Source organism: Vanessa atalanta, chromosome 28 (genome assembly GCF_905147765.1).
Source record: "Vanessa atalanta chromosome 28, ilVanAtal1.2, whole genome shotgun sequence".
Lineage (NCBI taxonomy): Eukaryota > Metazoa > Arthropoda > Insecta > Lepidoptera > Nymphalidae > Vanessa > Vanessa atalanta.
This window is the reverse complement of record NC_061898.1, coordinates 2096016-2218414: the sequence shown is the minus strand read 5'-3', so window position 1 is coordinate 2218414 and position 122399 is coordinate 2096016. Positions and strand designations below refer to the sequence as shown.

At 36.5% G+C, this 122399-nt stretch overlaps 8 protein-coding genes across 13 annotated transcripts; 7 read left to right on the top strand and 1 right to left on the bottom strand.

The window, feature by feature from the left end:
• Positions 1 to 6209: 6209 nt before the first annotated feature.
• On the top strand, positions 6210 to 14163 carry LOC125074611 (dihydrolipoyllysine-residue succinyltransferase component of 2-oxoglutarate dehydrogenase complex, mitochondrial-like). Of its 4 annotated transcripts, none has more exons than XM_047685970.1 (2): positions 6210 to 6340; positions 12627 to 14163. In XM_047685970.1, the coding sequence occupies exon 2, from the start codon at positions 12650 to 12652 to the stop codon at positions 14048 to 14050; it is 1401 nt and encodes a 466-aa protein (XP_047541926.1). In that variant the 5' UTR covers positions 6210 to 6340; positions 12627 to 12649; the 3' UTR covers positions 14051 to 14163. The 4 variants fall into 4 exon arrangements, with proteins under 4 accessions (XP_047541926.1, XP_047541928.1, XP_047541927.1 ...); XM_047685972.1 differs by having other exon boundaries at positions 6237 to 6345; XM_047685971.1 differs by having other exon boundaries at positions 6238 to 6473.
• A 2231-nt stretch (positions 14164 to 16394) lies between these two features.
• On the top strand, positions 16395 to 17177 carry LOC125074516. Its single transcript, XM_047685847.1, has one exon. The coding sequence runs from the start codon at positions 16395 to 16397 to the stop codon at positions 17175 to 17177; it is 783 nt and encodes a 260-aa protein (XP_047541803.1).
• Positions 17178 to 21619: 4442 nt separating this feature from the next.
• On the top strand, positions 21620 to 34504 carry LOC125074515 (cytoplasmic dynein 2 intermediate chain 1). Its single transcript, XM_047685846.1, has 12 exons — positions 21620 to 22297; positions 22710 to 22715; positions 23445 to 23676; positions 25644 to 25833; positions 26516 to 27430; positions 27851 to 27969; positions 28524 to 28663; positions 30063 to 30549; positions 31511 to 31643; positions 32980 to 33079; positions 33403 to 33561; positions 34409 to 34504. Exons 1-12 carry the CDS (start codon positions 21620 to 21622, stop codon positions 34502 to 34504), a joined length of 3255 nt encoding a protein of 1084 aa, XP_047541802.1.
• Positions 34505 to 37479: 2975 nt separating this feature from the next.
• On the top strand, positions 37480 to 48695 carry LOC125074514 (UDP-glucosyltransferase 2-like). The gene is made up of 10 exons (XM_047685844.1): positions 37480 to 37501; positions 41025 to 41191; positions 42088 to 42178; positions 43526 to 43691; positions 44038 to 44232; positions 44621 to 44840; positions 45385 to 45604; positions 46324 to 46543; positions 47237 to 47340; positions 48514 to 48695. Exons 2-10 carry the CDS (start codon positions 41042 to 41044, stop codon positions 48693 to 48695), a joined length of 1548 nt encoding a protein of 515 aa, XP_047541800.1. The 5' UTR covers positions 37480 to 37501; positions 41025 to 41041.
• A 2676-nt stretch (positions 48696 to 51371) lies between these two features.
• Positions 51372 to 73435, top strand: LOC125074605 (UDP-glucosyltransferase 2-like). The gene is made up of 10 exons (XM_047685961.1): positions 51372 to 51505; positions 67156 to 67299; positions 67655 to 67742; positions 68273 to 68438; positions 68875 to 69069; positions 69247 to 69466; positions 69941 to 70160; positions 70859 to 71078; positions 72353 to 72456; positions 73218 to 73435. Exons 2-10 carry the CDS (start codon positions 67159 to 67161, stop codon positions 73391 to 73393), a joined length of 1530 nt encoding a protein of 509 aa, XP_047541917.1. The 5' UTR covers positions 51372 to 51505; positions 67156 to 67158; the 3' UTR covers positions 73394 to 73435.
• Positions 73436 to 75783: 2348 nt separating this feature from the next.
• LOC125074607 (UDP-glucosyltransferase 2-like) lies at positions 75784 to 89356 on the top strand. Its single transcript, XM_047685964.1, has 10 exons — positions 75784 to 75884; positions 78351 to 78494; positions 78835 to 78922; positions 79214 to 79379; positions 79721 to 79915; positions 80109 to 80328; positions 81852 to 82071; positions 82272 to 82491; positions 82568 to 82671; positions 89181 to 89356. The coding sequence occupies exons 2-10, from the start codon at positions 78354 to 78356 to the stop codon at positions 89354 to 89356; spliced, it is 1530 nt and encodes a 509-aa protein (XP_047541920.1). The 5' UTR covers positions 75784 to 75884; positions 78351 to 78353.
• Positions 89357 to 93772: 4416 nt separating this feature from the next.
• On the top strand, positions 93773 to 108288 carry LOC125074606 (UDP-glucosyltransferase 2-like). Its single transcript, XM_047685963.1, has 10 exons — positions 93773 to 93893; positions 96738 to 96881; positions 101417 to 101504; positions 102941 to 103106; positions 103893 to 104087; positions 104291 to 104510; positions 105112 to 105331; positions 105714 to 105933; positions 106557 to 106660; positions 108113 to 108288. Exons 2-10 carry the CDS (start codon positions 96741 to 96743, stop codon positions 108286 to 108288), a joined length of 1530 nt encoding a protein of 509 aa, XP_047541919.1. The 5' UTR covers positions 93773 to 93893; positions 96738 to 96740.
• An 801-nt stretch (positions 108289 to 109089) lies between these two features.
• On the bottom strand, positions 109090 to 120106 carry LOC125074624 (glycerophosphodiester phosphodiesterase 1). Of its 3 annotated transcripts, none has more exons than XM_047685993.1 (9): positions 119956 to 120106; positions 116773 to 116987; positions 116200 to 116378; positions 115533 to 115638; positions 114962 to 115054; positions 114686 to 114786; positions 113306 to 113434; positions 112996 to 113131; positions 109090 to 112359 (listed from the first exon to the last, which is right to left on the bottom strand). In XM_047685993.1, the coding sequence occupies exons 1-9, from the start codon at positions 120104 to 120106 to the stop codon at positions 112249 to 112251; spliced, it is 1221 nt and encodes a 406-aa protein (XP_047541949.1). In that variant the 3' UTR covers positions 109090 to 112248. The 3 variants fall into 3 exon arrangements, with proteins under 3 accessions (XP_047541949.1, XP_047541950.1, XP_047541951.1); XM_047685994.1 differs by having other exon boundaries at positions 109090 to 111263; positions 119956 to 120088; XM_047685995.1 differs by lacking the exon at positions 119956 to 120106 and adding an exon at positions 117288 to 117350.
• Positions 120107 to 122399: the final 2293 nt, after the last annotated feature.

Below are 122399 nucleotides of genomic sequence, written 5' to 3'. Positions count from 1 at the left end.
CATCAATTTTAAAGACGTTTGTGATTTATTTTGTTTCATTGGCGTCTCATAAATTTTAAACAATCGAAAAATAAACTTTACACGGTCCTCTTGACTTGCGGATATTTGCAAGTAAAGCCAGTTATATACCTAAAGATACGCTGACGATACAATCGAAAATAGTTTCAGCATTTTTTTTAAAGCTGTGATTTTTCGAACTCTTTGTTTTGTTCTCGACGGTTAGTTGTTAGGACTTGATAGATGGCGCTACTGTCACGGCTATGTTTTTTTTTTAATTTTTGTTCATTTTTTTTTTTTTTTTTTCCGTACCGTAATTAAATTCTTAATTTGCAGCATAACATTTTTTTTTTATTCGTGGCTTAATAGTTGTTGTCCGCGGTTTTGCTCGCTTTTAAGAGGTTGGTTGTCAGACATTCAATAAGGCATATTACTCAATACAAGATTATATTAAAGATAAAAAAGCGTTTGCGTCTCTATAGTTTTCTAGGCAGGATTTATAAAAAAAACATTGCACTTTACTTATATACTCTGTAATTAAAATTGTGGAGAGTAACTACTGAGTTTCTTGCCGGTTCTCGTTAGAATCTACTTTCTGAACCGGTGGACGATTGAAAAGTCCTTTTAGGAGCCTATTTGGATCAAGAATATTTTTATTTTTATTTCGATTTTGTTAGGCATAAAGTATACTCTATTCCGACCATAAGAGGAAAAAAACCAAATAAACGACATTTGACAGCAAATTGACGCGATATCATTGGTCGAGAGCTCGATTAATCTGTGATATTCGCTATGGTTTTGCGAAAAATGGCGTTTTGAACGTCGACGAAACGGTTATCGCAATTTTGCAAGTAAAATGAAAGTGGATACAAGTAGTTAAGTCGTATAATACTGTATAATAAATAAATAAATATATTTTAATCGTAAACTGTTACTAGTTCACAATATAGATGACTAATTAGTAAATCACAAGAAATACGTAAATCTACGGTTCGTTTATCTTCTTTCCTACTTCCATTGGAATAGGGCTATGTGGAGTTGGAGGCGGAGACCTTGGAGTCAGCGCCGGACCGTAAGTTTAGGGAGCCCCGGGCTACTACTTAGGGGCCCACCTAAGACATATCTGAACGTAGACTTGAATTAAATTAATTGAATGGGTTTGATTAACTGCAGGACTCGCAGGACTGCAAACCATACGATCTGTTTAATTTAATAAAGTTATGAAATCTTTCAAATTATCGTCTATTTTTGACTTTGACTTGACTTAGCTGGGGCCCCTTAAATCCACGAGGCCGTGAGCTTTAGCCCAAAAAGCCATATGGTAGATCCAGCCCTGCTTAGAGTTCAAGCTTCATAGAATTTCATTAAATCCGATTCAGTGGTTAGTCCTCGAAAGACTCGCACATACATACAGAGTTACTTTCTGATTCATAATATTAGTATAGATTAATCCCTAATTTGATAAAAAAAATCTCTCGAAATAAAATCATAATATCACAAACCAGTCAAAACATACAGCATAATAAATCTTTATCTTTACATAGTATAAAACAAAGTCGCTTTTTCTGTCCCTATGTCCTTTTGTATGCTTAAATCTTTAAAACTACGCAACGGATTTTGATGCAGTTTTTTTAAATAGATAGAGTGATTCGAGAGGAAGGTTTTTGTATATAATACATAGACAATATAGTTAAGTAACGCTGATAATTTTAAAAGTTTCTAATGTGATGTCGTAAATTTATACATTTTTTGCGCTTACATTGTAAACGCTGGCTGAACCCTACGAGATAGATCAAAATAATGTACTTCAGTATTGTACACCTTAAAACGGTCTTCAAAAAAGTCCGCGATGGTATATGTCTATCTCTTAGGGATTACCCACATTGCACCCGTGCGAAGCCGGGGCGGGTCGCTAGTATATATTATATCTTGACAGTGCAACACCGTCTTAAAGGAATTCGCATAAAATCGCAGTTTGTGAGCAGCTGTCATTGCGATTAAAGGAAAATAAACTTTAAATTCAACAAATAAAGTCGATTTTCGTTCAACTTTGTACCTACGTGTCCATTTTTAGCGAATGTATGGCAAGTCTTTTGTTTACAGTTTATTTGGTTGCCAATGTCGATTACAAACTGTATTTTACAATGTTAGTTAACATTTAGTAAGTACGTGTTTGTTTAACTATAAATAACTAATTGTTTACAACAAAACGCTTGTGTTACAAAGAAATACAAAATCGTGTTTCATTTGTTAATTCAAATTTCGAATTTACCAAAATTCTAGAACGCGTGCTCTATAAAGAAATACAAAATTGTGTTCTTTTTTATATTTAAATTTCGAATTAACCATAGTTCTAGAACAGTCAGCCTAATGCTTTATTTATTTATAACTAGTGGGTCACCCGCGAAACTTCGCGTTTTTAAAAAATATTTTTTCGGAATTTCGAGACCTATGACAGGTTTTGTTTTGATTTAATTTCATTGTAAACTGCAAGTCACTCATCTAGATTCGGCGCCGAAATGATAAAACCCTATTTAAGTGAAATTTTTAATATCAAATATTATACATTAGTTCGGTTAGAATTGGAATTCGTCGATATCAATTTGGTTTAATTTTGTTTTCATTTTTTTCCTTATACAGCTTTCTAACCGTCCAGCAACTTTTTTCCGCTCTCTAAAATTAATAAAACTATGTGTCCTCTTTACTTTTCTGCACATCTACGTCCAGCTCTTCAAAATGAGACCATAATCGATCTTTTATGTGCAGCCGAGGACCCGTAATCACTGGGACAAAAAACGGCTCACGCTATTAATATTTAAGAAGATGTACACTTATTTTAAAATACAAACATTTTTTTTTCATTTTCAATTTCGATTTAATTTCGAATGTGGAACAAACAGCCTAATAAAAAAAGAAATTGGCGGAACGTGTGTAGTGTACACATCATGATGCTACAAAGTATAAACAATTTTTTTTTTATTTAAGCTTGTTTTTCTACACGATAATAAGGGCAAAAGGGAGTCGTATGCACAAATAGACCATCTGATGATGTCCCTACTGCACATAGACATTGGCGCCGTAAAAATATTAACCATTCCTTACATCGCCAATGCGCCACCAACATTGGGAACTAAGATGTCCTGTAGTTACTCACCTTCCCAAAATTTGAATGGATGTGTTCTATCCAGCCGGTTTTGCAAAAAGCCCTGCCACTAAGTAAAATAATATATATAATACCTCGTATATAATTATTAAATTATCGAATGACATATTGATCAAGATAATCAAGAACAAATTTCAAATATTGAAGAAAAGTTCTGTCAAAAATATAAAATGGCGGCATAAACGTCAATAGGCCTGAGAATTTATGGTGTGCGGGCCACTTATGGCGGGAATCTATATTGTACGTCACTGCAAGCGATACGTGCGTCGCGAGTGACAAGCGGCCGGCGGGAAATATCAAATAATATTTAAAAAAAATATATTAATATTTGATCGATTTTCATTTTAAATATATATCAATAGCACGGTGTTTGTATTCGTTTTATTTAATTTTGAAATCAGAATACTAATGTTTCTATTTATCGTCTTTTTTTATAGAACTAAGATTTTAATTCCATAAATAACATAGCAATACTGTCCTTATGTAATTTCACTTCACTCACAGTCAATTTTCTTTCAATATAATTGTTACAAACAAATGATATTAATAATAACAACCCGATTTATTGCCGGTAAAATCAGCATATCGAACCGTAATTACATATAAAAAGTAAGGCATTTAATTGATTCTCCTCGGCCCGTTAGCAAATAAAGTAAATTAAAAAAATAACATTTTTAAAATTGTTACGCTCATGACTTAAATGTACCCACGAGTGCAGATAGTCTGCCAAATCACCGAAAAAAATCAACACTTACTAGGGTTGCCACTTTAAGATATTAATATATTATTCTGAGATTAATATTTTAATAATTATTTCTCAAATACACATATTTCTCTAAATTATCAATAGAATGTTTCAAGAATATTTTTATGTACCACAACCCAAGTCGATAAAAAAAAAATTAGTTAAGTTTTTAGTTGAAAAATGATTATGTACATTCCCGTGTCTAAGAAAGCACGTGAGGCCTCCTGTCCTCCATCAAAACTCTTTCCGATCGCGTCGGATTTAACATTACCTCTAGTTATGAGAGTGTATAGAGAGGGCCTGTCTTTGAACACACCTGTGCACTCTAATATGTCCTGTGTAGTTGGCTTCATATCAGTCAGGATGTCATTGTTATTTCAAATCCTATTCATTCTCTAATATATGTTTTTTCCATTAATTTTATCGATAGTTTAATCTTGGTAGGTACTACCCGATTATCGATTATTTTAGAGTTGTACAGCACTAATGTTAATTGTTGTGGTCCGGTTTGAAAAGTGTGTGACTAGAGGCACAAGATCTGGTGCATTGGCGATGTAAGAAATGAAAAAAAAAAATTCTGTACCATGTCTACGGTCTGTGGTGACCACTTATCATTAGGTTATTTTTGCACATTAGCACATGAGCCTTATTAACATTAAAAAAATAACTTGAAACTAAGTGTTCCAATTGGCGGTTGAAAATGTAATAAATGAGTTTGTACAAATAAAAGTTCTAAACTTTCTACATTTACGGTGTGTAGTTACATATAATAGCTATTATTATTTTATATGCGAGATTAATTTTTTTTTCTTTGATTTTTTAAATTCATATTATAAACACAAATGATCAAAGTATATTTTTAAAAGAGGCAACCCTGACGTCTTACCGTGACGTCATCATTTGTGCATCTCCGTGCGCTTGACAGGTTTACCGGCTAAGAGGTGTGAATCTATGAAAGATAGACTATTAGACGATAAAACATTTTATTTACAAATTTACTATTAGTTGAGTTGAAAAATTATTTTAATATTTTGAGTGCATTTTTGTAGTTCTATGAAATTCTATATATTAATAGCGAAAGCCGATTTTTGTCCCAGTGATTTCGGGACAATGGCTGCACATAAAAAATCGTATATAGTTTCTATTTATAAAATAGATTTTAATCATACAAGGAAAAACAATTAATATAATATCATAAATTACACATATTACTTAGGTAGGGTTTCTCGTCTAGGGTAGTAAATTGAGTCAACGAAGGTATTACCATCGGTAAATAAATTTTAAAATCATTTAGGGTGACGTCACCGTGGTTAAATACAATTGGTCTTATTTAATTAAAGATATATTAATTAAGAACTCTTAGTAGTGTAAAATATAGCTGAGCTATTAACAAATTCATTTTCTTTTATGTAATAAGTAGACGGATAAGCGTATGAACTGATGGCAAGTCACCGCCATAGACAACATAGACATTACACTTAGATACATTAACCATTCCTTTGGGCCTATTAGAGTAATATTTGATAGCAACAGTTGCTGTCCTTTAACCGTAGTATCCCCATTTATATTCCCGACGTCCCGCTGACCTTGGGAGTTACGATTTTATATCCCATAAGCCTGTATTCACCCTGGCTCGCTCATCTTCAAAACCGGAACAGAACGACACTAATATTGCTGTTTGGTGATAAAATATCTCAGTAGTATCTGGATGGTACCTACCCAGACTGGGTTGCACAAAGTAAAGCGTAGACATCAGTCAGCCTGCTCTAGCGCCAGGTTCAGATATAATTGCAGGCCCTTTTGTCTACAATTTTACACCATCTTAGATTATATGTTTATTAGGGGGTTGTCAGTGTAAATAGAATGTCAATTTAACCCCCGGGTGGGTTATTTACCTGATTTTCTTCCTTATAATATAAGACAAACCTTGGTCATATGTTAGTAGCGCCATCTACTAGTGAGTAGCAATATTGTAAACACTTTAAAAAAAACGGTTGTAAGGAATTTTATATATTATGTCTTATATATAAAGTGTTTTGAATTTATGTTAATTGTAGCGAATACATGCATTGCAAAAAAAAGTTATGGGTTGATTCGATAAAATAATGTACCTCAGCTTAGCTTATCTGTGGTTTCTCAAAACCCAATTACAGATTATATTAGCACCATAACTACTCGTGGAAATAAGGCAAAGGTTTATAAAATTACTATTTATTTAATTTGAAATATCTAAATACCAATTATAATAGAATAAATTAAAACATTAAAAAAAAGTAAACTAACAAATGTAATTTTCTACGTGAAACGAAACGCAAGATTTTGGCCACATGACAGCCGCCACCAACTCGATTTGAAGGCGACGAAAAGGCATATCGAAATTAATGTAGACCTCGGGTCCCCGACATTACTAACGAGAAAGCTGCATCTCGAATAAAGTGAAGTATTTATCTTTAATACACGTGCGAGCCTAAATGGCTATGCTTACGATAACTATAAAATCGATTAAATAAGTGCCCGTGTCATGAGACCCTGAGCTTACATAACATTTTGTCTGAAAATAACTTATCGGTCAGTGCTAAGAGATTATTTACCTCAAGTAAGGTAAGAGTGTGCTACACCTTTCATTAACACTTAAACTTGCATGAACTAACCTTGAAATCTCACCCACATATGTTTCACGGACCCTCATTTTATCTTTACTAATCACGTATAATGTTTATTTTGTTTTAATCTGTATTGATTATTTTTTTCGCATTATTATAATAAAAACGTAATAATTTGTGTCAAATATATTTTAGCCGGAATGTCATTGCTGTGGCATGTTCTATTTTCAATTTTTTTTTCTTTTTTTATTACGCTTTTTTTTGCCTGTAAAATATTATTCTAAAAAACCGGTTTCGTATTAGACAGAAGTTTCTTTAATCGTAAGATTTTCTCATGATAATATAAAACTAGTTTTAACCAGAATCACTAATTTTCACTCAATTACTATTTAATTATCACTTGAAGTTTGTTCTATTTGTTATCTGTACTTAGAAGATATACTTGTATCTATTTACTCTGTAACATAAAAATTACGAAAGCCCAAAATTAAATATATATCTGGCATAAAATAAAAAAAATATAAAAATTCAAATCTTTAATTCTTTTTATACATTTTAAAATTACATAATGTACTTGACAAGACATACAAATTGAGTATACACTAATTAGTTACACTATTAATGATCTAATTAATATTAATCTGATTGAATAACACTTTTATTATTCTTGAATGAATCATTTTTTGATTTAAATCAAATCTAAACATTTTTATTTTAATAGACTTTTATAAGTACTTTTTGATCAATAATCTTTATCACTAGTTCAGAATGTCAATTTTACCACCAAGAACTGGCAAGATAACTTTAAACATACAAGTTACCCAAAAAATTGTATATTTCCAATTAATACTTTTTGATTAAAAAGTGTCATTCGGGTTAAAGTAGGAATTCTAAAGGTTCCCCATACAATCAAATCTGTTTAAGCGTTTAAGAGTTATGGTAGAATACATAATCTTATCCATAAACTCTGGAAATAAATCATGGGCGGTTATAAATTATTAATTTTCAAAATTACTTTATCTGTCGAGTGTAACTCGTAACCTATTAGTATGACTTGCAATTTAAAGCTTAACAAACCAATTAAACAAAAAAAATATTTGATTCAATGTGTGAGTATAAAATATCATTCTCGGAATATCAAATCAAATACACACCCTTTTAAATCAAATATAAATACTGTTACAATCAATGTAATATATGTTTTATGATATATATATATATATATATACATTTTAAAGATAACTTCTTTTTATCATATATTATTTAAAGACAAAAAATAAATAGTCCAATAATGTGATGCAACAAAAGCAAATACAAAAAGCCGTGTCGTTTTACATCACCGGGAATTAGTATTTGCTTTTGTTGCTTCACTATGATATTCAACATGCTCCATCTGCCTTTTATTTTGTAAATTAAGATTATTTTAATTAATGAATTTATCCTAGGATCAATTTCATGATAATTAATAATACAAAGATTATATATTTCCAATTAGTTATTGTCTGTGACTTCCCTCGCGTTTTGATGGTCGGTTGTTATGTATTTAGCAAAAAAAAGCAGCTTTATCCTTCCTTGGAGTTCAAGCTCACATCAAACTCAATATCATCAATATTAGTTAGGTGGTTTGGCCTTGAAAGAGCGACAGACTGATAGTTACATTAGCTTTTATAATACTATTTATACTATTTATATTTGTATTATTACTGTATGGTTCGTTTACATATTTTTAATTTTCTAAAAGGTTCAATAAATTCGATATTAAAATTTTGTCTACCTATTTCCACTATTGTTTCACACTTTTCTATAATTTCAACATTACGATGTAATGTTAAGGAAAGTCCTTTTTCACCACCTGATTGTTTTCACTTAGATCTATTCAATTACATAATTCATTTTAATGCATTTTTCATCTATAATCAGGTTGATCTAAGAAAGAGGTTAGTTGTATAATATTATATTAGAGAAAAGCCATAAATGATAATTTTTCTTCTTATAGACCCCAATTATACCAATGTCAAGCTAGTGGTTTTACATAAAATAGGCATAAGATCAGAAATTATTGAAATGACCTATAAAAGTAATTTCAATTAACAAATTTAACTTATGAATTCATGATTACATTGTAAAAACTTGCTTGATGGTGATAGACTACATTATAAATAAATGCACTACACTTTACTAATATATTTTTATAGATTTTTGACGTTTTTAATGCTACCACATTGTAGAAAATGTAATATTTTTATATCCCATTTTATAACAATCAGTGTATGCTTTGCTTCTATTTTATGTAGATGGTTATTTGTTTAATATCATTAATTTTAATTGATGTTACATAACATGAAACCTTAACATTTGTTGAAGTTTGTGACTAAATATTAACAAACTAATACCATATTTGGTCATGACCCTCAGTAATGAAGAAACGTCTAGGAAAAAGACTATACAGCTTTTTTTTTTTTTATTAAAATTAGGTAGTCATAATGTACCACTGGATGGGATGCTGTCATTACAGTACTCAAAGAAATATTAACCACCCTTTACACTGCAAATACCAATCTTGGAAGCGAAGATGTTTTTGTTTATGACCTGTTATGCCTGTTATACTGGCTCGCAGCTACTTCAAACAGGAATATAATAAGTATTGCTAGCCGTATCAAGTAAAAACAACTGTAAATTATCTATTAAAAGGTGCGAAGTTGGTCTAATTCGATTGGGGAATAAGATGTTATGTTATTAATATATCCCTTGTGCCTGTGACTTGTAACTCATAGCCTTCAAACAAGTACTACAAGACTAAGTATTTCTGTATGATGGTACAAGATGTAGGCGTTAACCAAAATATATGATTAATAAACTTTAGTGTACACAGGATAACATGACTTAATATCATGACTTAATCTAAACCAGTAATGTTTATTTATAGATTACTCCCAATAATTTTTTTATGTAAATCTCAAAATTCGTGATAAAGTTCAAGTTAAGTGTTGTAATGTTCAGATGGTCTTTTAGAAATGTAGATTTGACGTGACATTCAATCTTGTTAAACAAAAAAAAAGAAACGAGATAAGATAAAGACTTGTATATGCAGATATAGTAAATCACAAATTTTGACTGAATCACTTCACAGATAACATTAAAATTATGCAATACAATGATTGACATACAGATAATTAAAAATTAATAATTATAATTGTCAATTGTCATACATGAATATGTCAAGTGTGTAGATACACTGAATCTTAATCTTCACTTGTTGGTAGGGCTAGCAGGCCCGTCTGGGTCGGTGCCACCCGCTCGTCATGTATTTTACCGCCAAGTGGCAATATTTTGTTTGTTGTTGGATTCCGGTTTGAAGGGTGATTGAGCCAGGGGACAATAAATTAGTTCCCAAGATTGGTGGCGCATTGGAGGTGTAACTAATGATTGAAATTTCTTACCATCGTATGGAGCATTTGCCGGACTGACTAACCATTTAAAAAAAAATACTTTTTTTAGACCCAACCTTTACTGAATTTCTTTCAAAATTAAAACATTAAAATCCAGCTTTACTGAATTTTAATGTTTTAATTTTGTTTATTATTCTTCTTGTGATTTGGTGAAGGAATTATCTTGAGAACACCAATCTCATGCCTTCCAAAAGTGGACCATTTGTAAGCCTGATAAGTCTGCCATTCCCATTAAACTGACCTCATAAAACATCTGCTAATAGTAAATTGATCGATTTTTAATAGCTTGTAAATGTCCCACTGCTGAGCTAAGGCCTCCTATTCCACCACGCTACGGGTTAGATACACATGTGTCAGACGTTAGTTGAAAATATACACATAACCTGCTTGTGTCTCGCGATGTTATCCTTCACAGAGCACGAGATTTACGTTATTAACCTTAATACATTATTGTTACCAAGAAAAAAAAAAAAATGAAATGATTGCTTAGACCAAGCGACTGTATCCACGTTAAAAGTCTATAATAAGACAAATAGTGGCCTCACGATTCTTTTAATCTCGTACTTTGGAAAGCACGTAAATAATATGACTATGCCTGAATTCTTATCGGATTTTCAGCCCTATCGAATTATATGTGAGGGAATAGAGAGTACACTTTATTTTGTCCTATAGCCTATTCCAATCGAAGTAGGAAAAAAGATAAACAAACTTTAGATTTACGTATTTTATGCGATTTGTTAATAACTATTAGTAATTAGTTGGTATTATTTGAGAAATCGTTAAAGATCTAATCTAACCAATGACCAAATTATTAGAATTTGCGTCAAATTACGATTCGAACACACTATAACACAAACATCACCTTTAATTTCTCTTTACTTATTTGTTCTACGCGCTCTGTCTGTATGCACCATTTCCATTTTCTAATCCATAGGATTTTTAATTCACGTGGTAGAACTTTGTCCACGCCCGCCTGGGTTCATCACATATTTGACCGCCTTTATCTTTGTTTCTTTGTGTTTAAATTTGGGTGCGTGAGCCAATGTAAAAGGGCTACACTACAGGCGCAAGGGACGTAACATCTCAGTTTTCAAGTAGCGACGCAACGTCAGGATCGATCCTGTGACTTTTTACATATAGGTAGACGGACCGACAAAAGGGCCACCTGATGTTAAAGGGTCACCACCGCTATAGTAAGTAGACATTGACGCTGTTAGAAATTTTAACCATCCTTTACTTCGCCAATGCGACACCAACCTTGGGAACTAAGTTTTTATATCCCTTGTGCGCGAACCAGTGTAACTACATTACACTGGCTTACTCACCCTTCAAACCGGAACACAACGATAACAAGTATTGCTGCTTGGTGGCAGAATATCTGATGGGTGGGTGGTACCTACCCAGACGGGTTTGCACAAAGCCAAATAAATTTTTGTAAGGAATGATTTTTTTCTTACAGTGCGTTGGATAGGCACTAACTATTTGTTAGCCCACTTGCTAGTCCGCCTACGTAATACTAATAACAAAAATGAGTTCAAATGGCCATTTTAACTTTCCTCGAATCCTGAATGTAAGTCCAAAACTACGTAACCTTACAATCCGTTGTATGCTCATAATACCGTACAGATGGACAGATAATCTCGAATCTATATATATACTAATATTATAAATGTGAAAGTCTGTCTGTCTGTCTGTCGCTCTTTCACTACCAAAAAATGAACCGAATTTGGCGAAATTTTGTATGAAGCAAGCTTGAACTCAAAGGAAGGACATATGCCCTTTTTTGTCTAAAACATGACAACCAACTACCTAAAACGTGAGCGAAGCCGCGGACAACAACTAGTTTATAATATATAATATGATTATAACAATTTACTCCAAAAGCACATCACGTCGTGATATTGGTTTTGTATAAAATGAGAAATCAAATCGGAAGGATATTATCACTATATCGGTTGGCGATTCGTTCAAAGTTTAGAAATCAAAGGCTTATATTAATAATTATTTATTTAATTATCATAGAATTAAAAAAATATATGACCAATATTATAAATTGCTTAGAATAGTCGTTCACTCGCGTCAGGTGTTCGCGGAAAGAAGCCTTGGGTTTGCTTTATACCAAGATGAACCAAGAAGTAGATGATTAATGTTGTCTTAGATTTTCGCGATTATTACACATTGAAATAAAACTAGTTTTTAACGGATTTAATCACGTATATTAATTATTTTAACATTGACTGCCCGTGACCACGAACACTGCAAAGTGCTCGAAACGTCGGGATGTTAAAATAATTAATATACGCGATTAAATCCGTTAAAAACTAGTTTTATTTCAAGTAGATGATTGACTTGATTTATGTAGAAGAGTTATTACGGCAATTCCTCTAAATCTTTGTATGTATCCTTCCACCAAGTCGCAACAAAACAGCGATGCCGATGACGATCCTTTCATGGGCTGTTATCATAATTTTCTCTACCGATCAGCCAAAACTATAAGCTATGTACAAAAATGGCACTCTTGTCATATTTGAAAATTATTAGCTGTTGGATTCTACAATCATTTTATTCATTTTATTCGGCAAAGCCGCTTTGCCTTCGTGTTATGATCTTATTGTTTTTTGTACACAAAGAACTATTTGTAATTAAAATTTTCATTATCTCATTTCCAGGGTAACAAAGAGATCAAATAATAATGTTGCGACGCTGCTCGAAGCATCTTCAGACTATATACCGGAGACAGGGCCAGGGGGTCCGGTTCCGGTCGTCAGAGGTGCCTAAGATCTGCGGAACAGTGCAGGGGACCCGCATTCTCAAACCCAGGATCCTAGCCGCTCACAATCAGGTCGCCTCCATTCACTTCACGAACCCACTCTTCGCCGAGCAAGATGTTCTTACACCAAGTTTCCCTGACTCCGTTTCCGAGGGTGACGTCAAGCTCGATAAGAAGGTAGGCGATGCCGTGGCCGCCGACGAAGTGGTCCTCGAAATCGAGACCGACAAAACGGCGATACCCGTCATGGCACCAGACAATGGTATCATCAAGGAGTTCTACGTTAAAGATGGCGAGACCGTCAAAGCTGGACAGAAATTGTTCAGGCTAGAAATTACCGGGGCAGCTCCTAAGAAGGCGGCCGCTGCGCCAGCTCCTGAGCCACCTAAAGCAGAAGCTCCACCCCCACCGCCACCACCGGCAGCTGCGGCGCCTCCTCCACCGCCTCCACCAGCAGCCGCTCCACCACCACCACCACCACAAGCACCGCCAAGACCGGCAGCACCACCACCAGCTGCGCCGATCTCCTCAATCCCAGTCGCAGCTATCCGCCACGCGCAGGCAATCGAAACCGCCTCCGTCAAAGTACCACCAGCGGATTACAGCAAAGAAATCGTCGGCACCCGCAGCGAGCAGCGCGTCAAGATGAACCGCATGCGGCAACGTATCGCTGAACGTCTAAAAGATGCTCAAAACACGAACGCACTGCTGACTACGTTCAATGAAATCGACATGTCGAACATCATGGCATTCAGGAAGAAGTATCTGGATGCTTTCACCAAGAAGTTCGGCGTTAAATTGGGCTTGATGTCGCCATTTGTGAAGGCTTCCGCCAACGCTCTTATGGACCAGCCCGTCGTAAACGCGGTCATCGATGGAACCGAGATAGTGTATCGCGATTACGTAGACATTTCAGTAGCAGTCGCGACGCCGAAGGGTCTGGTCGTGCCGGTCGTGAGGAACGTGCACAACATGACCTACGCTGACATCGAGCTTACGATCGCGGACTTAGCTGAAAAGGCGAGGAAAGGCAAACTAACCATCGAGGAGATGGACGGTGGTACCTTTACGATAAGTAATGGAGGTGTTTTCGGTTCATTAATGGGTACCCCCATTGTAAATCCCCCTCAATCTGCTATCCTGGGTATGCACGGTATATTCGAGAGGCCGATTGCGGTCAACGGTCAAGTGGTCGTCAGACCAATGATGTACATAGCGCTGACATACGACCACAGATTGATCGACGGTCGTGAAGCTGTCATGTTCCTGAGGAAGATCAAGGAAGGTGTAGAAGACCCGGCTGCCATCGTTGCTGGTTTGTAAAGAGAAAGTGTGTCCTTCAGTCGGACGAATTGAAAATTGTAATCTTAGATACAATTAAATTTAAGATTTCCGGTAAAATTGCTTTTGGAATTAATGGCCGACTGGGGGGGGGGGAGGATTTTATGTACAATATACTCTTAGTAGCATCGATGCAACCAATGCTTGTCACGTCTGGTGTTAATTTGTATTTATTTAATACGTCCATCTGCTCGTATTGTATTATTTATCGATTTATAAGTAATAAATAATAATTTTCAAACATATTTCACGATTGTACCGCTCGTTTTATTCACCTTCATAATATATACAAAATTTTAGTATAATCTGTGCATCAGTGTTTGTGTACAGAATTTTCATATATCATAATTTTATTCCATTTATAATTTTCGGCTGTAAAATGCAATACGTTTGCCAAGTACAGATACGATTTTAAAATAAATGTTTATTTTATATGTCCTGTTAGCTAAGTTTAAATTATTAATTTATTAAATATAGTAAAGATACATATCTGCATTAGCCTTGATTAAAATAACATAAAAATATTTATTTATATAATAAATACAAGTATATCAGTAGTTTTGTTTTGAACATACCTGGAGTTCCTGACCTTTTATAACTAACAACGCAGCCGCGAGAACTTTTCGACCATCATTTATGTTATAATCTTTATTTATTTAATAATAATATATATCAGCGTTGCAGAACTATCGATAGTTGACCTCGGAAACTATTCAGGAAACTACTATTCTACTACAGGAACTATTCAGTAATATCGATAGTATCGATAGCTCTTCGTGAGTAATAATATTGAATTATTGATTACGGCAATCGATAGTATTGCCGATAGCTCTCTGTAAGCAATACTATTGGTAGCACCGACACTATTGTTACTATCGATAGTATCGATAGTTCTGGACTATCGATAGTTAAGGTTAATAGTAATGACAATAGACTAAGCTCCAATGGGGCCCCCATATAAATAAATTGGCGAATAGACTTAGCTCTGCAGCCTATGCGGTAAAAAAAATTAGACTCTTGACTGATGTGGATACGGCTCGCCTTGTGTACTTCAGTTATTTCCATAGTATAATGTCGTATGGCATCCTACTCTGGGGTAATGCAGCTGACAATAATACTATTTTTGTACTGCAGAAGAGGGCTATTCGTGCAATTTATAGATTCAACCCAAAAGATTCGTTAAGAGGTAAATTAAAATAATGACTGTCGCTTCTCAATTTGTTTTTGATAATGTTATGTATGTACGCAAAAACATAAATGATTATCCCATAAATTGTGACGTACATTCTATTAACACTAGGAACAAGAATAAACTTGTTACTCCATGTACCCGATTACACAGGGTTATAATACCCGGCACGAATCTTGACTCTGCGCAGTAACAAAAAATAGATGTCGTTTGAGGTGCGGTCTGAGGCGAGGAGCGCGTTACTATAGCAAACAAGGCCGCCATTACTAGTAACCATAGCAACGGGTGGATGCGTGGCCCCGCGCAGTGCCACCGCGTCTCCCGTCGCCCGCGCATGTTCCTGTGTTGTCTTAGTGTACGCTCATTAACATAAGTTATTATTATATAACGGTTTTATTGTGTAAAATTGTGTTTGATTATTAACTTTGTTTTTGTATTGTTGATTTTGTGGGTTGTTTCTTTTGTTATTATAGTAAGATTTTAACGAAGTATACTAAAATGCCAAGAAAAAATAATATAGTTCTAAAAAGACAAGCTCGGAAAATGATTTACGATGTTTACTGTTTTTTAAAAAACGAAGCTAATGGCAGAAGTGATACTCAAATTAAAGAGAGAACAGCTGAAGCAACAAAAACCTCTCTATGCACTGTTCGGAGAATCGTAAAAGAAGCTGAGCAGTCAGAATTTCTCACAGTATTCCGGACGCCTGGAAAAAAACATGCTAGATCGAAACCTGTAACTGGTATAGACAATTTCGATCAAGGAGTTATCAAAAGATGCATTCATAATTTTCATTTAACAAATAATGAAATCCCAACAGTTACGAAACTTCTGACAAAACTGCGATCGGATATAAATTATCAAGGATCTGAACGGAGTCTTCGACGCATCTTAAAGGATCTAGGCTTTAAATGGAAAGCAACAGAAAATAATAGAAAAGTTCTTATTGAGAAAACCAGTATAAGATTACAGCGAATCAAATATTTAGAAGCAATACAAAAGTACAGACATGAAGGAAGGCCCATAATTTATACTGACGAATCGTATGTCCACGCTTCGCACACAAGTTCCAAGGCGTGGACGGACGGTTCAAAAAAAGGTTTAAAAAAACCGATATCCAAAGGTCAACGGGTAGTTATGGTACATGCAGGGTCTGAAGCCGGTTTTATACCAAATGGTTTATTAATGTTTAAATCCGGAGCCAAAACGGGCGACTATCACGACGACATGAATTATGAAAATTATTCCAAATGGTTAACTTCACAATTAATACCAAACCTACCACCGAGATCCGTCGTGGTAGTAGACAATGCATCCTACCATAATACACAATATAATTTGGCCCCAAATTCAAACTCCAAGAAATGCGACATGCAAGCCTGGCTGACTGAAAAAGGAATTTCGTTTGATCCAACAATGTACAAGCCACAGTTGTACGAACTAATAAAAACGAACAAAGAAAATTTAAAAAATTATAATATCGATAGATTGTTAGCACAACACAATCATAGTGTCCTTCGCTTGCCGCCCTATCATCCGGATCTGAACCCCATTGAAATGGCGTGGGCCGCAATCAAAGGTTACGTTAGCAGCAAAAACGTAGCGTGGAACGTCACACGCGTTATGGAACTGGTGAAACAGAAGGTAGATGCTATGGGATCAAGTGAATGGCAAAAGTTATGTTCAAAAGTAAGGTCTATTGAAGACGACTATTGCAAAAGCGACCATGTAGTGGACCAGTTGACAGACCAACTTGTTATTCAAGTGGGAGATTCAGATAGCAGCAGTAGTAGCGATTGGGAAGTCTTTGATGATGACGAACCCGGTCCGAGCACCAGTACCAACCCCAGTACCAATCCAAGAACTTCGACTTCATTTGCTGATTTTGAGGGTTTCACACCGTTGAGTGATAGTGATTAATTTATTTTCTAATAATATTTCTAAATTTTATTTTTATTTCTTTTTATTTATTTATTGATACAATAATTACTAAATATACAATAATTAACCCGTTGTGTTTTATTACGTACCTACCCTTTAATATATTAAATATTTATTTTAAGCTTTTTAGATAGTACGTGATTTTCGCAAGGACTGTACCTGCGCAGAGGACGCCATGTTAGGTCAAGTTTCGTGCCGGGTAGTATAGTAACTCTTTTTTGGGGCAATGTATACGTTTTTACAATAGGATCCCAGAAAACGTTCAAAATTATTCAATTAAAAATTCAAAAGAATCGTTAAAGAGCGTTTATGTGCCTAAGGATATTACAACACTAATGACTTTTTAGTTGACTGCACACCTTGGGAATGGAATGATCGCCTCCAGGCTGTTTAAATAACTAAAATATAATTATCATCGTACATGGAAAATGGTTAAAATATATATATATATATATATATCCCGCTGAGTTTCTTTCGCAGGTTCTTCTCAGGTACAGAACCGGTGGTAGATTTTTGACAATCAATAAGCAAGTGTAAACACTTCTATATTGAATAAAGATTTTTGACTTTGACTTTGAATGGTTTTTGCAATACTATCGATAGTCTATCGATAGTCTATCGATATGCAATATTATATTTATAATAGATAATATATTTATAATAGATAATCGGTCTGACAAATGTTTGTTTAATCACAGAATTGATTCACTCACATTCATTCACGCGCCTCTTGTCTTGATTCATCAAGACAAGAGGCGCGTGGTGAGAATGGCGTAATACAAATATTTTAATTGTTACACTAGTAGTGGAGTCAATTAACAATTAAAATAGGCTTTTTACAAGCAATTTTAACCGGTATTTTACATTTAATAAGGCTTAAAATCAAGTGGTTATATTTACAGAGAGGTTCGTTTTAGTTCCACGAATCAGTTCATACGTATGAGAGTATTCAGTTGTACTACGGTCTGTTTTAAAATTCAGCAAGGTAATACTGTCCTTTAAATTCATAACAAATTTAATGTAAATTATCACTTAAGAATGTAGATACCGATACGACTTGGGAACCTTCAAAAAAAGAGCGCACTCTTTCCTGAAAGGCCTGCAACGCACCATGGGATGTGGTATAGGCAGATATCCATGGGCGGTGGTAGTCACTTTCCATCAGGTGAGCCTCCTGCTCGTTTGCCACCTTTGACATAAAAAAAAAAGATTCCAGCATTTTTGGTTTGTCTTAGTACGTATTTATGAATATACTTTCCGAACCGTTAGTCTAGAATAAAGAATATTTTGATTAGATTAAAAGAAATTCCGTAGTTAATATTTTTCATTAATTGTATTGATGTTAAAAATAATTGTACAGTACTAAATATTTGTATTTGTTTTACAATTCAAAGAACACTAACTCCAAGCTTACCATAGAAATACTTTTTGTTTATACCTATGCGAAGATAGATAAAAAATATTTCAGTTTGCTACGAAGGTCAAGCTTATAAATAACTAGGCTAGGTAAAAGAGGAACGCTGCTGTTAGACCAATTAATAAATTCCTTTTATACAAAAAAGGTTTTATTTTATGATATATAATATATTTGATTTAAAAATCAAATCATATAATATGAAATAATTTTAATGTAATATTGCATTATAGCTAAGCGCCATCTAGTTGACAGAAATGTAACCATTTAGTTTAACATGTACAAGATAGATGGCGATAGTTGTACCATAAAATACTTATTAATATAATTTTATTGATTATAATTTCACTGCTTTATAAAAAACGCGAAACTCTTAAATTTATTTTGAATGTTGTTAAATGTTCTTTAAATAAGGTAATGTCTAATAAATCTCTTATCTGACTGCAAATTCTGCATTAGTTACAAGAGCGACTAATAGATGGCGTTAGCATGCAATTAAATCGCGCTTACGAAGTTACATGCTCGTGAGTATAAGAAGAAGTCCAATGCGTTCACTCGTCCACAAGAGACTTAACATTTTAGTAATTTTTGAGCATATCGGACATATTTAATGTATCGATATCAAATAAAGCCTTTTCTTAAGTAATTAAATCACGCATTTATTTTCATTTGAATATGAATTGTGTTGTGGAGGTGTGTTAGACGTTAGTATCAGCGGTACAGAACTATCGATAGTTTGACTATCGATAGTTGACCTCGAAAACTATTCAGGATATCGATAGTACTATCGATATTATCGTATTGATCAATACTATCGATAGTATCGATAGTTGAGGATAAAAATAATAGATTTTGCGAAACTATCGATAGTATCAATAGTATTGCTCATGGGAAACTATCGATAGTATCGGTACTATCGATAGTATTGACACGTGACAATACTATCGATAGACTATCGATACGCAACACTAGTTAGTATAGTAAATAAAATTATATATACGATACGGATGCGAGTGCGAACCCGGATCGGTTAGCTAGTTTTTACTAAATTCAGAAATATTGCATATATTGGTAGGTACGTAAAGAAATCTAATCAGTCGTCAAAATACGCAATAGATAAATGAGTAAATTCATATATTTTACCGCCTTAATACTGAAAAAAATAGATTAAAAATAATATTTAGATACAACGAATTAAAATTTAAAATGATTTTAATATCATAATAAACATTTATAAATACAACGATTATTTTAAAATTACTTCTTTTTTTAAATTATCGTGCATTCGGTATAAGAAATTAAAAACACAAAAATGCCTTTATTAACCATTGTGACAGATGTCAAAATTCACAAAATGGCCGCTCAGCCGGTTACTATGGCAACGAAAATGTACACAATTAAAAATACATGCTAAAATGATCAACGTATGGATTTATAAAATATATTTTTCAATATAAAAGCATAGCTATGTTAAGAATTATTACATTTATGATATGTTGTACGTTTTTTTTGTTAGTATAGTGTTATGAATTTAATATTTAAGAGAAATTATTATGTGACCTGCATTCAATGCCAAGGTAAGCTGAATTATTAATTTCCTTTGCGTTTAATATGCTTAAAATCAATATTTTTTCTTACTTTATATACATGACAATTTTGAATCTTAAATAAAAATTATTTTTGTGATAAATTAAAATCTAATTATTTTGGAACACGAAAAATATAAAATTCACCAATTCGCAATGTTTATTAAGATTTAAGCATTGTAGTTATTTATTAAATAAATAGTAATATTTTAATATAATAAATTGTCATAAAGTAAATACATTTTAATATACTTTATTTATAAAAAAAAAAAACTATTACATTTTTAGCATATTTTTACTAGGTGTTCATTAACATAAAAATTGATAACATTAAGTGCTTTAATATATATACAAATATGAATTAAAAATAGTTATTGTATAAATCTTGACCTAATTCAATTGTGGCAAGAGCCCTTTTTATTGTATCATTAAGAGAACCGTGGCGGAAGAGCCTGCCTGAACTCCATGGGCAAGAGAGACCATGTAAACTGAAAGAATCCACCTCCTTTCCACACGGGCATCTGTGCTCAGAGCACAGCGGTGTTCCCAGTCGGAGACCAATTAATATGCTTTCCGCATTCATTATCTAAGTGTCCCTAATAATTACATCAATATTAATAATACATAAATAAATAATGAATTTATTTTCGTATATTGACTAAGTATTACCAGCTGTTATGAGATATTTACATTTAATTTGCTCAATAAGTTAGTTCATCTTTTCGTCAATAGATGTCGCTGTATTGCTAAAAGTAAATTCTAATATTCGTATATTTTTCATTTTGGGTGTACAAATACAATTTCATTCATTTGTTGTGCTACATTATACTTTAAACGAATATTCTCTATCAGTGTTGCAGTACCATTGATAGTTTGACTATCGATATTTGACCTCGAAAACTATTCAGGATATCGATATTACTATCGATAGTATAATTTTGTAACTGTACTATCGATGGGTCTCCGTCAACAATACTATTGATAACCGCAATGCTATATAATACAAATGGACTTTAGAGAACGTAACGGGCCGGTAATTTCGCACTGCTGGGTTATCCTTTTGAGAAGTTTTGGAGTTAACTCCATCACGCTACTCCAATGTGGATTTACCACGGCTGACTTCATCTCCTTTTGAGAAGAAGTTTTGGAGCTAACTCCTCCACTCTACTCCAATGCAGGTTGTTTATACACATGGCAGAGTTTCCTTTGACTCTCGTTTTTCTTCTTCACAGCTCAAAATATGAATTATAAACATAAATGAAAGTGCATTTCATTGGTGCTTGAACTCAAAATCATCGGTTTAAATTCTCGTATTCTCACTACTGGACCATCTCGGCTTTCATGTAAACAACAATTATATAAAAGTATCGTTGATTAATTGCCTGTTAATATATTTTATAAATTTACAGATAAATATTAAAATGCAGAGTATAAGAAAAACCGTAGACAAAAAGAACAAACTCGACACCAAAGACGATTCGATTGCCAAGAAGCAAGACGAAAAGAACAAAAGAAACGACCACAGAGTTTCGACTCCACGAAGTTTCGTACCGAAATCTACAGCTGACATTTATGCGAAATCCACTTCGAGTGTTAACGCACCAAAAAAAGCACCTCACACTAAAACGACAAACGTATCTCCTATGAAAGATTTGCTAAAATCATCGCCGTCATCCATAAGTCAACAAAGTTCTAGAAGTTACAGATCAAACAAAACGGCCGATGCAAGAAAAGTAACACCCGTTTCCGCTAGATCAACTGATAAAATTAAAGTTCCAACGAGAACCGTAGCTAACAAGAAACTACCCACAAACGCCATTGTTAATTCTCCAATCGTGAAAAGGAAGTTAGATTTAGGTCACGATAAATCAAAGGAGGTCGCGTCGAAAGCGTTAGCGCTAAATTCGAATGAGGTTTCATCGAAAAAGGTTGTATTGCCAACGAGACAACGCACTAAAACGAGGACTTTGGACGACGAGGAAATTAAAGTCTTAACGCCGGATGTTGTGGACAATAATGCTGAATTTCTTAATTTGACGAGGCAATTAAGTGCCAAGCCAAAAGTTTTCTATGTAGATTTAAATGAAGAGAATAAAAAGGTAAAATAGTTTATAGGCAAAAATCTCCTGTTACTTTGAAGGTTTGGAGCTATTTCTACCACGCTGTGGCATTTTGAATTTCATTTAAATTAGACAAAAGCAGCTTTGATCACGATGCTTTCCTTTCCGCCTACCGCGAGTTGTATACGAGTAAAATTTAACCAAATTATTGAAGTTAAGAAAAGGCGGGCTTAATACCAGAAAGCTTAGTTCATCAGTCAACTTCTAGGCTTAACGTTACCTGAACTAAATCGCTGGAAGAGCGTAGATTTTCCAATTTCCCAGATTGTATGATTAGATTTAACTTGAAGTTCTGATGAATCACCATCTTTGGATATCCCCGTCCACATGCTGCAGATCATCTGCTCGATTAGGTTTTGATATCTTTTGGAAATAACACACGCGCCGTCAGCGGACAGCATCACGTCACGATAGAACGTTATTGCTTGGTTAAATTATTTACACAACTAAATAGAGTGTCGCACAACTTAAAGAACTTTACTTGGTGGTAGGGCTTTGTGCAAGTCCGTCTGGGTAGGTACTACCCACTCATCAAATATTCTACCGCCAAGCAGTAGTACTCAGCATTTTTGTGTTCCGGTTTGAAAGGTGATTGAGCCAGTGTAACTACAGGCACAAAGGACATAACATCTTAGTTCCCAAGGTTAATATTTCTTACAGCGCCATTGTCTATGGGCGGTGGTGACCACTTACCATCAGGTGGCCGATTTGCTCGTCCACCTACCGATATAATAAAATAATTATTTAAATTATTGCCAGTTATTCTCGGGAATTTGTGTCTTAATTACGAATCGCAATGAATTTATCCTCAACAATAAAGATTCAAAAGTGCTCAAGGCAAGAAAGAAAATAACTGTTTTTTGTCACGAACTACAGAACAAAATATTTGTATTGTTGTAAGGAATGGTTAATATTTCTTACGGTTGATGTCTATGGGTATTATGACTATTTACTAGAAGGTAGCACATTTGCCGATCCTACCTATTTTATACAAAAAAATTGCACTTTTAAATAACGTATATTTTGATTTTGAATACTAACAAATGCTAACTCTACCCTACCGAGACCAACGGCGGATTATTTACAAACTGCTACATTAGAGTCAATTTAAATTTATATATTACAGGTGATAAAGGAGAAGTCAAGTGATGAGGAAGTGAGTTACGAAGATGACTTCGAGAGTTACGAGTCTGACTTCGATTCCTATCACAGTGAAGAGAACGATAGGAGCACGGGCGATGATGACGATGATAACGACGAAGCTAGTGATGAGCAGTTTGACGATAAGGATGACAGTGCTAATGTCCAAATCGAGGATGAAGATGCAAATTCTAAAGAGGAAAGGATGTTGGATTCTGGTGAGGAACTTTTATATTTTAAATTAAATAACTCGGCAGTCGTCCTGCCGCAATCAATAGATCAACACAAGATTATATAATGAATAATATATGAAAAAAAAAGTTTAATAACTTTGTATTTTAAATGTCGAAAAAAGAGTGATTACTGAGTTTCTTGCCGGTTCTTCTCGGTAGAATCTACATTCCGAACCGGTGGTAGCTTCAATTAATATAGTTTGTTAAATGACGACTCAGAAGTGCTTGTAAGAGCCTACTTAAAGTATATCTTGATTTCTGTATGAGTCGATATTCATGAATCGGTTCAAAGGTATAGAAGTTGGAGCTCTATCTAGCGGCGAGTCTAAACAAAGTGAATTTAGTGATGTACATAAATTGATATTATCGACTAAGTCATTTTTTATTTTTAACTGTTTGCTGTCAAAAATACCGAGTCTAGAAATGTCTTTAGTTTATTATACAACGTAAGATGAGCAGAGAAATTATTTTTGGAAATGACGGACTTGGATTTTAAAATGAAATAGTAAAATTTGTTCGTGTTATTCTTTTTAATAATGAAGTTTTTTGTTTTTTTTTTTTGTTTTTTTTTTTTTTTTGGCATTGTTTGGCGGATGAGCATATGGGCCACCTGATGGTAAGTGGTCACCACCGCCCATAGACAAAGGCGCTGTAAGAAATATTAACCATTCCTTACATCACCTATGCGCCACCAACCTTGGGAACTAAGATGTTATGTCCCTTGTGCCTGTGATTACACTGGCTCACTCACCCTTCTAACCGGAACACGACAATACAGTGTACTGTTATTTGGCGGTAGAATATCTGATGAGTGGGTGGTACCTACCCAGACGGGCTTGCACAAAGCCCTACCACCAAGTAATTATGTATGGTATTAACACATTGAGAGGCGCTGTGAGGATATAAATTAAGGAATATACTATGATTGTTGTTTGAGCAATCCAAAAACTAATCTAATTAATCCAACTATGTATATCTAAGAACCAATCAGATCATAAAAGGATTTATCAAAATCGGTCAAGCCGGTCAAGAAGAATATTTACGTCACACATCAAAATTTTAAATCTATAGATACAGTTGAAAATAAATCTATCTAGTCACGTTCTAGCATTCAAAGTACACTAGTCGGTCTTCCTCGAAACTTTATCGATTCAAAAGATTTTTTTAGGAATTTCGAAAGGACATTTGATTTTATTTCATTGTAAACTGCAAGTCTACGTCTAAATTTGGCGCCAAAATCATGAAACCTCTTTGAAATTGTTTTTTTTTTAATATCAAATAGTATAATATCAGTTCAGTTAGAATGTTTACGATTTTTTTTTTTTTTCTACTACAGCCGTAGCGCCGCTCTCTAACGGGACAGTAACTTTTATCCGCTCTCTAAAATTAATTCTTTGTTAAATCGTAACAATTGAGTAAATTGTAACCAAGAATCCCCTTCATTTTTTTTACTTTACAATATCCACGGGCTCACAGTTGCCCGTGACTTTTTTCACATTTTATTTTTATTAATTATGGCGTTATTTTATATTTTTGCTGAACATCAGCAGATTTTCGCTGGACTTCGAGCTTGTCGTCTTCTTATTGTCGTCTTATATATATATATATATGATTATATAAAAATACTGTATATGGTAGTTTTTTTATTAATGCTAATTACTGCAATCCAGCGGGGTCCTCTTTATTTTTCTGCACATCTACAACTGGAGCTGTTCAAAATGAGATCAACCCCATGAGATCGTCCCATAACCACTGGGACAAAAATCGGCTTACGATACAAATATATTAAGATAATTTAAAAAGTCTGTAATTTTATACATACAATTATTTTTTTTGTTTTACAATAACATAAATATTTCAAGAGAAATAAACTCAGTCGGTCAATTGAGTTTACTATCTGTTTTGGTCGCTGTTATTTTACCAAACAATTTTTTTTTGTCTCATGATTCTAGGTAACTACGAACTCCGTGATCCTCGTTCAGCGAATAGATCGAAACCCATGGACTTTATATCTGAAGTCTCAGAAGAGGGGGAGGGAAGGACCAAGCAATATACCGAGGATAGTGTAAAAGTATCCCTCACGGATGAGGGATTTCAAGACATGTCTAGCATCAAGACTGTTCATGTAGATGTTTTGGATAGGTAAGAATATATCGTCTGGAGATTGACTGATGACGTTGATTTGTATTTCAAGCCTTGCACCTGAAATTTTGCACCAATTTGATGCTTGTGACAATGTGAACTAAGATACTAACTTCCAGTTTCTGAAACGGTGATTAAACTTAGATTAAATGACTTAACTTGTATCTTAACAGTCATTGGTCGATAACAGTCGCTGACGTCATAGGCTACCAATGTGCGTTGAGAGTTGTCAGGTTATATCTTTGATCAATAAAATATCTAATCATTGGTTTCATTTTTAGTAAATGTGTTCATACATTCGTAAGTTGACAGTCCTAAGCCTGTGAAAGCATAAAGGGAATTTCAGATAGCTCTATGGTTTAAGTCTACTAGACATACGTGTCCAATCGACCCCTTTTTATGATTTAAATCAATAAAAAAGTATCCATATTTTTCATGGATACTTGTTGGTAAGTCATCGTTCAAGTTCGTGCGAGTAGGTACTATCCACTCGTGATATATTCTACATCCAAAAAGCAATACTTAGGACTACTACAGGCAAAAGAGACATAACATCTTAGTTCCCAAATTCGGAAGCGCATTATCGATGTAAGGAATTGTTAATATTTCTTACAGTGTTAGTGTCTATTGGCGGTGTTGCTTACAGTAATAATCCGTCGGATTAAATACGAATGATTTTTAGGCCCTTATTCATTGATTTCACGAGATCGAAAGAGAACAAACGAAAACGCCGCATATTCGATAAGTTACAACAACGAGCGAAAGATATCCTCAGCATGGTGACATTGCATGAAATGTCGTACAATCTATTCGAAATGGCGCCAATACCGTACGACTTGTATATGGCAACGTTTGGCAGATTTAATTATACCCAAACAGCTGTTCAGACCTTCGACGATGGAGTCACAGAAGAAGTACAGACTGATAGGATTGTATTATATAACAAATGGACGCAATGTCCTGTTGAGTTCTCTGATACTGATATATATTTGAATGATGATACAAATAGACAAAATACAAATGAAGATTTTGAAGACTTTAAGTTTCTCACTGAGAATGAAAATGATAATGTCGTCGATGATAATTACAAAAGTGATCCTTTAAGAATATATTTAGAACAGAAAGATGGCGTCGGTCCCGATACAATGTTGCCAATCGAGAAATATAAAACAAAATTAAAAAGTAATTCGTACAATGCGGATAGATTAAGGAAGTTTTTAAAGAAATTCGAATCTCGAGTTAGTAATATATTAAGTATAAACACTGGCAACACTGATACGTCGAATTTGATCAGGACGTCAAAATTTCCGTTCAGTGTGGGATATTTGTCGATATCAAAGACGGATTTCGATGAAACGTTTTTAAGTAAATCTCAAATTATATCAACGGTGATGTCTGAAACGAAGAGTAACTTAATTATAACAGTTCACAGGAAGTTTACAAGTGGTTTTGTTGCACAGAAATGTGTGCTGTGTCTGTGGGACTTGAGTGTTGTCAAACGTGAGCCTTTAAAAATACTCATTTCGACTGATAGTGTTAAAATTGGACGATTCAAAGGCAGTACTGATGGTCAGTTCGTGGGAGCGCTTGAAGACGGGTGAGTTTATTAAATATTTTCCTTATTTTCAATTATTTAACGACTTCAAAGAAAGAATGAGGTTCGGTTTTATTTTGGTTTTTCTCCATAAATAAATAAATATATTTAATATTTGCCGAACTGTGGTCTCCATTCTAATTCTGATCTGCTCCAAAATCCATCGGTTCTACGATAAACATAAACAGCGTATTGGAAGTTTAATTTTAAAACCTTCGCATTTTACTCTTTATGTATTTACCGAACCGCACGAAATTTAAAAAAACTTTACCTATAGCACACAAAACGCTTTCTAGAGCCTATGTGCTTGCCCGACTGAAACTATCTCCATAATAAGTTTCATCTTAATCGGTTCAGCGTTTCAAGCGTGACGAGGTAACAGACAGAGCTGTTTTCACATTTATTATATTATTTTCAACACAGGTCAATTCAACTGTGGGATTTATCGGAAGAAGCGACCTGGTCCAATGATGTGGTCGATGATAATTCTACTAAAACAGTAGAAATTGAATCGAAACACTTGACACAAACGGAGAGGGATAGAGAATGGAATCTCAGAAATAGCACTTGCGTCGGTGACGAGGTAAGCGAATTGTTATATAAAGCTTAGATTCCACACGCGATCAGCTTTGCTCCTGAACAGCCTCGTTATTGTAGCGACTAGCTTATGGAGGCTGCTTTCTGAAACGGTGGTATTGTTTAAATATGACGATTCAAAAACGCTTCATTGTGAAGTTTACTTGAATGAAATTTGATTTGATTTTGGCACAGATCTTGAGGTCTAGAATTCAAATAATTCTTTGAGGTTTTTGGTCGAAAAAAATCTCAGTGGAACTAGAATTTGGAAATTGGAAGTTTGTACATACTTCTCGGATAGCACGCGATGTCCTGCGTCTTAAAGATTTCCGGTTGTGTCGAAAATGTCGACCCTAAAATGTATCTGTGTTTGCGCACACGACGACCTCCGTGGTCGAGTAGTGTGTACACCGGTTTTCATGGGTACGCCACTTCGAGTCGATGTAGAAAATAAGTTCATTCACATTTCTCTTTTTTTTTTTAATTATGATATTATATATTTATCCCCAGAAAAACCAATGTCTACTCCAAGCGAGCTCCTACACGAGTAGCGCAATGGCTGTGTGCAAAAATGAAACAGTCGACAGTGTCGTGGGGTTGGAGTTCATGGGAGATATGAACACGGCAAATTTAGGTTCTGGAAGGAAAATTATACGGCAGGTAAGGAAAAAATTCGTAAGTTTTTTGAAGTGACAACTCTTATGGAACATATACTCATATCCAAGAATAATGACTGATTCATCGTCGCCAAGCGTAAACTATTCAAGTTACGGTCATGAAATTTGGTGAGTAGGATCGTTTTACTGGATAGACGCACACTAAGGAAGGAGTTTTGGAAATTTTGCCCTAAGGGGGTGAAATAGGTTTTGAAAGTTTGTATGGAAGTCCGTCATTTTTTAAGTTAGCAGGTTGCTAAATTTCTGGATATTGTAACCCTTAGGGATTTGATGGGTGTTGAAATTTATTGTATTTTTAAGTTAGAAGCATAAAATTTTATTTTTGGGCGACTGATTAAAAATTTTTGCGCTACGTGTCCAAGCTGTTGTTATAATTATTTGCATTTTTTGTGTTATTTAAATGAATTTTTGAATTGAAAATTGATGTCGAAAAGTTTCCATTTAACTCTACGACTTCGACTTCTTCATTGACTTTTTTAAAGAAAGCCCTAAAACCCCCTCACAAACAGAAAATACTAAAAAAACAACCAATATGTATATATTATAATTTATTGTTATTAAAAATAACATAAAAAAAAAAAAAATTCTCAAAACAATAAATTCAAGTCTCAATAAAACAATTAATAAATGTTTATATTTAGAAACAAAAATTATATTTCCAAATAAATACATAACAAAAATAACTAATCATATATTTATTATTATCATTTGTAGTTTTTATAGTTTAAAAAAAACTTTGGTCTTGTAAATCAAAATTAAGAATTTTTCTTTAAAAACTTCAAAGAAAAAGAATTTCTTTATCAATAATCTCCAAAATTATTATTTTTTTTTAAACTATTTATTTATTTGTCTTGGCTTTTGTGATTGAGAATTATCTAGAAAGTTGATATTTTTGGACAAAATGGAAAGTATCTCTGAGTATATTCGGGATAACTCTTGTGAACACATTTTGATAATATAAATATAACAAAAAGCAGTAAAATGACGCACGGCTGTTGATATATCAGTCTTATGTTCTGTAGAATAATGTAGAAAATATTAAATGTATTATTTAGACTTACTTTTATGACACCAGACGAGTAGGTCCACTAAATATTAAACGATCTTCTTCGCTCGGTACAGCTATTAAGACGCCATTCATCGTTGTGTAGAGGTTCTTTGGACCTATTATTAAAGTAACACGCTTCACATTTAAATTGGAACACATTCGATCTCAGAATAAATGAACGAGATACAATCGTAAAAATATTTATTGGTGATGTAGTTCTTACGAATCATGCAACAAAAGAATCCAGTACAAATTCTTGATTCGTACACTGAACTCTATGTTTGACTGACTGACTTTTACGATCTGTTGTTGAATGAAGCCGTGTTGTTTGCAGATTTGCTCTTTACAACGCACAGGTATATTAACAATATGGTCGATAGTACAAGAAAAGACGAACGTTAACAATGATATCGGGAAAACATTTTGGTCTAAATTAAAATTAGAACGAAATCAGACAATCAATTTAACGGAGTATATAAACGCGCCTGTCGATGAAGAATTTACGAGATTCAATTTAAACGCAGCTAAGAAAAGATTAACTGTCAAACGGCAAGAAAGAAATTTGAGTAAAATTTCCCGCCCGAAATCCGCCATTAGTAAATTCGACTTTGACAGACCGAACAGTGCTGCCAGTGTGAAAAATAAACATGTGGTCGAAAGCGATTTGTTTTATTTCTGGGAGAATGGCGCTGTGTTTTATCACTTGAAAGTAATGGAACTGAAAAACGTTGATAGTTATTTGGTGGCGAAGAATGGCGGGGAAGTGCTTTGCTGTAGGCGGACGTTGGGGACTGTTAAAGTTAAATCGCTATGCGTAGCCAGTAAGTAATGTACTGCTCAACTTTTTTATGTAGATGTTAGCACAAGAAAATATTAAACATTCCTTGTAATAATGTTGTCTTAGATTTTCGCGATTATTACACATTGAAATAAAACTAGTTTTTAACGGATTTAATCGCGTGTATTAATTATTTTATTTTAACATCCCGACGTTTCGAGCACTTTGCAATGTTAAAAACTAGTTTTATTCCTTGTAATGTCAATGAGAAATAAAATTAATTAACAATGGTAATTATGATCTATCTAAAAAGTAAAGTAACAGGCTGATATGCTCCAATGCTAGGATGAGGCGTCCACTTGTAGGAGGTTTGTAGGTTATTCGACCACGATGCTCAAATTAGGTATGCTGCATACAGACGTGGTTGGTTTGTTTTGGTTGAATTTTTTTGCTTCATCCTGAACGCAAATTTATCATTGGTTGAAATTCGCGTTTACCGATCACTGGTTGCTACAATTTTATAAAATTTTATAAATAGATAATGAATGACAACACGATCACACTACAGGGTGGAATATGGTCACCACTGCCTTAGGAGACATTTGCGCTGTAAATATGTTCCAATTCTTGCATTGCCAATGCTCCGCCAAGCTTGGGAACGAAGATGTTACGTTGTACTTGATGAATGAAGATGTTTATTTCATCCTAAATTAAGTACTCACGTTGAATAAGATTCCAGATTTATATTGGATAAGTTCTAAATTAAATCCCAAAACAAATTAGACCAATTTAAATGAAGTTAACAACCCAATATGGTTGAACAATATGGATCTTAATCTAGTGGATACCTCGCCGATGGACAAATCTTGGACCATAGCTGAAGCTTCCCAGAAGGTCTCTTAGAAATCTTTTTGTAGTTGTGCATCATGTAAATTAATTTTCCTAATAATAATAGAAATCAATCAAATGTCGCTTCGTTTTTGAAAATTTCTGATTATTTGTAGATGCAGCGTCGTCTGTTATACACCTGGAGTCATCGCCGCATGGGTTGCCGTATTTTTTAGCCGGAACCGATACGGGAACAGTCAACTTGTGTTCGCTGATTGATTTCCGAGTCCTTCTTACTCTGGAGTGCGGGTGAGTTGATGATGTAACTGATTTTGAAATGGAATATCTTTGAGATATTTTCAAAGCGTTTGATAAAAAACCATTAGTAAATAAGGCATAGTCACCTGAGTTTAATGCGTCTATAGAGCAAAATGCGTCTTTTGATGATGAATTAGAAGTACGACATTTTTAAACCGTAATAAAGAGAGCGTTGTTAGTTATAAAATGTTTTATTTCTATGATGTCATCAAGAGACACATTTGCCTCTATAGACTCATTCAAAGCAGGTGACTACATATCGGTCAACAAGATTATATATGTAGATGAATAGCGACCCGCCCCAGCTTCGCGCGGGTGCAATGTGGGTTATCCCTAAGAGATAGGCATATACCATCATGGACTTTTGTGAAGACCGTTTCAAGGTGTACAATACTGTAGGTACATTATTTTGATCTATCTCGTAGGGAAGTGTTTGCAATGTAAGCGCAAAAAATGTGCTCATTTACGGCATCACATTGGAAACCACTAAAATGATGAGTATTTCTCAACTATATAATGCATTTGTTATACGTATAAACCTTCCTCTCGAATCACTCGATCAATAAAAGTAAACCGCATCAAAATCCGTGGCGCAGTTTTAAAGATCTAAGCATACATAGGGACACACAGCGGGAAGCGACTTTTGTTTAATACTATGTAATGATGATAAAGAAGCGTGGAGCTTATAATTGTTGACTTTCAGGCAGGATGCATTATTTCAATTTAAGTGACATAACTTTGTGTCTCAAATGTCAGAAAAGAGTAACTCATATAATTTTAACGTATTATGTGTATGTAGGTATGTATTTATGTGTGTTTCAAATTTAACACAAGTAAATACACTAGCATAAATTAGAGACAGGGCCGGATTTAGGGGCAACTGCCTTAGGGCCTCCACGAGAAAGGGGCCCACACCAATAGGTTCCTACGAGTTTATGTACCTTTATATAGACAAATGATAGTAATAGTAAAGCTGTTTTAAAGCTTCTGATATTAAGAGTAAATAAATTATAAACAAACCTTACTGACAGAAATGATTTTTTTTAAATTCATTTGTAGAAAATAACAAGGGGCTCCCAGTTCTCTGTTGCCCCAGGGTATCCAGACCTCTAAATCCGGTCCAGCGTAGTACGAAAAGACGTATCATATAATGTTAATATGTATCGCCAATTAGCCGACGTCATAGTTGTATCAACGCGTGTGTCAGTTCCGAAACGTCGCATAATATTTTGATTCATTTTCAAATGGATTCGTCCAAATTTTCCTTGCATCTAGTTTATGTGGTAGCTGCTCAGAAGATATTCAGTATTTCAATGCGTTGTTTCAGAAGCGGTCCAGTTTTAGTAGATAGATGTATTGCGGATGACAAAGGGCGATATATAAACAGCGTTAAGAAAACAACCGTCGATACCAGTGCCAGTAATAAGGTACCCACCCATTTTGCATGATCACTGTTACTTTGTCCTAAATGGGAACCTTGGACTTTCAGCTGCAGCCTCATAAGCTCGAGTTTTATTGTCAATGTATGGAACCCAATATGTGTGTTCAAACCAAGCACCACTTAATTTAAATGTGCTTAATTTGTGCTCAATGGTGAAGGGAAACATTGTGAGGATACCCACATGTGCATTGGAGCAACATTCAGTAATAAACTAAAAGGGAACGAGCGTTACAATACTAAGGGTCCCTAACACAATAATACTATTTCTGCTTTTTTTGATCAGTTTTTTTATTTTTGTTTTTTTTGCAGCTGGCAATAAAGTCGATATGCTGGTCACACACAAATCCGTTTTGCATAATCGCAGTTTGTAACACAAATGTGTTTGTATGGGAACTCACACACAGTGACATGAGAGCCAAGTGTACGAGTGGAGATGTTGCACACTGTTGTTCCACCGAGCGAGCTCTGGTGAGTGTAATATTCGAAAGAAGATTTTTTTTAAACTATAATATTTAAAAAAAAATGAATCAAATCACGCCATTGCGTTAGCCACCATTTAGCGGCCATTATCTGTGAAGCTGATCAACTGCGTAGCAGAGCTTATAACTCATGAGAATTCACAAGAACAATACAATACAAATACCAAGTACCCTCTGTTCTCTGGCAATCTGATGGGGGTGGCAAAATAAGTGTGGTTTACCGGTGGATAGAGTCCAGGTTCAGCGGTTCATGTCATGGCTTTACAATTTTCCAAAGCACGGGAGTGTAAATATACAGTTTTCAAAATACCAAACTGCCGCTGTGGTTTTCTTGACCAAATAATCCAATAAAATTAGCTATACAAGGTATTTAAGCCCATATATCAGATATCGAGGTACTGGATACAACTCGAATCATTGTTGGAATTACCAGCAGCCCAAAGTCTGGTTAACAGTTTTTAGACCCTTATACCTCGGAAAGTATCAGGAGGGGTACGTCTACTACCAGAACTCATTGTGGTCACATCGAATTATGAGAGTGCACCAGTATTTTCGCACACACTCAAAAATATAATGATTATGTCGTCCTGACCGACCTGACTGGCCACGGCGGCGTATCTCAGGATACCAGAATAATATACAGGGCTTATTATAGTGCACAAGTGTGTACCAACACAGGTGCACACTTGTGCACAGGGTGTGTAAAAGGTGAAGACATCCGCTAAGAATTGATTTTACTGGACTTCACCCCTAAGGGGATAAAACGGGGTTTAGCTAGTAGAATATAAGAATCAAATAAAGTAGTACCATTGATGAATAATGTAATATTATTGCAGGCTTTACTTACCACAGAAGGCAACGTACAAGTCTACAAGATGAGAGAAGAAACAGGAAACTTGGAGCTGTTCCAAAAATACGTGTCCCTACTGTAGCTGTATATATTGTTGATAATTTTTGCTTATTTAATAAATACGACATTTTGAATACGTGAAGTGTTTTGTTTTTTTTTTTAGCATTAGCAGCCCGTAAATGTCCCACTGCTGGGATAAAGGCCTCCTCTCCTTTTGAGGAGAAGGTTTGGAGCACATTCCACCACGCTGCTCCAATGCGGGTTGGCGGAATACACATGTGGCAGAATTTCGTTGAAATTAGACACATGCAGGTTTCCTCACGATGTTTTTCTTCACCGCCGAGCACGAGATGAATTATAAAAACACAAATTAAGCACATGAAAATTCAGTGGTGCCTGCCTGGGTTTGAACCCGAAATCATCGGTTAAGATGCACGCGTTCAAACCACTGGGCCATCTCGGCTCACAATTTGTTTTTTGTTTTATTTTATTCGTTTTGAAACTTTTGAGGTTAAATTTTTTATTGAGGACAATATTCTATGCAAATTTTTTTTGATGATCGCTTGTGTGGTTGGGACGATAGAGCGTAACAAACTAAGAAAATCTAAACCAAAATATACTTCATTCAAGTATCCTGCGAGTATCTTTTAAACATTTTACATGATTAAATGTAAAATGAATACCACAGAAAAACTACCACCGGTTCGGATTTTTTTTTATAAATTTTCCAAGAATCAGCGACTAGCTTCTTGAACATTTACTAATTCTCTTCATTTGAAATAAAACTAGTTTTTTAACGGATTTAATCGCGTATATTAATTATTTTATTTTAACATACCGACGTTTCGAGCACTTTGCAGTGTTCGTGGTCGCGGGCAGATACTCGTGACAGACAGACATATATACGCGATTAAATCCGTTAAAAAACTAGTTTTATTTCAATGTGTAATAATCGCGAAAATCTAAGACAAAATTCTCTTCATTTTTTTATTGAATTTATTTTGTTGTATGTTATTAACGTGATCAATTATATTAATGAACTTGTTAATTATAATATTTATTGCTTTATTTAATCTAGTTAGTAGTTAATCTCTAGTATTTTAGAACAAAGGTCTCCCCCAAAGATCTCCACAAAAGCCGGCAAGTCCGGCTACGCGCATCCATTGGCTTCGCGACCCTCACCAAATCTTCAGTCCACCTTGTAGGGTCTGCCCACGCTGCGTTTTCCGTTTTATGGTCGCCACAATAGAACTTTTGGAACATTAAATACAATAAATAAATTATTACTTATAACAATATCAACGAATATGTACTCCAAATTTTTTTATTATCTACGTAACCCTTTATTTAGTAATACTCTTGTTAATATTTTTTAACATTTAATTGAAATGCATTTAAAAAAACGTTTAAATTATTTGAGGCATTTTATTGAAGCAAAACGGATGACGGAAACCAGGCGTTATAAGTTTTGCTTAACTGCTTGTTCTTTACTTGTTCATATACAATGCAATTATATCGTTGTTAAAATTATTTAAGTATACTATAGTTTGAACCAGGGGCAGATTATCCCCTTAACCAGTTAGACCCGGGCTAAAGGGCTTTAAATCATATAATCGTATCTAAAGCACATCACATAAAAACCTTATTGATTTCTACATATTATTAGTTTCATGATTTGGGGATGGAAATCTGCCATAGACATATGGCAGCGAAGGTGTCAAATCTGCCCCTGATTTGAACATAATCAGATAAAAGATAAATATTGTTATCTATTTAGGTAGATAACATTATCGAAGCTAATGAGTTTTTATTAATAAATATAAACATTGTCGCGACGGCGTTTGCTCGTGTTATCTATATAATAAAGCTGAAGTATTTGTTTGTTTGAAAGCACATATAGTCTAAGATCCCGTTGCAGAATCAGTGTACCCATCGTGTGTTTGCTAAAAAACAATTTTTTACACATATTTTTGATTAGTAGAATTTATATCTACCAGGTTGCCTATCAAAATGTGGCCGCTAGTATTTTTAATTGAATTATTAATAAAGCTTATTCCGTCAAAAATTTAATTGACTTGTTTATTCAATAAAATGTCGTTCACTTTACGGCAACATCTATAAAGACTGTGAAAAATCATGGTTGCCGTTGCGCATCTGGCCGCACCTCTTCGCAGCCAGGTTTACACAGGTTACACGGAAATATAAAATACATTTTAAAAAATTCTAATTTCTTTAAATATTTGCACACTTGTACATGCACAATACAATTACTACATGCTACATAATACATGCACAATATAGTAGAGAAACAGTGATAATTTTAGAGGTTTCTGAAGTGATGTCGTAAATACACATTTTTTTGCGTTTACATTGCAAACGCTGGCTGAACCGTACGAGATAGATCAAAATAATGTACTACAGTATTGTACACCTCAAAAAGGTCTTCAAAAAAGTCCATGATAGTATATGTCTATCTCTTAGGGATAACCCACAATAGCCATTTTTTATCCTTTATTGCTTTTGAGAAATAACGGCTTATATTCGAAGCAATTTTCAGCAATACAGCATTAAATCCTTATCCAATTAAATACCTTCAATACACTGTGCATTTAATATAGATCAATATGGCCCTTTACAGCATGTAATTAAAATGAATATTTTCAAAGATATTACAGATTTAAAACGCAGGGACATAGCGGCTTGTATTGTCTAACGACTGAAAAAGTGTGAACATTGTAAGGCATTCTGTAATATATTTACTATCAGCATTGCACCCGTGCGAAGCCGGGCGGGTCGCTATATATATACTTATCCCCAGGTACAGCTAAATACATTATAAATGTAAAAGAATTTGTTTATCTCTTTGTTTGTTTTGCTTTTACGTGTGAACTACTCATTCGATCGTCATGAAATTTTACATACACTTGTCAAGGTTACCGAAAAGTTTACAGGATACATAAAATCTGACCCACAACTCAAACACGGGCGAAACCGCGGCCTGAAACTGTATGATAAAAATGTTATCATTATCAAAACGATAACGATATCATTGTTAAGCACGTGTTGGATTGAAGAACAAGTATGTATTGTTTATTTAGTTTTATTTATAACATTTATTGATTTATAATGAAGGTTAATGAGGATCCGGTTATTCATAACGTAGATGACATCGGTACTATTAAAATCGTTCATTATATATTTCCTTAATAATTCCTTTGTTTTCCAATGAAGATCGTCAATTTATACACGACGTTAATCCAGTCGCCACCGATCACACTCAACTCCAACCATAAGAGGAGAAAAGCCAAATAAACAACATTTGACAGCAAATTGACGCGACATCATTGGTCGAGAGCTCGATTAATCTGTGATATTCACTGTGGATTTGCGAAAAAATGGCGTTTTGAACGTCGACGAAACTGTTGCCGGAGATTTTGGAAGTAAAATTAAAGTGGAAATAAGTGGTTAAGTGTAATAGTGTTATGTTGTTAATCATAAACTCTTAGTAGTGCACAACATAGCCGAGTTATTAACAAATCGGCGAGACTTTATTGTCATTTTATACAAAATTCTAAAATACAACTAGCCTTAGTTACTCCTTATTACATCAGCTTATCTGTCAGTGAAAGTCGCGTCAATCGGTACAGCCGTTCCAGAGATTATTCGGAACTAACAGAGAGACAAAAATTGTAAAAATAATTGTTATGGTATACGTACATAAGCATTTATTAAAAAGCGGTTATTTCAATATTGCAAACAGACACTCCAATTTTATTATATGTATATATTACGAGTTATATATTTGTTTTGTATGTGTTTCATGATTAACATATATTGTTCTTGTTTTATCAAGCCATTTTCCACCTTGAGGTTCCGAGTCTGTGTATAGTATACTTGGATTTATTTCTGTACCTCCAGGAGTTACTTTTTTTCGTTGAACCGAGTGGTTCATGGTTTTCGTTTTGCGGATGGGTTCAGTTACCTCCAAAGTGGTCCCACCACAATTTGCCACAGGATGTAATTAAGTTTTTATTCGAAGCGAAAATTCAGGCTCCAAATTTTTGGACTTTGCATATTAGTTGAAAAAAAAATCTATATATATATGAGTAATGCCCTCGGCGATCAGGCTTAGGTTCTCCGTCTCTTTCTTTTATACTATCCTTACATTTTTACATTAACAGCCTGTAAATTTCCCACTGCTGGGCTAAGGCCTCCTCTCCCTTTGAGGAGAAGGTTTGCAGCATATTCCACCACGCTGCTTCAATGCGGGTTGATGGAATTCAGATGTGGCAGAATTTCGTTGAAATTAGACACATGTAGGTTTCCTCGCGATGTTTTCCTTCACCGCCGAGCACGAGATGAATTACGAACACAATTAAGCACATGAAAATTGAGTGGCGCTTGCCTGGGTTTGAACCCAAAATCATCGGTTAAGATGCACGCGTTCTAACCACAGGGCTATCGACAATTGCATGATCTACAATTTTAGTCTAAATAATACTTACATTATCATAAGAATACTATGATATTATGTAATATTCTTAACGAAAAAAATGCGGAACCCAGATACTTCTGACCAAACAGAAATATAACCATAAATATTTTTTTTTAGCAGACAGACAGACAATTTTTTATATGACTGTAAAATTACCGCATATTTTTTGTGACTATTTTGACTAGATTTGTACTCATTGTCTAAAAATATAATTTGCAAAAACTTGAACATATATTAAAAAAAATCGATACATCGTTGAGACATCAAACTGAGTTTTACACTATTTCATAAAATGTCGTAACCGGACTTAAGTGTTAAGCGATTTTGATCCGTGTAGCCTTCAAAAGTTACAATTATAACAGCCAATATCGCGTACCACTTGACGTTTCACGATTTTGTTCTGCGATCAAGTTTGTTTTTTACGCTAAGTCATTTTAAATTACTCTGATGACATGACCTTCGATCTCTTCCACGTAAAAGATTATCGAAATAACGCTGAATCACGATTACACTGATTAGATAATATTGCCAATTATATAATTTAGAATTTACATAATAATACCCTTGCAGTACGGTTGATTGAAATCAAGAGGTGCCCAGAAAGGCAAACTGCTCAAAATATATGATCTTTACTCAATTTCAACCATAAGAGGAGAAAAGCCAAATAAACAACATTTGACAGCAAATTGACGCGACATCATTGGTCGAGAGCTCGCTTAATCTGTGATATTCACTGTGGATTTGCGAAAAGATGGCGTATTGAACGTCGACGAAACTGTTATCGGAGATTTTGGAAGTAAAATTAAAGTGGATATAAGTAGTTAAGTGTAATAGTGTTGTATTATAAATAAAGATATATTAATCATAAACTCTTAGCAGTGCACAACATAGCTGAGTTATTAGCAAATCGCATGAAATACGTAAATCTAAGGTTTGTTTATTTTTTTTCCTACTTCCATTGGAATAGACTATAGAGTAGGTTAGTGGTTGATATATATATTCAATAACGCCTACGCTGTTCGACAGATCGATATCGACAGTAAATCTAAGATTTGTTCCTTTTCTTTTCCTACTTCGATTGCAATAGGTACTTTAATTGTTAGAGAACAAACCTGTGGCACCTGTCAGCGGTGGATAAATCGCCCGGTGTGGCGTTGAATTTGCATAGCTGGGCTCTGAATTTATGAACATATTCGTATATATTTCGTAAAAAGCTGTATCGTTACGCGTAGGTGCGCGAAGTTCAAATTAAACAGGCAGGTGGAGCACGCGGAACATTAAAGTAAAGCATCAAAATCGGATACAAAAATAATTTCTGTTAATAGGTTTACGTCGATAATTAAAACGCTTTGTATTAACAAAAGGACTTCATTTCGCTCTACCTTTACTTATGATTTTGAATACGTACGTAACGCCTGCAGTAGAGTCCTGCGGCTGAACACTCCGCGGTCGTGTCGAATATGAAAGCAAATAGGGAAAAAAAAATCGTTATTGTCACACATAACAAAACAAATTTGAATTTCGAATTTTGAAACGACACCGCCCATGTGACGATATAGCTTATACATTTCATTGAATCAATAAATGGGGTATCTAACACAAAAACAATTTTTTTTTTCGACTCGAATCTTCTGTCTTTACACCTCGGGAGTGAGACTATTCATAATCTTACGACAGTTTACAATCTCGCGAAATTATGTCATCAACATTAAACTTGTATTGAGTAAAATGCCTTATTTATTAACGCTCTTATGATGGACCAAGTTAAGAATAAACGTTGTATATTGTTGAAGTTTATTGACATTGAGATGTCCGCTGGAGAGGCCATGTCGGAAAAAAATATATCATATAAGGATTAAGCACATGAATTTGAGCTAAAGATTACACGTTTAAACCCGAGCAAATACCAAAGATATTCCTTGTGTTTTAATTTGTATTCCTCATTCATTTCGTGATCGGTATGAATCCGTGGTATATTTGCAAGTATATTGAAAATGGTTTGATGCTTCCGACCAGACTGTGGCAGGATCGAACCTGTGACTTTTTACATCGATATTCAGCCCTTAAATTAATCCCCCATTGACGTTTCATTTTTTTTTGTCCACAGATTAAAAATCTTCAAATATGAAGTCATGTATACTGCCATGGATGTTCCTATCAATTATATGCTCAGCTTCGGCCTACCACATTCTATGTCTTCACCACATACCATCCATGAGTCACCACAATCTCGGAAAAGGAATCGTGAGAGCTTTGTTGAAAGCTGGTCATGAGGTAACGCATTTGGAATAAAATTATATTGAATATTGCCATTTAAAAAAAAGTTTCATTTTAAGTGAAACTACTTTAATTAAATTTAAACCAGATTTATTTGTTCCAATTTGAAGGCTGAGTATAAGGGTCTCAAGATTGGCGGTGCATTGGCTATTTAAGGAATTGTTAATATTTCTTACAGCACTATTGTCTGTAGGCGGTGATGACCACTTACCATGCTTCAGTCCTTTCATTGAGTCGTTTATTTACAATAAAGTAGCCAACGCTTGTGATATTAAACATTGCTTCGTTAAACAAGCCAAAACAAAAATTATTTCTTGGCTCTCCTCATTGACCTATGATACCACCGAAAAACTTTTCTTGCACTTAGTATAGTACCTATTAATTAACATAAGACCATGTAATTTAATCCTACTTAAATTATGCAATGTATGTTAAACAATTATATAATTTATATTCTAAGCCGAGCGACAACAATAAACATACTGTAAAACTATCAATAGGTACCCACGACACAGGAATACCTAGTGTGGGTACCACCGGACATTTCTTAGTATAATGTTGTTTTTTGTTAATAAACATTTTTTATTTTCATTTCATTTCATGGTGGCCTATTTGCTCGTCCGCCTACCTACAACAAAAAAAAAAGAGTAACTACTGAGTTTCTTGCCGGTTTTTCTCGATAGAATCTACATTCAGTACCGGCGGTAGCTTCACTTAATATAGTTTGAGAAATGACGATTTAAAAGTTATAAAAGCCTACTTGAATAAAGTATATTTTGATTTTGAGTATCATACCTACCCCGAGCAGTTTGGAAAATCACTTAAAATCAGGTGGACTTTTCACAGGTGCCACTGTATATTTAAAAAAAATTAAGCTAGACCATATGTTTCAGATAACTTGGGTGACCCCCTATCCGAATAAAACCTTGGAAAACTCCAACTTAACAGTTATAGACGTTAGTGACGTCATCGAAGCTACTGGTCGTAAGTATTGTGTCGTAAGAATATCACTTAACTTAGTTTTTATACACTTGTTGGTAGCGCTTCGTGCAAGCCCGTCTGGGTCAGTTCCACCCATTCATCAGATATTCTATAATAGCAGTACTCAGTGTTGTTATGTTCCGGTTTGAAGGGTGAGTGATCCAATGTAATTACAGGCACAAGAGACATAACAACTTAGTTCCCAAGGTTGGTGGCGCATTGGCGATGTAAGGAATGGTTAATATTTTTTACAGCTTTAATTTATGATATTTAATGGGCGGTGGTGTCCAACTTATAATAAAAAAGAACATATAATCATTATACAAGCCGAGATGGCCCAGTGGTTATAACGCGTGCATCTTAACCGATGATTTCGGGTTCAAACCCAGGCAGGCACCACTGAATTTGCATGTGCTTAATTTGTGTTCATAATTCATCTCGTGCTCGGCGGTGAAGGAAAACATCGTGAGGAAACCTGCATGTGTCTAATTTCAATGAAATTCTGCCACATGTGTATTCCACCAACCCGCATTGGAGCAGCGTGGTAGAATATGCTCCAAACCTTCTCCTCAAAGGGAGAAGAGGCCTTAGCCCAGCAGTGGGAAATATATAGGCTGCTAATGTAAAAAAAAAAAAAACATTATACTTATTAACTATTAAGATTATGTATAGATACTCAACTTAAGCACAATAATTGCGCAAGCAATTCTTGCAATGTTCTAAAAGCAAACTGTATTAATCTTGATATAGTATAAAACAAAGTTTCCTTGCTGTCTGTACGCTTGGATCTTTTAAACTACGCAATGGATTTTAAGGCTTTTTTCATCACTAAACATTGATTCAAGAGGAAGGTTTATATGTATATATATACACAATATAGTAGAGAGAAGGCGAGTGTTTCTTTTATAGCCGGAAAAACAGAATAATTTATCTTTTATGTTAGCTCATCAATATAAAAGTTGGATATAGACCTAAGGGTCATAAGTGGTTTTAAGTTATAGGGGGCAAACGAGCAGGAGGCTCACCTGATGGAAAGTGATTACCACCGCCCATGGACATCTGTACCAGGGGGGTGCAGGTGCGTTGCCGGCCTTTAAGAAATAAGTACGCTCTTTTCTTGAAGGTTCCCAAGTCGTATCGGTTCGGAAAGACCGCTGGCGAAAGCTGGTTCCACAGAGTGGTTGTGCGAGGCAGAAAATGCCTTAAAAATCGCACTGTTGTGGATTTACGGACATCTAAGTGGTGCGGGTGAAATTTAGAATTTTGGTACCCGAGTGAAGCCGGGCCTGGTAGCTAGGGCTAAAGAAATTTAATAAAGGTAGTCGGATAAAGATCTTTGATGGTTTCCAGCGTTAGACGTAAAGCTCAGTCGTGTAACGAGCATGTCGATGATAAAAGAGATCACCAGGAACATATCCCAAGCGGCCCTGCACGTCAAGGACTTGAGGGAGGCGCTGGTGAGGAACCAGTACGACGCGGTTGTCTCTGAGTGGTTCATGTCGGACGTAGAGGCTGGGTAAGGGATATATGACATATGATTTAGTTACAACATTAGACGATAGACCGCCCGTGACTTCGCTCACAATTGAGGTTCCTCTGAAGTTTTAAATATAAGTAAGTTTAAGTATATACACAATTTGGCTCATAAGTGTTGCAAGACTAATAATTACGTTAATATTTATAATGAATACATATGTGAAGCGTTAATGTCTTTGGATTTAAGTTCGACTATCTAGTACCAAATGTCTATCTGTCATATCGTTTATTTCAATAAAAAAAAAAAAGAAATTGCTATACAACCTTTTTTTACAATTACACCTTGGAATATCTTCTAATCCAATATTCTCTTATCTCCAAAATAGTTATGCAGCAATACAGCAAGTTCCTTGGATATTGATCAGCACCATAGTGATGCATCCTCACTTGGAGTACCTGGTGGATACAGTCCGCTCAGTCCCAACCAACCCCATGATAATGTTCGACTTCCCCATCCCCATGGAGTTGAAACATCGGTTGATGAATAGCGTGGTCTATTTATTTACTATTTTTGATAATTGGTATGTACCAGTATATTACATCCTCCCGAAAATCTGTCGGGAGCAAAATAAATTACTTAAATTCTCATCTAAGTAAGATATTATCTTCATGCCTCTATTAAACTTTTGATAGTGAGAAATTCAAGTTTCACAAAATAATACTAGTTTAATATAAGTATAATGTTAATTTAATATACGAACAAAAGTGTCCGTCTGTATTTCAATCCATCAGTCCGGGGGCTATCCGAGATCATGACTCCTTAAATCGTATACGTCAAATTGCACTTGAACCTTCCAAAATACGTCAAATTAAGTTTTTTTTTTTAACAAGGGATTTATTAATTCATCACCTATTAATCACCAGGTGATATTTCACCATCAAATGACTTGTTCTCTGTCATTCTTGCAGGTGGGACAGTTCATTCAACGCAGCTCTCTACAAATCCTCCTTCGAGCCCTTAGCGAAGGCCCGAGGCGTGACTCTGCCCCCTTACTCAGAAGCCTTGTTCAATATCTCCATACTATTTGTTAATTCTCATCCCTCCTTCTCCCCCCCACAGAGCTTACCACCGAATGTAATTGAAATTGGTGGCTACCATATTGATGAAGATACTCCCGCGTTACCAAAGGTATTTCGAATTTGGTCTATCTAACTTTTATTTATCTTCAGCTCCCTGCTTTGGTTATCATGGTCCGATGGCTAAAACATGTGAACCTTAATTGTAGTTTGTAGGTTCAAACCCACCAAAGAAAGCAACGCTGATTTCCATATAGTTTATTTCCGAAAACGTCGTGGGGAAACCTGTATGTGTTGAATCAAAATTTTCCAAATGTGTCCATAAAACGTGCTGTAGCTAAGAGCTGGTCCGGTCTTCTCTAAACGATAAAAGGCATTTGCTAAAGAGTGGGATATTTACATGACTTTAGATAAATTTCTAACGAAATTTCAGAAACTGGTGTTATACCTATAAACTTGAAATTTGGCAGGTTTCATGTACGCTATAAGTAAGTAGATATCCACTAAGAACGGATTTTACGAAATTGATGTGTGTGTGTGTGTGTAAGTTAAGAAAAATAAACGAAATGGTGAATTTGTTCAACAATTTTAGCTCCAGCACCAGTACTAATAGCTTGAAATTAAAACTCTATTTATTGATTAAATATTTATCACAGGATCTTCAGACAATCTTAGACGCTTCACCTCAAGGCGCTATCTTCTTCAGCATGGGCTCATTACTGAAATCTTCCTCCTTGCCCGAGGAAGCGAAGCAAGGTCTCATCAAGATGCTCGGTGAACTGCCTTACACCGTGATCTGGAAGTACGAAGAGGAAATAAAAAATCTTCCGAAGAACATTCATGTTAGGAAATGGATGCCACAGACTAGCATATTGGGTAACTTTTTATTGAATAGCTAGGTGGACCGTCATTTGGCCACCTAATCTTAAGGTCACCAACACTTAAAGACATTGGCTGTTAGTAATAATTACCATCCCTTACTTCGCCAATGCCCCACCAACCGTGTCAACTAAAATGTTATGTCCCTTGTGCCTGTATACTGGCTTACTCACCCTTCAAACTGGAACACAAGAATAATAAGTATTGCTGCGACGACAGAAACAGCCAGACGCCAGACGGGCTTACACAAAGCCCTACCTCTAATTTCCATGGTAAATGTCCTTATAAGGAAGGCTGTCAGGCAAATGGCTACATCGACAATTCCATTGGTGGCGATTAATTCTATGTAATAATGAAAACATAAAAGTAAGTTAATTTATTAGTTACCCTTTTGCGTAAAGTGGATAACGTTCTGATACAAAAATTTTATATGAATAAAATGACTCATTTATGGCAGAAAATTAAATATATTTTCTTTAATGATTCATATATTGTAAAGCATTATCAAAAATTCCCCTGAAAATCTGCCCTGGGCACTAGCCCCGAGTGCCAATAGTGTAAACCCAGCACTGGGTACAGAAAAGGGTATAGGATCACCTCCCCCCTGCTCCTCTCATGCGGGTGAAGTCGTAGGCGGAAAATATTTGTCCTTGTCAATTTGTCCGACTGCTCTGCTAAATTCGTAACTAAGACTGTTCATAAAATTATTCTTCTAGCACACCCAAACACGAAAGTGTTTATATCACATGCTGGACTCCTGAGCACTCTTGAAGCTCTGCACTATGGAGTGCCCATGCTGGCTATTCCAGTCAACGGAGACCAACCACGCAACGCGAACAGTGCTGTAAGAAACGGGAGAGCCATTAAAGTGGAGTTAGGTCCAGATATGGTGCCCGAGGTTAAAGCTGGTCTTATGGAATTGTTTAAAAACGCCAGGTGGGTTTGTAGCAAAGTTTCTTATCGCACTACACTCTAGGTACTAGGTGAATGAGATTGAAATAAATGGGCATCAAACATCACTCTGAATAAGGACATTTCTGAATATTACTATATCGAAAGCCAATATCATACACTTTTGAAGTGTGGATCCGAAACGTAATCTTTCCGTTCGTGTTATGTATACTAATATTATAAATTCGTAATTGACTCTGTCTATCTGTAATGCTTTAATGACCAAGCTAGTGAACCGAATTTGAAGATACTTGGTTGCAAGGATTAAACCCAATGACCAACCTTTAAAACGAGAGCAAAGCAGCAGGCGACAACTAGTTATTATGATAATCTTTATACTCAGTGATAAATGAAATGCATTTTAGTTGATTTTTGTCCATTGGACGATTTGTAATCATGATTGTATAAATAAATAATAATTGAACAACATCACATACATTACTGTGATCCCAATGTAAGTAGCTAAAGCACTTGTGTTATGGAATATCAGAAGTAGCGACGGTACCACAAATATCGAGACCCAAGACAACATAGAAAACTAATGAACTTTTTCTACATCAACTCGGTCGGGAATCGAACCCGGGACCTCGGAGTAGCATACCCATGAAAATAGGTGTACACACTACTCGACCACGGAGGTCGTCGTATAAAAAATATATATTAATTTTTCTGCTTCAGCTATTATACCAGAATGCAGCATCTGTCGAAGCTGTTCCGCATACGACCCGTCTCGCCTTCAAAGATGATATCTCACTACGTTGAGCTCGCAATTGAAACTAAAGGTATATTATCGAAATTTTTTCTTATATCTAACTAATATTATAAAGCTGATGAGTTGGTTTTTGTTGGACGCGCTAATTTAAAGAATGACTGATCCGACTTAAAAAAAATCCGTATTAGATAGCCTTTTTATAGAGGAAGAATCTATCATGACGCAACGACCCATAGTAGCAGAGTTTTTTTTTTACATTAGCAGCCTGTAAATTTCCCACTGCTGGGCTAAGGCCTCCTCTCCCTTTGAGGAGAAGGTTTGCAGCATATTCCACCACGCTGCTTCAATGCGGGTTGGTGGAATTCAGATCTGGCAGAATTTCGTTGAAATTAGACACATGCAGGTTTCCTCGCGATGTTTTCCTTCACCGCCGAGCACGAGATGAATTATGAACACAAATTAAGCACATGAAAATTCAGTGGCGCTTGCCTGGGTTTGAACCCAAAATCATCGGTTAAGATGCACGCGTTCTAACCACTGGGACATCTCGGCTCTCAGGAGCAGAGTATCATTGACAAATATTACAAAAACGGGGTAAAATTATTCCTTTTAATAGCTTCCTTTGCGCTGCGTAAACGGTTAGTTTCGCAAAAAATCATCCATGACAGGATCTGTAATATAGCCGAACAACTTTGTCTTTTTCCGACAAGCATCGACGAACCAATAACGTGCGGTCCGTGCTCCCCGCTCCTTCATTCCTCCAAAGAGACCTAAAGATACTACTTCATCTCAAGGTTGTGTTCCGATATCCTGCTCAAACTCAAACACAAATTCCTTTATTCAATATAGAAGCATTACACTCACTTATTGATAGCCAAATTAAACACTACCACCGGTTCGGAAAAGGAAACACCCTGACCTGAGAAGAACCGGCGAAAGAAACTCAGCGGGTGTTTTTGTATTTTTTGTCAGTTAATTAATTACATATATTAAATATGAATAGAAATAGCCAGGAGGCGATCGTTTCATTCCCAAGGTGTGATATCAATCATAAACTCACTTATTGGATAGTACCCTTTCGCACACAAGCGTTCCTTAACATTTTTTTTAATTTGGAAGCATTTTGAACGCTTTCTGGGATCCTGTTGTAAAACCCTATACATTGCCCCACAAAAGAGCTACTGACTCTATGCAGTCGAGTAACAGGACTATATCCGGCTTAAGATATCCTTTTTTTTTCCAGGTGCTTACCACATCCGTTCGCCAGCGCTCCAATATCCGTGGTACCAGCTCTTGATGCTAGATCAGTTGCTCGTTTTCTTCATAATTGTATATATCTTATATTCGATACTAAAACTATTGTTCGTAATCGCGAAATATTTTTACAATCCGTTTAAGAGGAATGTCAAACGAAAAACGAATTAGAATCTATTTAAATTAATTTGTATGAATTTTCGAAAGAATATATTTTTTTAAACGAAACGAGTTCTTTATTTTTGAGTCTGAACGTTTTGCTTCGAGGTCACTCAAGTTTAAAAATGAGATATTCATAAGGATATATATTAAGGATTAGGTTTTTTTTTCTGGTATTCTTTTTATTAGGACGACACAGTTAATGAAACACAATTGAGTTTCTCTGCACAAAAGAGATTTATTTGTTTAATTTTACAATAATAAAATAAAAGTTTGTATTTACCTACGTATTGTTTTACAAAAAAAAAAAAAAATTACCAGTAAAAAGAGAAACGACATTTAATGTATATTTATTAACAATGTCTGTTCGTAAATCACGAGATACTTTACTTTTCAACATCACGAGATTGATTCTAGGTTAAGATTTTTCATGGCTAACAAAATTTAGTTGTCATGTAACTGATTCGATGACGGTTGATGCACGGTATTCAAATTAAAGAAAAATACATTTTTTTCTTTACATATATATATATTTATATATATTTTGGAATTGATACATACGACTGCCTTTTTTTCTAATAGGTATAAGGCCGAAGATCTTAAGGTTTTGGTTTCAAACCCCAGGTCGAGCCAAGGTTGTTCGGATGAGAAACTCTCAATCACAGTCTGGTTGTTGGATATGTATACTAGTGTTGCATACCGATCGTCCACTATCGATAGATAGGGATTGTCTATCGATAGTTAAGGTGTAAGCGATAGTATCGAGAGCTCCCCATGAGCAACACTATTGATACTATCGATAGTATCGCTGTTACCAATAGTATTGCTTACCTGAATAAGGCACTGACAGACAGCCTGGGGACAGACAGACGGACAGACGGACGGACAGACAGTACACCTTTTGGGTACGGAACCCTAAAAGAAAAAAAGGTATGACCTTAGTTATGATTCAAAGATTGTCTAGTTGGTCTAGTCCTGGATTCAAAGCTAGGTCTGTCCGATAAATATTTATTGAGTTTTATATGAACAATTCTCAGTATCAGCTCGGAGTATGAAAGATAGGTGTACACTCCCGTGCCTGGAGTTCACGTAAAGCCATCGTTACAGTATGTCCTGTATTGTAGGTAGTGTTGCATATCGATAGTCCACTATCGATAGACTATCTATAGACTATCGATAGTTAAGGTGTAAGCGATACTATCGATAGTACTATCGATATCCTGAATAGTTTTCGAGGTCAACTATCGATAGTTCTGCAACGCGGGTTGTAGGCTGGATACAATATTGGAGGCCCGCACAGGTGGCCCAACCACGGTACGTCACGTACATACGAGTGATTCAGTGGCGCCCTTCGACGGGATTTCGGATCTCGGCTGCTGACAACGACAACCCACTTCATTCGGGGGAAACGCGTAAATGCGTTTTCCAGCGATTATTAAAATGTATATACAGGGTTATTGGTAATTCGACGTATTCCCGTTAGGAGGTGATAGGGGTGACTGTTTGCGATAATTTTAACCCCCATATGCAAATGTGAACCATTTTTGAGTTATCACGCTTTTTAGATTTTTTCAAAATAAGTAAACTTTAAAAATTTATATAAAAAAGTATCAATTAAAATGTATTTTTCTCATAAGAGAAAAACGAATAAATACTGGTTATTTATCAATATTAAAACAATAATTATCGGACCAAATTTAAAAATGCGAGACGGAAAAAGATTATTTCATAATTTTTTTGATTTTTTTCCACAAAAATTGCCTTAAAAACAAAAAAATCGTTATGAAACTTGTCCTACTTGTACACCTCCTGACGGGAGGTCATATATATATTTATATATGTCATAGCATCATATATAATTAAATACTTTGATTGGAATCACTTGATGGCTAGTGAGGTCAAGAATGTCAGCTGTCAAGAGGGATATGACGGATGGTGTCGCATCCTATGAAATAATGTTAAATTCATCTATCGATTCGTTGTATTTCGTGAATATGTATGTCGAAAATAGTGACTCCGAACCAAACAATCTTGCCGGCCCCCCGTTATATATATGCTCGAGAGAGGCTGCCGTGCCGAAACCAGTAACGACAACATTACCATTTTCAAAGAATACCTTTGCCTTAAAAAGTGTGTTCACAAATAAAAAAAAAAGTGCAATATATTTATTTCCTCGCAAACACGATTAACTATTTACATCTAGGTAATGAATTGCAAGCAAGACAGATATATATAGAAGTTTTAAGAGAGAGCGAGAAAGCAAATACGTTGACACAGTACCGGTTCGATGCTCACAGAAATTTAATCACGCACATCTCTTAAATAAATAACAACATACACAATACGGTGTTTCAAAGCAAAAACAAATCGAAATGTACTATAAAACATTAATATAGAGTTCAATTTAAAATATCTATAAAATTACATATTACGAAAATGAAAACATTAAACAAGGTAATTTGCTTTATAAAACACTCAAGATAGAGTTAAAAATAGACTGTATATTCCGCATACATCACCAGTGACAATATTCCACGTTCAATTAATAAAGAGATATTATGTATACTAAAATGACACTTAAATATATAGTAATTGAGTGTCATTTTCGCGTGCAATAATTAGCAATCCGTTGTTGACTTGTTTGTTTGACATAGTTTGTACGTTTAAGCGCCTCAGTAATAATTTAAACTTGGAATCTGTAGCCCGTTACCGACGGACTTTTAATTTTTTTAAGAATATAGTTTAAATTTGGAATGTGGTTTTGTTGACTGTGATGTGTTAAAATATTTTTAAAAATTGGAGTCATTCTATTACAAAAACGAGTAAGTTAATTTTTTTAAATATAGTGTTAATTAGTTTATTATAAAATATTCGTGTTATATTAAAAAATGGCCTCACAGTCTTTTTTTTTTATTTCGTGTTGTCTTAGATTTCAGAACGATACAAATTATCGAATATTCCCTTCTGTTTTTATATGTTTTTTTATTGATGAATTGAACATTTTTTATTGATACTATTTAAACAGACAAATATATTTTCTTGTGGCCAGGAAATGCCGGTAATAATTACTAATATTATACAAATACTGTGAGTGTTATTGTTATTTTAAATTATTATTATGTATGAAACCTGGCTTTGTAAATTTAACCTTAGTCTGAATTTATAGAATGTTTTTTATCGGATTTGAAAAAGAATGATGTTCATCAATCATGAAATTGTCGGTATTGTTTGTTACGTCTTGTAGCTATTATGAACTGATTTTGATAACTTGTTTTTTATTCGAACGATACCTTAAAAATGGTCCCATCCAAATTTGATATACCATATTTGTGTGTGTGTAGTTTTGTTTGAGTACATTACTCGATATCCTGTCGACTGTATATTAATGAATAAATGGAACGAATTATACTTTCATCAAATTAGATTTAAAATAAAGGTTGAATAATAGGACTATATTAATTTTATTTTTAAAAACTTAAATAAAATTACCCTGGCTTAAGGAAAAACTATAAAGCCTTAACAAATACTGCACCTGCACTCAATTCTAAATAAACATATAATATTTACGCAATAATTACGTAATTTGTACATAATTACCTACGTATTAGTTTCAATTGAGTCCTACAATATTTCATCATCTACAATGATTATCCTTGTAAATGTCACGTCTACACGTGGACTACTAAGACCACTTAGACCTAACTGACATCCAAATTAAAAGCTTAATATGTTTATAATAGTATAAAGTGACTTCGGACGCTTCTTGTTATACCCAGCTTTAAAATAAAAATAAAAATAAAAATCATAACGAAGTTCATTGACTTGTGAATTCTTTTATCGCGATTACGATAAATAACGCGCGGAAATTTACTGTAGTTTCGGATTCATTTTCGAAAACCAGTCTTCACCGACCCCAACATATTTTACCCCATTTTTTTTTTAAGGCGAACTTAAATTTTATAATGTCACCTGTGGCTGCAAGTTGTAATACCTTAGTCTGTTTAAAAATAAATTATTAAAATCATTTGGCGGGAAATTATAATTAATCATCCATTCATTGTTCTAAAGTAACGCTAATTAAATACATTAATTATAATATTTATAATCATTATCATGATGTTACATGCAATTTAATTGTTTTTATCAAGTAATTTATTTTAAACGCCATTTTAAATTAGTATTTATATTTGATATTTATATTATTTTATGTAATGTTAATAGTTTTTGTTCGTTTATTATTAATATGTATTAAGTAATACTATAAAACTTTACCCATAGCTCAAATATCGTCACCCCCATTTTACCCCCTCGAGGGAGAATTAAAATACGGAACCTATTTCCAACCCGGGACTACATTTTTTTTATTATAAATAATAGTATCAATGTCTCATTATAACGAATTACTAATATTCCTATTTAAGCTTAAAGCTTGTGTTACTATTGAAGACGACCATAGACAAAGGGGTCAAGATCGATTATTTATAATACAACACTATTACACTTAATTTATATCCACTTTAATTTTACTTCCAAAATTTCTGATAACAGTTTCGTCGACGTTCAAAACGGCATATTTTCGCAAATCCACAGTGAATATCACAGATTAATCAAGCGCTCGACCAATGATATCGCGTCAATTTGCTGTCAAATGTTGTTTGTTTGGCTTTTCTCCTCATATGTTCGGAATAGCGTATACTATAGACAATAACGTTCATGTAAATAATTTGTTAAATTCTTAGTGAGAGTTGAACTAAAGTTCGCTTCAACGACAATCATCATTATGTAATCTAATAAAAAAAACAAACTTTTAAAACATGCCATATGCGATCTCATGTAAGGTATTATTAATATTTTTTATGGTGGACGAGCATATGGGCCACCTGATGGTAAGTCACAGCCGCCCATAGACAACGGCGCTGTAAGAAATATTAACCATTCCTTACATCGCCATTGCGCCACCAATCTTGGGAAGTAAGATGTTATGTCCCTTGTGTCTGTAGTTACACTGGCTCACTCACCCTTCAAACCGGAACACAACAATACTGCTGATTAGAAGCAGAATATCTGATGAGTAGGTGGTACCTACCCAGACGGGCTAGCACAATGACCTACTAAGTAAACACTTTCTGAAATACTGTATCAAGGCATTTTCCGAGAGTCATTGTGCTAGTAGGGCATAGAATAGTATAGGTGTTTTTTTTTTAATTTTTTTTCGTGGCAGGGCACAGACTCTTTCGCCGATGTCACGTGAAATGTTAGATTTTACACAATCTATGCAGACTTATGTAATGCATTATCCATTAAAGTTGATATAAAGACAAACATTTTTTTTTTTTTTTTTAATTTTGGCTTAAAGACAAAAATAATTCAACGGTTTATCCTGACATTGACATTTTTAATGACAGTATACGTAATTTTAAGAAAAAAAAATGTATATAAATAATAATTCATGACATTTGACAAATTCTAACAATGTATTTAAATTCACTCATTCAATCGTTAATTTAATTTAACTTATTTTTTAATATTTTAACTAAAAAAAAACTATTTAAATTTAATTTTGATTTAGTTTTTTTTTTATTTTATAAATTTTTATATTATCAATTAACTTTTTTTAATTCTTACAATGTTGACTTGTATTTCAATTTTCAAGTAATTTTAGAACACCTGTACAAAAGTAAGCAATTACCCAATTAATTATGATGACTTTTGGTCTATTGTGTATTCTTCTTATTGTGTATTGAGCCGAGATGGCCCAGTGGCTAGAACGCGTGCATCTTAACCGATGATTTCGGATTCAAACCCAGGAAGGCACCACTGAAATTTCATGTGCTTAATTTGTGTTTATAATTTTTTTTTATATTATAATTAATTCATCTCGTGCTCGGTGGTGAAGGAAAACATCGTGAGGAAACCTGCATGTGTCTAATTTCAAGGAAATTCTGCCACATGTGTCTTCTGCCAACCCGCATTGGAGCAGCGTGGTGGAATATGCTCCAAAACCTTCTCCTCAGAGGGAGAGGAGGCCTTTATCCCAGCAGTGGGACATTTACGGGCTGCTAATGCTAATGTGTATTCTTGTTGTACTACTTGTTGGTGTTGTCAAATAAATAAATATAATGTTCTTAAATGTAGACTTGAAATCGATAAAAATCGATAATTGAATCGATTAAGAAGCTAAACTCATAGTCGGACGGTGCTGTGCAGAAACTAAACTCACAATAATGCTAATAATACGTTTTTTTGTTTGAAAACTATAATGACATTTGTATAATTATTTTTACAGTAACCCCGTTACATAATGCTATGTTAATTATTTTAAACACAATACACGTCATTTTTTAATGTCATAACATTTTGTTTCTTAATAAATCTTAATAAATTTATATTTATCATTAATGTTTTTTTGTAATTGGAACAGTTCTGCACAAGGCGCGTCAATTAACCCTCGGAATAATTGCAGTATTACCCCTAATTGCAGTATTAATGTTACTAGTGGTCGTCCATTGGTCGAAAATTAATATTAGATGCGTTGATTTGAAAGATACATAGGAAAAGTTAGGCTCAATAAGACGATACCTTGTCACAACTACAATAAAAAAATTTAAATGTCATTGATTTTCATTTTTGACACGACGTGTGTTGTCATTGGCAGTATATACGTAAACTATGAATTAGTGTTGCATATCGATAGACTATCGATAGTTTTGTCACGTGTCAATACTTTCGATAATATCGACAGCTCCCCATGAGCAATATAATCGATAGTATTGCAAAAACCATTACTTTTAACCTAAACTATCAATTCTATCAAATGTGTCGCTGCTACCAATAGTATTCCTTACAGAGAGCTACCGATACTATCCATAGTATCGATAGTATTGCCGTAATCATTTTATTATTATCATTATTTACTTGGTGATAGGGCTTTGTGCAAGCCCGTCTAGGTAGGTACCACCCACTCAACAGATATTCTACCGCCAAATAACAGATATTCTACCGCCAAATTGTTGTGTTCCGGCTAGAAAGGTGAGTGAGCCAGTGTAATCATAGGCACAAGGGACATAACATCTTAGTTCCCGAGGTTGGTGGCGCAAAGGTGATGTAAGGAATGGTTAATATTTCTTACAGCGCCTTTGTCTATGGGTGGTGGTGACCACTTACCATCAGGTGGCCCATATGCTCGTCCGCCAACCAATTCCATAAAAAAAAAAAAATGTCAATAGTATTGCTCACGAGGAGCTATCGATACTATCGATAGTACTATCGATATCCTGAATATGTGTTAAACGTATCGTAGTGTGTGTAATGTTTTTTTTTATTAAGGCGTAATTAAACGATTAAGGCGTATTTTATAGAAATATTAGTTTTTTACTCTCTTTAGCCACGTAAACTTTAATACTGCCAAATCTTTGCCAATCTTTTTGGCAAAAAGGGGGACAAATTTATTTTTTCAAGTATTAATATATAAACTAGTGGGTCACCCGCGAATTTTCGCGTTTATTCAAAATATTATTTAGGAACTTCGAAACCTCCGACATGTTTTGTTTTGATTGAATCTAATTGTAAACTTCAATTGGAATTTTTAATATCAAACAGTATATAATAGTTCAGTTAAAATTGGAGTTTGTCGATAACAATGAACTCTCAATTTATTTACGTTTAACAATTTTTTTTTCTTGTAGCACCGCTCTTGCACGCCAGTAACTATTTTCCGCTCTCTTTGTTAAATCGTAACAATTTACTAAATAGCATCAATAATCCTCTTCAATGTTTTCCTCCTCCTCTCTTATTATCCTCTCAATGTTTCTGCTCATCTACGGCTAGAGCTCTTTCTACGTGCAGCTATCTTCCCATAATCGCTGGGGCAGAAATCAGCTTAAACTGTTATTATATTACATACATTACATTAGCAGCCTGTAAATTTCCCACTGCTGGGCTAAGGCTTTCTCTCCCTGCTCCAGTGCGGTCGGTGGAATACACATGTGGCAGAATTTCGTTGAAATTAGACACATGCAGGTTTCCTCACGATGTTTTCCTTCACCGCCGAGCACGAGATGAATTATAAACACAAATTAAGCACACGAAAATTCAGTGGTGCCTGCCTGGGCTTGAACCCAAGATGCACACGTTCTAACCACTGGGCCATCTCGGCTCTGTTATTATATAGATAAAATTAATTGTAGGTAATACAACCCAATGATAAATCGTTCAACACGACCGTTGATATAAATTACACGCTTATCGAGGCACGGGAGTCATTTCAAACTTCCTCTGCTCAGACTGCCATGACCTCAGAAAATAAAATAAAATACAGAAAGAAAAGATATATATATATATATATATATATATATATATATATAATATGTCCATTGGCTGTTCGCCATTTTGGTTTTATTGACAAGGTTATTATTATTTATTTATTTATGTATTCATAGATACACAAACATAATATAATCAGAACATACATTAAAATTACGGTCTTACACAATTTTGAGCTAGATTACATTCCTAAGCATGTGTACACGGCTTGCTCGATATATATCAATGCAGTCTGGTGCCCTTTTATATAATAATCAAAAATTAACAAATTACAGCAAATATATAAATTAAAATAAATCAAAACTATGTAACATTAATAATTAAATTATCTAAATAATTTGATTCGAATTAATAATTACATTTGATTTGAATTTAATTTAGAAAAGTTTTATCACTCGAAATAATTCTTGAAGTAGAGACACATTTCCTTAGTGCAAGCTAACCTGGGTACCACCTACTCATCAGATATTCTGTAATAGCAGTACTCAGTATTGTTGTGTTTCGGTTCAAAGGGTGAGTGAGCCAGTATAACCTTGTGTTTGTACAATTGACATAACATCTCAGTTCCCAAGGTTAATGACGCATTTCTTACAGCGCCAGTATGGACAGTGTTGACCTCTCATCATCACAAGACCTATCTACATCTGTCTTATAATTTATAGATACACGACTTTTAAAACCTTCTTTTTTAATTGGAAACCACGTGTTATGTACAGTCGGGGTAAGAAAAGGTTCGTCACCTTAAGATATATTTTCGTGTGCTCAGTGTGCGCGATAACCTGCTTTACCGATTGAGTTTTACGTATTGCGTCGCAATGTCATAATGAGTCGCATCTAGCAAATAGTATAATAGCATTCAAAAGCTGTATCAATGATTCAAAAGGTACTAAGAGTTTACGGCTTGATAAAGGAATGAATTTGAAAACTGACGAAGGTTTTCTTACTCTGAATGTACATACGATCGTGTGTTCTCCGGTTCCATTTATATACCAAGTGTCAACAGTAACATCAAGATTGTTATCGTGAACATAATATCATTACTACGGCAAAAGTTTCCGCGTAAATTTTTATCAATTCATCAATCGAACCTCAAGTATGCTTTTACAAGCACTTTTGAATCATTTAACAAGATATATCAAGTGAATCTTCCACCGTTTTACGTAGATTCCGAGAAGAACCGGCAAAAAAATCAGTAGTCAGTCTTTTTCAACATCTAAAAATACAGTCATGTTAGTTACAATACAAATAAATACATACAATACAAGCTGAACCGATATGTATTAAACTTTAACACAGAAACCGCGACACGCTATTTCAGCAGCTCGAGGCGTGAATTAAAAAACTGTCCTGTACCCTTCCTCCATATTTCATCTAAATTAGTACAAATATGTGTGTCAGTGTGAATCACCGTTATATAATTATGATACATTCCAAAACGAGGAGAACCGCCAAATAAACAACCTTCGACAATGAATTGACTTCATATCGAGTTATACTCAACTAGCGACCCGCCCCGGCTTCGCACGGTTGCAATTCTGATACTAAATATACTACAGAATGTCTTACAACGTTCTCAGTTTTTCAGTCATTAGACAATACGAACCGCTATGTCCCTGCGTTTTATATCTGTAATATCTTCGAAAATGTTCATTGAAATTACATGCTATAAAAGGTCATATTGATCTATATTAAATGCACAATGTATTTAAAGTACTTTATTTTATAAAGATTAATGCTGTATTGCTCAAAATCGCTTTGAAAATAAGCCATTATTTCTCATTAAAAGTAAAGGATAATAAATGGTCGTTGTGGTTTCTATCACTTCAGAAACCTTTAAAATTATCAGTGTTTCTCTACTATATTGTACATGTACCTTCCTCTTGAATCGATCTATCTATTAAAAAAACCGCATCAAAATCCGTTGTGTAATTTTAAAGATCTAAGTATATATACGGACAGACAGCGGTAAGCGACTTTGTTGTATACTATGTAATGGAGAGAATAACTAATTTTCTTACTCAATACCAAATAATAGCCTACATAAATATAAAGTCAAACTATTAACTTGTAATTGAACTGAAACTGACCATAAAGTTTCCTAGATATCAACGACAATTTACGTTCGAGTTCGATACACGGAATAGCTATTTTGACGTTATCTGTAGTAGCACTTAACCTTGATGCCGAAACAATTAACAGCTCCATGTGAATCGATTTAAACATACCGCAGAAATTCCTCTGTGGCTTGGGTCTCTCGAGATTGGAGATAAACACGCGTAATCTATTCCAATCGAAGAAGGAATAAATATAAACAAACCTAAGATTCACGTATTCGACGCAATACTCGGCTCAGCCGTAATGTTCACTAGTGTTGCATATCGATAGACTATCGATAGTATTACTTTTAACCTAAACTATCGATAGTCCAAAACTATCGATACTATCGATAGTAGCATTGGTATCGCTATTACTATCAGTAGTATCTGAATCATCCTTCTGTGCCTTCTGAACCATCCAACTGTTTAGGAGTTCATTTACATATTACATTCAATGGGTGTGCCATTGAGTGTTTCTAACGAGAATGCATTTGAAATCATAATAAGATAACAGCTGATAAAGAGCGTGGAGCTAATACTTGTTGACTTCCAGGATATATTATATAGATATATAATTGCATTCAACTAACATAACTTTGTATTTTAAATGTTGATAAAGAGTAGTTTACTTGGTGGTAAGCTTTGAGCAAACCCGTCTGGGTAGGTACCACCCACTCATCAGATATTCTACTTCCAAACAACTGTACTTACTGTAGTGTTTGTATACTTGTCTCGAGTACACGGGTAGTGGGGGGACAGTCGCGCGCGAGCCGGTGGTGAGAGCGGACGTGTAATCCCTAGCTACTGGTGACATAACGAGCCAATAACTCATATTTGTGATAGTACGAGTACTACAAGTGGCGACGAGTAAAAAGAATTTGCGATGTCGTACATGATAGATTAATGTTGGAAATGCAAACACCAAAGAGATGAGAAAAGATTTTTAATCCGTATATTAACACATTCGAGAACGTTCCAGAAGCAAGTGAGAGATGTCAATTTTTAAAAAAATTATACAGTTAAGGAACATTCTTTAAGACCCAATTATTAAGCATTTACAGAGTAAATTACAATAGACATTATGTGAGACCTAATTCATAATTATTTTCTTATGACATTGCGTTTATAAAGACAGCTCTAATAGTACAATATTAATGCAAGGTTTATAATAAACAAAAATAATTAATAAAATAATTCATATGGATAGTTAGGGTAAACCAATATTGACATTAAATATTATATAGGTACTTTTGGAAACACGACTCACATTTTAATATGCATACCAGATACATATTTCTTAGCTTTTTGTGACAATTAAGATCTTCGATCGATAAGTCGTTTGATGGACTTTAAAAAGTTAATGCTTAATAACATTTTGAATAAGTTGGAATTTACATTATTGATTTACATATATAATTTTATTAGTTAAAGTTTAACACAAAAAAAAAAATAATAATAACAATAATAAAAATAATATACAAGATTATACAATGAAATAAAAATAAAGTGTATACTGTATACGTAGTAACCCAGTTATCACAAAGAAGTTTTACTTACCTGTGATTCAAATATGGTGTGGAGGCAGTACGGGCCCTCATAGAAATGAAAACCGTGCGTTATTGTTAGTTGGCATTACGGGAACTTAAGTGAAAGACAACCGTACCTACGTGCAGGCAGTATGGGCCTTCATATAAATGAAAACCATGCGTAATTGTGTGTAGGCAGTGCGGGCCTTTTAACAAATAAAAACTGCACGTTATTGCGTAAATGGCAGTATGGGCCTCATGTTATTAGAAACCATACGCAAAAATTTGTAAAGTTGTGTTTTGTGGTATAGGCCATGTGAGCCTTTCCTAAAAAATGCAGTATGAGCATTCCTGTTTAATGGTAAATCATACGTACTTGAATGTTTTGTGCATAGAAAGCATTTCGGTTTCAGGTTGCCCCAAAATCACTCGGATATGGCAAATCTACTTCCACCCCCAGAAAAACTTGACCTAGAAGGTGACAACGCCACGATTGCGTTACGATGGGAAAAATGGAAAAGGTCTTTTAATATTTACTTAGACGCTACAGAAATTAATGGACCTGAAAGAAGAAGGGCTACGTTATTACTATTAGGAGGATCGGACCTACAAGAAATTATTTACAATCTACCTGGAGCATATGTAGATGCCTCCGAAGGAGTTGATGTATTCAGCACTGCAATCGAAAAACTTGATGGATATTTTCTTCCAAAGCAAAATAAAATCTATGAAAGGCATATTTTTCGCCAAATTAAACAAGAGGAGAATGAAAAATTTGAAAAGTTTGTTGTTAGGCTCCGAAATCAAGCAGGGAAGTGCAAATTTAGTAATGCCGAGGAGAACTTGATTGACCAGATTGTAGAGAAATGTTCATCATCAGAACTTCGTAAGAAAATATTGACCCTAGGAGATAATGTAACACTTGATAAAATTATTATGGAGGCTAATACATTAGAAGCTGTGGGGTATCAGCTAGAAGGATATGGACAAAACAAGACTACCACTTCGAATAGCTCTGATATTAATGCAATAAAAAATCGTTCTATTAAGCCAGGATTCATTAAATCAGGAAAAGGGAAATGCGGAAGATGTGGACACATTACACACACCTTGCCAAATCAAGAGTGTCCAGCAAAAAAGAAAACTTGTCACGCTTGCGGCAAAATAGGTCATTTCAGTGCGTGGTGCAGGACAATACCACAGAAACGGAAATTTGAAAATAAGCAAAATGAAGACAATAAATATAAAAGAAAAAGGCAAGAGAAAGATGTAAATTCTATTGAAGAAGAGACAGCTGAAGAATATGTTTTTAATATGAATGATGATGAAGATGCTATGATTGAATGTCTATTGGGAGGTGTTAATCTAGATATGTTAATAGATTCTGGCTGCAAACTAAATCTAATTACTGACACAGCTTGGGAAATGTTAAAAATGAAGGGTGTGAAAGTATGCAACCAAACCAAAGGTTCAAATAATAAATTATATCCTTATGGAAGTAAAACAGCATTGGATGTAAAAGGAACTTTTAATACCACCATTAAAACGAATGGGCGATCTGTGTACACTAAAGTTTATGTAATTAATGGCGGATCAAGAAATCTATTGGGAAAAGAAACCGCAATTGGGTTAGGCGTCTTAAAATTAGGCATTGGTGTACATGAGGTCAGAAAAAAAAACCAACCTTTTCCAAAATTAAAGGATGTTCTGGTCGAAATTCCCATTGATGAGAAGTGCAAACCAGTATCACAGCCATATAGAAGAATACCTATTCCTATTGAAAAAAAGGTTGAACATAAAATACAGGAATTGCTTGATTTGGACATTATAGAAAAAGTACAGGGACCTTCTCAATGGGTTTCACCTGTTGTTCCTATACTAAAAGATGACAATGATTTACGGTTATGTGTTGATATGAGGCGGGCTAATATGGCAGTTATGAGGGAAAATCATCCCTTACCCTGTATGGATAATCTATTGCCGAAAATTAAAAAAGCCAAATTCTTCTCCAAACTAGACATCAAAAATGCTTTCCATCAGGTGGAAATTCATCCCAATTCCAGACACTTAACGACATTTATAACATCTAAAGGACTATACAGATATAAGCGATTGATGTTCGGAATCACCTGTGCACCCGAATTATTTCAGAAAATATTAGAGAAAATACTAGCGGGATTAGACGGAGTAATAAATTTTATTGACGATATTTTAGTTTATGGCGAAAATGAGCAACAACATGATGAAAGATTATCAAAAATTTTGGAAACCTTGAAAGGAAATAACGTTTTGCTTAATGAATCTAAGTGTGTGTATAAGGTACAGAAAATAAATTTTCTTGGGCATGAATTGACACCAGACGGAGCGAAACCACTTAAAAAATATATGACAAGCATTGCAGAGTTTCGTGTTCCCAAGACCATTGAAGAACTTCAGAGCTTCTTGGGGTTGGTTAACTACATCAACAAATGGTTACCAAATATTGCAACTACGACTGAGCCATTGAAGAGATTGTTGAGGCAAAAGAGAGGAAAAAAGGCAAATATTGAGGATCTGTGGAAAGACGAACAAGATAGGGCATTCGATCAGTTGAAGGAAGCATTATCGAAGGTCAAGTCACTGGGATACTATGATGCTAATGATGATACAGAGGTTATTGCTGATGCTAGTCCGGTGGGCTTAGGAGCAGTATTAATTCAAAATGATGGTAGTGGTCCCAGAGTAATTGCCTATGGCAACCGAACATTGACGGACTTGGAACGTAAATACAGTCAAACGGAAAAAGAAGCGCTTGCTTTAGTTTGGGCTGTTGAACATTTCGATATATTCTTATTTGGAAAAAAATTCACCCTTATTACGGATCACAAGCCTCTGGAGTTTTTATTTGGACCTAAATCAAAGCCTTGTGCGAGAGTTGAGCGATGGGTGTTACGATTGCAGACTTATCGTTTTGATATTAAATACAAACCTGGCAAAACAAACATTGCCGATCCTTTGTCTCGACTTTGTAAATATTCGAATGAACATTCGGGAACTATCGAAGATTATGTCCAACATATAGTAGAACAGGCACGCCCTTGTGCAGTTCCTATGCAAGATATCATTAGGAGCTCTGAAAACGACCCAGAAATAAAAAATGTCAAAAGAGGGATTTATAATAATAATTGGGATGACTCTATTAAAGACTATAAAATTTTCGAATCAGAGCTGTGTTTCTACGATAAAATTTTACTTAGGGGTAGTCGGATTGTCATACCAAAAGAATTAAGACAGAGGGTTTTAGAAGCAGCGCATGAAGGTCACCCGGGAATAGTTGCAATGAAAAGTCGTCTAAGGTCAAAGGTTTGGTGGCCACGTATAGATAAAGATGCCGAGATCCTTGTAAAACAATGTAAAGGATGCACTGTTGTCGGTTTGCCTACCCCACCAGTTCCAATGAAGCGAAGAGAACTCCCTGTTGCTCCCTGGGTAGATATTGCAATAGATCTACTTGGACCTTTGCCAAATAATGAATACTTGTTAGTTATTATTGATTATTATAGTCGATACAAGGAAATAAAATTTACTAAAATAATAACGAGTTCAAAGATTATAAAATTATTAAAAGAAACATTCAGTCGCCTTGGCTATCCTGTTTCTATCACAGCAGACAACGGTCGTCAATTCATAAGTGAGGAATTCAAAGAATATTGCAGACAGTGTAATATAAAACTATTTAACACCATTCCCTACTGGCCTCAAATGAATGGCGAAGTAGAAAGACAAAACAGAGATATTTTAAAAAGGTTAAAAATAAGTCAAGTGCAAAAAAGTGATTTAAAGGAAGCTGTATGGGAATATTTAATGATGTATAACTCGACACCACATACTGTAACAGGCAAAACACCTGCCGAACTATTTTTTAAGAGGATGAATAAAGACAAAATTCCTTCATTGTTATATAGTGAACGTGTATTGGACGATTCAGAAGTTAGAGACAGGGATGCAATACATAAAGAAAGAGGAAAAGAGTACGGAGATAGAAAGCGAAGAGCTCAAGAAACAATGATCACAGAAGGTGACAAAGTATATGTGAAGGACATGGAAAAAGGGAATAAATTATCAGTTAATTACAAATTAACTCCGCACATAGTGGAAAGAACAGAAGGTGGAGACGTACTCGTGAGAAATGAAGAAACTGGTCAAACACTTAGACGCAATGTTATACATTTAAAAAAAATTGAAGGTGAATGGAAAGTTCAAAACAATGGTGGAAAGGAAATTGAAGAGGAAAAGGAGGAAAATGAAATGGATCAGAGTGAAGGAAATAGTAGATTTAGTAGTGAATAAATAGTACGCCTGGGTTTATTATCTAAGTTTATTCTTTATAGTATAAAATTGTCTACTAAATATTATTACAAAATTTAAACTTCTTGATTATAGTACTAAGTGATTATTATTAAAATTTCTTGTTGGAAAATTATTCTGTGTTTTTATATATCTTTCAACAATTATATTAGCTATATTTATAAAAGGATATATTTTCAATAAATAATTATATTAAGGAAGGGATGTAGTGTTTGTATACTTGTCTCGAGTACACGGGTAGTGGGGGGACAGTCGCGCGCGAGCCGGTGGTGAGAGCGGACGTGTAATCCCTAGCTACTGGTGACATAACGAGCCAATAACTCATATTTGTGATAGTACGAGTACTACACTTACTATTTTTATGTTCCGGTTTGAAGGGTGAGTGAGTCAGTGTAACTACAGACACAAGGGACATAACATCTTAGTTCCCAAGGTTGGTGGAGCATTGGCGATTTGAGGAATGGTTAATATTTCTTACAGCGCCATTGTCTATGGGCGGTGGTGACCACTTAACATCAGCCTATTCGCTCGTCCGCCTACCTATATCATAAAAAAAAAATCATCTTCACATAGCGATACACTCGACCGTGGCAGTATCAGTGTGTGGACACATGATCATAGCCGATGACCTTCGCGCAGCACTTCCTTGGCAATAACTGGATAGCAAACGCTAAACAGAAGACGAACACCATTCTGAGTCTGTATATCGGTCTGAATCATGATTACGATGATCTGCTAAGTGATTTTGGTCACGTCGGCAGTTCTCAAGGGAGACTACCTAACAAAGTGGGACATGTTTATAATACGGAATGGTTGGTGGTAGGGCTTTACAATATCTCTTGGTTACCACTCACTCATTAGATATTCTACCGCCAAACAGCAGTACTTACTGTAGTTAACTTATTTGTAGTCTTAGGAGCAGTTGAACTGAGACACTCGCTGGTACACTGTTCTTCATGCAAATATCGAATGGATCGTGACCAAGGAAAACCAGTCCAAGTGTGTGCGTAAATACAGATGCACTCTTTCGCCTTCCACGCAGGATCAACAGCTTTACGTTCTTCCAAATTCCGAGCTGTTACTGAGAATTTTTAGAAGCAGAAGTAGGAAATACTTAAAAAAAAACAAATAGGCTAACCCCTAAACGAATGATCTTTAATTTAAAACAAAACTTTAATTTACTTAATACATTAGCATGATGGACCTCTCAATACCTTAAATACATAGATTAAAAGCCCTTACTCTTTTCTTACCCTTAGCTCATTATGTAATGCCTAGTTGAAATGTATTTATTGGCCGATCTGGGGCTTTAACGCAGAACCTCGCGATCTGTTATATCCAGGCCGTAGAATCTACTGCCATCCAACAGACATCTGATAAATCTGTCCATTACTATTCACACGTTAAACAAAAACACATTCTTAACATTGTTTTTTAAACCGTAAGTCGTAAAGTGTTAATTAAAAAACAAATCGCCCTTCGGAGATGTTTAATTTAAGTATTATTACTTATTAAATACTCCGCATGTAACGTAACGTGGGCCGTGGCGTGTAAGTTACGCGTTAAAGTTTTGTTTCAAAATCCAGATGGTGGAAATATGAGAAGTGTCGAGGGACGCAAGTGAGTTGGAACGACGTCGCTTTCGCTATATCATCATCATGATCAGCCTGTATTGTTCCACTGCTGGACGTAGACCTCGTCCAAGGCGCGCCACTGAGCCCGATCTTCGGCCCTTCTCATCCACGTCCTAGCGGCCACCTTGAGTACATGATTGCTCCAACGTGCTACAGAAGTTGCTCCCTGCGGTCGTCAACCCTCTTGCCCAGCGTGCCCCTCCCTCCCCCCTATAATAAGTCCAATCTTTCGCTATATATATTGTTTATTAAATAACCAACAATGATATAAATCAACAGCGTTAGAATAGTAGCAATTATATTCCTATATAGCCCTCCTTTTAAGTTTACCACTTGTGTCAGGAGTGGAGACGACAATAGCCCTGCGACTGCGACTTCTTACATCGCTGGGCGGCCCGTAAACCATTGCTCTATTAACGTTTATTTAATTATAAGAAATGAAGATATTCTCTCGGAAATCTTCATGGTTGAATATTAGCAGTGTCTTGTTAAAGCCAATATAAATTAGGAAATCGTTCAAACGTCTTAATATTAGTTCTTCTTTCAGACCATGAAGTCGGTGCTAGTGTTCCTGTCAGTTGTCGCCACGGCTTTTGGTTACAACATCCTGTGTATTCAATCGGTGCCTTCGAAAAGCCACTACCATCTGATGAAGGGCATCGTGGATCCGCTCTTGAAAGCTGGTCATCAGGTAAATCCTATCTATTTAAAAAGTTTTAAGCATAAATATTCATTATATGCCAAGTTTTCAAGTGCTTAGTTTATTCCAATTTTATCCATCAATCAGAGAGGTTGTGTCCTTGTACCTTGTTGATAGCAGGTAGTGGAAACCCGTAATTTCAGGCACAAGGGTCAGTTTAGAACCACCACTCTTGAGTTGAGATGGCCCGGAAAGATAGAGCAGGAACAATAGCTTCACGTGCTAACCGAGGCACGGGAGTGTACTCACTTCCAGCGGCCATATAAACTCACCAGACCAACGAAACGGTCTCGTAATACGTCCAATAAATATGTGTATATTTTAATGCATAATATATCTTTTCCAGATAACATTCGTATCAACTTTCCCAGAAGCGAAACCAGTAAAAAATCTGAAGTACATCGATGTTAGCCACATACAAATGCTAACCCAAAGTGAGTCCTGAAGATGTTTTTTGTAATTTGTCTTTTCGATGGTAAAAATGTATAATTTTCCGACAATGTTGCTTGTTACTTCCCATTATTAAAAAGGAATATCTTGTACATTTATTTGGTCGTAAAATTATTAAGATTTCGATAAGTAATCATCATTTATAGAGTATTTTTGTAAATAGACTGGTAATAAGACTAGCTAGCGTGTTTTAGTTAGCATTTATTTAATCATACTTGGTTGTAGGGCTTTTTGCAAGCCCATCTGGGTAGATACGATCCATTCATCGCATATTCTATCACCAAAAAACAGTTCTTAGTATTGTTGTGTTCCGATTTGAAGTGTAAGTGACCAGTGTAACTACAGACACAAGGGACTTAACCTTTTTTAACAATTTTTGCTTTCCTGTACGCTCTGTATGTAGTACAGTAAACTAACAGCCTGTAAAAGTTCACTACGGGCTGAGATCCCCTGTCCCCTTTTTAAGCAAATTAAGGAAAGGATTTAGAGCTTATTCTTTAATTTTACATTTCAGATATCGATATGATAGATCGTGGCAAGCAAGGTATGTCAGTGGTCAGGGAGTTCGCGAGGAACATTTCCAGAGATCTAATTGGAACTCCTGCTGTCAAGGAGGCGCTGATGAAGGAAAAGTTCGATGCGGTCGTGACGGAGTGGTTTTTCTCTGACGTTGATTCCGGGTGTGTGATAATGATTACGGACTTTTATTATAATTTGCCTATAAAATTATTCAGAGTGTTCAGAAAAATCTTCTGAACCCTTTATTTATTGAACACATTCTCCTAATAAAAGTTACAGTTAGTCTTCCTTTTCCTTTGATGAGAAGTTTTGATGCTTATTCCACCACACTGCTACAGTTCGGGTTGGTGGATACACATATGGCAGGATTTCATTGAAATTAGACACATTCAGGTTTCCTAACGATGTTTTCCTTCATCGCCGAGCACGAAATGAAAATTCAGCGGTGAATTGAACCTGCAACTATCGGTTAAAATTCACGCGTTCCAACCACTGAGCTATCTCGATTCATATAATAATTATAAATAATTAATTACAGAATTCATTTTTAATATTTCTTGGTAAATTGTAATGATATATTTATTTAATGTTTTTCAGATACGCAGCCGTTCAGCAAGTACCATGGATACTCCTCAGTGGTATGACGATGCATCCACATATAGAAAACTTGGTGGACACAGTTAGATCCGTACCCATGATACCAGCCATCAAAAACGACTCACCCATACCAATGAACTTTTGGAGTCGCCTCGTGAATACTTTTGCGTTTTTATACATGTCCACAGGATCGTTGTAAGTATGACTACAATGGAAATGTTTCTGGGCGGTGGTGACCACACACCATCACGCCTATATGCCAGTCCGCCTGCCTATTTTAAAAAAATATAAATATTATATTATCATCAAATATTTCTCCATAAACGGAAAGTGTTTTAACTTAATGTAACTCAATGCTAATATTTCTTCCAGCTTAGACTATTCGCTGGTAAAGTCCGATTACGAAACCTACTTCACCCCCATCGCAAAAGCCCGAGGAGTGGCCCTTCCCTCCTACGAAGAAGCCCTCTACAACGTCTCAATACTCTTCGTCAACTCGCACCCTTCCTTCGCCCCCGCTCAGGGTCTACCGCCCAATGTTATTGAAATTGGAGGATACCACATTTCTGAAGAAATACCCCCACTACCAAAGGTAAGAGACAAATAAAATATTTAAAACAACATTAAGTCTTAATCAATAGGTATAATCAGATAATGTATTTGTTAAATACTTTCACCAACCGATATAATCAGCACCCAAATTTGGTTGCAAATTTGGTAACACATAGTGGTAGGGCTTTCTGCAAGCCCGGCTGGGTAGGACACAGCCATTTATTACTGCCAAACTTACTCGTTGTGTGCTCCTCTTGAGAAGCCAGTGAGACAGTGTAATTACAGACGCTAAGGACAAAACATGCACCAACAACTAAGGGTAATTCTGTATTGTATTAGGTGTAAGGGATGGTTGATATATTTCGTTTATTTTATACTAAAGGTTGGCGGCAGTCAGGTGGTTAATTTTCCGACTCTTCAGAAGATATCACATCAGATATCAAACAAAAACTGATTTGCTTTTGTTTTACAAAGAATACCACACAAATTTTGATGTCATCTGATACAATTCCAGGACCTGCAAGACCTCTTAGACTCCTCCCCCCAGGGTGTGGTATACTTCAGCATGGGATCAGTCCTCAAGTCTTCACTACTACCAGAGAAGACTAGACGAGATCTGATAAAACTCTTCGGCGAACTGCCTTACACCGTGCTGTGGAAGTTTGAGGAAAAACTCGAAGGTCTGCCGAAAAATGTCCACATCAGACCCTGGATGCCGCAATCTAGCATTCTTGGTGAGATATTAATATATTATTATATTAATATATTATTAAGTTTTTATGACATAGGTTGTAAACGTAACACTGCTCACGGACATCTTCTACACTTAGGTCTTAGGTGCGTCACTAGCTCTTGAGCAATAAATAGGCTCCTTTCTTGAAGTATTAGTTCATCCTATGGATATAGGATGTAATAGATATATATCTATAAAATAAATAAATATAAAAAATAAAATCGCCCCTTATTTCCCACGCATATATTATTTATTCCAAGTTACATGTTGACTATTTTAATACACTTATCTATTATCTTTAAAAACCAAAATTTACGACCGCAAGTCATGGGTTGAATGTTTAACCGTGAATGTGCAACAAATTTAACCCGTCTGGGTAACCCACCCACTGATCAGAAATTCTATCGCCAACTGCAGTACCTAGTATTGATGTGTTCCGGTTTGGAGGGATGAGTGAGCCAGTGTAACTACAGGCACAAGGGATATAACATCTGAGTTCCAAAAGTGGCGCATTGACGATGTAAAGAATCGTTAATATTTCTTACAGCGTCTTTGTCTATGGGCGGTGGTGGCCACTTACCATCAAGTGGCCCATTTTATCTTCCGTCTTTCTATATAATAAAATAAAAACAGACATACAGACTTTCGCTGTTTGTCTCACTTTACGACTACTGACGTGAATTCCGTGTCTTCTTACAGCTCACAAGAATTTGAAAGTGTTCATCACTCATGGTGGTCTGCTGAGCACGCTGGAGTCGCTCCGGTTCGGAGTCCCCATCATAGCCATCCCCGTGTTCGGGGACCAGCCCTCAAACGCGCAGAGATGTGTGAGAAGTGGACACGCACTGATGGTTGACTTCACGCCAGATATGGGGGCGCCGCTGAAGGCCGCCCTGTTAGAAATGCTAAGCAACGACAGGTGACAGGACTTTATTAGTTTTTTTCGTGGTTAGCTAGTTTAAGTGAGCCGGTATAAGTAAAAGCATAATATCAATTTAGATCGTATAATTGGTGACGCGACCACTAATCATCAACTTGTCCAATTGCTCACTTGCCTTCCTAAGATTTGTTTATAACCCATCTTTAGTAAGCCCACTAACCCCACTGAGCGGCTCTGAAACCATTCCACCAAACAATATAATAACACTTTTTAAAACATAAATAAATTAATTTTCCACTGTTAAAACTGTTAAAAATAATTGACAAATTGAAAGTTGAAACAGTTAAGGTTTGAATATATTACGTAAACTAATTTTGAATTCACTTATATCAGACTTAAATATATCTAATTCTTTAAAATGTATTTTTAGTAGTATGACTATTGAAGCTTTATACACTTATAAATATATAGTTATCCTTTGCAAACACAATTGCCGTCTCAACAGTGACAGCAAAATGCCAGTACCTTCAATTTGATCACAGATCACATTAGTGTTGCATAGACTATCGATAGTTAAGGTGTTAGAGATAGTATCGATAGTCCATCGATAGTTTTGTCACGTGTCAATACTCGATAGTACCGATAGTATCGATAGCTCCCCATGAGCAATATTATCGATAGTATTACTTTTAGTCTAAACTATCGATAGTCCAAAACTATCAATAATATCGATAGTATCAATAGTATCGCTGCTACCAAAAGTATTGGTTACAGAGAGCTAGCGATTGTATCGATAGTATCGCTAGCTCTCTGTAACCTGTGTAACCTGTGTATTGATCAAAACGATACTGTCGATAGTTCTATAGATATCCTGAATAGTTTTCAAGGTCAACTATCGATAGTTCTGCAACGCTGGATCACACTCAAATGTCATTACAAGGGAAACGCTTGAGACTCTAACCAGCGCCATTTATTCAGAACCCATCAATATAAATCATTATGACATAAACAGATGATAAAAAGTATTAACTACTTGATGACTTCCAGGCAGGATATATTACATACATATATAATTGTATTTAACTAACATGTCTGTATTTTTAAATGTTGAATAAGAGTAACTACTGACTTTCTTGCCGGTTCTTCTCGGTAGAAACTACATTCCGAACCGGTGGTAGCTTCGCTTAATACAGTTTGTTAAATGACGATTCAAAAGTGCTCGTAAAAGCCTACTTGAATAAAGTATATTTTGACTATGATATTTTTGACTCAGTTTATTACACTCGGCCTTAAAATAATATTTAATATCACAGTTACTACAAACAAGCGAAGTACCTGTCTCAACTGTTCACTGACCGCCCTGTGAAATCCACTCACCTGATACAGCACTACGTCCGGCTCGCCATAGAGACCAACGGTAAGTCAACAGCTTGTCTCTCGTATTGAGGTTCCGAGTTTTCAGCGAATCCAACGATCTGCTCATATGTGAATTTCCAATTTTCCTCATGAAGTATTCCTCAACCGTTTTGAACTCTAGTTTAATTAAAACTTATCAAATCCGGGTAAGAAAAACTGTACTATAATCTAGAAATAAGGTCTACGTGGCCCATACCACTGGTCCATATTGGCTCTAGAACCAAGGTCTATTGAAATAGTTGTATTTGTTCAGTGGCGTAGCTAGGTGGGTAAGGGCCCCGGTGCATAGAAAAAGAATCGGGCCCTCACCCCCTCTTTAACGTATATTGGCATTCAAAATTATAGATAGTAATAAGAATAGGATACAGTGAGTTAAACATATCGTTAGTAAATTAAATCCATACTTCATCTCTATTCAAAGCTCTTTTCATAGCTTAGGTTAGAGGGCCCCCAGAGCTCAGGGGCCCTGGTGCACTGCACCACCTGGCCCTACGATAGCTACGCCACTGTATTTGTTTAGTAATAATCCATCTGGGTAGATACCACTCACATATTCTACCGTTGAACAGCAATACAGTATTGTCGTGTAACAAAAAAAACGCTCAAAAGACATAACGATTTAGTTTCCAAGTTTCGTGATATGAGGAATGATTACAATTTCTTAAACTACTAAGGTATAACTAATACGGGCAGTGGTGACCACTTACCATGAGGTGGTCCTTTTCGAGGTAGCTTTATTTAAGTTGCTATTTTCATTTCCAGGCGCTCACCATCTCCGCTCCAAGGCGCTCCTCTACTCGTGGTACGAGCTGTGGATGCTGGACCAGTTTGCTTTCCTTCTCGTCATACTGTACATAATATACAGAGTGTTTAAGAAAATCGTAGGTTTGTTTAGAAAAGATAAAATTGTCAGAAGCAAGAAAGAAAAAAGGCATTAAGTATTATTTATTTAAATAAAGACAATGATATTTTTTTTATTTTTTTTTTTTTTATTTCAAATCCATAAAACACATACTCCAAATTTTTTTAATTCTATGATTATCTATTTGAAATAGAGGTTCAAAAATATCTGTTCCTCGATCAATCAAAAAATGCAGCAGTACTCTTGGATTGTACAGCTTACCATAAGTTTGGAAATTTAAATCAAAATATACTTTATTCAAGTAGGCCCTTAGGAAGAAGAAGAAGAAGGTTAAATACAGTGTAAAACGATTCCAAAGTGCTTGTACTTTGGTACGTCAACTAATATGGTTTCAGCTGCTAGAATAAGCGGTAAATCTAACTGCAATCATGGACGGTGATTTTATATCGAGAACAATTGGAAAAGAACAAAAGACGGTGGCGCATTTTAAGAGGAACGCGATAACAAAAGAAGATCTTCTTAATTATCAGATCACGGGGCAAACTGTCGCGCAGACAAAGAGTTTATTGCTGTCTATCCCAATGCGATGGAATTCCTCGCATCAGATGCTACAAGGATACCGAGAGCTACAGGAAGCTTACGCAACCATACCATTTCACTTGGTGGTAGGGCTCTGTGAATCGGCAGAATATCTGATGAGTGGGTGGTACCTACCAAGTAAAATCACTCTGTGCAATTCACAGTCAAATTCCCATCGCTTGTTGTTTTGCAACCTCAATCCCATGTGAATAAGTCCTTTCGAGGGCGAGTTACGCAACATCGAAAAGAAGAACTAGAAGAAGAAAGCGGAAAATAAAATATGTTGTTAAATGCTAACAATGAAATGTAAATAAAAATACGAACTTTTAAAATGTAAATAAGTGTCTAGATCAGTGATATATATAACACTAAGGAACTAGGTTTTAGCTTTTAGTACCCTTTCAATTTAATACCCATATCATGGGGGTGCATTTCAAAAAGCCAATCCGAGATCTTGGATGTCCGCCATGTTGGATTTAAGTCATATAACTATTTTTTTCGTATTCCTGACAGCAAACCCTTTCATTTGATATCCATATCATGAGGTGGATTTCAAACAGCCAGTCCGCCATCTTGGGGAGGCCGCCATATTGGATTTGTAATGACATTTCTTAGCTAGTCATGTATTGTCATCAGAACTCAGAGCGTGTGCGAAATTTCATCCTAATCGAAGACCGGGAAGAGGGTCAAATTAAGATTCCAAGATTTTCTTACATACATAGTTAGTTACAACTGAAACTAATAAAAAGTGTTAAAAATCAATGACCGTTTAAGTACTCCTGAATATGATGTTATTAATAAAATATATTTTTTATAGGTTACAATAAAAATAATACACGACCAAAGATATCGGAGAATCAATCATTCAAACTACTAAAGCATAAAATACGTGATTTGCACTTATTTTTATCTCGCAGACACAATTTCTGTTGATAAGAAAAACGTAAAATCATTAAATTAAAATGATAAAAATCCGTTGTTTTCCATACAACATTCAAAACACACTAAAATAGAGTTCAATTTGTAATATTTATCAAATTACACAACGAGATAAAGTAAATATCAGACGAAGCAAATAGTACTTTATTACATTCGAGATAAAGTAAAAAATTTAATATATTTCATTATGTACATAAGACATTTTGCAATTTACTATAATCCGCTCTGTAGCTAAAATTCGGCCACAATCATCTATACTATTGTAAATGCAAAAATAACTCGTGTCTGTTGCTCTTTCAAGGCCAAACAACTGGACAGAAACATGAAACGACAGGCTACTTTTGTATACAGCGTGAACAAATCCGCGTAAATCTGTGTAAAGCTGTCACCGAATTTTAATTCGATATCCCGTGGCTTACCGCCATTTTATTTTCTATTTGGGCGCGAACAGTAAGGTCAATATTGGCGCGACTTGTGATTCGTTAAAAGTGTTTGTTGTGTTTTATTTAGCCTTGTAAGCTCAAATGAGAAAGTAGTTTAATTCAGTACGTATGATTCGGTGATTGATTTATGTAAAGATAAAATCGAAGTTGGAACTATTTATGGTTTGCTTGTAAATTGTTTAAAGTGATTTATATTCTTGATTTTTTAATCTATTTCACTTATGTACGCTGTACTTTATAAATAAATATACATATATATTCTGCTACTGCCGAAAATCAAATGTCACGATGACTCAGCCTTTAAGTAACATCACGTGACTATGATATAATCAAATAAAAATGGTACAATATTGCGCAATTTATTAACAAACATTTTGTAAAATAAACTTAAATATATCGAGATTAGGCGTTAAATTGTTATGCTAAGATTATATACCTCATTGATGATCTGTTTCATTGATAAACATTGTTCTTTTGAACGCTTCAGTAAATATTTAAACGTGGAATCGATCGGCCGTTCGAATTTCAAATTATAAATGGAACAATTTAAATTTGGAATGTAATTTCCTTGACTGTGTTGTTATATTAGAAAATTGTTTAAGTCGAGTGAGTACGATTTTTTTTTTATTATTTCACTGTTTTTAATTTGTTACAAATATTCGTGATGTGTTATATTGACGGTAAACAAAATTAGTTATTGATTTTAGAAATACTTAATGAACGCTATCAAATAAACTAAACTTTTTAGTTGAAATTATTAAAAAAATATATAATTTTCCCGAATGAAAATCTGAGCCGTTCCTAGTATTTAATTTACTGAATTTCTGTCAATATTTATTAAGAGAAGAGCATGTTTTTATCCGTCGTGCGCTGTACATATCAGAGTAAAGCGATCGTGAACTCGGATGCGAGAGCAAAAAGATAACGCTATCCCTGTTTGTTACGTTGTAAATTTCATAAACAAATTGAAAGTCGAATGAGACAAATATATATTTATATTTGTTTCTTCGAATACAACGCCATTTACTTGGATAGTGCGAATCATTTCTAGTAGTTAAATAATTTGAATTTTAATACTGGTGTGCAATACATATCAGAACTGATCGTATTATGGTATTACGAGTAAATTAAAATGTGTGCTGCGCTTTTTTGTGAGAAGAGGCTCAAATTCGGCCTCAAATGGAGTACTGCTCTCACTTTTGGGCGGGTGCTCCCCAGTACCAGTTCCTTCCATTTGATCGTATCCAACGCAGAGCGCCTCGAATTATCGACGATCAAGCCCTTTCCGATCTGCTTGATCCTTTGGCTTTGCGTAGAGATGTTGGATCACTCTGCATCTTCTAACGATTTTTTCACGGGGAATGGTCCGAGGAATTGTTTTGATTAATCCCGGCTGCTGAATTTCACCTTCGGAAATCTCGTCAAAATTCTAAGTATCACCCACATCACCTAGATATTTTCAAGATAATTTCTGCCTCGCACAACCACTCAGTGGAAGGAGCTTTCGCCGGCGGTTTGTCCGAACTGATACGACTTGGGAACCTTGAAGAAAAGAGCGTACTCATTCCTTAAAGGCCGGCAACGCACATGCAAGCCCCCTGGTGTTGCAGATGTCCATGGGCGGTGTAGTGTAGTCACTTTCCAACAGGTGAGCCTCCTGCTCGTTTGCCCCCCAGTCCCCTATAACATGAGCCGGGCCTGGTTACCACTAGTCGTGTTATAATAATTATAAAATGTATAGTAGTCCAGGAAATAAAGACATTGCACTACGGAATAAATAGGGGAAAGCTGGATTTTTGGATGAACCTTCCTTTTGTGGTTCTAAACAAAAACCCTAATGTCCTCATCGATCCATGTGCCGTTAAGAAAGTTATCCAGGGTCAAAGGACGCGACAAACAATTTTTCATGATTATCTCGTGAGCGGTCATAATTATGGAACAAAATGTGGCTATTAAATTTGTAGCTCTTAAAATTTCCAGTTAAAAAAAAAAACGTATCACTTTTTTTTGGAAAACCAAGCGTTTTCGAGAAAATTTGAAACACCACCAGTTTTGGACAATTCACTACCTTTTACTAATTTTTATTATCCTAACAGTTTCATGTTTTTGTTCAAAAATCTAACATGCTTACAATTTTCCACATGAGAGGCTCCCGTCATTTTTTTAGTGGTTCTCGACTCGCTTTGGGAGACAGCCGAGACATGCTCAATACAACCGATCGAATGAAAACAACGATTATAATAACCGGAAACGCGATCGCATCGATACTTGAAATAGGGCGACTTGATAACAATACCTTTTAAACTCGGCCAACAAGTACGAGACTGATACCAAAAATTGTTATCTATAGATATTACAATACATTTTCAAAACACTCTACATCGTAACACAGGATAGCCGTATTTTCAAACTGTTCTTTTTATGATGTAGGTAGGCCGATAGTCAAATGGACCTCTTGATGGTAAGTGGTCACCACCGTCCATAGACATTGGCGCTGTCAAGAATATTAACCGCTCCTTACATTGCCGTCATTAAATCGGAATCGGACACGACTCCTAAATTTATGCTTAATGTTAAAAAACACTACCAGTTTCCCGGATTCGCTTATTATAAACTGATACATCGTTATTAAAAAAAAAAAAGAATATAAGTTAGTTTAAACAATTTACTAACAAACCAAATAGTTCTATCTTCGAATATATCTTAACACAAATAAATCACCAAATCATACACATTGAAGTAAAGCACTTACTCAGTTGAGCTTACAAATCCAAATAAAACACAAATAACACTTTTAACAAATTACAAGTCGCGCCAATATTGACCTTACTGTCCGCGCCTAAAAAGCTAAAGTAATGACGGCGTGATACAGTTTCGCGCGCTTTTGTTTTATTTTTTATTTTATTTTATTCATTCCATCCAGTTGTATAATTAAAGGAATCTCCTAAATGTATAATATTTAATAATAAGTATTACATTCTAATTTAGTCTTACGCCATGGAGACAACAGAGGCTCAGCGTCATGTTCCGTGACTCTATTTAGAATTCTGAAATAAAAAAAAAATCTTTCAGACCATGAAGTCGGTGCTAGTGTTCCTGTCAGTCGTCGCCACGGCTTTTGGTTACAACATCCTATGTATTCAATCGGTGCCTTCGAAAAGCCACTACCATCTGATGAAGGGCATCGTGGATCCGCTCTTGAAAGCTGGTCATCAGGTAATTCATATTTATTTTTAGTCTCAGCTCAGCTATATTGTGCAATAATAACAGCTATTGAACAATATATCTTTATTTATAAAACAACAATATTCCACGAAACGACTTATATCCATTTTAATTTTCCGTTCCGTTCATTCCGTTCTCTTGTCGTTGGAATATATAAAATTATAAGCTTTCATTAAACGCCAAGTTTTCGAGTGCTTGGTATATTTTTATAATGAATCTCGTATTCAGCGTTTAAATCTTCAACACCTTTTAAAAGATCGCTTGGACTGATGTTATGTCAACACGGACAGGAAAATGCTGCAATTTTGGAAAATATATATTTATTTTTCAGATAACATTCGTATCACACTACCCTGAATCGAAACCAGTGAAAAACTTGAAGTACATTGATGTTAGTCACATAGAGATGCCAACCGAAGGTGCGTCATTGTGAACTAGTACATAACATACGAGATTTATTCATTTTTAATTAAAAAAAAATCACAATATACTTTATTCTAGTAGGCTTTTACAAGCACTTTTGAATCGTTATTTAACAAACTATACATATATAGGGAGGCACCCCTACCTTCCTGCCCTTCTAAAGAGTGCGTGTACGCACGAGGCGATAGATCTATAATTACTTACATTACAGGCGCTGAATAATATTCTGTTCGAAACACTAAAATCTGTCGTTGTCTCGCATCTCTTAACTTCGACTGACTTTTCAGCTGATGATCGGACAGATAAATCAAAGGAAAGTATAGCGGTTGTCATGGAGCTCGCGAGGAACATATCCAGGGATTTAATAGCAACTCCAGAAGTCAGGGAGGCGTTGCTCAAGGAAAAATTTGATGCGGTTGTGACGGAGTGGTTCTTCTCGGATACTAATTCTGGGTATGTTCTGTTAATGCCCGTAATTTTAGAGATGCGGAACTCTGCCTGTGGCAACACCAAGCCTGCTGGTGAATCGTTGAACGATGACCATTTTAAAATATCTAAGATTGAAGTATTTGGTGGATAGGAAAATAATCGATGATGAGGAATGTATTTCAAGCTACGGTCTGGGAAATGTCTGATACGCCCAAAAACTTTTAATAGGCTCGACATGAGCTTTGAAGGCTGGACTATTTGCAGCTCTTACTAAATAGGCTAGCCCACAAGACAGCGATAACCATAGTGTTCCTTTTGCCAAGCCCCAATTTGTATTTTTTTTAAGTATCTTTTATTTTGTCCAGGTATGCAGCCGTCCAGCAAGTACCATGGATCCTACTCAATTCTATGGTGATGCACACGCACATGGAAAACTTGGTGGACACAGTTAGATCCGTAAACACGATACCAGCCTTTTTTATTGACTCACCCATACCCATGAACTTTTGGAACCGCCTCCAAAATACTTTATTGTATTTGCTAATGTCGACAGGATCATTGTAAGTATTCTGTTATGTTAAACTATACGTGTTTTACTTGTATGATACCGCGCAACTATCTGTCAGAGCTGCAGTCATCCAATATTCTACCGCCAAGAACAATTATTCATATAAGCCATTATAACTACATGCACAAGGGATATAACATATTCCTCTTATATTGCCAATTTATTGATTAAAATATTTCTTCCAGATTGGACTACTCAATGTTAAAGTCCGACTATGAAACCTACTTCTCCCCCTTCGCAAAAGCCCGAGGAGTAACCCTTCCTCCTTACAACGAAGCCATCCACGACATCTCCGTACTCTTCGTCAACTCGCATCCCTCTTTCTCACCAGCTCAGAGTCTACCACCCAACGTTGTTGAAATTGGAGGATATCACATCCCTGAAGAAATACCCCCACTACCAAAGGTAAAGGATACATTAGCTTGACTTGAATGAATTGAATCGTCTTATTCGGCTTATATATATTATAAGGCCGACCAAAGAACTGCGAATAAGCTAGTACAACAGACTTTACTTCCCATGGATGGCGTATTGTATGTACGAAATACTCTTTTGGAGTGCATTTCTTATAGGGCTTATGAGCATTGGTGATCATTAGACATCGGATTATATGCACTATCAAAATGCCAAAATATGCATGGAAATATGCACAAAAAAAATGTGAAATATGCGCAAAATATGCACAATATAAAAAACCATTTATAATTAGAATTTGACATTTATTTAAATTATAATTAATAAAACCTAGAAAACCTAGAAACGTCACCGGACAGAACTTGAAATTTGGCGCCATTACTGCAGATACCTGTTCAGGAAGAGTTAGTCCGGTGTCGTTGATAAATGCGCCAATTTCCTTTATTCCGTCAAGACCGGGCTTTTTATACAACACTGCATTTAATTTGTCACGTACTTTCTGCGTTATTGAACCCGGAAGGGCGTTACTCTGTTCAATCATTTGTTCCAATATTTCCATGGACTTGCACAGGGAAACGTTTTTAGTTTGCATCGGTTGTGCAATGTGTTTTTATTGAAGGATCTTCAATTGCCTGCTGGCTTGAATTGATTGCAATGGCATCTGATCCGTTAAATATTCCAACTACTTCTTTTATGGCCTCAAAATTCTCAGCATAAAACAATACAGCTTTTATCCAAGTTCCCCACCGTGTTAATATTGGTTCTGGGGTTAGTGCAACGTTTGGTAGTTTCTCTTTATATGCTTGTACTCGTGATGGTGCTTTTAAGAACGCTTTTTTTGTGGAAGAAATCAATATAATATTACTATTACTAAGCCGACATTTATGATTTCCATTTGATTGGGCTAGGCAGGTGATGTGAAACAATTTTGGGTAGAATACTTTTAGAGCTTGACCAGTTTTTACCGCATATGGCGCTCCGTCAGAAAAAAAACACATATTTTCTCATCCACAGAAGACTCGGGAAATAATGATTTGATGGAAACATTTATGAACCGGGCGATGATTGAATGGTTTGTTTTTTCTAGGACCTTGCAAGAAACCAAATGGGGAGTAGAGGGCTCTTTAGATAATTTTCCAACAATCAGATTCGCTATATATCGTCCACATTATTATGTCGTTTTAAGTTTCAAGTTTGCTAGAAGACGAAATATGAGTCAGGAGTTTGTGGTGACAAGACTTGTTTTTGTGTAGATAAGTAAAAATTAACTAAACTATGGACTGTTACTGTTAGCCTTTGTGCTTTGAAACTAATGGTTAACAAAATAATTCCTAATTTATGATAACCAATAAAAGTAAGTGAATATTAGGTGTTCTATTTGGTGATACAAACCGTTCTGGTAGCCTTAAAAATGAGCTCCGTCTTTTACACAAAAAGTATCCGGTTATAATGAGTGTCCTCTGGTGATCTCCTCTCCCCCAAAAAGATTTTTGAGAGTCTGTTTAAAATTTCAGGATCTCCAAGATATTCTGGACTCCTCCCCACAGGGCGTCATATTATTCAGCATGGGATCAATCATCAAGTCCGTAGCACTAGCTGAACATACTAGACGAGACCTGATCAAAGTCTTTGGTGAACTGCCCTATACCGTACTTTGGAAGTTTGACGAAAATATTGAAGGTCTGCCAAAGAACATCCACATTAGATCCTGGATGCCACAAACAAGTATTCTTGGTGAGTTATCCAAATGTCATTGTGTATGCTATTGGTACAGCCTATGGGGATATAATAATTAATTTAATATCTCATTTATCTAATTAATCGTAAAAGTTTAATTAACATTTTGATGGTCACAGTAAAAACTACAAAGTTTCGGATAAGAAAGAACCCTGACCTGAATGACGTAAGGGCCATGTTGCCATTCTATCTTACAGCTCACAAAAATGTGAAACTGTTCATCACTCACGGTGGTCTCCTGAGCACTCTGGAGTCACTCCGATTCGGAGTCCCCATCATTGCCATCCCCGTGTTCGGAGACCAGCCCTCCAACGCGCAGAAATCTGTGCAAGGAGGACACGCACTGATGATAGACTTCTCGCCAGAAATGGGGGGACCGTTGAAAGACGCCTTGAAAGAAATGCTGAGCAACGACAGGTGACGTAACTACTTATCTATTTACATATAATTTAAACGAAATATATATATTATAAAATTATTAATATCATAACAGATACTACAAACGAGCGAAGTACCTGTCTCGACTGTTCACTGACCGACCTGTGAACACCACTCACCTCATACAGCACTACGTGAGACACGCCATCGAGACCAAAGGTACATGTCTTTATAAGAATCCATAGTTTAGTTTATTTAAGTATGAATATTATTTTCAGATTCTTTGAAAAAGCGTTCATCTAAAGTTCTTGCTTCATCTAAATAAAAAAAATGGGGACACTGATCAGGGTCGGATCTACCATATGGCTTTTAGGGCAGGGCCCCGTGGATTCAAGGGGCCCCTTTTTTTTTTTTTTTTTTTTTTTTTTTTTCTCGCTGGAAAAACGCGTTACGCGCTTCCCCCACGTGATGGAAGGTGGGGGGGTGTGTGGGACTCCCCGGAGCCCTGGACGCCGAGTGCGCCCAGGTACGCCGGGTTTACCCACTAAAAAACCAGCGGTACCCTCTCCGTCTTTCGGCGGGCGCCACGGGATCGCTTGCGCATGCTACCGTGACGCCCTGACGGTCGGCCCGCCTATGCGGGCCTCCAACACCTAGGGGGGGTTCTCGGGGTACTGAGACCCCCCCTAGTCCCCGCGACGCCTATTGAGGCGGGGGGAGAAGGTGCGCGTAGCGCTTCTTCCTCCTCCCCGGTCGTCTTCGGCGGAGCGGGTCTGCAGCGGCATCCTCTTCCCGCTCCCGCTCCGCGGCTTCCTTCTGCGACATCACGTTTTCGCAGAAGGAGCGCATCTCCGACCAACACGTCTCACTACCGAGCATTTCGTTGACGATGCTCGGCAGCGAGAGGTCTCCGCCCATAGTCGCCGCAAGGGTGTGCCTCTGGGGCCCCCACGCAGCACACTCACTCAGGGTGTGGTGCGCCGTGTCGACTGGCGCACCACACTCGTGGCAGGAGGGTGACACCTCCCGCCGCGCTATCCCGTGCAGGTACTTACCGAAGCATCCGTGCCCGGTAAGTACCTGCGTCATCCTGAAGGTGAGTGTGCCCTTCTTCCTCTCGACCCAGCGACTCAAGTGGGGCCGGATCGCCTCCACTGTCGCCAGGCCCGCCGTGGGTGACCCCAGATCCTCCTGCCATCGGGCGATCAGGGCTCGCTGGGCTAGAGCCCTGATCCGCCCGACCTCCGCCGACCCTGGACGGTCGCCGCGGTTCCTCGCCTCGACCCGGAACCGGTACACTTCCGCGAGCACCTCCGCCTGGAGCTCCCAGGGCGGATCGCCCGCGAGAAGTGTCGCCGCAGCCCACGACACCGTACGGTACCCTCTGATGCCTCTCACCGCTATGACCCTCTGCGGCTTACGCAGCAGGGCCCGGTTGTCAGCGGTGAGGGCGTCGACCCAGATCGGGGCACCGTACAGCGCCATCGACCTCACTACGCCGGAATATAGACGCCGGCATAGCGATCCCGGCCCCCCCACATTCGGAAGGAGGCGGCCGAGAGCGGCGGCGGCGTTGATGAGCCTCGGGCCGAGATGGACAAAATGCTGCCCGAAGCTCCATCGACCGTCCAGGATGAGGCCCAGATACTTCATCTGGGCCTGCACCTTGATCACCGTCCCCCGGACGGTGATACTCGCCCCTCGTGGGGGTCCTTGCCGTGGACCGTGGAACAGGAGGGCCTCCGTTTTGGATATGGAGACCCTCAAGCCCAGCATTCCCATACGGTCCACGGTGAGAGCCGTTCCGATCTCGGCGAGGCGTGCCGCCTCCCGAAAGTCCCGCCCAGTCGCCGTGACGAGGGTGTCGTCAGCGTAGCACAACACCCCCATCCCGGGAAGGACGGGAGCTCGCAGGAGCCAGTCGAAACCGACGTTCCACAGGATTGGGCCGAGAACCGACCCCTGTGGAACGCCGCAGCCCACCCGACGCCGGACCAACCTCCCATCGACCCCCGCCCAGAGGACCTCCCTGTCCTGGAGGTACGCCTCCAGCAGCCTCCTGAGATAGGTCGGCACCCCATGGTATCGGAGTGCCTCCCGTATCGTCTCGAAAGGGAGACTGTTGAAGGCGTTCGCCACGTCGAGCGACACCGCCAGGACGACCTGACCCCGGGCCACCGCTTCCGTCGTCCGAGTCTTCAGGGCGTCCAGGGCGTCGACCGTCGACCGGCCCGCCCTGAACCCGTACTGAGCCTCTGAGAGACCCGGACCGACCTCTTCGAGGTGCTGAACGAGACGGGCTGCGAGGACCTTCTCGAAGAGTTTGCCCGTCTCGTTCAGCAGCACTATTGGCCTGTATGCCGAAGGGGAGTCCATCGGCCGACCTTCCCTCGGCAACAGGACCAACTTTCCTTCCTTCCAAGGCTTCGGAAACTGCCCGCTGCACAGGCACTCGTCGAACAGCTCCCGAAGCCTTGCACCCAGGAATTCCAGGGCGTCGCACAGAACACGCCCTGGAACCCCGTCCGGACCCGGCGCCGTATTCTTGGCCCTCAAGCGGCCGAGGGCCATCTCCATCTCCCGCTCCGTGATCAGTGGTGGAGCCACTGCGTCTTCGATCACGGAGCGGGGGGCCATCTGCGGAGGGACATGCTCGCCTGGATGGGGAAAGAGTTCCCCGACCAGGCGCAGGAGGAGTCTCGGTGGCAGCGTCTCAATCACGGGGGCGCCTTGGGTGCGGAACTTTCCGCGTACGCCGCGGTACGGGCGCCCCCACGGGTCTCGATTGAGACCCGCCAGAAGCTCCTCCCTGGCCTTCTCCTTGGCCTTGCTTATCGCCAGCTGCAGATCTTTTTTCAACTGGCGATAAGCGTCCAGCATCTGTCCCTCCAGGTCCGTGTCGAGGCCGTTGCGCCTTCGACAGCGGACGTAGGCCCTCCGCGCCCGGCAGCACGTCGCCCGAAGGTCGGCGATTTCGGGCGACCACCAATAGACGTGCCGGCGCGGAACCCTGCGCCGGGTCCGAGGCATGGCCGCATCGCAGACCTCCTTGAGCGAACTGCGCATGCGGCCCGCCAGCTCCTCTGCGCTGGCGCCCTCCGTCCTCCCTGCGGAACCCCACCGCTGCACGATGGCGGCCTCCTTGACCAGCTCTCGATCGACCTGGCCGAGAGACCACCTCGGCAGCGTAGTCGGCACCCTCTGGGGTTCCGCCGGCCTGCGAGAGGTGGAGATCTCGAATCGGATGTACCGGTGATCCGATAGAGTCTCCACCTCCTCCTCCACTCTCCAGTCGACCACTCTGCGTGCAACGACAGGGGTGGCGAACGAAACGTCCACCACGGAACCCCCCTGATGTCGCACGCAGGTGTGTACCTGCCCCCTGTTGAGAAGGGACAGGTCGGAGAGCAGGGCCCACACCTGGACGGCCCTCCCTCGCGGATTCGTGGCGGGGTTGCCCCAGGCACGCGACTTTGCGTTTAAGTCGCCGAGAACCAGTATAGGTTTCGGCGACTGCCTGGCCACCGCAGCTCTGACTAAGCCGAGATAAGTCTCGAACTCAGCCAGGCTGCGGTTAGGGGAGAAGTACGTACCGACGATGACGTACTCCCCCCACCCCACCACTACGTAGCCCGAGCCCCTCTCGATGAGTGAGAGGGGGGGGGCCGTTCCGCTCCTCGTGAGAACCGCCACGGTGTCGTCCGAGTCCCCCAGCCAGTGAGGTAGGGGAGGGACGAAATAGGGCTCGCAGGCCACCGCCAGGTCTACCTGCCACTCCGCCATGGACTGCAGCAGCAGGTCCTGCGCTCCGGCGCAGTGGTTTACGTTCGTTTGGAGGAAGCTCAGTTGTCCGTGCATTTTTTGGTTCGTTGAGCTTCCTCCGAGGCCTGACGGCTACATTCAATTGGGGCGGCCCTGGTTCCTTGGACCGCCTTGCCTTTCGTGTGGGGAGGGTTGCAGTCCCTGCCACCCATCGAGTGCCCTGAGGGCCTCCCAGCCTCTGCACAGACTGCGCAGTGGGCTGGTGCAGAGCACGACGGTGCCAGGTGTCCCGCACCTCCACACCTGTAGCACAGCGAGCTCCTGTCAACCTTTGACGGGCAGAGGGCTCTCGTGTGCCCGAGGCCGAAGCACCGGAAACAGCGAAGAGGTTGCTGCTCTAGTACCCTGACTCTAGCAGAGCTCCATCCCACTAGGAACCTGCCACTGTTGGCGAGAGTCTTAGCCGCCACCGTTGGGCACCTCACTGTAGCCATGCCCACTCCCGCAGGACCTGTGCCGACAGTCCCGACCCGGACAGAGTCAACGGGGCAATTGCCAACCCTGGCTATGGCTGCGGCCAACTTGGTCTTTGTGACCGAGTCGTCCAGCCCCGTGATCCTCAACTCGGTCATCCTCACGGGTAGAACGACGTTGGCCACTCCATCCAGGGCGACGCGGAGCTTATCCGCCAGTCGCCCAGCCTGCTCCTGACTCTGCGACTTAGGCAACTCTAGGACCCTAGCACCGGTGGCAGCGCGGCGGATCTTGATGCCCTCCCCTATGCCCAGCTGCGCCAGGTCGACGCTCTGCTCGGCCTTCTCTAGCACCTGGGCGTACGTCACTCCCTTTTCCTCTGCCTCAGGCTGCAGAGAGATGATGACGGCAGCGGTGCGGGGCATGGATATTTTGCCCTTTTTCAATGTTACCGCCGGGGTGGTTGTGAGCTTGCTTGCCACTGGTGGGGAAGGTTTCTTATCCTTTTTCCCTTTCCGGACAACAGTGGCCCAACTTTCCTCCTGCCCCGTACCAGCTTGAGCTGAAGGGATGGGTGTCCTAGCTGCCGGTGGTACCGTTGCAGCCGGGGTTGTCCTATTGTTTTTGGACTGCTTCTGCTTTTTGGGAGCAGAAGCCGTGGGTGGCATCGAAGGCCTCGGCACGTCCAGCTCTACGGTTGTAGCTGGTGGACTGCTTACTCTCGGGGGAGGGAGTCTGGCGTCCAGCATCGCACCGATCGAGATCGTGATGAACTCTCTCAGTTCATCAATCATTGCATCGGTGGATGGAGTGGCCAGAGAAGGCCCACTCGAAGCCGTCATGGTCGCCCTCATGTCGGCAAACTCCCTCCTGTGAGCCTTCAGGTCCTCTTTGAGGTTTTCGACCTCCCGGCGCAGGCGCCTATTGTCCGCCTGCAGACGCCGTGTCTCTTCCGCCTCAGTGCGAGAAGAGAGGACCTCGACTATAGCCTGTAGGGCGGCAGCCGATTCCTTCAGGCTTTTAATATAGCCGAACTTGAGGTTGCCCGATTTTTTGGCAACCGTGAGGATAGCGGCTACGTTGCGCTCCGCCTCCGCGTGCAGCTCCTCCGCTCCGAGCGTCGCCGGGTCCGCCATGCTTTTTGTTACCGACGATGATGGCACTACTGCGTCCTTTCTTTCGGTTGGTGCCTTTTTAAAGGCACGGCTACGGAGCGCCCTCTCGAAGGCAACTTCTCGTTCCTCCTCCTCTTTTTCCTTTAATTCGGTCCTAGCCCGGGTGAGGCCGTTACCTTTAACTTCGCCGCGGCGGTGGGCAGCGGGTCTCGCCGACTTGACTCCCTCGTTTTCGGAGTCGGAGTCGTCCGTCTCCAGCGGTCGATGTTTTTTAACAGAGGCCTCCGAAGCGGTCTCCATCTCCGAGTCCATCTGGATTTAACAAATCTGGTCCCAGACTAGATTATCCCGCACGACAGGTACGGTCCATAGTTTTGTTTATGCTGCTACGTCATTTTTGTGTAGGTGGATTCAAGGGGCCCCAGCTAAGTCAAGTCAAAGTCAAAAATAGATGATAGTGCGAAATAATGCATAAATTTATTAAATTAAACAGATCGCATGGTCATTATTACTTATTATTACGTATTCAATAAATTTAATTCAAGTCTACGTTCAGATATATCTTAGGTGGGCCCCTAAGTAGTGTTAGCCCAGGGCCCCCTAAACGTTCCGTCCGCCCCTGAAACTGATTTCGATTCATGTTATGCTGCTGTTGTTTTGCAAGAATTATAAACGCTTTTTTAAATATTATCAATTTTACTATAGGCGAGTTAGTTTTTAGTAAGTAATATCTGCGCCTGTTCTTTTAGTATTTCTCCTAACATCTAAATTCCTGTTATGAATGATACAATTTTATCCGTATTTCCCTTATAATTATCATTATTATTATTACATAGGACAAAACAAAGTCGCTTACCGCTGTCTGTCCCTTTGTATGCTTAGATCTTTAGAATTACACAACGGATTTTGATGCGGTTTTTTTTAAAGATAGGTTGATTCTAGAGGAAGGTCTATATGTATAATACATGCACAATGTAGTAGAGAAACATTAATAATTTTAGAGGTTCTGAAATGATGTCATCAATAAACACATTTTTTTGCGCTAACGCCGACTTCTTTGTTATTTTCGAAGGGTATTTAAGCAATAAAATATTAATCCTTATCCAATTAAGTATCTTAATTGTGCATTTAATATAAATGAATATGGCCCTTTACAACATGTAATTTAAATGAATATTTTCGAAGATATTACAGTTTTAAAATTCAAGGACACAGCGGTTTTTATTGTCTGACAAAAAGCTATGAACTTTGTATATAATGATATTCTGTAGTATATTTATTATCAGTATTGCTAACATGCGAAGCCGGGGCGGGTAGCTAGTAAGTTTATGAAACTCAAAGTTTTTTTTTATTTTATGTTGCTATTTTAATTTTCAGGCGCTCACCATCTCCGCTCCAAGGCGCTCCTCTACTCGTGGTACGAGCTGTGGATGCTGGACCAGGTTGCTTTCCTTCTCGTCATACTGTATACAATATACAGAGTGTTTAAGAAGATCGTCGGTTGTTTTAAGAGAGATAAAAGTATCAAAAACAAGAAAGAGAAACGACATTAAGAATACTTTATTTAAATAAAGACAATGATATTGTTTTTTATTTTATTTTTAATTTTCAAACCCATAAACCACAAACTCTTAATTTTTTTTAATTCTATGATTGTTTATTTTTAAATTATCTGTTTTAAATAGTGGTTCACGAATATCTGTTACTCGATCAATCAAAAAATGCAGTAGTACTCTTGGATTGTTCAGCTTACCATAACTTTGGATCAAAATTAAAATATACTTTATTCAAGTAGGCTTTCACCAGCACTTTGGAGTCGTTTTACACTGCATTAAACGTAAAGCTACGACCGGTTCGGACAGTAGATACCATAGAGAAGAACCGGCAAGAAACTCATTAGTTACTCTTTTCTAATATTAGAAATATATTATGTTATGTTAGAGACTAGCCCTAGCCTCCAATACGGTGCTACGTCATAGGATATCATAATTAATTATATCATTAATAATATCACATTATTATTATTATTAAATATTATAAAACTTCAGTTAATATTATTTTACATGGAATAACATTTAATACTGGCATGTAACACTATTTCTTATTTTAAAAGTGATTGAGCTGTCACAAGGAAAACAATTGGATGATTGTGAGGCATTGTAAAAATATAGAGAGAGATTGAAACATCATGGTATAACATAATTTTATTTTGCCATCCCGAACTACTGAAATTACAGTTAGTTAAACACAAATATATATAATATAATCTGCCTGAATACGAAATAAAAGAATGACGGTAAAATAATGTTCCAAATCCACGAATTAACTTTCTACAAATAAACTTCAGAAAATACAAAATCGACGACTTATTGAGTTATTAATTCTTTTCTTTTTTACTTCATTGACCAACCAACGCAAGACATAAGCCAATCCAAAACATAACATGAGGTATTATTTCTCGATTAAAAAAGTGCCAGTTAATATTGATCAAAGTATATTAACTCATTAGACAGGGCGACATTGCTGAACATGGACAGAGGGACCTCAGCCCGAGGTGTCTGTGCAATGTGTAGCTTTAGCTTTCGCCGGTATGATAACATCTTCGGCGACACTTAGAACGTCTCTAGGATGTCTGATCGTCTGTGCATCGGATTCATTACCGTCTTTACCATGGGGCATGGGGCACGTGCCCAGGGCCCCCATACTGAGAGGGCCCGAAGAACCAACAATTTCCTTCACACATTTGTGCTCACATTGACTGCTATGTATATTATCGAAAGTGATATATTTGTAAGAAATAATGTAAAATATATATCAAAAAAGACTATAAAACAGCCATAAGATTGTACAACCAATCAGATTCCAACGAATTTACGAAAATTACCGCACCGTTTATTTGAAATTATACTTAAGGCCTGGCCATAAGCAAATTATTTGTACATGGTTGTAAATATCTACCAAAAGGGCCCCAAATTCATGGCATAACTTGAGACGGCTCTGATCGGATTAGCCACTGAGGGCTATACTTGCTCGTGTTCATTAGTCGAAGTTTATTTTCGAACTGTGTGTCTGTGTATGCTGTTGGCCCTAATGGCCTCTATAATGTGAGTTAAAAGACTTAAGCCTGGATGTTGAGAACCCACTTAAGGACTCAGAGTACACACGTAAGCGTCAGTGTACTGAGAGAATAGGATGGGAGAGAGCAGGGAACCTTGTGGTACACTTGGATGGGACGAGTGGACGATAGTGTACAGTTCACTCTGTAGCGAAAATAACGATTCGATAAGTAGTCTCGTGTACATGCACGAGCGTGTGAAGCCTGTGTTGTGAAGCTTATAAATAAGCCCATTGTAGCAGACCTCATCGAACGCCTTGGCTGCGTCGAGAAATATAGCACCCGTACCTTTCGGTAGGCGCGGGTCTTACCTACTAGTATGTCCTCCGTTGTGCGGTGCACTTGGTGTACGTACCGCACGAGTGTCCGGAACGGAATCCGAATTGCTCGTTTACTATAATGTTATTAGTTACTACAAAGGCTAAGTCGGACTAACATTAGTAGAGCCTTAAATATATACGTATAGCCAATCATTTATACTATTGTAGATGCGAAAGTAACTCTGTCTGTCTGTTGCTCTTTCAAGGCCAAACTACTAGACCGAAACATGAAGCGACAGGCTACTTTTGTATGCCCTAACGATCAAACCCTACAGCGCGAACGAATCCGCGTGAATCCGCGTAAACACCAATACGCCACCGACCTTGGGAACTAAGATGTTATGTCCCTTGAGCATGTATTAAAACTTGGCGTTCAAACCGGAACTCAACAGTACTCAGCTGTTTGGCGAATCAGATGAGTGCTACCTAACCAGACGGTGCTCAACGCCCCTACCAAGAATATATATATATTTAGTAGATACTTTTATCCCTCCAACTGGCTAGAACAAATAAAACTAAAAAAAAAACAAAAGCGCGCGTAATCGAATTAAGCCGCCATTCTTTTGTCTATTTGGGCGCGAAAATTAAGGTCGATATTGGCGCGACTTGTAATTCGTTAAAAGTGTTTTATTTGGACTTGTAAGCTCAACTGAGAAAGTAGTTTACTCCAGTGTGTATGATTTGGTGATTTATTTATGTTACTATGACTGCTACCCGCGGCTTTGCTCGCGTAGAATATGAATATATTTACAAGTTAACTTAAAATATTACGTTAATGTAAGACCTCTTTGGATTCCACATTGGTGTGTGTTTCAGCCCTTAGGGTAGAATATTCAGAAACGCTTAAATACGTATCTACGCATTTAATCAGTAACAAAAAAATAAAATTTTACGTTTATAATTTAAAATATGACGGACTTCTATAGAAAATTTCAACCCTTATTTCACCCCCTTAGGGGTATAATATCCGGAAACATTTAAATAAATATCTACTCCTTTTTAAACAGTATAATATATCTATCTCAAATATAATATATCTCAAAAAGAAAGTTTAATGTTTCTAACATAAAAAATTACGGACTTTCATACATACTTTCATCCTTTATTTCACCCCCTTAGGAGTAAGATGCAAAAACGCTTAAATATTTATGTACTCATTTTTAATCAGTATACTAAAAACAAAGTATCTTGTTTCCAACTTAAAAAACGAGGGACTTCCATACAAACGTTCAACTCCTATTTCAAGCCCTTAGGGTTTGAATTTCCAAAATTCCCTCCTTAGTGGGTGTCATGATACGTTACTTTATAAGTGTACGGCCTAAAATGTAAATTTTATGCTTCTAGTTCTAAAAATGACAATAGTTTCAACAACTTACAACCTTTCATCCCCCTTTTACCTTACAGCATTTTTTTTTTAATTAAAAAGTAGCCTATGTCTTTTCTCAGGCTCTGAACTATGTTTGTACCATTTAAATTTCATTTAAATCGGTCCAGTTGTTTTGGCGTGAAAGCGAGACAGACAGAGTTACTTTCCCATTGAGAATATTAATAATTAGTATGGATAAATTCGAAGTTCGAACTATTTATGATTTGTTAGTAAATTGTTTAAAGTAGTTAGTAGTAGTTCTTGTTTCTTTTTATCTATATCACTTCTGCTAAATATATATACACATGTGTTCTGCTACTAACGAAAATCAAAAGTCACGATGACTCAGCCTTTATGTAACATCGCTTGACTACGATGTAATCAAATAAAATGGTACAACATTGCGCAATTTATTAATAAATATTTTAGAATTATTGTTATGTGAAGATTATATACTACAACTAGCGACCCGCCCCGACTTCGCACGGGTGCAATGCTGATACTAAATATACTACAGAATGTCTTACAACGTTCACAGTTTTTCAGTCATTAGACTGACCGCAATACAAACCGCTACGTCCGCTTAAATCTGAAATGTCTTCGAAAATATTCATTTAAATTACATGCTGTAAAGGGCCACATTGATCTATATTAAACGCACAATGTATTTAAGGTACTTTATTGGATAAGGATTAATGCTCTATTGCTTTAAATCGCCTCGAAAATAAACTGCTATTTCTCGTAAAAATTAAAGGTTAAAAAATGGTCATTTTGGCTTATACCTAAGCGATAGACATATATCATCGCGGACTTTTTTCAAGACCTTTTTAAGGTGTACAATACTGTAGTACATTATTTTGATCTATCTCGTAGAGTTCAGCCAGCGTTTGCAATGTAAGCGCAAAAAAATGTATTTATTTACGCCATCACATCAGAAACCTCTAAAATTATCAGTGTTTCTCTACTATATTGTGCATGTATTATACATACAAACCTTCCTCTGGAATCAATCTATCTATTAAAAAAAACCGCAATAAAATCCGTTGTGTAATTTTAAGGATCTCAGCATACACAGGGACAGACAGCGGTAAGCGACTTTGTTTTATGCTTTGTAATGGTGATGGCGATGATCTGTTTCATTGATAAACATTGTTCTTTTGAACGCTTCAGTAAAAATTTAAACGTGGAATCGATCGGCCGTTCGAATTTCAAATTATAAATGGAATAGTTTAAATTTGGAATGTAATTTCCTTGACTGTGTTGTTATATTAGAAAATTGTTTAAGTCGAGTGAGTACGATTTTTTTTTTATTATTTCATAATTTTTAATTTATTATAAATATTCGTGATGTGTTAAATTGACGGTTAACAAAATCAGTTATTGATTTTAGAAATACTTAATGAACGCTATCAAATAAACTAAACTTTTTAGTTGAAATTATTAAAAAAATATATAATTTTCCCGAATGAAAATCTCAGCCGTTCCTAATATTTAATTTACTGAATTTCTGTCAATATTTATTAAGAGAAGAGCATGTTTTTATCCGTCGTGCGCTATACATATCAGAGTAAAGCGATCGTGAACTCGGATGCGAGAGCAAAAAGATAACGCTATCCCTGTTTGTTACGTTGATATTTCATAAACAAATTGAAAGTTGATTGAGAGACAAATATATATTTATATTTGTTTATTCAAAGACTGACAGACGAGAAAATGAGCCACCAAACTCAAACACAAACTGAAGTTCCTTAATTCAATATAGAAGTATTATACTGACCTGAGAAGATCCGGCAAAAGAAACTCAGCGGGTTTATTTTTTGTCGATCGGTGGCTGTCGTTTTATTCCCAAGGTGTACTATTAATTATAAACTCACTAATTGTATAATAACATTTTTATTTTTTTATTTGGCTCTGGTACCTTATGTACCAGGCACCTGATGTAAAATGGTCACAACCTCCTCTAAGCGATGGCGCTGTAAGAAATATTAATAATTCCTTATATCGCCAACGCGCCACCAACCTTAAGAATAAGATATCACTTGTGCCTGTAGTTACACTGGCTCACTCGTCCTTCAAACCGGAACACAACAGTATTGAGTACTGCTTTTTGTCGGTAGGATATCTGATGAGTGGTACCTACCCAGAGGGGCTTGTTATATTGGCTTTTTATATTTATTATTATTTCCTACCGAAGGTCCCTTGGGCGAACCGGTTTATATGGTGTTCCTACCCACAAAAACCACTACGACGATCGTCCTCAACATGGATCGGAGAGGCTGCGGGATCATGTCGATATAACGCATCCACGACCCCTCCCGTGCTGTGCTAGTGGATAGTCATAGTCTTCTGATGTTCTACCAAATATTACGCAACCTATCAAGCTAGCAAGCTTGCTAGCTTGATAGGGTAATGTGCAATGTGCATGTGGGCAATGTGCTGTTTCCTCCCAAGGAGACTTTTAAGATGTAGGACTCGTCACAGATGGTCTCAGACTTGACCAGTAAGCGGATTGGAAGATTTATTGACTTTGTGTTATCAATTTTGATTTATACGGGTTTCAACTTTTTGAGGGCCTTGGCATTGTGTTTCCCTTCATGAGCCTTTTATAGCCATATCGATGCTGAAATAAGGCAGCTTGTTTCTACTTAGCGGCATTTCAAAGCCGATGACCCTTGGCTGAGAAGAAGCCGTCGCTTTTCTCCTTTATACCAATGCCCAAATTTCAGGAGACGCCATAAGTCTGGAAGGAAGCAACGTATTTTTCCCGTACCGTAATTTTTTTTAGTGGTTCTCGACTCGCTTCGAGAGACAGCCTCGACATGCTCAATACAACCGATCAAATGAAAACAACGATAATAATAATCAAAATCGGTATCGCATCGATACATGAAATAGGGCGACTTGATAACAATACCCTTCTACACTCGGACAACAAGTACGAGACCGATACCAAAAATTGTTATCTGTAGATATTTCAATACGTGTTCAAAACACTCTACATCGTAACACAGGTTAGCCGTATTTCCATACTGTACTTTTTATGATATAGGTAGGCGGATAGTCAAATGGGCCACTTGATGGTAAGTGGTCACCACCGTCCATAGACATTGGCGCTGTATGAAATATTAACCGCTCCTTACATTGCCGTCATTGAATCGGATTCAGAGCTTTGGTGGTGTTTAAGCCAGAGCAGTCATTCTCAATTGAAAGAACTTGATTAACTCAGAAATACAACGTGCATTCCTTTTCTTGCATAATTTTGTAATATTATGGTGCGTATGGTGCGCCATCTTGTTTGTTTATACTGGTTGGAAAAGAGTGTCAGTGGTAGTTGAACGGCGCTCTAGTGAAGCGTCGCGTCGATGGTAGCGCGGCGGCCATCTTGGATCGACGGTTACATTCGAGTTTTCCCGCGCACCAAGTGTGCGACGATTCGCTAATTACCGACATTATCTTTTGTAATCGATTCAGTGATTTATATGTTTTTGTGTATATGATATTTTAACTAAACGATATTTATGGCTATTGTGAAATTATCTGTGTAATTGATTTGTTTAATTAAAAACTTATCACTGAATTTGTGAATAGTAGTTTGAATATCCGCCCACTTATGATGAATAATCCTGATAGTGGCATTAAAATGTTTATATATAATAAATCAAATCAATATTCCCGCCACGAGTATCTGTCAATGTTTATGTTGACAGATTAAAAAGAAAACATTATAAATACTTTTTATTATACAAAATGACAGATACTCGAATGTAATATACAGATAAAAATAATTCGTGTAACATTTAATAATAGCTGTACCCGCGACTTCGTGCGCGTTGTTTGAATTTATGTTATTTGGATATTGTAGCGTGATTTTATTTTTATTCTATATATAATTCTAAAATAAAAGTATCCTAAGTTACTGCTTATAACATCCGCTATCTGCCAGTGAAAGTCCCGTCGAAATCGGTTCAGCCGTTCCAGAGATTAGCCGGAACAAACAGACAGACAGTTTGTTATATATATAGATTAAGTATTTAATTCTAATGTAGTCTTACACAATGGAGACATCAGAGGCTCAGCGTCATGTTCCATGACTCTATACAGAATTCTGAAATTAAAAAAAAAAACTCTTTCAGACCATGAAGTCGGTGCTAGTGTTCCTGTCAGTCATCGCCACGGCTTTTGGCTACCACATCCTATGTATTCAATCGGTGCCTTCGAAAAGCCATTACCATCTGATGAAGGGCATCGTGGATCCGCTCTTGAAAGCTGGTCATCAGGTAATTCATATTTATTTTTAGTCTGTCCCAATCGAAGAAGGATTAAAGGTAAACAAATCTTATATTGACAGATACCACGCGATTCGCTAGTAGCTCAGCTATATTTTTTTTTTTTTTTAAAAACTTTATTGACCAACAACAAAAGTTGGAACAAAAGGCGGACTTAATGCCTGAAGGCATTCTCTACCAGTCAACCTTTAGGCCAAACAGAAAGTCATGAAGGCGGTAACAATAAATTTTACAATAAATACTATAATAATAATAATAATAATGAAACAGAAACATAGATAAAATATTATATATATGCATGAGAATACACATTTATAATTAACAGAGACATAATAGAAATTTTAAAAACAGAGCGTAGTGAGAGAAAGAAGGAGAAACTTAAGAGAGGTTTTTAATAAGATGATCCTGTAAACGACGCTTGAACAATGCCTTAGTAGAAGCCTTTCTAATTTCTACCGGAAGTTTATTCCATAATCTGACAGCTTGGACGGAGAAAGCGTTAGTTAGGAAACCAGAGAAGTGACTGGGAAAAGAGAGAAGGAGAGAATCAATAGAGCGTAGCTGTCGATCGTGATTGTCAGAAAGAAATTTAAATTTATCCTTTAAGTAATCAGGGGAAAGCGGGTCAAAAAGAATAGAAAAAAGAGAACACAGTAGCCGTAAATCTCTGCGTTGGCGGATAGGGAGCCATTTGAGTTCGGCTCGACAGTGGGAAATGTGGTCGAATTTTCGAAGGCAGAAGATGAAACGCAGGGAATTATTTATGAGGCGATCGAGTTTGTTTAAAAAAAATTCATTGAGATCGACATAACACACATCAGCGTAATCGATGATCGGATATATAAGGGCTTGCACTAGCAAAACTTTGGTTTTAATAGGGAGAAAATTTCTTAATCTATTGAGACACCTTAAGGTGGCGGTAACCGAGCGACTAACTTCATTAATATGCACCTTCCAGCTCAAAGTTGAATCAATGTGCAGTCCGAGATCTTTAACATTTTGAGAGTAAGGTATGATATTGTTATTAAACACGATATTTGGCAAAGAAGAAATATCGCACTTGGAAATGATACGCGAACTACCAACAATGATCGCCTGACACTTAGCTGGATTTACCATGATACCATATTTATTAGACCAGTTATATATGTAAGTAAGGTTTTGATTAATTTTATTTACAGCTGAATCGATATCCTCCAACTTAGTATGAATATAGAGTTGCAGATCATCGGCGTAGAAATGGTAAGAACAGTCGATGTTATAAGTAAGAAAATTTATAAAAATAGAAAAAATAATAGGAGAAAGGATGCCACCCTGCGGCACGCCAGCAGATAGGTCAAGCCACCCGGAAAGACATTGATCCAGCCTGACCGCTTGCTGGCGGCCGCGAAGATATGAGGAGAACCACTCCAGAGCTGATGAAGAAAAGTTTAAATGCTTAAAAATGGCAAGAACAATATCATGATCTACCAAGTTAAACGCGTTGGAAAAATCAATAAGGACCAGTATGGTGATCAATCTATTCTCCATACCAATCCGAATATCCTCAGTTACTTTGAGAAGAGCAGTAGCTGTACTATGGCCTGGTCGGAAACCTGACTGATATGAGCTGAGAATATTATTGTTATAAACAAAGGAAGAGACTTGTTGGTAAATACTTAATTCTAAGACTTTTGACAAGAAAGGAAGAATGGAAATGGGTCTGTAGTGATTTAACTGGGAGGGGTTGGAAACTTTAGGAAGAGGAATAACATAAGCTCTACGCCATAGTACAAGGAACTCTCCTGATGAAATAGAAAAATTTACAATGTGAGTTATAGCTGGCAGTAAATAGTCTAGAATAGATGTTATCATATATCGATTAATGCCATCAACACCAGTAGCATTCGATGTGATTGACAGTATAATTTTACGAATTTCTTCATCAGACACTGGAGAAAGAACGAAGTCGTTAAAAGAAGGAGAGGCCATGGATTCAATTTCTGAAATAGTACGTAATTTAATATTAGGACATAATAGAGTAGAAGAAGAAAAATGTGAGTTTAAACTATCAGGAGACAATGAAGGCACAGAAAATTTATTGTTACGCTTATTTATGCCTAATGTTTGTAGAAACTTCCATATTGAGGCCACAGACGAGTTACTTACGTTAATATGACAATAGTGGCGTTTGGCTGTTCTTACCATCAAGTTACACCGGTTGCGAGCAGCCTTATATAATTCCCAATTTTCTTTGCACCTGTCATGTTTATATTTGCGGAAAGCACGATCACGACGAGACATAGCCATACGCACCCCTTTAGTAATCCAAGGAGCGGGCGGTCTTCTTATCTTGACAGGACACATTGGTGCATGTTTATCAAAAAGTGATGAAATGGATGTATTGAAGTGAGAAACTTTATCATTAATTGTTGATGAATTATACACTAAAGACATGTCAAGCGATTCTGCATCATTTTTTAAGTTTTCTAAGTTAATTTTAGCAAGATTGCGCATCCACACTGTAGGAGGTTTAATTTTAGGAGGCTTAAGCTTGTAGGACACATATAAAAGATCGTGACGAGAGAATCCGGGAGCTGATAATTGACCATATTTAATGACATTATTTGTTGAGGAGACAATAATAACATCCAACCAAGTATCAGGCGAGTCAAAGTTATGATGTGTAGCTCCAGAAGGGAGAATGTTGAAATTAATAGAATTTAAGAGGCTAGAAAGTTTTAAAGAACGTGGAGTCATTTTTAACATATCTGTATTCAGATCGCCCATGATTACATGATGTGTGTAATCCGATGAAAGGGACTCAAGGACAGGTTCAAGTGAAGAGAAATAGTCAACAGCAGGAGGGCAGTAAATAACTCCAAGGACCACTTTCACACCCCTGAGACGGATTTCAATGAATAAAAATTCAGCAGAGAACGAGAATGAAGAAGGAGATGAAAAAATAATATTATAGGGAATCTCAGAGCGTAGGTAAATAGCCACACCTCCGCCACCTTTGCCTATACGGTCGTTCCGAATTAGCACAAAACCAGGAAGACTGTATAAGCAAGAACTAAGAGAAGGTTTTAACCAACTTTCGGATATTAAAATGGCGTCTGCAGGGGCATTGGAAAAGGCTTCAAGAAAATCAGGAAAATGAGAAGGTAAGCTTTGAGCGTTAATATGACATACATTAAAAAAGTGAGGAGAATTGAGAAAAGAACTACTAAGCAAGGACCCAAGCGTTTCAGGAACATGGAAAGAATCATCGTCTACGTCAGAGGAACAACTAAAATACTTGTGAAATACTAGCAGCTCTTGAACAATATATGTTTATTTATAAAACAACAACATGCCACTAAACGACTCATATCCACTTTAATTCTTTTAAAATTATAAGCATGAACTTTCATTAAACGCCAAGTTTTCGAGTGTTTGGTAATAATAATCACATATATGTATGTCGAAGCATCGAAAAGTTTAATTAAGATATGTTTATTTTTCATCGTATATGCTGGCAACGTCAGTGTGACGTAGAGAAAACGTAACAGCCGAAAGTGTCATAGGTGATGGAATATCGAAAAGAGATATATTACAATATTATTACAAATAGAAAATAAAATGATATTTTTTAAAAATATTATAACGGCGGCCAACAGACATTTTCCTTCTAGGACAGGCAAACGCTAGATATTCGGACAGCTAAGCGGATAGACGAGTACCGCCGACCGTCGTTCTTATATATCCGGTCGCAGTGTTGCTATTTGTGACTTTAATTTTCTTCTAACAATATATAATATAATATTTCGGATATCATCAAGTCTGATAATGAGTTGACGCCTAACCCCTTCGATATATATATCTTGGAATATATATGTTACAGTAAAAGCTCGAACTACGGTAAATCCTGAAATTTTCCAGTAAAACCTAAGATTTACCAATAATTTATGGTACCACCTTTCACTTGGTAAAACCTTAGGATTTAGACTAAGACTAGTTGAAAAAATCATGTCATAACGTGTTATAAAATAATATCCGAAATGAAAATAATTTAAATAAGTTAGGATTAGTTTTTTAATTACTATCGTTTGATACTTATGTAATAATATGTAGAAAAAGTTCATTAGTATATATGTTGTCTTGGGTCTGTTTGTTTGTGGTGCCGTCGTTACGTCTAATTTTCCATAACACAAATGATAGATACTTACATTGGGATCAGAGTAATGTATGTGATGTTGTCCAATATGTACCTCTAAGGTTTTGACTAATTGTTCATTGAAATAAATTATTAAGATTTACTCATTGTTTTATGCCTAAAACCAACATCTATCAGCTAACAGCGGCAAAAACTAGCATATACTGAATTCGAATGGTAAAAGTGCGAAAAAATCGTCCCATTTTCAGAAATACTTAGGCGTAAGTATTTCTGAAAATGGGAATACCTACTCATGTCGGTAAATCCTAAGACTTACTCTTAAATCTTAAGATGTATAATATATGTTATGTTCGAGCTTTTACAAGTAACATATATATTTATTTTTCAGATAACATTCATAGCACACTTCCCCGAATCGAAACCAGTGAAAAACTTGAAGTACATTGATATTAGTCACATAAAGATGCCAACCGAAGGTGAGTCGTAATAATGAACTAGTACATAACATAGGACTTGGTAAACTTTGGCTTTGTGCTTGGGTAGCTCACTATCATCTAGTGGTTTGGCACCATCCACTCGTCAAATATTCTATAGCCTAGTAGGTATAATTGGCATTGTTGTGTTCCGGTTTGAAGGGAGAGTGCCAGTGTAACTACAGGGCATTTTTATATAGTTAATATTTCGACTCCACCACCGTGTCAGAAAGCAACGAGAAGAAACGGCAAGAAACTCGTAAGAAAGTACCAAGATTCTACTTCCCCTCGGGTCGTTTTAAATTGCCATCCCAGACTATCCTAAGATCCTAAAATCCTTATACATACACAAAGTAGTGGTCTGCGATAACTGCGGAATCACAAAACGGTTGAGAAGGTATTTAATAGGAGATATATTAATAGGAGGTATAGATAATAATTTAATATAAATATGTTGAGGATGCAAATTTTTTCACATCCGCAGCATCCTTGGATGTGAAAAAATGCGGATGCGGAATTTGTGAAATAGTTTTAATTCTTCTCGGTGGACGCTCCACCATTTTAGAGAATTTTCATCAACATTGAACCCATTTTTCATTGCGCCATGTGCCATTTCATTTTGTGCCGGTGGTTTCACTGTAATTCACTTGTCACTAAATAGTATAAAACAAAGTCGCATGAAGCTGCCTGTCTGTCCCTGTGTATGCTTAGATCTTTAAAATTACACAACGGATTTCATTGCGGTTTTTTTAAATAGATAGTTTGATTCAAGAGGAAGGTTTATATGTATAATACTTGCACAAGTACAGAAACACTGATAATTTTAGAGATTTCTGAAATGATGTCATCAGTAAACACATTTTTTGCGCTTACGTTGTAAACGCTGGCTGAACCCTACAAAATAGATCAAAATAATATATTACAGTATTGTTTACCTTAAAAAGGTCATCAAAAAAATCCGGAATGATACATGTCTATCTCTTAGGGATAACCCACAATAACCATTTTTTATCCTTTACTTTTTACGAGATATAATGGCGATTTAAAGCAATACAGTATTAATCCTTATCCAATTAAGTACTTTAAATTTATTATGAAAGTAATATAGCCCTGTACAGAATATTTTCAGAAGCGTATATTCGCAACATCCCTAGTATTGAATCTTAAAAACACATCGGCTCTGTTTATTCTTACAATTATCGAAGTATCAGTTCCTGTAGCTGCCTGTCTTACCGTGCGAAATCGTCTTAACCAAAAGTAGTAAAGGATGTTAGGGAGTTAGGAGTTAGGGAGGCACCACTACCTTCCTGTCCTTCTAAAGTGCGCAGCGTGTGCGCATGAGGCGATAGAACTGTCTATAATTACTTACTTTTCAGGCGCTGAATAATATTCTGCTCGAAACGTTGTCACGCATCATTTAATTTCTACTGACTTTTCAGCTGAAGATTGGACAGATAAATCAAAGCAAAGCGTAGCGGTAGTCAAGGAGCTCGCGAGGAACTTATTTAGGGATTTAATAGTAACTCCAGAAGTCAGGGAGGCGTTGCTCAAGGAAAAATTTGATGCGGTTGTGACGGAGTGGTTCTTCTCGGATACTGATATTGGGTATGTTCTGTTGCGGCCCGTAATGCTCAAAATGCGGAACTCTGCCTGCTGGTGAATCGTTGAACGATGACCTTGGCTATTTTAAAATATCCAAGAAGTAGGGAAGAATTTTAATTTGAACATCGTCATCTTTGTTTACTTTTGCCCAGATAACGTTTGGTCGATAGGCGTGGATATTAATCGTTGATCTAAGGTTTTGATGCAGGCAAAACGCGTAGTTTTTAGAACACTCCACGCAACTTTTCTCTCGCTTTCTCTTTCAATCTGTCTCTTTCTTTTATATATATATAATAGTAATAATAAAACTAAATCTAATGTTATATAATAATATTTAAAGTTATTTTTTGTTATTGTTTTTAATCACAAGTGAGTCACATTGAATTATTATCAAACGTTAAGTGGTACATGACACACACAATGTTTAATTTCATCGTGCATTTTATGTAATAATTACTATAAAGCGAATGAAATTTCGTTCCTACCGGGTGACCCACGGATCTTATCACTGGAGCTTCCCTAAATAATAAAAATGAAACGAATATTTTTCTTTTCCAACTCTTTTCCTTTTCCAAACTCCGGACTACTACTGAGAATTTTCTGACACGCCCAAAAACTTTTAATTGGCTCGACATGAACTTCGAAGCCTGGACTATTTGTAGCTCTTACTAAATAGGCTCGCCCACGAGACGGCGATGACCATAATGTTCATTTGATTTGATATTCATACTTGTGAAATTTTGTAAGCGCCAATTTGTATTTTTTTTAAGTATATTTTTTATTGTCCAGATATGCAGCCGTTCAGCAAGTACCATGGATTCTCCTCAGCGGTTTAGCGATGCACTCGCATGTGGAAAGCTTGGTGGACACAGTTAGATCCGTGCCCACGATACCAGCCTTTTTTATTGACTCACCCATACCCATGAACTTTTGGAGCCGCATCCAAAATACTTTATTGTATTTGGTGATGTCTACAGGATCATTGTAAGTATTCTGTTATGTTAAACTATACGTGTTTTACTTAACTATCAGCGCTGAAGTCATTGAATATTCTACCGCCAAGAACAATAATTTATATCATCGTGTTCCGGTTTGAAGGATGAGTCAGCCATTAGAACTACACGCACAAGGGGCATAATATAATTTCTCTTATAATGCTAATTTATTGATTAAAATATTTCTTCCAGATTGGACTACTCAATTTTAAAGTCCGACTATGAAACATACTTCTCCCCCTTCGCAAAAGCCCGAGGAGTAACCCTTCCTCCTTTCAACGAAGCCATCCACGACATCTCCATACTCTTCGTCAACTCGCATCCTTCTTTCTCACCAGCTCAGAGTCTACCACCTAACGTTGTTGAAATTGGAGGATATCACATCCCTGAAGAAATACCCCCACTACCAAAGGTAAAGGATATATTAGCTTGTTTATATACGTCAAATAGCAAAGCTTTGAATCGTCTTATTCGGGTTTACCAAAGAACTTCAAGTATGCTAGTACAAGAGACCTTACTTCCCATGGATGGTGTATTGTATATACGAAATACTTTCTTGGAATGCATTTTTTATAGAGCTTATTAGCATTGGTGATTATAAACATCTTTTCCCATTAGTTCAGCTTTTAAAAGTCCTACTTTAAAATGCGAAAGGTTATATGGATTGATGGATTTTGGAACTCTTTCGCGCAGAAACTTCTAAAACTGATTAATGGATGAAAGTTGTAATAGCGATAGCTCGGCATAAATAGTTATCAGTGACAGTCCATGTATACCCTATACATGGACTGTTGCTGTTAGCCATTGTGCCTTGAAACTGATGGTTAACAAAATCATTTATAATTTACGAAAACTAATTAAAGTAATGTGTTCTATTTGGTGTTACAAACCGTTCTGATAGCCTTAAAATGAGCACCGTCTTTAACACAAAAGCATTCGGGTGTCATATCAGTGTCCTCTGGTGATCTCCTCTCCCCCACAAAGATTTTTGAGAGTCTGTTTCAAAATTTCAGGATCTCCAAGATATTCTGGACTCCTCCCCACAGGGTTTGATATTATTCAGCATGGGATCAATCATCAAGTCCAAAGCACTAGCTGAACATACTAGACGAGACCTGATCAAAGTCTTTGGTGAACTGCCCTATACCGTGCTTTGGAAATTCGACGAAAATATCGAAGGTCTGCCAAAGAACATCCACATTAGATCCTGGATGCCACAAACCAGTATTCTTGGTGAGTTATCCAAATGTTGTGTATGCTATTGGTACAGCCTTTGGGAATATAATAATTAATTGAATATATAATTAAATGTATAAGTAGCATTACTTATTGATGGTCAAAGTAAAAACTACCACGTTTCGGAAAAGAAAGAACCCTGACCTGTAAAGGCAGAATTGTAAAATTATATCATCTTAAATTGTTTCCAACTTCGACGGTGCCAGAATGATCTGACCTCAAACGAGATACGTATTCTAATGCCTTAGGTTGTCTCCCAACATCATTCTTGAGTCGAGTACTCGCCGACCCAATAATATTTGCAAAACCATTTCGAAAATTAATTGATTTTATAACTACAATAATGACATAAGGGACATGTTGCCATTCTATCTTACAGCTCACAAAAATGTGAAGCTCTTCATCACTCACGGTGGTCTCCTGAGTACTCAAGAGGCGCTCCGGTTCGGGGTCCCCATCATTGCCATCCCCGTGTTCGGAGACCAGCCCTCCAACGCGCAGAAATCTGTGCAAGGAGGACACGCATTGATGATAGACTTCTCGCCAGAAATGGGGGGACCGCTGAAAGACGCCCTGAAAGAAATGCTGAGCAACGACAGGTGACGTAACTACTTATCTATTTACATATAATTTAAACGAAATAGACTGCATCTTATGTCTAGTGGCATATGCCAAGCATGCAGCTATTCAACAAACTTGTATACTGTTAAAAAGTATCTTGCAATTTCAATATTAAGAATTTTCTGCTGGAAACAATCCATTTCTGCACAACGCTAATATTTTCAAATAGATCTACGCATGTTTATTGGAGTATCATGGTTGAGTATTGTATATTAGGGCCAACGCCCTGACTCTGCCTTAGAGTGAACCCTTTTGGGCTCGAGAGTGACGTTCGTCCTATGGGTGTCTCCAATGAGATCGCACCTCGGCTCAGAACGTAGTCGGTGGGGTGTTTATTGGAATTTTCCATAGTGCTATATAAAATAATTTGCGAATCTTGCCATCGCGATGTAGAAATGTCTACGATTTGACATAACGCCATCTAGCATTCATAAGTCGAAATATATACTAATCACGGGTATAACTTTCCTCTTCAATTCTTCACCAAAATGAAGGTTTTGGTACCACACATAATTTTTGTGACCCCACGCTTTGCATGATAAGTATACGCATTCTATCCTCTACACCGTCTATAATTAATAAATTATTAATATCATAACAGATACTACAAACGAGCGAAGTACCTGTCTCGACTGTTCACTGACCGACCTGTGAACACCACTCACCTCATACAGCACTACGTGAGACACGCCATCGAGACCAAAGGTACATGTCTTTATAAGAATCCGTAGTTTAGTTTATTTAAAAATGAATATTATTATCAGATTCTTTGAAAAAAGCGATCATCTGAGGTTCTTGCTAATAAAAAAATATATTTTATAAGGTACAGTATATTCCAATCGAAGGCAGAATAAAGATAAACAAACTATACATTTACGAATTCCATGCGATTTGTTAACAGCTCAGCTATATTGTGAGCAAGACAAGCAGTTCTTGATTAATACAACACTAAGCTTCTGTATGCTCAATAATTTTAAAACAGTTTCGTCGACGTTCAAAACGCCATATTTTCGCAAATCCATAGTGAATATCAAAGATTAATCGAGCTCTTGACCAATGATATCGCGTCAATTTGCTGTCAAATATTGTTTATTTGGCTTTTGTCTTCTTGTGGTTGGAATAGGCGTACATTAGGCGTTGTACGTTATTTTATCACACAATGTACCAGCTTCCACCACAAGGCAAAGTAGCAGTGAGGAGAGAGGTTAGGTATATAACTAATCAGATATCGAGCATATCGACCATATCGAGCAATGTGAGCATCTCGCTCAGATATGGACAAGATGATGTGATTACGATGTCATCTTGACTGATTTCGGTCACTGTTGTTATAAATGTTGTAGTTGGTTAAGCCAATATACAACAAGATTAACAGCCTTTAAATTTCCCACTGCTGGTCTAAGGCGAAGGTTTTAGCATATTCCACCACGCTCCAATTCAGGTTGGTGGATACATATGTGTAAGAATTTCGTTGAAATTAGACACATGCAGATTTTCTCGCGATGTTTCAATTCGCCGCCGAGCACGAGATGAAATTATAAACACAAATTAAGCACATGGAAATTTAGTGGGTCGTGTTCTAACCACTGTGCCATCTCGGCTCTTCGAACTCTTCAAACTCTTCGGCTCGGCTTGAACCAACTACGCAGGACACATTATAGTCCACAAGTATGTGTGCAAACGCAGGTGCACTCTCTTTTCTGTCGCTCACATAATCCGATGGGACGGCAAATCCGACCCGACCGGAAAGAGTTCAGACCAACGGCTTTACGTATTTTTTGATGCACGACAATGTACACACTGCCAACTGTCCTGACTCCGAGACTGTTACTGAGATTTTTTCGATAGAATAACAAAATAACTTGTCATAGTACCGATCTGGGTTTTGAACCTGGGATGCAACCTTATGATTAGCCATTATGCCAACGAAACAGAAATGGGCAGGGTACCTAACACCCCCCTACCTATGTACCCGAACATCGATTGGTTAATATTTCTGGTACTAAGTAATATCTGCACCTGTTTTTTACTATTTCTCATAACATCTACCTTCCTGTTATGCATGAAACTATTAACTTTACTTTTCTAATAATTATTAATACAAGTCAATGTGTCGTTTTTTATTTTTTTATTTATAGTTGCTATTTTAATTTTCAGGCGCTCACCATCTCCGCTCCAAGGCGCTCCTCTACTCGTGGTACGAGCTGTGGATGCTGGACCAGGTTGCTTTCCTTCTCGTCATACTGTACATAATATACAGAGTGTTTAAGAAGATCGTCGGTTGTTTTAAGAGAGATAAAAGTATCAAAAACAAGAAAGAGAAACGACATTAAGAATAGTTTATTTAAATAAAGATTTTTTATTATTATTTTTTTTTTTTTGTCATCGGTTGACGGACGGGTAAATGGGCCACCTGATGGTAAGTGGTCACCATTGCCCCTAACCATTTTGCTTGTATGAAATTTTAACCATTTCAACCAAAGCGCCAACTTTGGAAACTGAGATATTGCGTCCTTTGTGCCGATACACTGACTCACTCACTCTTCAAACCGGATCACAATAATACTAATTATTGTTATATAGAATATACAATGGTATGGTACCTGCCCATATAGATCTACTGTGTCTTCATTTGTCATATCGCTAAAATAAAAGTTGAATCTATCAGCCCTCTTAATTAAATAAAACATTGTTTTAAAAATCTCGTCTTTCTCTCTCAGATTAAAATGTCGATAATCGCGATTCCAAATTTCAACTATAGCTTTAAAAAACTTATCGCAAGAAAACAATCTAATGAATTATTGAGACCAAGAATAAGAAAGTAAATTCAATAAAGATTCATTTCAGGCATTTTTATACACATACTGGACTTGTGACATTACCACACAAGCCGTCACGCCCCAATTTTCTCTCTCGAGGGATAAATTAAACAAGTAGCGTATGGCCTAATTCCAGAGCAATTTCATCATAATCGGTTCAGCGGTTTAATCTTTCGCATTTATAATATTAGTATATATATAAATAATTTTACATACCTCGTTATAAAGCACCTTTTAAAAATATACTTTTACTAAAATACGACACTGTTATTATTGGGATATAAATAAAAATCTTCATTTACTATATAACGTTTATTGAAATCAATAAAATAAAATAAATTAAACAAAACATCGACACACACACATCGTGCTTACAACACTATACTGATTCGACACGCAACAGTCTCTAAACTAAAATGACAGAACTATACACATGCCATCTCTTTCTTTAGTATGAGATAAAAATGAGATATGTCAAAACTGTCAAATCAGTTTAAAAATTAAAAGGCGAAGTCATGAATCAGCATATTTTACAATAAAATGTGCAAAAAAAACATTTGGTACAAATAATACTTCGAATTAAAAATAACAGATAATAAATTTAAATTAAAATATCAAAGACGAAACAAACATTTACGTTCGACTCACTTTGTTCAATATTAAGGTACAATTTTTAATCTTTTGGCATTCGCCGCGTATTAACTAAAATAAATAAAAAATAATAATCGATTTACTCTATGGTAATAACATCTTGGTAAAATAAATTATAAAAAAAAAATATATATCACATGTCAAAATGACAGATTCATTGAATATTCGCGGTAAATACTTAATAGTTTTAATTTGGCGTATGTAACGCAATCATATTTTTTATTAAGCATCGCCAAAATTTCTTTCGATATGTGGCTTTGATTAATTATGTATCTCGATATATTATCAAAATGTATCTAAATAGTGGCCAACCGTTGGCTACAAAGTACACGCACACTAGCAAAGTAATATGACGTTTGACGTAGCTGTTACACTTCAAGATAATAAAGTTTTTCGCGCGTGACATTGGCGAAATAATCTGCACAAATAAAAGCCAGAATAAAAAAAAAAAACTGGTCGTTCGTTTTAAATTTTTAGAAGTGCAACACTCAATCTAGACTTAAAATAGTTATGATCACGGTTCAAACCGAAATAAATATTTGTTTACAATTAAAATAAATAATTTAATGAAAATCATCTTTGGAATGAAATAGACTTAATTATCTGTGATATTGAAAACGGTTCCGAATGAACTCCTGTCATAATATACTATATTTTAACGACAGAAGTAATACAGATAAATAAACCTTACCAAACTGTTATATTTAATGAATCTTGATGAATATATATTTATTTATAACACAACACCATACCAATAAACTACATAGAACACACTTTAATTTTCAAGGTCAAATGATATAATTCGAATTAATCGACATTGGACCTATCGTTTATTGACAAATAGTTGTCGTCTGCGGTTTCTCTCGCTTTTTAGATCTTTCAAATTCGATTCAGTCGTTCAGACAGATAGATTTTTATAATAGTAGAATAGATAGTTGATACTCCTTTGTAATTAATCTATTATCTATACGTAATTGGACAATACTAAAACACCGTCACACGTGGGATCTCTGTCATATACATCGGATGTGTACGAATGTTTTGCATATCGACAGACTATCGATAGGGAAGGTGTTAGCGATAGTATCGATAGTATTGTCACGTGTCAACACTATCGATATTATCGATAACTCCCCATTAGCAATACTATCGATAGTATTGCAAAAACCATTACTTTAAAACTAAACTATCGATAGTCTAAAACTACCGATACTAGTAGAGCTATCGATATTATCGATAGTACTATCGATATCCTGAATAGTTTTCGAGGTCAACTATCGATAGACAAACTGTCGATAGTTCTGCAACGCTGGTACGAATATTTCAATTCTGTCAAATGAATCGTATTGTACAACAAAACCAAACAATTTTAATAAAATCCGATCACTGATAATGTGTTCATCTTTTCAATTGATCACGACTAGTACTCTGTACTTGTAGTAGCACTTCGTTAAGTATTCAAAACTTTTGCTCAAAACTTTACAGATACTTTAAAAACAATTAAAATAGATCATCCAAAGCATCGCGCAATCTGCTGAGCCGAATTCGATAAAACTTTTCCTGTTTAAAAGCTTAATATATTATGACAGGAGCCCGAGCTATAAAAAAAAAACAATTCATACGTAATGACTTAGTCAACAATAATGAAAAAAAAAAAACAGTTAAAAACGAAAAAATATATTAAATTCAGGCGTTTAATTATGTCATTAATAAAACATTACAATTTTCTATAAATAATTCGTTCTTCTCCGTCACAGCGTAGAACGTTCTAGAAATAATCTCAATCATTTATCCGTCTGTGTCTCGCAATCTTTAGTAATATCACGTCGCTCCTCGACCTACAAATATCATTTGTTACAGCTTTTTTTTATAAATTATAAAAAACAGATTCCATTTTTAAAAAGTGTACTTTTTTATAATGTTAACATTATTATTACACATTGCAACACTGGTTTACCACTGATTTACTAATCTTGTCAATAGAGGGCGCTAGTTGTAGTAATCGAGCTAACGAAGTTTTCTTGAAATTCGTTACATGTTAGTTTAAAAAAGTTAATCTATCATTAGTTGAGGACCATGGGGAAACTCGTGACACAAAAACGTTTCCACAGTCAGACTATCCCCTGGTAAATATTCACAGACTAATCACTTCTGACGCCATATTACCTAAAGTTCATAGTAGTAATCGCTCTCTTAAGCCTACTCTAACATACTTAGGTATCTGGCATGGTCTGAGATATAAGGGTGACAGATGATGACAGATGTCATTTGGGGGGGTTGGCAAATCCTATAAGTCAAATTTACAGACATTCTAAACATAGACAATGTACGAAAATTTAATAAGTTAATAGGACAGGTATTAATTTATTAATTATTCGATAATTCCAAATAAAATTTCGTCTATCAAGAGGCGTCAAAAAATTGGTCGCCTTTAACCAAGTTTTTTGAAACATTTTATCCACGGACAAACCCAGACATCTTAAATATCAACCAAGTTTACCAATAACATTAAAAAACATCCTTATTTTATACTATTCAATTGCTGTAGGTTTTCGTAAGTATAATTTAAAAAAAAATATGACGAAACGACGTCACATAAAATGTACTTTCAACATAGGACTTGAAATTAAACGCCTAAATTTAAAATTGAACCTTATTACTACGGTATTTGGTTGGATTTCGTTTGTACTTTATTACGTGACAATACCATCTCAATAAATAAATATATATTATGAAAATAAATAAAATATAAATAATCGATGAGTAAGAAAGTCTATATGTTACAAATAAGACATGAACACTACTGTTAACTTTATACTAAATCTAGTTCTGTCCGGACGTCATGCGTTTTTCCGTCTCTAATATTTTATCGACAATCGGTCCGGGTCGGAGAGAGAGACTCGATCTTTTGTCTCGCTCTTTTTTTTGTTCGACCTGTAAATATTAATATTAGATACACAACGAGGTTTACGTAGATAAGTCCTACAAAAGTTGAATCAAAATTCGTGGAAAAAATCTCGAAAATTATTGAAATAACATCGTTTTCCGTCTCGCATTTTTAAATTTGGAACGTTATTTGTTTTTTTAATATCGACAAATAACCAGTGTCTAATCGTTTTTATAAGAAAGAAGAAAAAATTAGATTTATATAGATACTTATTTTTAAATAAATTTTTGAAGACTTATTTTTAAAAAAAGCTAAAGAATGTGATAACTCTAAATATACATATGGGGGCTAAAATTATCACAAATAGTCACCCCTATCACCTCCTAACTGGAATACGACGAAATGGATATATGTATATTAACTAAATATAAATAAACAGACAAAATGAGATAAAATACGGCAAAGAATGATTTCAATTCAACATATATAAACATTATACACAAAACATATACTTTTACAATTTAAAATAGGGAGGTAGACTCACAAATTGGCCGTCTGACGGTAAGTGACTCACTCATTTTTGCACCGGAATGCCTGTATTCAGTGGTGACCACTCACCATCTCGTGTGGCCCATTTGCCAGTCCGTCTGCCTAAACATTATTATTATTTAGATCCGACTCACCTCGGGCTCGCCCATTAGAGTGTTGGAGAGGTACGGAGCCTTCAGAACACCTCGCCAGTAGAGTTTCTCCAGGGGCCTGTTAACGCACCAGCCCACACAGCGGACACCCAACGACCGCCAATAGAAGACTTCGCTTCTGGAATACAAAAAACAAATCGTAATGATGTTTCATTTTTCTTTCGAGGTTAAATTACTGAACCGAATTCGAAGAAAGTGGCATAAAGGAAGCTTGAACTTCAAGGACAAACTGAGTCCGTGACCGGGGAGTCCCGCCGGTGGACGGCGACGTCCATGTACATGATGTACTCACGGGCTGGCGGCGTCCTTGTGCAGCAGCACGGCGCTGGCGGCGGCCCAGCGCGCGGCGCGGCGCCACGCCAGCGCGTGCAGCGCGTCGGCGCCGCGCAGCGCCGCGTGCAGCGGCAGGCGCTCGCCGAACCTGCCGACGGGCCGACCTCCTTAACTTAACCACGTGGGACCCGATTCTAATGGATTTCAGTGACGCTTTCCCCGAAGCTAATCACACTGACTTGGCGCAAAATTGACTGAGATGGATAACTCCAGTCGTACTAGAGAACTAAGAATGCGAGAGGTTGAAACAAATTTTTATTAGCATTAGCAGCCTGTAAGTTTTCCCACTGCTGGGCTAAAGGCCTCCTCTCCCTTTGAGGAGAAGGTTTGGAGCATATTCCACCACGCTGCTCCAATGCGGGTTGGCGGAATTGAAACAAATTATTTAAAATCGAAACCAAACGCAACTGCATTCTGGTGTACCACAGGGTTCTCGTCTTGGCCCCAAACTATTTCTACTTTCCATTAACGATGTGAGACTGCATTAAACATAGTTGCTTTCAATGTATTGAAAAAAAAAGATAGATAACCCTTCCATTGTACCACATGATGGTAAATAGTCAGCATCACTTTCAGATATTGGCACTAGAGAAATTGCACATATGAAAGAAATTGCCCATTGCCCGCCCATATGAATTAGAGAGAGCACCTGTGATTCACACTTGCACACTACACTTTGTCCTGTGTAACTGACTGTAGTAACCGTCATGAGAAGCTATAAATTTTCTAAACAAGTGTCCAGGAGTTCATAACATTTGGACCAACAAAAAAAAATGAATTTGTTTAAGATTTCATAAATTATTAAGTAACAAATATTAATTAACATATATTATTTAAGAATAATTATTCGTCAGATTCATAAGTAAAATTAACAAACGATCCGCGATGTATGCAAAGCAATGAAACAAACTCGTGACGCATTCGAAACTCGAATGACGCGTTTATTTCAAAATGGCGTCCCGATAGTTTACAATCCCTGCGACGGACGCGTTCCGGTACCAAAAAACGCAAACGATAGCGCTTTGCGTCGTTAAAATATGATCCGACTAAATTAAAGAGGTTGTTACTTTCATATAACCCGTCTATATTTCATGTCGATTGAATATGGTCAATTTATTATTATCTCGCAGTATAAAATGTTTACTTAGTAAAAGATGTTTGTTTACATAATTTATAGCTTCTCGTGACGGGTACTATAGTCTTCTTTGCAATTGGACAGAACGTCGACATCATCATCAGTTACAATTTAAGCCAAAACAGTCACACTAAGTAATACTGTTTGATAGTAAGATAATATATGCACGGATACCCACCAAGGCCTCACTGAAGGATAACTTACCTAGGATTACTTGGACCGTTCTCAGCATCATAGTCTTGCGCGCTGAAGCAATACGGACGATAGCTGATGGCGCCCACAATCTGAGGATCTTTTTTTCGTATCTAGAAAAAAAAAAAACTTATTAAACCGCAACAATAAATTTCTCATCATCTCACAGGTCTTCACAATTAAATTCAAATTCCTTAAAGAAGCATTACACTTATTTGTTGATATTTATACCTGAAAATGTAAACCTCCCCCCACCACTAATAATTATAAGTCTATATAACTATTTACCTGATATAAGACGAAAGGATTGAAGGTCGTCACAGCAGCAAACTTGTACAGATTTGGACGGGATGCAAACGTATCGAGGATACCGTTTATAACCTGGAATTGAGACAAGAATCATTAAATATATTAACCATTCTTAAGACAACTGCTTGAGACCTATTATACTTAGGTATTTAGGCATGTATTTCTCGGTGATAGGGCTTTGTACAAACCCACCTAAGTTGGTACCACTTAATCATCACACATTCTACCCCCTAATAGGTTTACTTTGCAGTATTGTTCAAATTTGAAGGGCCCTGAAATTCTTTCATTGGAATAGGATATATATGTGACTTTGTATAAATACTTAATGTTTACCATAAACAATGAATTAATTACTTAGTTATTAAATTAATAAAAGTAAAAATCTTTGTCTATAGTCTACATAAAACAAAATAAAAGATAACATTGTCACTACCATCACAATTATGTGCAAAATATCAGCTCAGATGCTTGTTTTAAAATCCAATTTCATGATTAGCATACATCAGCTAACCATTCGTCAACTTAAGCCCAATAACTAAACAATGAATACCTGTTTGTCTTCTCCTTTGACATCAATAATCATCCTAACTTCATTTGAAAGGAGATAGTCGAGGGCATCTTCTAGACGGCACAGGTGGACCTCTTTGAACTGATGTCTGAAATCGTTCCAATGATAATAAATAATAATTAATGACAGTCGCGTTCACAATTAGTTGTATAACAGCCAAGCAACTTAATTAAATTTGATGATATTTTGTATGAAGCAAACTTGAACTCCAAGGAATTAAAATCAAAACTGCATAAAAATTCATTGTGTACTTTTAAAAGCTCTTAGGGTACAGAGTGCAGGAAATGACTTGGTTTTCTATGTACCTTTTTGTACTAGTCCTCTATGTACTTGCTCCCAAGAATCCACTACACGTTTTGCCATTTAATAAATTACATATTGGACACAGGGATTATGCCAATGTAAAAAAAAAAGTTAATAGAAAATTGAATCAACATTAACTGTGATGTGAAATTTATCTTATATTTTGAGATAATATTTACAATTCTTTTTTTTTACACCAGCAGTAAATGACTTTTTTTTTTTTGTTAAGATGTATATTCTCGAGCCTTTGCTTTATAAAATTTTAACCCCATCATTATGAGTAAGCACTATTGAATATACCAAGTTCTGTTGCTGACATTAGTTAATTATAATAAGTATGACTAACCTATTGGGATGTGTAGCACCAACATCTATATTTTTTATATTATCCCAGTCCATCATCTTGACATCAGTTATGGTACCCCCAGTCAGCCTCTCCAGACCTTGATCGTGTAAGAGCACTAACTGACCATCCTTCAACGTCCTCACATCCAACTCTACGAAATTACAATCTCTCTCGACACACTGAAACCAAGATGACATATTTTTTTTTATGATATTGGTTAGTGGACGAGCAAATCACCACCTGGTGGTAAGTGGTCATCATCGCCCACAAACAATGGTAGTGTAAGAAATATTAACCATTACATAGCCTATGAGCCACCTACCTTGGGAACTAAGATGTTATGCCCTTTTGCCTGTTTTACACTGGCTCACTTACTCTTCAAACCAGAACACAACAATGCTGAGTACTGCTGTTTGGCGGTAGAATATATAATGAGTGGGCAACAAAGCCCTATCACCAAGTAAAATAAACGTATTTTTCGAGATAACAACACATATAATCAAAATTTAAACACCGGCTATATTTTACATTCGAAATTCAAAAATTTAACTTTAACATTCAATGAAAACTTACATATTTAAACGCTTCCAAAGTATTCTCCGGTGCATCAAAGCCAGCTCCTCTATGTGCGATGCATTTTACCACTCTCTCGGGATACATAAGCCCCTCCTTCGATCCGGGCTCCGGTCCGAATATACTCTCAACATTACTCTGATCCGGTTTCCTTAACCTCGTCAAATAATAAACAGCGATTCCTAACAGGCCCACATCCACTCCAAGCGGCAGAACTGCTTGTAAAGTCGAAATAAATGTAAATAAAAATGATATTACATAATATATACTACTGTATATGAAAGTAAATATCGTTAAGAACATATTTTCGATCGTTCGTTTAAACTTATTATCTAATGTGTGTTATGTGTTATGAATTTCGAAAATAAAAAACATTTGTACTACGAAGGCGGGGCTTATTTGACATTGACAGATATTAATGGAGCGTTTAGTTACTGTATAATTATTTTTTATAAAAACGATTCAAAATTTATCTTAAAATTAAAAGTAATGATTTTATAGGTACTTTAACTTACATCTTTTGATATAAAACATGTCAGGTACCTTAACTATCAAATGAATTTAAAACGTCCTTCGTACACATCGCACGTAACCAATCGGAATAACTTGTGAAAATTACTGATAATATACTCCGTGGCAGATAATAGATTATAAGAATTATTTAGTAAATTTTATTCAAAATTAAATTTTAAATTTTACAGGCAGATACGCTCGGATTCATAAAAAAAACTCGTCATAATCTTACTTAATATATTTTACTTGTAACAAAATTTACAAATAAGTACAAACTTAAAATACATTTTTTCTAAGAATCTACATTGATTTTTTTAGTTTCAAATATTCCTACATGTAAACGAAACTAAATTAAAAAAATACAACTTGCTAAGTAATACATATAAATAACTAAATAAATTTAGTTAATTTTGTTTATAAGTCATATTTTTGAATTCATTCATGTTTGAATTTTTCTAGTATTATATCTATTGATTATAATCGATACAATATTTCTAATTATGAATAGAAATGTCTCCACAACAGACAAAACGCTGGCGCCAACGAACAGAGCAGTAGTACCCCCAAGAGAAGCTTTAAAAAAAAACCAAATAAATGTTATTTAAAAATATTTACAGAATAATGTTGTTGTTAATAATTTAACAGGTTAGAATAAAATATACAGTAACACCAACACACTTCTTAATCAATAATTAATTAATGAAATTAAAATGAAATAATAACAAAATTGTTTTTTTTTTTTTTAATTTTGGTTACATACAAAAAAGATCATCTATGCTGAATATCACGTCGCGATGAAGTCGAAATTTTGGCGGCATCAATGTGAATCTGACAACCGCTTCCGCAGGTTCCTCCAAAGTCTCATTCATGTTTATGGAAATAAAAGTGACTTCAGTATTATTGACTATAATTATCTCATCTCATATCGTATAAAGTGTAATATTACTGTAGTATCGTATCATATCTTATATTTAAATAGCGATTTTTTTCTATATATATCTATATATATCACTTAAAACATCGGTTGTGGTCTCATTTTGAAGAGCTCCAGCCGTAGATGTGCAGATATAAATAAAGGGGATTCTTGATCGCAATTTACTTGACTCTAATTTGATATTGATACGATTTAACAAATAATTTATTTTAGAGAGAAGAAAAAAGTTACTAGTTAGGCTGGCTAGAGAGCGGTACTACGGCTGTATAAGAAAAAAGACGAAAAGGTAAACATTCTAACTGGACTAATGTATACTATTTGATATTAAAAATTTCATTCAAAAAAGGTTTTATCATTTTGGCGCCAAATGTAGATGAGTGACTTGCAGTTTACAATGAAATAAACTACCTAAAAAATCTTTTAAATAATCGCGAAGTTTCGCGGGAGATCCACTAGTTTGATTTAAAATTGTAACTTATCTCTTAGGCCTGGGTTTCGGCCAACATTGGGTCAGTGTGCCTCGTTACAAATAACTGTTCACGATGGCATACTATTAATACGGCACTGGCCGTTTGATATTCTATGAACATTTAGCCCTATGTATACTCAGGCCTAAAACATACGGGACGCTAACTCAAGTTTAAAATATCAACCTTGATAAAACTGATCAACGGCCAATTAACATAAAACGTTTAAGATACGATCTCAATTATATTCGGTTAACAAGTAGCACATAAGCGCCCAGCTGTTATGGCATATAATAACTATTCTCAATTATATGTATCTTACTAATTTATTTACCAATAACTTATTTCTATTATTCATTATTAATAATTTCGTTAATCATCATAGTAATAAATTACGCTGTGAACAATAAATTAACCTTACTAGTTCGTATACTGACTTCCGATTATTTTTATATGAAGAAGGTAGGACGCGGCAAAGGAGCACTTTTGATTGTTTTAATAATTTCCGGCACAACGTTACGCTGTCCGATTATTATAAATTGAAGTGTACCAATTATTGGACTGTGTTTTATTTTCATAAAACCCACAAGTGTTAACAATTCCGATCCAACTTCGACCGAATCGCAACTGGATAGTTGCGTTAGTGATATAGGACAACGGTTGAACGGCAACGATTTCGATTCGATTGCGATTGTGACAATTTGTTAGATTTTACGCCCAGTACATTCACACGTTTCGTTTTGCAAACGATTAAGCATATTCATTTTAAAATCACTTCTTATTTTCACCGGCTGCATTTCATTAGGTTATTTAATAAAACAATAGAGACTTTATTTATAAATGTTGTTTAACAGGTGACATTTTGTTATCTTTTGTGTTGTGTAACAACGGTACTTGAGCGCAAAATATTCTGCCAATGTCGTATCAAAGAACCGATACATAGAAGATTAATCGGCTTAAAAAATTTAGCAGATTAATGACGATGAGTAGAAATTTTTTTTTGCAACATTAACATAATATATATTATATTTAGCACAACATAATAACACTGATTCCTTTACATCTGTCATTATTGTTTGGACATTAGACTGAAGAATTGTTTAACAAATTTAAAAGTAATTTAAATATACATTGTAACTACTTAATCTTTACAAAGCTATGCTATCACAAAACTTATATTTATATTTTTATAGATACTCTGAAACTACGTCGTATAAATTTTAATCTTTACGTATAAAAGAACCTAAAATTAAAAAAAAAGAAGCTCACCGAATAAGGACCTTTTTGGTATGTGAATAATAGTTGAGCTCGGCGCACTGCGGCATGCAAGAGCATTTAGCAAGGTTCTTTGGTAAATTGATGAGTATCTCAACGTTTCGTCCAATGCACGCCATGCCATGCGCGTCACACACGTCGCCATCTTGTTTCGACAAACAATTACAAATTAAAAATATAATAATTTTATTTACTTAACTTTTAAACACATTTAATTTATGACTTTGAAGTAGGCTTTTTCGATATAACTAGATTTGTAAATACATTGTCATTATTGACAGATAATTTAAAAAATATAGGACTCATAAATGATATCAAAATAGGTTACAAGCATTTTTTTTAAATATATTTTATTTAATGCAAGTGATATTTTAAGGTCATTTTAGAGAGCAACGAAATGTTTTTATATGTGTACTTTATGTATTTCTGGCAAATGGACCACGTGAAGGTAAGTGATCACCACTACGCATTGGGACTGAGAAGCATATAACAATCCTGTACATCTAATATAACCTTCAAACCAAAACACAACAAAATACAAAGTATTGCTGTTTGGCGGTAGAACATATGATAAGTGGTGAGCGTCTCCCGATACCGGATTAGTAAGCTGAAGTGGCAGTGGGCTGGCCATATTTGTCGTAAAACCGATAACCGTTGGGGAAAACGTGTTCTAGAGTGGAGACCGCGTCTCGGCAAACGTAGTGTAGGACGTCCTCAGGCACGGTGGAGTGACGATTTGCGCAAGACGGCTGTCAGGAGCTGGATGCGAGTTGCCGAAGAAAGACCGCAGTGGCGTGCATTTGGAGAGGCCTATGTCCAGCAGTGGACGAATGCGGGCTGATGTGTGTGTGTGTGTGAGCGTCTCCCGAGACGGGCTAACATAAAGCCAACTGCTGGTGGGACTAACTTGAGTTTGGCTCACGCCATTGCCGAGTTCTGCCATAAAAATGCCAAATTGTGCCGTTACAAACCGTAAAAACTCTAAGGTAGTAAATCACGCTCGATTTTCATACTACCTATCTAATAAACATGCGTTATTTAGCCTACTCTAAATAGATTTCCAAGTGGAAACCACTTACCATCAGGTGGCCCATCCATCCACTCATATCATTAAAACAAAAAAAAAACAATAAAAAGCCGATACATGTACCCGTAGCTCCACAATAAATAACATTAAAGAGCAACTAACATGGATTTAGTACTAGCATGCTATGAGACTGCCTTTTGATTTCTCTTGTAGGACAATTAAATAAATAAATAAACAAACAAATAAATAAATAAAAATAGAGGACAACATCACATACATTACTCTGATCCCAATGTAAGTAGCTAAAGCACTTATGTTATGGAATATCAAAAGTAACGATGGTACCACAACCACCCAGACCCAATGCAACATAGAAAACTAATGAACTTTTTCTACATCAGCTCGGCCGGGAATCGGACCCGGGACCTCGGAGTGGCGTACCTATGAAGATTGGTGTACACACTACTCGACCACGGAGGGCGTCATACTCAAAGATTTCAATTGTCACTGCCAAGAACTTTCTAGAAATTTGAGGACAATTCTATTAATATACAAAAGTTGTGTTACGTTCTTGATTCTATTCCGATCTAACTTCGACTTTTCCTCACAAAAATAAATCTAAACTTAATCGTAACTGAGGACTAGATCTATTTATTTACATCAGATATTATACGATTCCGATCCAACAAAGAATAGGGAAACGGTTGAACGGCAACGATAACGATTCGATTGCGATAAAGTGATAATGATTGCGTGTTCAAACCCAAGCAACTACTGAATTTTCATTTGCTTAATTTGTGTTTATAATTCACCTCGTGCTCGGCGGTGAAGAAAAACATCGTGAGGAAACATGCATGTGTATAATTTCAACAAAATTCTTGTAGATGTGAATCTACCAACCAGTATTGGTGCAGCGTGAAATGTGCTCCTAACCTTCACATCAAAGCGGGAGGAGGTCTAAGCCCAGCAGTGGGAAATTTACAGGCTGTTATAAGTGACAATTTACTCGTAGCATTGGCGATCAAGCTTGCTATTAATAAAGCGTTTTAAGGTAAAATATTTGAGATGACTACTTATCTAATATGGAAGCAACAAGCATGTATATTACGTCATAAAACTAACCGCCTTTGACGTTAAAATATGGACGACAGCCGCAGAACATGACCGCCATACGGCTACGGCAGTGCATCTGACATAGGCCGAAGCTATATGCCTGTATTAATGGAAATAATAATAGCCTTTATTTCTACTACAAAGAACTATTACATGAGTACTCATTCTACGTTAATATAATGTTTATTAATATTATATATTTGTTTTGTGTATATAAATAAATATATATTAAATAATAGTCGCCTCTGCGGCGTAAACCTTTCCGTACATCTCTTTCTCGTCTCTTTTGCACCCGATC

What these genes read in the sequence shown, in the direction of transcription:
- LOC125074606 (XM_047685963.1), top strand. Translation starts at nt 96,741, where the DNA reads ATGAAGTCGGTGCTAGTGTTCCTGTCAGTCATCGCCACGGCTTTTGGC. An exon ending in AAATACCCCCACTACCAAAG is followed by an intron (nt 104,511 to 105,111) that starts GTAAAGGATATA and finishes TCAAAATTTCAG; the next exon opens with GATCTCCAAGATATTCTGGA. An exon ending in ACACGCCATCGAGACCAAAG is followed by an intron (nt 106,661 to 108,112) that starts GTACATGTCTTT and finishes TTTAATTTTCAG; the next exon opens with GCGCTCACCATCTCCGCTCC.
- LOC125074605 (XM_047685961.1), top strand. Translation starts at nt 67,159, where the DNA reads ATGAAGTCGGTGCTAGTGTTCCTGTCAGTTGTCGCCACGGCTTTTGGT. An exon ending in TCTTGAAAGCTGGTCATCAG is followed by an intron (nt 67,300 to 67,654) that starts GTAAATCCTATC and finishes TATCTTTTCCAG; the next exon opens with ATAACATTCGTATCAACTTT. An exon ending in TTCTCTGACGTTGATTCCGG is followed by an intron (nt 68,439 to 68,874) that starts GTGTGTGATAAT and finishes AATGTTTTTCAG; the next exon opens with ATACGCAGCCGTTCAGCAAG.
- LOC125074516 (XM_047685847.1), top strand. Translation starts at nt 16,395, where the DNA reads ATGGTACATGCAGGGTCTGAAGCCGGTTTTATACCAAATGGTTTATTA.
- LOC125074607 (XM_047685964.1), top strand. Translation starts at nt 78,354, where the DNA reads ATGAAGTCGGTGCTAGTGTTCCTGTCAGTCGTCGCCACGGCTTTTGGT. An exon ending in TCTTGAAAGCTGGTCATCAG is followed by an intron (nt 78,495 to 78,834) that starts GTAATTCATATT and finishes TTTATTTTTCAG; the next exon opens with ATAACATTCGTATCACACTA. An exon ending in GAAATGCTGAGCAACGACAG is followed by an intron (nt 82,492 to 82,567) that starts GTGACGTAACTA and finishes ATATCATAACAG; the next exon opens with ATACTACAAACGAGCGAAGT.
- LOC125074624 (XM_047685993.1), bottom strand. Translation starts at nt 120,106, where the DNA reads ATGGCGACGTGTGTGACGCGCATGGCATGGCGTGCATTGGACGAAACG. An exon ending in CTTTGGAAGCGTTTAAATAT is followed by an intron (nt 116,379 to 116,772) that starts GTAAGTTTTCAT and finishes TCTTGGTTTCAG; the next exon opens with TGTGTCGAGAGAGATTGTAA. An exon ending in AACGGTCCAAGTAATCCTAG is followed by an intron (nt 113,435 to 114,685) that starts GTAAGTTATCCT and finishes GCCCGTCGGCAG; the next exon opens with GTTCGGCGAGCGCCTGCCGC.
- LOC125074611 (XM_047685970.1), top strand. Translation starts at nt 12,650, where the DNA reads ATGTTGCGACGCTGCTCGAAGCATCTTCAGACTATATACCGGAGACAG.
- LOC125074514 (XM_047685844.1), top strand. Translation starts at nt 41,042, where the DNA reads ATGAAGTCATGTATACTGCCATGGATGTTCCTATCAATTATATGCTCA. An exon ending in GCCACAGACTAGCATATTGG is followed by an intron (nt 45,605 to 46,323) that starts GTAACTTTTTAT and finishes TTATTCTTCTAG; the next exon opens with CACACCCAAACACGAAAGTG. An exon ending in GAATTGTTTAAAAACGCCAG is followed by an intron (nt 46,544 to 47,236) that starts GTGGGTTTGTAG and finishes TTTCTGCTTCAG; the next exon opens with CTATTATACCAGAATGCAGC.
- LOC125074515 (XM_047685846.1), top strand. Translation starts at nt 21,620, where the DNA reads ATGCAGAGTATAAGAAAAACCGTAGACAAAAAGAACAAACTCGACACC. An exon ending in GTGGGAGCGCTTGAAGACGG is followed by an intron (nt 27,431 to 27,850) that starts GTGAGTTTATTA and finishes TTTTCAACACAG; the next exon opens with GTCAATTCAACTGTGGGATT. An exon ending in GTTCCACCGAGCGAGCTCTG is followed by an intron (nt 33,562 to 34,408) that starts GTGAGTGTAATA and finishes ATATTATTGCAG; the next exon opens with GCTTTACTTACCACAGAAGG.